Here is a 142,199-nt window from a genome sequence, read left to right on the forward strand (position 1 = left end):
CACACTCTCCGTTGCTCTGAAGTGTTGACCTTAAGTACTTAAAGTCCTGCACCTTCTTCACCTCTGCTCCCTGTAACCTCACCGTTCCACCTGGGTCCCTCTCATTAACACACATGTATTCTGTCTTGCTGCGTCTAAGCTTCATTCCTCTGTTTTCCAGAGCAGACCTCCATCTCTCTAGATTTTCCTCCACCTGCTCCCTGCTTTCACTACAAATCACAATGTCATCTGTAAACATCATAGTCCATGGAGATTCCTGTCTAACCTCATCTGTCAGCCTGTCCATCACCAGCGCAAACAAGAAGGGGCTCAGAGCTGATCCTTGATGCAGACCCACCTCCACCTTAAACTCCTCTGTCACACCTACAGCACACCTCACCACTGTCTTACAGCTCTCATACATGTCCTGCACCACTCTAACATACTTCTCTGCCACTCCAGACGTCCTCATACAATACCACAGCTCCTCTCTCGGCACCCTGTAATCTGGTTTCTCTAAATCTACAAAGACACAATGCAACTCCCTTTGACCCTCTCTGTACTTCTCCATCAGCATCCTCAAAGCAAATACTGAATCTGTTGGACTGTTTCTAAGCATGAAACCACATTGCTGCTCACAAATGTTCACCTCTGCCCTTAGCCGACCTTGCACTACTCTTTCCCACAACTTCATTGTGTGGCTCATCAGCTTTATTCCTCTGTAGTTGCCACAGCTCTGCACATCTCCCCCGTTCTTAAAAATGGGCACCAGTACACTTCTCCGCCATTCCTCAGGCATCCTCTCACTCTTGATCTTGGTAAACAAACTAGTCAGAAACTCTACTACCACCTCTCCTAGACACTTCCATACCTCCACAGGTATGTCATCAGGACCAACTGCCTTTCCACTCTTCATCCTCTTCAACACCCTCTTCACTTCACTTTTAGTAATCTTTGCTACTTCCTGTTCCACACCAGTCACCTCTTCTACTCTTCGTTCCCTTTCATTTTCCTCATTCATCAACGCTTCACAGTTCTCCTTCCATCTTCCCATCACACTCCTGGCACCTGTCAATACATTTCCATCTTTATCTTTAATCACCTTAACCTGCTGCACATCCTTCCCACCTGTACTCCTGTCTACTCTCTTCAGTCCTCTCAGTGTCCCACTTCTTCTTAGCTAACATCTTTCTCTGTATACACTACTGAACTTCCTCGTTCCACCACCAAGTCTCCTTGTCCACTTTCCTCTTTCCAGATGACACACCGAGTACCCTCCTACCTGTCTCCCTGATCACATTAGCTCTAGTGGTCCAGTCATCTGGAAGCACCTCCTGACCACCCAGAGCCTGTCTCAGCTCCTCCCTGAAAACTACACGACATTCTTCTTTTTTCAAATTCCAACCCTTCGTCCTCTGCTCTGCCATTGTCCTCTTTGTCCAGAGTCATTTTACACATCACCATCCTGTGTTGTCTGGCTACACTCTGCCCTACCAATACTTTACAGTCACTGGTCTTTTTCAGATTACAACTTCTACACAAGATGTCCACCTGACTGCTTCTACCTCCGCTCTTGTACGTTACCCTATGTTCCTGTGTCTTCTGGAAGAATGTGTTCACTACAGCCATTTCCATCCTCTTTGCTATGTCTACCACCATCTGTCCTTCTGCGTTCCTGTCCTGAAGACCAAATCTGCCCTTCACATTCTCATCACCTCTGTTCCCTTCACCAACATGTCCATTGAAATCTGCACCAATCACCACTCTCTCACCTCTGGGGATGCTCTGCATCACTTCATCTAACTCACTCTAGAATTTCTCCTTCTCTTCTAACTCACATCCTACCTGTGGGGCACAACCACTAACAACATTGAACATCACACCTTTAAGTTCCAGCTGCAGACTCATCAACCTGTCTGATACTCTTTTCACCTATAGAACATTCCTCACAAACTACTCTTTCAGGATAACTCCTACTCCATTTCTCTTCCTATCTCACCCATGGTGAAACAACTTGAATCCTGCTCCTAAGCTTCTAGCCTTGCTACCTTTCCACCTGGTCTCCTGGACACACATTATGTCCACCTTCCTTCTCTGAATCATGTCAACCAACTCTGTAGCCTTCCCTGTCATAGTCCCAACATTCAAAGTCCCTACTGTCAGTCTACATTCTTAGCTTTCCTCTTCTCTCTCTGCCTACGAACACACCGTCCTCCTCTCCTTCTTCGACCAACAGTAGTCCATTATCCACCGGTATCCTGTAGGTCAACAGCACTGATGGTGGTCGTTGTTAACCTGGGCCCGACCGATCCGGTATGGGAGTCATATTCGGTGTGAAAGTCATGATTCGCATTTTTAATTGGCATGTGTTTTACGTCGAATGCCTTTCCTGCCACAACACTCTGCAGTGATACAGACTGGGGACTTGCACAAGAAGACAGTTTGCACAGGCTTGTGTCCCCTTGCGGTTGCATTAACAGCAAAAAAAGTTAAATACATATAACAAATTCTGGAGACTCGTGTTTGTGATACTTGGACAAATAATACTCATCATTTTCATCTAAATATATACCAGTTTGCTTTTCTCTATCACACCTTCAGGACCACAATGGGGATTAGACCCACAAATTCATGCAACTAAATTAAATAAAAATTATTACTAGTACTACAATTCGGTAGGATTATTTTTCATTTGAAGGAAATAAGCTATGTAATAATATTATACACCAGTCAACCACAACATTGACACAGCCTGAAGGTGACCTTCTATGCAGCCCCCCACACACGGCAATGTTTCGGTGGTGCTCACATTTTTCTTGGTGGTGCATCTTTGTCCCTGCATGATCTTGAGTGCATCGCTGTTCAAAAAGGCATTAATCTTTAGACTCTTTTGAAGTGTTGATTTAACAGGGAACTTAGATCATATTTAGAGATTTAATTGTTGATGTCTGGTACATTGACCTTTTTCTTGATAAATAATACTTTTTGATTTCATAAATCTCACTGATCCTGCCCCACCTCCAACATTTTAATGCATCTTTATTAATATTTTTTGTTGTGTTTTTTTCTTTTACACAAACAATTTATTGCATATCAGATAAAACATATCACTTATTTTTGGCATTTGAAGTAATTATAATAAGCAAATGTGACTTTTGCTTGGCTTGCATTTGCTTCATGATACTTAGTATGTGAGCGTCCCTGTACATTCGTGGTTTGTGATATAAAGCATGAGTTATTAAACTGTGACGTCAACTGCTAAAAAAGCATTACATTAACAAAACTATGGAGTTTATAGCTAGACATAAAATATAGATTATAACTTGTAATGAATACTTGTAACATAATAATGTACAAACAGTATCAAAATTAACTGTAGAGTTCTCTGATAATGTAACTAAAGAGCAAATGGAGGATGGATAACTGAATGGACCTACAGGGCTCAGGCCTAAGGTCCAAGAGACCAGATAGCCTTGGTTTAAGGGAGAGTTAATTATAGTTGTTATAAAAAGCTAATTTAAAAGACACAAATTGAGAGATACAGAAGGAGAAACCAGATGTCAAAATGGAGAAACCCAAAACGATACAAAATCAAATTACCAAAAGAATAACATAATGGACCAAAACCAAAAATTATCAAAAACAAAAGGAAAATGACCAAAAGGAGAAAGTGTAATACAAAAAACTCTTCAAGGTATTGTACAAAATTATTACAAACCGACTCAAAACAACCAAAAAATAAATAAATAAATACAACTCAATCTTTGGGGTGCTAGAAGGCCGAGGTACAGTTCCCCTGTATGCGGCCAGCGGCCCTTCTTCTCACAAATTCTCTCACAAATTTAGATTAGATTAGATTAGATTAGATTCAACTTTCAATTTTCTTGTCTTTACATATGTTTACTATCTAACCAGAACTGCAATAAGCAGTGGAAAATATAAAGTGTCTACAGTATGTACAAGAAAGGCACTATTGTGGACATAATGTACATGTGAAAGTACTATGGACTAATACATAGATGTAAGTACATAATATACAAATGGAAGTACTATGGACATAATATACAGATGCAGAGTTTCGATCCTGGATTTAATCTTATCCCCAGATTAATTGCTTTCTAAATTATGTAATGTGGCACACATAATGAGGGACCCACTCCTCCTGACTTTACCTATGAATTCATTTACTGGGGAAAAATCTTTGCTTTTTCTTACACCTGTTCACCTCACTCTAAGATTAAGGGTGAAACGAAACAAATTGCAAACAAACGTGACTAAAAGAAACATTGCAACAGCAGAGCACGTTAGTGGTGAGTTTAGTGAATGTTCAAGGAGATTCCTCTAGAGGGAGCACTTGTCTTACCCTCTACCCTTGCTGCTGTACAGTACTCTGCAATCTGTCATAAAAATACACCGGTCAGTAACTTTGATGTAGCTTCAAGTTCAGATTTTTATATTTATCATTATTATTATTATTATCATTGTTCTGTTGTTTTAAAATAATGTTAACCATAATTATAAAGTAATAAAAAGTCCTATCCACATAACGTATCTTTGCTGTTACAAAACTGGCATTACTAGTTTTAAATATCAAATAAACAACATAAAAATAAACAACATATGTAAAAACTGTCAGTAATTTTGGTCCATGTGACTTAACAATTGACTCAAGGTGTTGAACTTTTTTAGTTTTGTTCTTTCATGTTAGTGAACTCAGTTTTACCTTTTCACAGTTTTAGAATTTATAAAATGATCAAAATATTCAACAAATATGACACGATGGACTCATGCCAGAATACTGATAAATAACATACAAGCTTGGCCAGGACCAATTTTAGTGTTTATTTAATTTTTGTGCAGCAATTTTACAGGTTTGTCACTAATTCTTTAATTAGATGAGAAACAAAACGTTTCACGGACAATCACCCAAATAGATGTTTTGCATCATAAGATGCTCAGATTTATACACCTGAAGCATATGCAGAGCTCAGTGCACTGGGAACATTGTTTCATCTAATGTTACCTCTATCTTCATATAGCTCAAAGCATGACACAAACAGAGTTTATAGACACCACAGTGGGAATGTGGTGTCTGTTGAGTCAGTGCATGTGGACCCTGCAGAATTAGGCTTGCAAGCAGTATCAGCACTTACTCACAGGGATATTTCTGGGTACGTGTTTTGAAAGGTTTGGGGGGATCAAAATGTTGGCAGAAAACCACTCAAATGTGGCTCATCTAACAAACTAAGTTGGTGAAGTTGCTATATATAACTTAATTAATAAGTTCCCAATATAAACAACCATGTGGATACTGCTCCCCCCACATTTCATAACAAATTTAAATAAAAGTGCCTAATATTGTGATCTGTTTACACATTTAACAATCTCATATTGCTGAAATCTATGTCTTAATGTTAAATATGTTCAAACTAAAACAGCTGATTCTGTGCCAGAGAGCTGCTATTTCATAGCAGTTTCTGTTCCTGCTGTTTGAACTGCTTCACAGCACACAGCATCGCCTTGGTGTTGTTTCCTGTCAGATTCTCTGCGGTAAGAGCAGTGTGACAGGAAAGTAGAGGCTGTAAAAACACAGAGTCAGAAATAACGGCGCTCCAGTTACTGAATGCATGTGGTCTAGGTGTCATGAATTGGCATTAATACAGTCAAGCGACAAGTCAAAGACTAAAACCCTATCTGTTGACAGCAGCCCACCTAACTTTGACGGAAAATCAACTCCAAACTTCAGAACATTAATGTAACTGCACCGAGAAGGGAAAAGTGGATCTTTAGGACACAATAATGCTCCATGTGAAGTAATTATTTGCTCTGTGCACTGCCAAGTGTTCAACATGGATGTGCAACTTCTGACTTCTCTTTTTTATTTTTAATTTAAAGTCTTCCACCACCAGGAAGGGACTGATTTTAGCAGGTCATACTTCTTTATGCTTTTGCTGATCAAATTGTGCACTCACTGTCCCTATGATATTTGAAGCAATCAAGTCAAAGTTGTGAAAATCTGCCTATAGATTTGCTAGAGGATTCAGCTTACTCGCAATTCATCATTTATTAGTTTATGGTGGTAATTTGCTTGTGTCATCTCATTCGCTTTACAGCCCACATGAACACAAAGGCACCAATAGTTTATTGACAGTTCACCTTATTTTATTAATAAGATGGAAAAACTGCATTGTAACATGATACAGAACAAACTAAATGAATGTACACTAAATATCTTTGCCACATGTACAGTAACCCCAGCAGGTTTCAGTCAAAGGTCAATAAAAAAGGTTCAACAAAGAAAAATATGATTTCTTCAGATATTTCGCTTAGTTTGCTGATGCTTACCTGCACAGACACGCGTGCGTGCGCTCAACACACTCTTCATGTGTGCATATGCCAGTTGTTTAGTGGAGCATAGTATGTGTATTACTTACAAACCACATCTGTTTGGCAAATGTGGAGCAACCTCCCATGAAAAAGCTCAAGAGAAATATCTGCTAAAAAAAAGATTTAAACCTATTGCAGCATAAATAACAAACCTGAAGAAATTATTTTTTTATTTTTTAAATTCTGTTTTACACAAAATAACTTTGTATTTGATGAATACACAGTCAAAAGCACAAATCCCATCAGATATGTACAAATATAATAGTCATGCCAATTAGGAACAAGAAGGAATATCAACATTCACTTTAGAGAATTTAATGCTATAACCAATATTACAAACCAACACCACTGTTCACTGTTCATTGTTTCTGTCTCTTTTCAATTATTTTAGTAATATTTGTGCTTTTATTCTGAATTCATGAAAAGAGGCAGAGTAACAGTGGAGAGGATGTTCTGTAAAGGAACAAGGAGGAGACAGATTCAAGCAAGAATTTATTGAATAAAGAGAAGGTTCCGATATAGATGAATGGCACTAGCTGTCATGTAGTATGAGAATAAAAAGATCTAGTTAAAAAAAAACATAAATAAAACTAAAAATCGTCAATCCTACATCTCTACACCCTACATTGTCATTGTCAGTTGATTAGTAGAACCGAGTTGAGAGAGCAGTGGAGGTGGGTGTGTGTATTTGTGTATTTGCCTTAAAATGCAAGAATTTGTGAAGTATTATGAAAATCTTGTAAGGTTACCTGCATGTCTTAGGTGTTACATGCAAGCCAGCATCTGCATACAAATATTAATCTGTCTCTCTTCACAGATGCAATAAGAACTTCAGACTGTTAGAACTATTTACTTCACAAGACCTAAGTCCCTGACATTGAATGTTTAGTGTATTAACTAAACCTTGTGTGCTTCCAGAGCCTTATACCAAAAGCTCAGTAAAAAGGGCTCCAGCTCAATGTGCTTATGGAAATAATAGTCTGGCAGGTGTTTGATGAGAGCCACACTGTCTCCATTAAGCTAAAGTGGAGCATTCCCAGTGCAAAGCCACACACCATATCTGTCAGGTGGTATTTCCCCAACAGCACCCGGGATATGCTCACCAGGAAGGCCCACAGGACCAAGAGTATACGAAGTGGCACGGCAAGGACCAGGTGGGATAGCAGGAACTTGGAGACCATGGTGGCTCGGCTGGCGTAAGCTGCAGGGAAGGAGTAGACATCCATGGCGACATAGTCTAGGAAGCCAGGTGTCATTTCCCAGGGTCCTCTGCGCTTCACCAGTCTCTGGACTCCAGCAACAGTCATGACATCAAGGATGAGGGCTATGAAATAAAATACATTTACACAGAGGAAATATAATGGTATGTTTAAATAATGGAGCCATGGCAATTGGATTCATGCAACTGGGTTGTGGAAATTGGAAAAAAGTTAGATAATTTATTATTAATAAATGTTAAGAAAACGGCCTCAATTAAACACTAAATCACACAGTTACATTAAATCTACTTAACACTAAGTTGGAGTTATGTAAGTTACACCAAATTTAAAGTTTTGTTCAAGTTACTAAACACAAGTTAATTTGACATATAAAAAAACTAACTAGTAAATTAACTACTAGTAAAGTAAAGTTAACAACTAATTATTAAAGTATATAGCATTTTTCTACCTTATTGGTACCTAAAGCACTTGACATGATAGCAGCTGCCATGCAGTGTGCTAAGATCCAATGACTTGCCCAGGAACACTTAGAAGCTGCGGATGGAACCACCAGCCTCTTTATCTTCTAAGACAAAGGTTCCCATTAATTCCTAAACTATTTCAATTCAGAAGACAACACACACGAACTAAAAGTGCCATCGTACAGTACAGAAATACGGTACACAGTGCAGCTCATTCCTTTTCCTAACTATCATTAAATCATATCTTCCCCTAAAATAATATGTCACAATTGTGCTGTGTTAATTGTATTTTGAAATTTTATTAAAGTAATGTACCAAGTAAATAATCTCTGGGAATAAATGTATTGGAGTAAAAAGAAAAGTCAATTTCAAAAGCTCATATTTAACTAGGAAAGTTCTGTAAGATTTACGTAACAGCATGTATTAGTAATAAATCATCTAAACTTCTTCCAATTCACTCAGCCCAGTAAATACAACATTTTGTTTCTCAGAGTGGTCAAAAATGCAATTACTAGGCAGTTTCAACAGGAAACTACAATGTAATCCCCCCGATCTTACAGGAATAATCGCCATATTTTAGACAGAACAATACAAAAGCAATAAAGTATAGATACTTAACAAATTATAGTATTGATCTGACACATCTTGGTTCAGTAACAATGGGTCGATTTGGACTTGCAGGGCACTGGATCTTCATATAATTTATTTGTCCATCCATCCATTATCTTTACCCACTTATCCTGGTCAGGGTTGCGGGATCTTCACATAATGACATCTGCAGATGCCTTCTGTATTGTAATAGCTCTCCCGAAAACACCCCTGCCATTGCCACCTTTACCTTCTGTTCTAGTCTGATATTTTTCACACACACTCAATGTACAAAGTGGCTGTCAGTTGTTTGACACATTGCTTATGCTGTCACGCTTCTCATTCCACTTGCTCTCCCACTGTCCTGACAGGACAGGACTGTTTTAACTTCTAGCTCTTTGAATGCATGTTTAAGGTGAGACGCTGTCATTTTCATGTTCACAGAGGAAAAAAAGAAACTATGGATGAAGAAACGAGAGAAGCGTTTGAGAGAGAAGAGAGTGATATGATAAAATAATGAATGCTTGTGCTTTAATGTAGCTAAATTCTTGTATCCAAGAGGGGAACACAGGTGAGCCACATGACTAAGTACTGAGTTCTGTGCTCCACCCAGTGTGATGAAAAATGAATGAATGATGGCAGCTGTGTTGTTATGGCCCAATCGTGTCTGTTACTGTCAGCATCCATGCAGGTCTCAGCGAGCTGAACAGTCACAAGCACAGCAGATGCTGCCTCGTTTATCCTTGTACAACCAGTGATGTTATTGATCATCATTTCCGTGCTTGCTCTGCATTTCTGTAAATGTGCTTTGCCCTAATAAAAACATAAATGAAGGGAGTTAATTACTATTGGGTTGCATTATTTTAAGTAGACATGGCCTCTATGAGAAACTGAGTAACTGGGTCAGTGGAGGAACTAAGTTACACAGACAAAGAAAGCGTAAAACACCAAAACTGAACTAAATTGCAGCTGATAAGGGTGAGAACAACCCCGACATTGTCAAGGTCTGCTTTTGGAGTTTCCAGCATGTTTACCAGCCTTTAGGACAGTGCCAGCTATTATGTGACGGGCCTGTTTTCAAGACACTACATGGGAAATGTTTCTTCACTGCAGCGTCCATGTGGTCATAACAATGACTAGAATCACACCATTCATGCCAGAGAGTGTCAGTGTATAGCTGAAATGAAAACGAATTAAATATTAATCCACCACCCATTGCTGGATATTTTCTTCCTGACAGACGTCAATGGACTAAGTATCCTGGACCGAGAAATAAAGAACGGTGTCCCAAATCCAGATTTTTACCGGGCCCCAGTCAGAGCCCACTGAAGAAGATCTGTAGCACTTTCTGGTGAATAATCTGTTTGGGTTTGGGTTTTCTTTCATCTCTACTATGTCATAGTTTATGGTGGAGTTGTATGCCTTGCTCTTAATAATAATAAAATCATTTATTGGTTAGCTGTAATAGAGAGATAGCTGGAGTAAGCCAACCATTACAGCATTTAAGGTTTTGTCTAAAAAGGAGATTGTGGGGAAAGACCATCTAGTGGTCTGGGTCTTCTTGTAAACTTCTTTATGCGGCAATGGGACTAGTGATGCATGGTAGGGGTGAAGTGTGATGTGGCATTTACCAAGCAGCAGGTTGATCAGGACCTCTTGCCCAGCGAGAGTATTACTCCTCGTGAGACACACGATAGTGCCAATGATCCACGTGATACCGTGGCCTGTGAGCGCTAACAGGGCAACCATGGACCGGCAGCCTCCCCAGGAGGACGACGTGTAGGCGCACACCCCCATGCGTTTGGACAGGCAGATGTCAATGGCGAGGAGCGAGTTGATCGCGATTCCCTTGAATGAAGGGTTCAGCTGCATGCAGTCTTCCTCTGGCATTTTGTTGGGCTCTCTCCTGTCCTTACTGCCACTCTCGGTAGGTTCATCGCTCTGCTGGCTTGTTTGGTGCTTGATTTGACCCGGTCGCCTTGCGCTGCCTCGGCGCTCACAGGGGGCACCGACGCCGCCGCCGCCGCCGCCGCCGCCACCGCCACCACCGCGACCGGGCTGATGGTTCAGGGACATAAACTCAGGTCTGCTCAGGACTCCGTTTCTCTCCCGCGCCCTGGATCTCACATTATAACTCGAGGGCATGTTAGTACAGGGACAAGTTCTCCGTTGTGTGTGCAACAACGGACTCTCAATTTCCGGGAGATAATTTGTGGTACGAGTTCAATACGACAGTCTGATGTCCCAGGATAATCCCCCAACAGCAGTCCTCCCCTTCCTGTGGCCTTAATAGATATTTTTAGACCCAGTGGTATGTGCGATGTCCATGGTGTTTATACCGCACAGGCAGGGAGCGGGTATTGGATGGCATTAGCCTGGACCAATCCTGCGAAACCTGATCTACAGCATGGAGATAAAATAGCAACATGAGCATCTTGCTGCGCCACAACACAGCACAACTACAGAGCTAACAGGTGCTCGAATACGTGCACTGCTTTTAACACAAGCGCAGCGTGGAAAATGTGCGGGAAATACGCAAGACTCGATGTGGTCATCTTACCAGGCGAAGGGTGGATAACTATGAGCCACTCAGCATCACTCCAAATATCCCCCGTAGCCTCCGTTACAGCTATGAGATCCTGCCAGCGAGGAAATTATTTAAAGCGAGGAAACCGTATAAAAAGCTGACAGCCCAACAAAAATCGTCAACAAAGGGCGAAGACAAGGCAGCAAAGGCAGCGTTGGGTCGTACCGTGCGCATTTGACGTAGTTTACGCACCGTCCCGATTCAACCTCTACGATGCGCAAAAGCGGAGTTCTCCAAGGTGCTTAAACAGACAATCAGGCAGGAATCATTATTTTCCACACGATGTGGCAGCTACAGTGACAACACAGTTGTCAAACCACTCTGATTATTCATCATCGCTGAATGCAGCAATCCGCCCCTTGAAAACTCTCTGCAGAGTATCAACATTTGCATTATATTGCAGCTGAGTAAGACATTTTAATTAAAACACAAATACAAGATAAGTATCACAAATTATTTTTTACTTTTTTTAGCCTATTAAGAAATAAGATCAGTACAAATGTATCAGTACAGTTGTGACATAGTAATTAATGATAATAATTTAATAGACAAGTGTTACTTTTTATTTAAGCCTAATTGTGTACGAAATTAATTTGTCTATGGATAAATTTACTCAATATATGGTCACCCAAGAGAAATAATTTTGACTACATTTCCCAGGGTGCTCGCAGCTCAGGGCGGAAGTGTCGTCTCAAGCATACTATATAGCTGCTTCCTAGGCTGCTGAAATAGACCAATGCGTAGCGGGGTGAACCTGCCGGGGTAGCGATGGGACGAGCACGGAGAAATGACAGCTTGTGCAGGAATTTAGGCTGAACTGCATCCCTTCACAGAGAGGACTGCAGCTACTAGGTCAAACTATGTGACAGATGGCGCCTCTCCCTTCAGAGGCGTTTTAGGTAATTAAAAATGTCTTTTTAAATCTAACAATGGATCCGCAGAAATGGGTGCTAAAGTTGACCCGGCGGTGTCTTTTGGATGTTGCGGTGCTCCGTTTCAAAGACGACTAGAGTGCAGTCCCCGTTGGAAATGCCACCTCTCTCTGTGGGACGGTGAAATAATTTGCAGCAACAGAGCGGAGAAGCGGGTGTGAAGGAGATAACGGAATTACCTCTCTGACCGAAGGACTGTGAGAACCCCCGTGCACTCCGAATCTCTCCAGGATCTCGCCTTGCACGAAGACACTGGAGACTTTCCAGCAAACTGTTTTATAGGTAGATTTCTATTTGCATGTTGTTTTTGAAGGCTAAAACTTATTTACAATTCACGCATTTGTACTGCACAAACCCTTAATCCGCGGATGTCTACTGACGTAAAAGAATCGTTAAATTCCACTTTTCTTTTCAGTGATGAACCGAATCTGTTTTTGTTGGCAGCTCTACTCAATATGAGCGTCATATTCGACTGCAGTTTGTCCTCTATATCTGTGCGAATTAAGCTTTTTCAAATGTGATCTGTCACCAGCTGGACATGGAGATTTATCCTTTAGTCCATAGTCCAGAGATTATATGGTAAAACAATGAACCACACTAAAGAGAACATGACGCCAAGATGTAACATTAGTAGTTTTTGTTAATTATTTAGCTCAAAATTAACCCGAACCTTTTACGCGCACCTTTCCAGTGGCTGCATGTTGCCAAAAGGTCAAGTCTTTTTAGATAGAGCACATTTAGGAGGAAAAGTCTTGTGTCTTGACAGCGGTAAAACATCAATGCTCGGATAAGGACAGTTGTGCCTGCGCTTGACGCTGTAATTACGCACCGGAAGGCTATACGCTCTCCACATATGAAGATTATGTAGATCTGTCGTCATCTTGTATCAAAGATGCATGGCTTTTTCATGAAACAGTCTGATATAGATATGTGCACTTTTAATGTTGGTCAACACTTTTGGAACCAACTGTGGTGATTTTTTTTTTTTTTTTTTTTTTTTTTTTTTTTTGCTGTTTCCATGCGTCTTTCTTCTCCTCCAGACCTCTGGACGTTGTTGTGGATTGTGTTGCGCTTTAATGCAATGGGCTGTATCCAGAGTATCAGGTGTAAGCCCAAGAGTTTCCGAGACAGTATCATCGTCCTGGAGGTGAAAACTTGCATCGATTCCAACCCCACCAGCATCGACGAGTCATCCAGCGTGGTCCTGCGCTACAGGACACCTCACTTCCGAGCTCATGCCCACGTCCTGGTGCCACCAGTGCCAGGTCAAGAGACATGGACCATCGGCTGGATTCAAGCGTGTAACCACATGGAGTTCTACAATACTTATGGAAACAAAGGGATGTGAGTAGCGTGGGTTCTTTTTGTTGTGTTTTTAGACTTGTCATTGTTAGATGAAAAAAAAGTGTTGTCAAAATGTCTCGGCATTTTGTATTCCTAAACCAAATGTAAAGTTCAGGGGGGCCAACTTAGTTTTTAATCATTTCGGACTGATCTGGCCTTTTCCCAATAATTGATCAAATTTGTACAATAGAACGAAGAGGCAGAGGCCAAGGTCTTCTTTTGTCGTTGTCTCCCTGACTAAAAGTCCCGAACTGAAATTGATTCACTGTACTGGCATACAAATGACAAAGATAAGCAGCAAGTCTCAACCTGGTAGACTTGCGGATTTTTCACCAACCTTTATTACAAAAAATGTCACAGACTGTTAATTGTCAAGGTAGGTGCTGAATAGTCTTCTGTTGATTGACTATATAATAAATCATCCTATTGTTTAAGCGCTAGCTAACAAAAATGGTCATGTAGTATTTAGGTTCACATAATTAATTTCCATAGTTAATATTATGTTTGCACTGTGGTACTTTAAGTAGATGACTGATGTAGTTTTCCAAATAGAATCGAGAATATTTTCCTTTATATTTAAAGAAGTAACATTGTCAAACCAGATTGGAGTTCAGTGAAAGAAACACAACTCAAGTACACGATCCACACAAGAGAGAAACATAAAATCAGCACCGACCTCTAAAAGAGAACTTTTCGTGTCATTTTTGAGGCTAAACTCTGAGCCGAGTGAAGTTCCTGTTTTTCTATGACAAAAACATGTTAAAATGACTCTTTAGTGGACAATCCTTTTAGTAGTGAAACTCATTGCAGTTCTCTAAGTAGACCTTTAACGGACTTCTTGTATGCACACTCACAAACATATCAACATGTAATGCACACTATTGATCTTACGATTAGATAATTTGCAGATATACTCTAAACAATGCTGTGTTATAAAAAAGTAGTTCCATGGTACAATGAACAACTGCATATACGACAGAAACCGTACAAATCTTCTGTCGGCCTTCCTCAAAAACAATATGTGGACTTGTGGCTACATGACTGCAGGCTACATGGTACTTCAAACCCCCACAGATGTGAGAGCAGAACACTGTGAATAATAATACAACAATTGCTATGCCCTTCCAGGTCCCGGATGTTGTCAGTAGTTATTTTGCAACAGGACAAAGATGTACAAATGTAGCTGTGTCTTGCTGTTTTGCTTTTCTCAGAATGTGTGTGTGTGTGGGGGGGGTCATATGGATAGAAATGTTAGACAAGTAGCGTTCATCTCATACCCTGCAGTGGGATACCACAAGCTTGTCATGTACCCAGAATATGCTTTATCTGTAGACACTGCAGCAGAGGATGTCTGAGTGCTGCACATCTAAGATTAGAGACTCAGTCTCCTCCCCAGCACCCCCCACCCGAGACTTTGTGACAAAGTGGGAGAACCCCTACAAAGTCTACATACTAACAGCAGGATGGACTTTGCAGCCAAAGACATTTAAATGACGAAATGGAGACAGTCACTAACACCTACTGTACAAGGTCGAATGCCTGGCTTTCTTTGACCAACTGTCCAAACCCCAACAGTCAACACTTTTCTTATTTTTACAAATGCAAATACAGGTAAAGCATTTTGGGCTAAATGCTACATAGCAGCATTTATCAGCTAATAAAGAACAATGGTAGTTGTCACTGTGGGCTGTGCATGGGCTTTAAAACTAACAACTTCATAGATGAAATGTTACTGTCCAACCCCATGTCAGTAGATAGATATAGATACAGACATATAACTACATGTAGTGTTTACATGATTTTGTCTGTCCCTGTAGCCCATACTCAAACATTTATTTCAGATATTATAAATGTCTATTATTAAAGTCATTAAACCTGTCTTCCCTGCAAAGACAGATAATGACAGAACCTCAGGAACTTGTCAAGGCCACCTATTCAGGATTTTTATTTTCAAAGTCACTCATGGGATGCATGGATGAGCTCTAACTGCTCCGACTCTCATACTAAGTAACTTTTTTGTTGATGGTAATACAACTTCTGCAAGCTGTAATTGGAGTGAACATGTGGAAGAGATCTCTGTTAGCTTTGGCAGATGTGGCATAGATTTAGAACACCTCCTGTTTGTTGTCCCTTAGAAAGGACTCTCTTGTAGATTTGTACAGCATGTATTTTTATAAACAGACATACATGGATGCTGACACACATACCAACGCGTGTTATGATAAAATGAGGCCCACTTACCCTAAATGTGTGAGCATGAAAGTAGGAAACGTGGTAGAAGTGAAACTGAAATAAGACAAATAAGAATCTAAAAATGCATAAAGATACCCATGACTAATAGTCTTGGTTGGGTGGTGTGCTACTCTACACACGTAGGGACTTCCGGGAGATTTACCTTAACATTAACCATAACCTCAACTTGCCTAACCCCAACCTAAAACCAAGCCATCATTCTACAATTCAATGGTTTACTGGTTGGAGATCAGGAAGTCAAGTCTCTGCAGCATAACAATGTAAATAGGTTTTGATTAACACAATGTGAGGAACACAGGAACACAGGCTTTAGCACATTGTAACTGAGAAACTAACCAAATTTCTTTACATCTACCCCAGACTCTTTGGATCAATAGAATTTTGCCATATGCAAATGAATGTGACAGCAAAGTTGTATCAGTTACTGAAAAACAGGAAATGAGCTTGTTTCCACATTGTATCCAACCGCAATATAATTTTATCAGTTGAACACAATTTGTCATTTAAGCTGCTTGCAAATGTTTAGTGATCCTAGTGCTGTTGTCAGGCCAGAAGCCAATTAGAGATTTTTAAATTTATTTTATTTTTTTTCCTTCAGATGACGTAGGGTTGTTGAAACGTTTGCTCAAGAGCTCTCAGTTTTACTGTATAAAGAACTCTGGGCTTATTTTGTAATCACTGTCTGCAAACTTAAAGGCTTTCCCTTGGTTCATATTATTCCTCAATGAATGTGCTCATATGGCTGTGGCTTCCTGGACTACACTATGTCTGAGGGAGGGCAGCATAGATTTCATTCACCCAATCAGCAGCTAGAAAGAAGCATGAATGGAAACCAACAACTGATCCCCATTGTTCATCCAACTGCTCTTTTGTTTAGGTTTAACTTTAATTTAACTTCACTGTCAAAAACTGCGCATAACATTTAGTATGTGCTTTATATCAATGTTGATGAGACAATAGCACCAATACAAAATTATATTCAGTTCTTGTTTGAAATTTTATTCAAATTTGATATATATTTGAAGAACATTATAAACATTATGCTGTTACTAATGCAAATGTGGCTTTTTTTTTATTATTATTGAGAAGTGGTTCACAACTAGATTCATCCTTGTGTGATGAAGCCACATGTTCCTCCTTCAGAACCATTCATTGCATTCAATTTTTTAGTTTTACTGCGGACACACAATGTTCATTTTATTTTTTTAAACAGATTTCCACAAAATTTACTGGTTATAAATAATCACTTTTATGCAATTTTATAAAATCCTTGCTTGCCTGTGCACCAACATGCATGTGATTAATGTATGGATTTGCACTGCAAATTATTCCTGTAGTTTAGTGGTCCTCAGGATGCTTCTTGATGGCCCCTGGGTCACAATCAGTTGAAAACCGCAGATTTTAATAACTCTTTAAATTATGTTTAGCTTTTTTACTTCAACCATTTATTCATGCATTTAAGCGTACTGCTTAGACCTGTGGGACTCCCCTATGAGTTCACTTATAAACTAGTCCTTATCGTGTAATCTCTGGCAATCTCTGGTTGGAAATCAGTCATCTGCAATAAGTTCAAACTTCAGGGCTCACAAAGCATGACAGCTGAGTAGTTATTTTCTATAGAAGAAAGTGGGTCTTTCTACAGTACTGCCACAAACACTCAAACTGTGACAGTAGTCACTCAGAGTGTGACAAAGAAAGACAGTGAAGAAAGAAACAGGAAGTGAGATATACTGCTGCAATTCTTTCCCAATGATCAAAGTTCCTTTGCAAGTATAGATGACTCCATATTGGCTGTGTGCAGTCTGCACTGCTGGATGTGCTTCTTCTGGGTGCCCACCACTGCTGCTTACTGCCACAGTTTGTTGTTGCATTTGATGTTAAACATAAAATCGTTTTCACTGGAATAGTTTGTGTAAAAGAAACTATGTACAGGACTAGGTCTCAGTTTGACTGTCAGACTAACAGTATACCAGTATAAACTCAGCACATGTGGATGTGAGGCATTTTGTCTGCGTGGTTAAAAAAGGATTTACAGTATACCAAGTGCAGAAAAGAGACATAAGTTTATTCGGAAAATCAGATGCATTCACTGTTGAATTATTTTTCTAGGTTCTAAATTCATGACATAATGAAGAATTGCCGGAGAGTAAGTTATGTGGCTGGTGAACACACTTTTATCTTCTCTGTTTGTGTCAGGGGAATGAAAGGTAATATTTTTCCTGCTGCCAGCAGAAAATCAATAGGTGGACCCATTAGAGTTACAGGTCAGTTAAGCTGGTCAATGTCGCCTGCTGTGTGTATGTCACAATGTTTTATTAGGTTTTTCCCAAGTAACTTCCGATCCAACTGTGAGGCTTCAAGTGAACCTCTTGCATCTACCGAGTTTATTACATTTTGTTAATGAAAACTTTGATCAAAAGATGCAGTTAGTAATAAGTAATAAACAGTGACTATCCAATCTAAACAGCCGCTTTACATGTTGATCTCCATTACTGATGAAATCCTTCTCTGTGACTACTTTTAACTTCCAGGTCAAGTTGGGAGCTTCCTGATCTGCGTGATGGCAAGATCCAGGCCATTAGCGACTCAGACGGTGTCAACTACCCTTGGTACGGCAACACCACAGAGACCTGCACCATTGTAGGCCCCACCAAAAAAGACAGCAAATTTACTGTTAGCATGAATGACAACTTCTACCCCAGCGTGACCTGGGGAGTGCCGGTCAGTGACAGCAATGTGCCTCAGCTTAGCAGCATCCGCCGTGACCAGAGCTTTACAACCTGGCTGGTGGCCATTAACCAGGCCACCTCAGAAACCCTCATCCTGCAGACAATCCGCTGGAGGATGCGGCTTCACATCAAAGTGGACCCAGACAAGCCTCTGGGTCACAGGGCTGTACTGGATGAGCCCGTGAACCAGGAACAGCCCCAGATCCTAGGGAAAAATGAGCCGATCCCCCCTAATGCCATGGTCAAGCCGAACGCCAATGATGCCCAGGTGCTGATGTGGCGGCCAAAGATTGGTGACCCCGTGGTTGTCATCCCTCCCAAATACTGACCGATTTCACTGACCGGACTGGCCTTGGATATATACCTTCACAGTATCATCTCATATTTGTTCCTTTTATTTTGTACCTGCTCTTCACCCGCTCATCTTTGATATTCATTTTTCTTTTTTTTTTTTGCCTCTTCTCTCTTCAGTTTTAAATTTAAACCAGCTCTGAGAAATCACCAGCCGTTGCTTTGAGGTAGGGGCTAGTTGAACTGAAATTTTAAGACTGGAACGAAACAAACTGCAACCATTCTACCTTCAAACTGGGTCGGGTCTCACTGTGCTAAACAAAGTCATTGCAAAAATGGAAAACGAGAGAATTTTTTTAAATTTTAATTTTCTATATTGGCTGTTTGGGCCAAGTGATATGGGGTTTGTGAATGTGGATGGATTTAAGTATTATATACATGACCATGTCTGCACACATGCTACATACATGGATATGCACAAATGTTGTGTACAAATACCAGCTGTGGTTTTATTTATGACCTGGTGGTCGCATTTAATTTTGTTTGTTTGTTGTTGTTGATGCCATGTGCTTAACATGGCAAATTGTATTGGGTGACATAACAGATTTTAGTACTTTGAAAAGAAAAAAAAAACAAGACATTCAATCCATGCTGCCTTAAGTTTACATTGCTTTCCACTGCAAACGTTTTAGCCTTAAACAAAATGCAATGCAGTATTTTGCTAATTTGTCCCATCTCTTCCAGACTGTTGGTGCTGGCATGTGTGGGTTTAGGACAGGGATGATACTACAGAAGACAAGGGAAACCTAGGCTTTTATGTTCAGTTGTATTGCATTGCAAATTATGTATTGTCGTTATGTGTGGGCACAGTTATACAATCAGTCAAATCAAACTAATTGTGTTTCAAGTGCATTATGCAACAGAAGAGATGCTCTGTGCAGATGGACATGCACAGTAAAAGCCAACCCATGTCAATAGCACTCAATGCAGTGAACTGTGCAATTATGAGTTGAGCAAAAAGGTGCTCAGAAGCCCTCCTCATTTTGTCGACTTCATTCTATTGAGTGGCGTTCGTAGTGTTCAGCATCACAAAACGGGTTTTCCCTTCTCCACATCCCTCCGTCTCAGAATCCCATCTGACTTCATTCCTTATTCTTTTTTCATCCAACCTGTCTTGCTTATTGTTTCTTATCACCTTATCACATTAAGTGTTTGCAGTGCTCTGTCTGAACAATCAACACTTTTATTATTAATTCTATTAATAATATAATTAATCTCCAATCATGGACAGGAGAAATAACATTTAACAGCTGCAGAGTAAAAACAGCAGAATATGTGCAGTGTGCTGCCATTTTTGGCCTATTTTCACTGCTTGTTTGACAATCTGATACACAGTGTTTATTATTGCTGCCTTGCTTTAAGTTATTAACATCCTTTTTCTTTCTATAAGATCAACTCTTAACATGGTGGGTCTCTCGTGTGAACAGTGTCCCTCATCCTTGGTCATCCCTAATCTTCATCTACAGCAGTATTTTCCCGTGACGCTCCTTCTTTCCTCTCTCCTGCCTTCCCATCTTTTCTTGCTCTTTATCTGTTGTTGGGGCTGGAAAGCAGAGCAGAAGCCATACAAGTTTGATCCCGACTGCTTGGTTGGCATATAGATGACCCACTTCTATGCTTTGCCAGTTGTAGCTCTCGCTGCTGAAATGTGGGGCTTGTCTCCCTTTATTTCACTGCCAGCAAACGTAAGACACACACATATACACACACACACACAAACAAACACACACAGCTAAATACATCATTAAATGCTCTTAAAAGCAGAGAGAGAGAGAGACTGAATTTGGCATTTGGGGGCTTTATCTCCTTAGCACAAGAAGCCAAATATATTATGTACAAAGTTATTTGTGTACACGTGTGTTTTTAAAGAAATCCATCAACGAGCTGTCTGAGAGTTTTCTCTGTTAATGGCCTGCTTGCAAGTTCACTCTGCTCACTAACTCCCTGGGTTTTGGCTCTAACCAAAGAGATAATTTGTGTGCAAGTCTGATCTGCTCATGTATTTCTCTGCTGCTCAGCTGAATAAACGCCATCTAGTTGAATGTAGTCAGAGCTCAGAGGTCCGATTCATTCATGCAATTTCGTAAACCCCCGTTGTTAATATTATAATTACATTCTAAGCCTATAGTTGGCTAGACTGACACTCCTTCTTGGCTTGGTTCATATGTCCTGGTGATAGTCACAGGGCATCATGGTGATGGAAGAAGAGGAGAAGTTAAGAGGTTAGTCAGGGACTGCTGTCATAATTAGATCTGCTGTGACACACTTACATGCCCTAGATGGAGTGAACTGTGCCAAGCTGTGCCATGCAGTGCGAGGCCTAGCCACAGCCATGGGTGAGGTTTAAGTGAGGTCAAATAGCAAAGGCCAGGGGCAAAGTGTTTGTGCCAGAGGAGACATTACAGATGGGAAGGTGACTGCAAATCAAATGCTTTTAGATATAAAACCAGCTTAAATAAAGTTGACTTATTCCAAGCTCAACTTGGATGTCAATTATAAGTTATGGAAGAATTGTGTTTTGTTTTGAGGGCAGCGGAGAAGTATGGAGTCTCACATAGTACGAGGCGGTTTGTGCTTCAGGGACATAGTAGCTTACTCCAGCCTGACAACATGTAATGTAATTAAAGCTTGACACGCAGAGTGGCCTGCTCTCTATGTGAGCGTGTGTGATAAATCCCAGTGGAGGGATTTTGCTGGATGAGGAGTTTCACTGATATGGTCCTTCTGTTGTTGAGTTTTGATGATTCTCTCTCTCTCTCTCTGATGCAGGGATGGTCATGCCCTTGTCATAGGGACAGTAGGGACAGAGCTTGCCCTTATGAACACACATTCCCAGACACCCTGAGGGGAAAGGAGCAGGCCTGGCATGGTATCTGATTGTCACAGCAGTGTCACATTGGCAGTGTGAACTAATTTATCAGCCCTGCACGCGGACCATCTGAACATGTGCACACGCTGCAAAGCCATATGAACAAACACACCTGTTCACTAATAAACAGGATATAATACACAGGGTGTATTGCCTGTGCTGTTAAACTAGAGTGAGCACATTTTATAATACAATTAAAGTACTGAGGTCATGACTGTGGACTGTGAACAACATTTAAGGTTGTAGGAAAAGGGCACCAAACCTTTTTACTGTGTGTAATTTTGTGTTAATAATGTTTATTTTATGTTATCACAGAAAGACTTGGTATGAATATACATCATGTGCTTCCTTTGATAAGCCACAGAAAAACAAAATCAAACACCATTTGTGTTGTATGGAGGACAAAAAGTGCCAAAATTGGACAAAGCCAAAACTATGTCATAGTAACTTGTCAAAAATGTCTTGGCACCTAACAGTAGTTCTGATCATTAAATGCATTTAGCATATTTTTATTTCCATAGAAACACCACAGATGAAAAATGAAGCCACGTGGGCTTTCATCTGCTGTAGCGTTTTCTGCTCGTAGGGCTGTGCCAAGTGAACAAAAGCCTCTCCTTAACCCACTCCTCTTCAGTTTATCCGAGGGCTGCTAACTTTGTTGTTTCAGATATTTGTTATTATTTTACCCCTAATTAAACTAATATAATATCTTCAGTTCACACTCAGGACCACCTGCCTTCATTTCCTAGCCTGGTACTATCCCATGACAGGGTTCAGTTCATCTTGCTGTTCTTCTCATTTCAGAAATGAAATAACATATTTAAAAATAACCCCAGGTGTAGTAAACAATATGATAAGAGCAACTATGTTTTTTTCTCATTTTGTTTGAGTTGTTTCTGAAAGTACAGCACTGAAATAGTTAAAGCAGTATTTGTTCTTTTCTTCAGCTTTGACTTTTACACAAATACTTGAAAATGGGTCAGTTCTGGCAAATATTTTAAAACTGTGAAAATGCACATTAATGGGGTTACAATGCCTGAAAATATATATAGAAAGGTCTTTTTTCATGAATGAATAAAATGTACAAATAACATCTGTTGTCATCTTCTATTCTTGTAAGTGGACCACAGTTATTTGAATTTCTGTATAAATATGTGCACATTTGTTTAGAGGTGCTATAGAATATAATTTCCCCTCAAACAGAGCAGCAGCACCGTTTGGCAGTGTCATTTAATGCTCTGAGATATAAAGTCCAACATGTTGATAAATACTAATATCATGAATATCATTTAACAGCACTTATAGCCAACATATTATTTAGATGTTTCATTAATAGCTCTACTGGTCTGAAAAGATTATTGAAACTTTGCTCTCTAGATACATTTACATTACATCTTTCCGGTTTGCACCATACTTTCATCCAAATGTGCCATTTCAGTATAGTTCAATATGTCAAAATGTAGGCCTGTGTGTTCATTCAGCTGATCCTCAGAGCCAGGACAAAGAAGCACAATCTTAAGTGTTGAACTAAAAAAAACTCAGGGAAGTCTGCACACATTTGCAGATGCCAGAGGCTAAGCATACTCTGATGAACACATGATGCACTTAATGGCTTGCTCAGTCGAGACACTTCTGTAGCATTTGAATGGGATGTTACTGCTCTGTATGTCTTTAGTCGATGCCTGAAATTTCTGCTGATGAAAGCAGCAAAAGTACACAGTAAGGAAAGGACCAAGACGAGCAAAGGAACAAGACAACTTCTTTTAGAATCCCTCAGTTAGGTAACACTAAAAAGGATCGCCTACATAAATTAGTGAAAACAAATAAAAATGGAGACAAACAAAAACCATTTGAAGGAATCATATATGTGTGTGTGTAGCAAAGACAGCAAACAAATTAGGTCAGCTTCTCCAGTCTGAAGAACTAAAGAAGCAGTTTGGATGAGTAGTGAAACATTTCTAATTAAGAAGAAAGAAGTCCAGTTGACATGATTCAATGTTGGGATCCCCAAAGCTGAATGATTGAGAATCTTCACTGGTAAAAAGAAAATTCAATATTATTTATATTCAATGTTATTTATTATTATTTATTATCAAATTATTTTCAATAAATTATATTCAATATTATTTATATTCCAAGGTGGACATTGCTACGATAGTCATGATAGACTACATTATTTATGACTAAGCAGAACGGAGCAATGACAAACTCTCAATGGGTAGGAAAACTCTTTGTGTAACACCAACACATATTCACTGGGTCAAATGAATCCAAATATATGAACCTGCGCAGATATGCAATGCAGCAATGGCAGGAGTGTTTTCCAGAGTTTATACACTGCACCTCTATTGTAAGTCAAGCAATACTCAAAGGGTTAAAAAGTACTTTAGGTTGATTGAATTTCTTTCAGATATGAAAGACATCGACGTACCAATTTTACTTGTGGGTTTGTTAGGAGCTGTGAAAGTCAGTGAAGAACAGATTTAAACTGATATCAATGCATTGTTTAATGGCTGATTTGCTCAAGACTGTCACTCTCATAACAATGCTGAGTCCAGAACTTCTCATCTCCAGACCTTCAGCTTTTACTCTGCTATTCTTGTAACATTCCTGAACTCCACATTCACAGCTATATTTACATGGCTCAGAGTGTGTGAGTATGTTGCAGTGTGTCACTGCATACATCCACCTGTCCCTATGTGTAACACCAAATAATCACGACATGTCTGCCTCTTTTGCACCAGATGTTTCTGGTGGATTTACTGGCTTTGCAGATTTGGCTGAGTATCACACTGTACGTCTTTACCAAGCTCGACCTTGGCTAAAGAAGGAGATAGTTTACACTTAATGTCACTATGTGACCTTCTTGATTTTTATTTAACATTATAGTTAAATATAATGGGGGCTTTAAATATAACACATTTTAAATTTAGGACTCCAGCTAGTTTTGAAAAAAAGACACGTGGTTGTCAGAGTCTGGTCCATATACTGTATTTATTCCAGACAACATGGCGAATTGAAAGTGAAAAATTTTACAACAAACACAATAACCAGGTTTTACCAGGTTGAATTAAAGACCCTTTAAATACCAGATACAATGTATTACCTGTTTTTTATGTTTTATATATTAATGTTTCTAAATCAACATGTGTCCAGCTTGAGATGATCATCAACAGACAGTGCTTTGAACAGATTTGACTTAAAAAGCCTTGATAATCCTCCTGCAAGCTCCACCCCTTACAATATAATTACATTGAGGAGTTTTTAATATGTTTTACAACCATTTTAAACTCAGTGTTTTCAGGCCTTTTATGTATTGCAGAAGCTCTGCAGACAATATTAAAGAGGGAGATGTGAATAGACTGTTTAAATGGCTGAGCCTCCAGAAAACTGCAGGACTGAACTCCGTCTCCCCCTCCACCCTGCAGCACTGTGCCAATCAGTTGTCTCCGGTGTTCACAGACATTTTTAACACCTCCCTGGAGATCTGCCATGTGCCAGTCTGCATTAAGACCTCGGCCATTGCACCAGCCCCTAAAAAAGGGGAGGATCATGGGACTTAATGTTTACAGACCCACTGCCCTGAATTTTGTGGTCATGAAGTCTTTTAAACGCCTCCTCTTGTCCCACCTCAAGGATATTACAGAGCCTCAGTTTGCTACATAGCCAACAGATCTGTAGACGAAGGTGTAAACATAACCCTCCACTTCATCCTCTAGCATCTGGACTTCCCAGGATCCTATGGCAGTTTACTGTTTGTGGACTTCAGCTCTGCCTTCAATAGAGTCGTTCCAGCTCTGCTCTGAGACAAACTCTCCCAGCTGAACATTTTGACATTTTGTGAGGCTGGGAAAGCATGTTTCTGACTCAATGACAGTCTGGATCTGGATCCCCCCACCTCTGGGTCCTGGACCACCTGGTGTCATGTTTCAGCATGAACAACCTGGAGCTCAATGATCTCAAGACAGTGGAGATGATGGTGGATTTCAGCCCAGCCCCACTTCCACCAGTCATCCTCTGCGGCACTCTGGTGACCTCTGTCGAGACCTTTTTCCTTCGTGGGCACCACCCAGGAGCTCAAGTGGGAGCCGAACATTAGCTCCCTCACCAAGAAAGCTCAGCAGAGGCTGTACTTCTTGCAGCAGCTGAATAAGTTTCACTTCCCTGTGCAGATGTTGGTGAATTTCTACACTGTCATCATCGAATCCATTCTCACATCCTCCACCTTAGTCTGGTTTGCTGAAGCCAAGGCCAGGGACAGGACCAAGCTGCAACTCATCATCTACCCTGCTGAGAAGGTTATTGGCTGCAGCCTCCCATCTCTTCAGGAGGCAGGCAGGTTTGCAGCTGACCCCGCTCATCCCGGACATGAACTGTTTCCGCCCCTTCCCTCTGGCTACAGGCTCTGGTCCATCAGGACCTCACGCCACAAGAACAACTCACGACTAGTCACTCTCACTTATTCCAGTTGTATTACCTCCCATTCCCCACCACTTTCTGTACAAAGCAAATTTTATTTTTAATGTATTTTATTCTATGTTTGTGTACATACTTCATATTTGTTGTGTGTCACTGCTTTGCATCTTAACTTTATATTTTAGATTATGTGTTGGCACCTGACATCAAGACAAATTCCTACCACTGTTAAGTGTTCTTAACTATGCCTGGCAATAAACAGTTTCCCGATTCTGATTACATAACATATTTTTATGCAATAATCAAGCAAAGTAGAAGAATCCATGTTAAGCCATCTAACTGTGAAACCTCTACAGTTATGCAAGAGACGGATGTTTAAACAACATCTGGACTGATGTCTGACAAGCCCCGGACAACATTCAGCAAAAACAGTTTGCTTAAAAAAAGCATGAGTGTGGACAACTGTCATGTCTTGTCATTTCACACAACAGCGTGATCTGTAGCACTTCCATAAATCAAGAAGGTCCTACAAAAAGGCACTGAGTTCAAGTCAACTTCCTCAATAAAACGTTTTCTGACAGCAATTGCACCACTTACAGTATGTACTGGTTATGGGCTAGAAGTAATGCTTTGGATATTGCTTCCTAAACATATTAATGATTTATGGATAAAGGAGTTTTGTACAGAAAGTTGAGAAACAAAATGGCAACAAAAAGGGAATTTGACCTGACATGGTAAAAGCTCCTTTTGTTCTGTGCTCATTTGCAAAGTCTCACAACAGATTTTCAGGTTTTACCAATGTTAAAAAAACATTTTGAAAAAAAAAAGAATGCTTTTAGGGGGAGATATAGATTTAGCTACTTTATGTACTCCAATTGAATGCATAATAAATACTGCTGCTGTTAGCAGTATTTATTATGCATTCAAACCCAACATGCTTGCTTAGTGAAAAGGGAAAACCCTTGATTCAACAAATAAGAACATTAATTACAGTCTTGACTGAGATTCAAACACAAAACTAAAATTCTCTCAAAAGCATATTTTTGCAACGATGAGCTGGCTGAGTGTTTTTCAGAAAAAATAAAAATCATAATTTACAGTAAATAAAAATCCTTCCAACCAAACTATTTTACACAAGGTCTGATTAAGAAATGACATAGCTACGACTTGAGATACGTTCTCTGTGAACACGAAGAAGTCTGGGTGAATCCAAAACCTGAGCTCAAACTGAAATCCTCTTTAAGAGAAACAGAGAATGTTCACTGGAGTGGGAAACTCAGGGGTTACGCTGAGAGACCGGCTATGTCTCAGTTCTTACACTTTCAAAGAAAAACAGCTTAAAGTAAATCTCTAAAGTGCTCACCACCACAAATACCTAAGAACTACGATAAGAGTGAGGAACAGGGGGCTGGATATGGCAAAGCTGCGTAGGTCGGTTGATATATGCAAAATTAGGTACCTATTCAGATATTTTGAATCTACTCTAAATGCTGTACATCTGATCTCGCAGATTCACAGTGATTATGGATGGATATGCATGTATGCTTACTGCCATAGCAAACCGTGAACTTCCATATGGTGCCTGTTTTCTATCTACTTACTTGTGGATTTTCCCATTACATCCTTATTAACTGGAGTGGGACTTAGGATTAACAGTATAACAAATGTTTCATACAGTATAAGAAAAAGCACTTGTTGCCTTGATTGGTACCTTTTATTTCAGGCTTTTATTTAAAATCATTAAGGGATTCTGTGCAGCAACTCTACTACTATGGTGATGCTCAGTGCCTTCCCCCTATCATCCATGATCAAATAATTACTAGTCTTCAAGACTTACAAGTCTATTTTGAGTAATCTATTTACATGCAAAGTAGGCAGCAAGTAGTTGCTGCATGCACCAATTTATGTGGTGCCACATCTAAACAGAAAAGAGAGAGCAGACTTTTCTGCAGGGCTGTGGCTCCTTTTCAGTACATTTCGTGCAGACTTGGAAGACGGAATGGAGGTTGATGGAAATTAAATATTTCAGTGTAGAGTCCCTTTGAAGTATCTGGATAGGAGGTGATACGGAACTGCATAATCCCTATGAACGAGTTAAAGACAGGAGAAGTGAGGCAGGCAAGTAATTAAAGGTGAGGTTGGGACAGACTTACTGGAATAGTGGCTCAGATGTTATTTGACATCTATTATTTTCATGTCAGTGCTGCTATAATGCTCAAAGCTGTGCTTGGCATTTCAGCATGAATACTGGCAAAAGAAGCAGGACCCACAGGAGCGTGTAAGAGCAGATTGACATGGTAATACATGTATTTGGAGGTGACAAATGGGATACAATAAATGTGTCAGTGCTACTATGAGCACAATTGAGGGCAATACAGCTCTGCATTGTTCCAGCTAAAAGCCAGGTCACCATTGACCAATTGAAATTACTATTTAAACTTAACATGGTCATGTACAAAGTAAAAGCTGTGCTTTGTTTTCTTTAGCATTGGGCTATTTTTGAAAATGGCCTGATCAATCATGGGCATAAACCAAAACTTGCTATGATTTGCTTATAAGCACTGAAAACTGTACAACTGAGGATAATGGGAATGTTAGAAGTTTTGCAGATATTTTAATATGTTTTACATGTAACCTACTTAAGTATTTTCTGCACACTTGCACTAACAACTTGTCTCTTTGACCTCAGTATATGTTTCTTAATGTAAAAAAAACAGTGAGGCTGCTATATATGTATGTATGTATGTATGCATCATTGTCCAAACTGAGGGGGGCCTTCGAAAAAGTGAAGTGCAGAGCAAGTTCTCCATTGTTGGTTAGTGGATTATTGGATTTGATTACTTGTGCAAACAGCATTGCCCATTAGAGAAAACTGTAGCATGATTGTTGAGCTGGCCCTCAAATGCTTATGGTGCTCACCTCACACAGCAGTGTGACCTGAACAATGGAGTGATGCACTGTGCACAGTATCATTCACCATAGGAGCATAACAATGGTAAGATATGCCTTATATATAGATATAGGATCTAGTACTGTAGGGAGGTAATGAACACATCAGTGAAACAAAACAAGATGTGGACAAGTGTGGCTAGTCACCACTCTCTAGTTGGTGGAGATGGGGGCATGAACAAAGAATGAGAGAATGAGACAGCGTGGGGTCGGTGGAGGAGTGGTGGGTGATTAGGACTAAGCTATTTTTATCTGGATTCCATGAAGACAGCTGTCCTCCTGTTAGATTTTTCCCCCCCTGCCCTTTACATGATCAAAAAAGTACTGTCAATATCAAGCATTTGCGGAAGGGAAATAAAACACACATGCCAGTTGTGGAGTGGGTGCTGGAAATCTCATAAGCTCATCCGCCTTAGCTGAAAGCATTAGACTTTGGGCTCCGTAACTGCCTGTGTGCCTCTGTAATCTGCTAATGTGTCCAAGTGTATCAAATTGATACATTGCTGATCATCTGATGATGAATCCTTTGACTTGTCAGACAAAATAAAACAGAAACCATACTGTATATGACAGAATTACAACTGTTTCAACACCCAAACCAGTGGCTCCAGCCACAGGTTTATTTCTATTAAAAACTACTAGGGAATGCAGACTTGACATTTCAGTGTCTACTATAGGTCTCGTGTTATGACCCTGACATTCCTGTGCCACTTCAGAGCAACCAGGAACTCGGAAAACCATTTGGTGGAAGACACAAGATAAGGGTCAACAGAGTGACAGTGACATGGTCCACAGCCGTGAGCTGGGAATGTGATTCAGCGAAGAGTGATCACATGCCACAACATCAAGGCCCTGATAAAGGCGGTAGGTCCACATCAGCTTTCTCCAAAACCAATTTAGCTCGGTATGCGAGCCGATGAATTCTTCGCCAAGACTGGAGGAAGGAGCTGCATATCAGGAAGGATTTTGCATTAATAGGTGAAGCATCTAAAAATGGCCCAGGGCTACCACCACAAATTAACACTGCTTTACATGGGTAATAGACAAAGACAATACAATCTGAGTGACTTTTTAATGTGTGGCAACATTTTAGAGGAATGGGCTGAACTGTTTGTTGTGACACTATATACTGGGATATTTTTGTACAGCAATACATAACATACAACATAGAGAATGAGCTTTTTTACAAATAGCTTTATTACCAAAAGAATTGTTGAGAGAATGAGCATCTAGAATAGACAATCATTTTTTTGAGAAATGTCATTGATTTCCATTTTGTTGTGTAAAAATTTACATCAAAGGGGGAAATTAAGGCAAAACTCATTTCAAGGGAAATTCTTAAAGAATAATTATTTTTGGCTTCTTTAAACATATTTTAAAATGTGGGTTTGTTTAATTCTGATGGAATCTATAAGGGTGTTTTGACATATCTGTTCAAGACTGTGTTGAACATGACAAAGAAAAGAAAAATGCGTCAAATGCTGAAAGTAAAGCTTGAAGTTTTGCATATTCTGATGTTTCAAAGTGCGCAAAGTAAAATGTTAAAATCCCGGAGAGACGACAACAACCAGGGATGTGAAAGTTATGAAAATATGATAATGAAGTGTGGCAGAGTCTGTAAACTACATCAGTGCGTAACATTTTCTGATGTCATTTACTTGCTTTATTTTTTTTTCAATTCTAGAAACTTTGTTTTTCCAAATAACTCCCACAGATCTATCTTTTTTGCTTGTATAAATGATAAACTTCATTCTTGTGTCCTAAGAAAATATTAAGATTACGTAACACGGTACTGGTACCGCAGGGAGAGAATGAACTCCACACTGCCTGAAAAGTTATACATTTTCCTAAAATATAAAAAAGTTTTTCTGCAGAGAAAATGCAAGTCTTCCCATTTCCCTTTCACCACTGTGTGGCACAGAGAACTTGATTGCAGAAAGTACTGTAAGTGGTCCCTAGCTCACAGAGGTTTAATCATACTAGCTCCTCCAACTGGTAAATGTTTGTGAAGCGGATCTGGAAGAAGAAACAATACACACAGAACAAACAGAGAGATCACTGACAAAGAGTTTCAAAGGTTGAAAACAGCAGTATTATTAGAATGAATGTGTAAATCAAATATCTAGAACTTCAAATACCTTATTAGCAAGATTCCGAAAGATGTCATCATTTTTAACTAAATTAGAACAAAATGTTTCTAAAATTATACAGAAGCCCCACGGAACTGTCAATTTTGTATCAAGGTTTGTATCAAATATTAAATATATCATCCATTAAACACAATTATCAAAATGGCAATATGACTAAATATTTTCACATTTGATCGTAAAGATTTTGTGCAAGATTAGCTAGTGATCTGTGTTAAGCTGTGTGTGGTGTGTTGTGTTGCTGTTCTGGCAGTGATGAAAATCATGTGTACACCATAAACTGTCCATAAACTAGTCACACTGCAAACAACAATACAAAAATGTGTCAAGGCAGAACAATGTATCGTGAAAATAAAAACAGTAAATGCACAGGTAAAAGCAAACAAAATACATATGAAAAAAGAGAGGAATAGTATTATTAAAAGCATAGGAGTGTGGCTAATAGGCTAAGCCTTTTCTCCACACACTCCTGCACCCTTCAGAGTGCATTCCACTGGAACGCACCCTGGGGAATACTGGCTGCCATGTGACACACAGCAAACGGAAGCAGCATAAGAGGGTGACATAAAGTGGGACTGATGGATATATATATATATATGAGAGAGAGAGAGAGAGAGAGAGAGAGAGAGAGAGAGAGAGAGAGAGAGAGAGAGAGAGAGAGAGAGAGAGAGAGAGAGAGAGAGAGAGAGAGAGAGAGAGAGAGAGAGAGAGAGAGAGAGAGAGAGAGAGAGAGAGAGAGAGAGAGAGAGATGGGCATGACAAATCTTATCACAAGGGTGCAATTAGTGCTACTAAAGCATTAGAGTTATACACCACTCATTTCTGGGACAGCAACATCCCAGAGGGGTTTATGATGATAAGCCATACTTGCTGTATATTTAGTATGTGTGGCGCTGTATTGATTGGAATTTTTATCAACAGAAATTTTACTTTAAAGACAGGAGAAGTGAGGAGAAGTTTATTTTTTAAGAAGAATGTGGAGAAATGGGGTGGTATTCGATATAAAGGTTTCTACGGGGAGTAGAGTTGTGCCTCAGCACTGATACCAAGGAGGAAGAGAAAAATGTAGGAATGTCTACTCAGCACTTAATTTACACTGAAAACACTAAATAATATCAATAAAAAAGAAATGCCCATACTTACTGGTTTGCAGAGCCAAATGAGGGTCCAGAAAATCCTACAAAATGGAAGTGGAATTAGTTCAGTGAATGTAGCAATAAAAACAACTGTTAAAAGTTGTTAACCGCCAGAAGACACAAAACCCAGTCTACAGTATATGAGTCATCATTTTGCAGAAATGCAAAGGTGACTAATCAAAACTGAGGTGGCAAAACTATGATATGATGTATAGGAGTCATCTAAAAGAGGTCTGTATGCTGTGTGTGTGTGTGTGTGTGTGTGTGTGTGTGTGTAACGTGACAGCAAGGCAGACTATTATATAATACACCATTTTGCAGAAATGCAAAGGTGACTAATTAAAGCTGAGGAGGCAAAACTATGAAAAAGAAACAACTATTAGACAGAAACAAGCAGGAGGAAGGTGGCAAGTGAAGAAATGTGGGTTATGCATGCAAACTAAACAAAACTTATGAATATCATCTCTGCAGAGTGTTAGCTGAGAGATGCCTCTGAATCAGAACCAAGTCCTATTAAATAATCATCAGTTTGCACTGTTTATACTTTAATAGATGAACTGGGAGACTACCACATTACTTGGTGAAGTATTATTACAGTAATATAGCAGGTAATGTCAGGAAAAGCATGCAAGTTAATTTAACATTATGTCCAAGAATTATGTTCTTCTAAGTGCTTTTAAACAAGAGGCCATTTGAAGATGACAAAAGGAAAAAAGGAAACTGAAGTAGCAGTCTCACCTCCTGTCTGTGGCTGTTGCCCAAAGCCTGAGAAGGTGCTGGGCTGGCTTACAAACCCGGAGCCCTGCTGAGCCAGGCTCCCGAATGATGGAGCACTTTGATTGGCTAGAGCTCCAAAAGAAGGGGCATTGGTAGGTGAGGCAAACCTACAAATGGGAGCAGACACAGAAGATGGTATATGGTAAAGTCAAAAGGAGGAACTGAAATAGAGAGACTGACGGGGGGTGATGAAATGAAATTCAAAGGGCTATTTAAGAGCCAGGCTTCATACAGTTTAGTTAAACAATGTAAAAAGAATTATTTATAATTGTTTCTTTTCTAGCTCCTTTCAAAGAAACATGCAAATAAGGTCAAAGGTATCAGTTAGTGTGTGTGTGTGTGTGTGTGTGTGTGTGTGTGTGTGTGTGTGTGTGTGTGTGTGTGTGTGTGTGTGTGTGTGTGTGTGTGTGTGTGTGTGTGAGAGAGAGAGGATTGAGAGACAGGGGTTTAATGCTGTAATCCTTTCTACAGGGCCTACACCCATCGAGTCCAAAGGGACAGAAAAGAGAGAATAATCAACACACAAACAGACAGACACACACACACAGAAAGAAACAGAGAGCGCAGGTCGGTCTAATCTGTAGGCGGTATGACCCTGGAGTGAGATTATCTGAGGGGAATAATCTAGTCATGCACAGAGCTCCATAGTTTGAGCTCATAGCCTGGCTTACTGCTATCACAAATATGGGCTGATAAAGTGGGAAAAAAACAACAGGAGTAGAAAAGGGTGGGAAGAATACAGGAGATGAATTAATCCCTTGTTCCATAACTAAAATGAAACTTTAGCTGGTTTAATGCTGACTTGCTGTGGGCTATAAATGTGTTCCCATTTTGTGCTTCTCCATATTTCATAGTTAAATTAAATTCCATTTTACTCAGATTTCAGCTGCATAAATAATTATATCAAAACTGAAATTTCAAATAATCTACCAGACCACAATCTCATGCGTAAAATGACAATTACTCTGCAGCGTTTCCATTAGTAGGGAGAATGGTTATGTTAAAACCAAGTACAAACTCAGACAGATTGAAGAGCAACAAGCAGTCACATTTCAACACTAACATACAAAGTAATATAAGTCAGCATCTACAAAACTGGGGATTGAGTGAAGAACCAGCGCATGCGAGCAAACTTCTTCCAAAGAGTCAGAGAGATGCACATTTATCAGAATTTTCAGTTCTTTATTATATTGTTATTATTTATCACAATCTTTAGAAGTTTAAAGAAAACTTACCTTGGGTATTTTATGGCATTCAACACTAAAAATCAGAGTCACTATACCGGACAAAATTTCAGAGAGGGGCTTACATTTGGCTACCCAGCATGAATGTTTTATTACAGGTTTGTCTCCACAGTATGTTAATAGAGTGTTTAGAGTGTGATGAATGCCTCTCTCCCTTCAGTTACTTTATGTATTATGCTTGTGTGATGGTGCAGTGAGTGAGAGAAATAACACAAATGTCGATTTCTAAATAAGCTGCTCTGTACTGCACGAAAAGCCTGGCAACACTAACAATTCGAATGCCTACGAACTCCAAATGAAAATGAACACTTAGTTCAAGGTCTGACAGTTTCTGTTAATTACTGGTTGTGCCACGTAAATGATCTGCTGCTTTAAAGTTTGTGTTGTGATGTTTCTTACCCAAATCCTCCCATATTGGAGGCGGCCGTTCCCTCTCCAAACACTTTACCAGCTGTGGAACCCATTGTGTTGCTGAATGAAGGGCTGGAGCCAAATGAGGCTGCACCACCGAATGCTGGTGAACCACCAAAAGAAGGGGGGCTTCCAAACACTGGAGCAGTGCCAAAACCGGCTACCGAGAAGAAGACAAATAAGTTCCTAAACTTGTAACACTGAATATGAAGCTATTTTTCTTCAGAGTGAAACATTCTACATGTGGTTTCCTGAAAAGTTAAAACAATCAATATGAACCTGCTCAATACTGTAACTCACACTCTCAGCATGGAAAACACAGTGACTATATTCTGTCTTGTGTGCAGTGAATTTGTTTTATTAACATATTTAACAACAGGATGAATACTTCACACAGACTCAAAGCTTAAGAGGTGGAAGTGCCAGGGCAAAGAGGGTGTAGTGAAATTTCAGCCTGGCTACCAGCATGCTCCAGTAAATAATTGATTGAGCTAATGTAACAAGATTACATTCCCTGAACGAGAGCCAACGATACGGCATTAGCGTGCTGAATGGTACCAATATCACAGTGGAGTGGAGGGATGCTTTGGGGTGCTGCTCTTATTACTACAAAAAAGAAAAACCAAATGAAGAAACCGAATTTGTATATTGAAAACCAAATAAACTCTATGGGCAGGGTTTATGTTAATTTGACACACTTGCTCTAAACATTTCACGTGCACCTCCATTCCATTCACTCTGAACTGGTAATGTGCAAAATATTATTGGAGCTTACAGTAGCGTATGGAGGAAAGAAAGCAGTTTCACAATGCAGAATATTGAAAGTGGCCTTTTTGTGTAACTAATACACATCCGATACATAAATACACCACATCTGGGCCTATGCACTGTGACTCAGCAGTACTGAAAGGTAACGTTGCATCAGCAGTATTCTGCCAGGTACTGACAGAGCATCTGACTAGCTCACTTTCTGCTCAGCCGGCATGAGGAGATACTAAAGGCACTTGCTGTACTACAGCTCAGATGATAAAAAGAGAAAGCAATGTCACAAGATGGTTGCAGAGTTAAAAGTTACTACGTACAGGTGCACAGTTTTTTCCCCCCTCCATCTACCTCATTATAACATCCCCCCACCCCCCCAAAAAGTGAAAATTTAGTGAGTGAGTGTCTCTGAAAAATGAGTCCGTAAGATTTGAAAAACAGAAGTGTTATTATTTTAAAAATATGGGAGGCCTTGTACCTGGTTTTGTTGGAGTAGAGAATGAGCCAAAGCCCTGGGCTGCAACACTTCCTGCCCCAGTGCTAAAGGTCCCCGCAGATTTCTGCTCACCAAAGGAGGATTGTCCAAAACTAAAGGTCTTTGCACCACTGTTCCCAAATAGACTGTTGGTACCTAGAGTAACAAAATGGCAGATAAATGTAGCTCCAAAAGCCAATAAATACATTACAATTTTGGATTGGTTTATGGCAAAACTCACTCAATATAAGCAACACAAATATTTAATAGATTAAGATTCAGATTATGTTAGACTACAATACCTGTCTGAGCAGACTGTCCAAACCCTCCGGTGGATGCAGTGCTGCCGAATGGGTTCTTGTTGGCTGCTTCCTCACTGGGTTTGCCTCCCAGGCCACTAAAGAATCCTCCAGCTGCAGATGAACCTGCTGTATTGGTTGAACTTGAACCAAACAGGCTCCCACCAGATGTCTGCTGAGGCTGGCAGAGATATATTAGTTAAACAACATGAAGAAAATAAAAAATACTATTCTCTAAAGGTTGCAGTATCAAAGTAAACCAGTGGATAATACCTGTCCAAAAACACTCCCACTGCTGGGTTGCTGGCCAAACACAGGGGTGGCAGACAAGCAGCCAAAAGCTGTAATTAAATAAAGAGAAACAGTCAAGACTGAAGCATTGTCTTTTAACTCAGCACTAGTAGAGGCCATGTAGGCTGTGGTACTACACAAAAACAAATAAGACTCACCACTTAACAACTTCCCTTTTTGTCATCCAGTGTCAAAACAAAAATGAACTGACTCTGGAAATTTCCCCAATCCCAGTGCCTAGCTATATCTAACTGCTGAGCTGCTACACTCACATCAGCTGTTCGGAGACAGACTTTCCCATACTATGTCGGGAATTTGGAGACTCTTTTGGACAACTCCCATCATGCCACTTTTCTTCCACCGACTGCTACTCCCCCATAAAGTTCACAGACACATCTCCAACTCAGTCACACCAGCTGTACAGCACAAATCAGGTGTTCAGTATCACACTTCAATCAGCTGAATGAGTTTACACAGCCCACATACCGGTAAAGCAGTATAATTAGGGGTTGTCAGACACGAATTAACAGTTTTTTGGCCTTGTAGCTCTGATTTATAAATGTAGAGTGTCAACAACATAGCTGCCTGACCTTTTTTTAATGCAATGAATGGTCTGAAATTGAAATCCTTGTAGGCCACATTTTGTAGTCAGAAGTATTTACTTATTAGATTTACATATCTAAAACTATATATTATACCACAGAACTGCATTTTTGCTAATTCAAGATGCAGTGTCAATATACAGCTGGCACACCACATGTTAAAACAAACGACCTGGCAACAAGGATTGAAAAAACTATTTAGAGTTTAGATTTATGAAATAAAGGAGAAGCATTACCATGGCCTTAAAAAAAAGACAAAGTGAAAGTAAATAGTGACTGCTGAAGAGAAAAGGGCAGATAAAAGTAAAGTAAAATAAGTTCTGTCAACACCTTTCAAAATCAGTCTTATCATGAAGTCACTGCATTTAAAAAAGCACTCATTTGATCATAGTAATTATTTCACATTTGTAATTTAGACTGCTTATGTGACACTATTCCACTCTTTAATGTCTTCACACAAAACTCACTTCTGTCGCTATGTCCACAGAAATTCTAGGTTTTATTATATAGCAGTGATAAACCTTTCCTGTAGTTTAACCATGAGCAGTAAGAGGACGAGTAAAGTCACACTTACCTGATGGCTGTCCAAAGCTAAATCCAGCAGATGATGATGTGGTGGTGTTACTCCCAAAGACAGTGCCTTGCCCAAATGCAGAGCTCTGGCCAAATGCTGGAGCTGTGCTTTGTCCAAACAGTCCTGAGCCAGTGCTGCTGGCTGTATTGGCACTGCTTGTGCCAAAGGTGAAAGAGCTTACATTGCTAGCAGTGGAGGCACCAAAAAGACTTCCCCCAGTTGTTGCACTGTTTGAACTTGTTCCAAATGCTGACTGGCCAAAGGAAAAACCACTGGATGATCCACTGGCAGGTTGGCCAAAGCCACTCACCTGCCCAAACACAGATTTGCCAAAACCAGTTCCAGCTGGTGCACCAAACCCAGCTGAGCTAAAGCCTGAGGCTGCTGGGGCTGAGGTGACAGAGGGAGGTGAAGCGGGTTGTCCAAACACAGCACTGATAGGAGTAGCTGTTGTACTATTGGCAACAGTAAGGGTGGGATTGGTGGCTACAGGGGCAACAGTGTTAATAGCAGGTGTAACTCCAAGGGAGATGCTGCCTGTTGTTGGAGGAGCAGTTTGGGTAAAAATGGAACCTGGTTTGTCAGAAATGGGCACATGAAATGCTGCTGGAGCTACCTGGGGGGCAGGTGTTACAGTGGAAGTAGCAACAGCTGTAGAGGGCACAACAGCAGATGTAGCAGTGCTGACTGCAGTCACCTCTATTGTGGGAACAGCACTAGCTGGTGCTGGAGGGGTTGCATCAGTTGGTGCGGAGCTGGAGGTGGAAAGTTCTGGCGGAGGAGCAGGAGTGGCCGAAGGAGTTAGTGCAATGGGTGTTGAAGTGGTTGCAGTGCTTGTTGCATCTCCTGCAGACTCAAGAACTACAGGGGGAATGGTACTCTCTACAGCCGGTTTAGAAGCTAGTTCTTTTTCAGGGGGTGGTGCTGGTTCTGAAGGGTGTGTGGAAACTTTTGGTTCCTCTGAAGAATCTGAAGATGTTGCAAGTAGACTACTGAAAGATGTTGGTAGGGCTGAAGGTGATGAGCTAGACGGGGGAACGGAGAAGGCCGGCTTGGTATTTGATTCAGGAGGCTTGAACAAACTACCTGATGATGCCCCTTTGGCTAAGTCTGCTCCATTGGAATCTTCTGCAGACTTTTGGAGACCCACACCAAAGCTAAACTTTGCTGTTCCCTTCCCCATACTAAACCCAGTGTCCCCAAAGGTAAATGAGCCAGCAGCAGATTTGTTGGGGGCATCTTTGGCCTCTTCTCCATGGCCCACACGCAGTCCAGAAAAGCTCCCAAGAGTCTCTCCTCCAACTGTCTTAGGGGGTAGTGGCTCTATCCTGAGGGCAGTTGTGGAAAGGGAGGGTTTGCCTGCATCTCCTGTTGAGGTTGGAGGAAGGGTGGGGGATGCAGTGCCTAGAGCAGGGGATGTAGACTTAGGGATTAGGGAGAATGTGTCCTCTCCAGTCTGGCCAAATACCATCTTGCCATTTCCAAATGAGAATTTATTCACATCCTTCACTGCTGGGAAAAAAAAAAAAAAAAAAAAAAAAAAAGGTAAAAGGCGCATGCATCATAATAAGACTATCTGATACTGAGTTGCTGTGTTGTTTTTACCTTGGGATATCCCAGCTCCCTGTGGAACTGAAGCAAAACTGAAACTTGTGGACCTGCAAAAGAATACATTTAAGTCAACAGTGAGTGCACTATTAACTTCTGAAAAGTGATGAAAAGGAATGAGCTGGTGGCTGACACACGTTAACAATGCTCGCTTTCACATTCGTTAGTTGCAAATTGATACCTTCAATTGACCATTCACGGAAACAAATTGTGCATGTTCAATAAGCTCTGCTGGGAGCTCACATTGATGCAAAGATCTAAAGAGTTCTAAGAGCTTTGTCAGAGCTGATGAAGGTACACTAGCCACTGTGGCGGTATGAGGCCAACAAATATGGACTGATTAATACAAAGGGGCAAGAAGGACACGGACATTTATACCCTGCTCACAAGGTGTCACTATCTTTTTGCATATATGTGAATGAGTAATTGTACCAGCTTTGATATCAAAGTGTGTAGCTGCTATGCAAAACATGTACAGCCTGGCAGCTCTGCTGTTGTTAGTTTGGATTTTAAGTTATGTTCAGCAGAATCCTCTTGCCCCTCCTAAATCATGACAAGAGAGACCTGAGCTTGGTATGTATTAGGTATGTAGTCATGACTGTAACTACGGTTGACAACAATGCATTTCTAACAATACCTGACATCTCCTATTCTGTTGATGTGCCTGTGTCAAGTAAAACCATTGCTTTTCCCCCACACACAATCACATTTATTCAATTCTTTGGATGTAGAAAGCCAGAACAGTAGTAGTAGTAGTAGTAGTAGTAGTAGTAGTAGTTTACCCAGAAGATTTAGATTATACTGTCTTCTGATTTTAAAAAATCCTCAATAGACCACACAATATTAAACATGTTAAACAGTAAATATATTTGAGAATGTTCCTTTAACTTTTCGTAGGACAACTCACCCTGAAGTGAAGGAGAAGCCTTTGCTTGTGCTTTGCTCCACTGAGCTAGCAGGAGCATTTGCTTTGGCTGATTGATCTGAAGGACAAGTTTATGAAGTTAGTCAAAACCATGAGAGCAGCAGCATCACCTTATTTTTGACTTAGGGCCAAAAGCAAAACAGCATCAGTATTCTGCAGACCTATGGTGAAGAACCATAAGGAATATTCTGTACTGCAATTTGTTTTTGTGTAGTAAAAACTGGGCAACAGGCAAGAGGAAAAATATGTATAATCATGCTTACCAAACAAAAAGCCTCCCTGTGTGGCGGTTGTATTTTCAGTGGTCATTTTCTGGATACCTTGGGTAGGATTCTGCCAAAAAAGCCCCAGGTTATTATTCTGTAATTCAACAAAGTCTTAATACAGAAGAACATTATTTATTATGTATGGAAGTGAGAAATTCAATGCATGTTCCTTAAAGTATACTGCTACAAGGTGCAGCTTAGCTGCTATAAAATGTAATTATACAAGTGTGGAGACAACCCATGTGTGCACACAGGATCCTGGACATAAGTATGGATCATGTCCATAATACTGAACGTTTAGCCTGTAAATGAAAGTAGAATTGTGCAAGTTCCTCTGTCACCCAACCGCAATGTAACATCAACATGGGTGATCATCAGCGCATTTCTGATCTGTGCAGTTCAAATGCAAAACTCTCAGTAATCCAACAAGTTGGATGCTCTCTAAAGATTTGATCAGAGGTAAAAAAAAAAAAAAAATTACAGAATTTTATTTGTGTGTTGTTCATTCTTTGTGTGCACTTGTGTACATTTTGTTAAGGAACAGGAATACAGCAAAATCCAGTTGTATGAATGAGTACTGGTTACGAAAAGATGCAAGATAATGTAGGTTAGCGATAGCTAATACTTACTCGTTTAGCCTGGTTGGACGTAACTGTTGCAAAGACCTGACCTGCTTGATCTGGTACTGATGAGCTGGCAGAGACAAGAGAAAAAGAAAAGGTTTTTTTGGTTCCAGCCACATGGAACAAATATAAAAACCTAAAATATATTATTGAAATTAGGTTTTTGTGTTTAATAAAACCAGGTCGCCACAACCACAAATATCACTTGTTTTAGTATTGGCCCATGAATTACATGTGTCAACAAAGACAAAAACAACAAACCTGAGAATTACACTGAATAGTCTCCCTACTTGTGTACTTGTTCTCTTGATCATCCATGTGCTTTCAGTTTCTCTCTCTCTTTCTTTTTGGTTTTCCACAGTTAATTACATTTAAACATTGGTATCATTCAAAGGTTTCATTTCTTTTAGTACTCCAGTTCCCAACACTCAAGCTGGTTGACGCTGTCCAGTAATTATGGAGTAAACTGTAAGTGACATACAATGATATACATGCTGTATATTAGCCTTAGGGAGTTTAAATAAGGAAACAGAAGAAACTGATGATTAACTTTAAACACTGTCTAAAAAAATGAAGACCTCCCACATAGTGTCTTGACTTGGTTGCAACTGTCTCACGATTTAGTGTGCACGATTATCAGTATTTTTATTTTTATTTTATATTTGACGCACCAGAGTCTTTTCCTGTTGTTTGAGAACTCTGAACATAGAAAATCTAAGATTATATAAACAATGAGTATGATTACGAGAATACTAAGTATAATAAATGAGTATAGTGATAATACAGGGATTGTTGTATTACTTAAATTTACCAAAACTTACCAATTTACCAGTATTTACAAAAATAGGATCCTCAAAAACTACAGACCAATTCTGTGTACTGGCTAATATTAGGTAGAGTCAGTGGTCTGATAAATTTATGTTGAGGAGACACTCACAAATACTGGACCCCTTAAGGCTCATAGTGACAGACTGTCTACCCGCTGTCTGAAATAGATCCAAGTGAATATAGGGATGATGTAACACCAAAAAAATTATATAACATGCTTAATGCTAAACAGAGACAGCAACAGACAGTGTAAATGGATAATGCAGATAAGACAAAACAGATCCTAATTGACTTTATCTGGAACAAATCTGTGTGGCACCTGTACCAAAAGGAGGAACACTGAAAACCTGTGCTATATTATTTCTCCAGTGCCACCCACAAGAACAACTCTGATGCGTACATCTTAACGTAAATGTACAAATCTTAAAGTAAATGTACACTTCCGAGAAACATTATTTCTCCTACTTTTTAATACCAAGTACTGGAATGCTTTGCGACAATATATAGGAGCAAAAATGCTAAAAGGTCATCAGTGAATGTCTGAAAACACTGTTTACAGTTTTTCAGATTCAAAATAAGAGCCATAGATCAATTAGTACCATTGGTCTGCAGGTTTGGCAAACTGAGTCTTATCCTACCAGTGTCAAATAAAGTGGAAAATAAACTGGTTTCTGTACCACTAATAAATTACAGTCAATTCAGTAAAATCATAGTTAAAAACAAAAATAATTCACAAACAAACAAAATCATAAAGTGTTGAATGCATAGTGTCTGCATTCTGCCAGATCACACGTTTTTTGAACCCTATTCATCACTATAAAGACGAGACAAATACGCATCTTACCTGGTGATGTTGGGAATGGGCACAATTGTTCCTTTGTCCTTGAGCTCCTGAACATTGACCACCTGGGGAACAGTCTTTAAAGTGGACTCTGTCAAGGAAGTACTGACGACAGCTGGAACACACACAAGACTGCATGAGTGACCAAATTATTAACACAGATGTACATGCACTGTTTATATTGAAAATGCGCAGAACAGGCAGATGTGACTGAATGCACTGACTGTTTGCATGGGAATGTAAGCTTGGGTTGACGTTTAAGTCTGTGTCTCCCCCTGGTGATTTAACAAGGGTATAGCAATAATATAAAACTGCCTATTATACACACGATGTTGCCCATAAACAAGTTAAAAATGATACTCTCCGTTAAGATTAAAAAAATAATCAAATGATTGTGAATATACCGGTCTTTTGATTGGCCATCTGTCTGCGGAGAGCAGCTGTGGCTGCAGCCTGTTGGGCAGGGATGGTGACAGGTATGGTCCTCTCAGTTGGTGGGGCTCCATGTTTTACTGTTTTTGTAGCAAGAGCAGTGCTATCAGCCCCACTGAGGTTGATCTTATTGGTTGGAACTGAAATGAATGAGCAACATTTATGAAAGGGTCTACCTATAGTGTTTTGTAGCTATGTGACATTGAAGGTGCAAGTCACGGCTTGAATTTACATGCCAATTTATTCAAATCTATGATAAACTCAACAGCTGGCATAAATTACTTACCGGGGCTGACAATAGGGCTGAGTACAAATCCCATACCCTGTACCGAGTGAATTTTGGTTAACGGTGTGGACTGGATGGCTCCAAAGCCCGGCTGGATAGAGGGGGTCCTCACAACTGTGGGGTGGCGGGGGGTGGACAATCCTGGGGGCATGACAGTCACAGGAAGGGGTTCTGGCTGTAGTTCCTCATCCTCCAACTCTAAGTGAGCTGGATGAGGGTCCAGAGACTGAGACAGGGAGGATGTAGAGCTCACATCATCCAAGTCCTCGTAGTATTTAGGTGAGAGGAAGGCTGAACGAGACAGGTTTGCTGCAAGAGAATAGTCGAAGAAGATTTAAATAACCTGATGTATATATATTGTGGCTGCAGTATGGTAATATTTGTAGTATCATAAATGTTAACTTGTTGTAATTTGTGGAATTCAACAGAGGTCTCTGCATGCTGACTTTCTAGATGGTTTCCTGGCAGGTCACTGTTTATATTTTGTAATGTTTTCCAACCTTTGTTGATTTCAGAACTATTGACAAAGCTAAACAACTACACATTTAAACTACACATTAGTAAACCAATTTTCTTCTAGAGAGAAAAACAAATTGATCAAGATTTCCACTTCTAGAAAATAGTGTAACCATTAAAGTTAAACCTTTGTTTAAGTAAAAGATGGGTACCTGGTGCAGTTGAGCGGACAGGAGGCATCTGCCCCTTTGAGAGGAAGTTACGCAGCTGTGACTGTTTCACTGGTGATAGCTTCACTGCTGTAGAAATATCAAAGTAAGTATTTGTTGAGATTAAGTAATATCAAATTAGTTATTGTTTTTATATGAAATATAAGGAAAGATTAATACCTGGAGATTTAGTTTTTGATTTAGGAGGAGTTGTTTCTAGTCTGGCTTTAAGTAGCGCATCCCCTAAACTTTCAATCTCTCTGTCAGAACTGTCAAAACACAGAAAACATCATAATTTTTATAGCAATTTAACATCCACTGATATTTCAAAATTTATGACATTGATAATGCCCATCCAGTTATGAAAATAATAACAGAAAATTTAACATTATATTGAATTACTTAGAATTTGCTCTAGATAACAACTGTAGCTAATTTAAGTCAAGGTAAACTTGATGCTTTAAGTCATTATCAAACCTATACCACAGTTTTTTGCTTCTCACAACAGCTGGCCCCTACCTACGAGTGGTTACTGAGCCACTATCGTGGTTTATCATTGGAGTAGTTGTTTTGTAGAGTTGCAGCGAAGTGAGTTCCTTAACCAGTTGGTCGAGCCTGTTCTTTTGCTGGTTGATGATGGACAGGTTATTGGATAGTGTGGTGAAAAGGCCCTCACGCCCTGGTACTACCATGTGTCTGTGAAGATGATAATTATTTCAAATTGTATCTTAAAATATCTTTAAATCTTCATCATGCATAAAATACTCCATCAGTGGTTTTATGTGCTTACCTCTGCTTTTTCTTCTTCTCCAGGTGTTTCTCCCATTCTACATCTAACACATCATTGACATCTTCCACAGCAAACATGACATACTGGTAGAGCCTGCGAATCTCCTGAAAAAAAAAAAAGGGGGAAAAAGGAATATGTAGGCAATTTATTCAAAAAACACTTTACAAAAATAATGAATGCAAACATTAGTCAGCTTTCTTTGTCCCACCTTTAGCTGTTCCTCACTGCGAGGGTCCAGAGGCTTTTTGTACAGCAGCTGTCTGTAATTTCTGTCTCGGCTCAGCTCACTCTGGGTCTTGGCTTCTTCGGCCCCAGCAAACCCTTCCAGTAAAGTTGTCTTCATAGTGCCAATGTCCCCATGGAGAGACTGCCAAAAAAAAAAAAAAAAAACTGGTTTGGACAGGATAGTCTAATATGAAGCCTAATAGGGTGATCACAGAAATGTAATCTAACCCATAAAGCTACATTCGTATTACAGTATATTTTAGGGCAAAGCAAAACACACAACTGAAACAGCTACAAAGATATATCAGCGTAATCACATTACATTTATCCAAATGACCATGTTGATTACTGCTTATGAGTGCCAATTCTTTTTTACTTCTAGGGCTGTACTAAATACTAATTTTGGTTCATTTTTTAACAGACAGAAGGGAGATGAGCAATGCATAGGCTACATACAATATTGCAACATCCTCCTGTTAAAGGTCTAGCTCTAGTAATAAACAAGTTCCAAAGTGCTGCATTGTCTTTCCTAACCACAAAAGGAAAAGATGGTTCAGTTTTTTTTTTTTATTAATCACAATGTAAAATTATATGAGGCCATTACAACCAGAATAGGAAGCAGGGGACAAAGGGTTTGGGACATTTCAAGGAATATACTGAACATCTTTGGTTTATCAACCATGGCGTTACCTCTGTAGTTTCCTTGATCTCTAGGGTGAAAACATGGAGATCGTCCGACTCCTTCCTCAACTCCTTCATCTCCTCATTAGTGCCAATCTTAAAGTCAGCACATGCACTTCGTGCCTTGAGATCATTTATTTCCTTTTGGAAGTGTGCAATCTGGAGACGATTCACATACATGCGCAGTTACAAATGCAAAAAAAATAAGCACAAACTTAACAAAAGTATCTAGACATTTACCCCTACATGTTTTAGGCCATTAAGCTTTGACTTTTTTTCACAACTACTCCACTTAGAAGCCAAATATGGTAGTGACTCAATCATATCTTACCTCCTCCAATATGCCAACCATAATGGGATCTGAGTCTTTCTTCTGCTGTAGCTTCTCCAGGGTCTTAGCACTAAGAGCTGCCTGCAGTGAGAAAAGTACATGAAATCACATAACCAATAAAAGATTAGAACTTGGTTAAAAAACAGTTTTCTCCAGTTGTTTTAAGTTAACCACCAGATAGCTAATAGCAACTGCTACCAGCACAGTCCCTTAGGTTTCAGTTTAACAGACACACATCACCATTTAGCTTGTTACCATGAAAATACTGCATAATTTTTCTACACTGCCATTATGACCTTGTTAATTGATTATCATTAGACACCTCTGTTTCTTACAATTGCTTAATTGCTAACCGAACTAGCAGTTACACTAGCTGTCTACAATCATGTCATGCCATTTAAACTGTTATTACCACAGACAAGTGGAAAACAGTGCTAAAATAAAACTCTCTTGTAATAAACATTCAGAGATCTTTGGATGTTTTGAATGCTTTTGATCGTGGGAAACTCATATTGATTCATATCTGTATACTTACAACCAAAAATAGCGTTTAGTTCTTCCTACTGAGAATAAATATAAATGTTCAAATTGTGATACTCTGTTTCTCTCTGTATATTAAATAACAGGAAGAAACTAAAGTATTTAATTTCATGGAAACGTGAATCCAGTTTTTCAGAAACTAACGAAACAAAATGTAATCTAACAAGAAAGTGAGTCTGCAGTCTTTGTAACAAAATAAAACCAATAATGTTTACTAAAAAAAGTAAGAAAGAAAAAAACAAAGTTATTGTTATGTATATTGTTCTATTAAGTATGACAGGATATCCCAAAACTCTACGTAGCTATTACCTACAACTGTTTGAAACTGATTTGTTCTATTCTAGTCTATATGCTAATGATTGTTACTGTTGAAATCAACAATGGATAATTTTTCACACTGTATCGGTCATTGGTCAAGTTTTATCTTAAAAAATAAAAATAAAATCAAAAATACAAAATTCCACCAACAAAACTTAACAACAAACTAAACAGAGAAAGACAAAATAAAATAAACTCAAATAAACCTAACTTGAAATAACTGGTGGATCTAACAAAACTAACAAAAATTGACAGAAGCCAAACAGTGTCATAGCAAAAACAAAAACTGATAAAATATTTTCATATAAGGTTTAAAAAGTACATATAAAACACAAATATATGACTAATTTTAATATTCTTAAAAATGGAGACTCAGTCCCTTCAGTGTATATTTGAAATGACTGTATATTGTAGTTAAAAAAAACAACAAAACAATGAAAACATTAAGATAAAGGTAGTTGATCTTTAACCCCCCCAAAAAATCCTTCCAAATAAACAGACAGGACCTGTGGTGTTTGGACACGGCTTTGGGCAGCAGGTGCAGGCTTCTGGATCATTGCTGGTGGTGTGCTAGTCTGTACAGGATGCACTGGGGCTAAGATAAATCCAATAATAATAATGGAATTACAACTCCAGTCATAAATTGTTCATTTCAGAAATGTAAAGAATTTATTTGATAAAAAAAAAGAGGATTGTGCAAAGTTTCTTACTTAATACAGCTGGTGGCTTTGTAGCTGAATTTAGAGGAGCTGTCAGAATTGGAGCGAGGTGGCTGCTGGTATTATTGGAATTAGACACTACTGTCTTGGGCGTTGAGGAACTGAAGGAAAACGACTGTGGGGCAGGTGCTGGGGTCTCCAATGCTGAAAACCTTAAGGAGGAGCAGAAAAATGTGTGAATGTGCTAAAATAAACCTCAAAAAGAACACTCTAATTTAATCAAATTAAATACCTTTCATTTAGATTCAGTTTCACGGTTGGTGGGGCAGGAGTAGCTACGCTCTGTGGTGTTGGAACTGGGGCTGCAGCTCCCATTGCTGATGGTTTAGGAAGGCTGCTAAAAGAAAATTTTAAAGGTGCCGAGGGAATGTCAGAGGCAGGTTTGGAGGCAAAGGTGAAGCTTGAGGATCCTGAACCAAAAGGTGCAGATCCCCCAAGGGTAGAAGTAGAAGGGACTGAAGAGGAGACTGTGGATGGAACAGAGAAGGTGAAACCTGATGATGACACAGGAGCTGCAGGAGCGATGCTGAATGGGTCAGCGGAGAAAGAGGCAACAGGCGCTGAAGTAGTGGAAGCAGCTGCTAAAGAAAAACCAAGGTTTGGGAAAGTTGCTGGGCCAGATGGAATGGAGACAGCAGTTTTGGTTGGTTTGGTTGCCAAAAATCCTGTGAACAGAAAAAAAAAACAGTTCTCATTTGATTTCATCCCATGGCGGTAAAGTTTTATCTACAAGAACAAGTTGCCGATTGTGGAAACAACTGAATTAGCCTTAGGCTAAATAGCCTTAGCCTAAGAGGAGCACATTTTCATGGTTAGGATCTCATTGCTTAGATTCTGTCAGACTTAAAAAGCCTTTCCACAAAATCTAGTCATCAGACTTAGTTTAGCTTTAGAATTAGTTCAGATGAGTAAGTACACTAAATTTCTGTGAAGCTAGAAAAGCAAACACTTTACAGCTTGCAGGATGAAAATATCTGACTTTATCACAACTGCATTTTTTAACACTAGTGTATTTGGAAATTTACAAACACTAAAAATGGATGCAGAGAGTAAAAGTTTGTTGAAGAAATAAAGATAAGCTTAAAGCTACAGATTTCTATTAAAATACCTTTATGGAAAAGATACATATGAGAGCTTTAGTGAGATCTATATTTGGAATTGTGTTCACTTGACTGACCATGCTGTGGAGTTAAACGGCCGGACCCAGCTCCACAGACAAACAAAATGGTTTTAAAAAATCCACACTAAAATTATGTACATATAGGTCAACATCCAATGACGGCACCACACACTAGAAAGCAGAAATCTAGTAAAAATTGAAGAACTATAACATTAATACATGTGATGCTCAACACCATTTAGCCAGTGTCACAACAGTCACTGGCTTTCATACCTGGCTGAGGCAGTCTCTCGCCCTCCAAGGGGAGAAGAACGGGGGGTGAGACCAGTTGCTTAACCTCAGGATTTAGGTTGAGCAGAGCAAATGGGCAGAGTAATCCCTCTGTAGACAGCATTAGCATAGTGGGTGCTGGTGGTAAGGTCTTTTCATCGGCTATGAGATGGAGAGACAGACAAAAACAAAATATTCACCCAGATGTTGTCTACATGTCCCACACATACACTCTTCCTTCCTAGTGTAAAATCCCCATTCACTCTCTCTTAGAACTATATCAAAAAAAATTTAGCATTTTGCATATATAGTTGACTGCTTGTTCATGATGACTAGCTGCTGTTTGTTACCTCTGAGCACAAACACTGCATGTTAATGCTGCATGTATCTCACTGACCATGGCTCATTCTACCGTCAAGTGGTTAAAATAAACAAACCTGTGTTCAGTTGAAAAAGGCACACTGTAATTATATACAATACAACAGTCCTCAGACAGATGCCTCATTTAGTGAAACACAATACACTGCGTTCGTCCTCTTGCCAAACACCCAAACTTTTCCCAGCTCCTCACACCCACTTTCCAAAAATCACACAGTGTACTGTGGGCTGCAGACAAACATGACAAATCCAGTATAAATCAGCATTTAAATGATAAAACTTAGCATCTACACCCTAATTTAAATATCCATTTTTCAGTTAATACAAGTCAATAATTAATCAGTAAAGTGCCCTTTGTCCTCTTTGTTCTGTGCTGTATCTCATATTGAAAACTATTCAAGTATAACTTCTCTGATCATCAAGGGGATGGCAGCAGTAGCTACTCTAAATACATCTCTGTGTTTGAATAATTACCACTGAATCAACTCTGACTATTATCCTGTACTTTGAATCTACTGTGTATTTCTTCCATGGATCTATGACAGCATTTTTTTTATGCCCGCATAAGTTCAAATCAAAAACTATATCTATAACAGACACACACATATACACACACACACACGTTCAATATACAAGTAAACAGTGATGCAGTATTGTAAAAAAAGTTAGCCCACGTTCACAAATTAAGCACAAAATAAGAGTAAAAAACAAAAAATACAGCATCTAATGTTTAGTTATTCTCTGTTATGAAGCTATATTTTGAAAAGGTAGTGAGAAGCAGAGACAAAGTGAAAGAGAGAGTGAACAGAAGGCTGATGCACACGCTAAACCTCATCAGCATTCTGCAAAAGGATTGTCTGGGCTTTGTTGTTTGTTGTGGTCCTCTAGCTTGTCTGAACCATTTTAATGAGTGCATTCTTTCTCAGTATATAACGCTCGTTACTCTGTCTTCGCTTTCCCTATTTAATGTCTCACTTTAGATAAAGGTTTTCATCAGACTACAATCATGTAAAAATTCTGCTCAAATTGCAGTTTTTGTTTTCTTCATAGGGAGGGAGTTCTTAGAGTGAGGATGGAGAGATGTGACTAGACAGCTACAGCAGCTCTACGTGAATGTCTGGCAGACTGGGCCAGTTAAGATAAAACAGTGTACTGAGATCGTAGCTTATCACTATTCTTTACACATGCTGCAATAGAGCACTGCAGTGGATGTTATCACTATGCACAAAGAAACCTGACAGATTTTAGCTTAACCGCTTAAAGGAACATAAAACTCTTTGGATCCTAAGGACAAAAAATAAATAAAAAAGACACTAACTATAATAAATACAAAATAAAGCCTTTTTTCTATTACAGAAGATCAAACAGATTTACACCATAGACACCATTAGTTTGTAGAAAGGTCACAGAAGAACCAGTACAACACACTTTACTCTATGAATGTTTATAAAAACAGACTTAATGTGGCACTATCTCTGGTGGCAGATGATGAACTATATAGCAAATAAGATAAATAAAAGTCATAAAAAGCAGATAAATAAAATCTAAGTGGAATGTCATGACAATATGTGTGAAATTCAGTATAAAAATCATCAGATGTTAGAATTCAATATACCGCATTTCATTGTTTCACAAATCTATTCTGCTAAGACAATCCTGCTTGGTGATTTGAAACACTTTTCTGCAGAAACAGAAATAAAGTAATAAAAATGTATAGTTGCTTTGTAGAGTATTCAGACCCATTTTTAGCATTTAGTGTTACAAACTTAATATTCATGAGTCTAAACTCAATTACCCATAATGGCATAGTGGAAACATTTTACAATACACTTTAGTTTTAGCTAGTTTCTTTGATTCAGATCCTTTCAAGCTAATGCTGACTACATAGGAGGTTCTAAAACTTAGAGATCCATTGTCTAGAAAGATGTATCATGAGGATTAAGTCTGAGTTTATGTTAAGACTTGCGCTGAAGCCACTTTAGCAGTGTATTAGGTTTATGCTTAGCATTAAAATTGTGGTTATACCCTTGCCCTATCTATGTCACTTGCACCTGGGAATATACAGATAGTTGATTTGACTTTATGACTTGGTTTTTGTCCGACACACAGGACAATATACACAGTTGTGTGCCCTTCTAAACTATGTTCAATCAACACAATGTTTCACAGGTGGACCTAACAGGAAACTTTGGTGCAAAATGTAGTCCCATTACAATCAGTCTGGTCAGACTGATAAGTCTGGTCAGATAGGCTCAAGAGGAGAAATGCATGGAAAGCCAACTTCACTTACTGATGTGGATTTCCTGTTGGCTGGTGTAGTCTATGGCCAAGCCAAGGGGGAGAGTGTCTTCATTTGCCTCAGTTACTGGAAGCTCAGCCCTACTTGCATCTTCCAGAATCCATAGTTCCCAGATCTTTAAGGACAGTAATTTTTGATCATCACAGTCTACAGATGTCTATTTCTGACAATATACAAAATGCATTAAACAACTGTAACAACAACTGTGTAACTGTAAAAAAATTAATAATGAAAACTTGTTCTGTGTAAAGCATTAAAGACTTGTATTCAGTCTAAGTAACAAAAGTCTAATTTACAAAAAAGCAGCTCTCAGGTGGGTAAACACTAAAAACACAAGATGAAACTATTAGTTTTGCAGCTGATATCTAATATAGTTATTAAAAGCTACTGAGCCCATCCATAAACTGACCCTAATTGTCATCAAACTAAATGATTAAAAAAAGAAAAGTGTTTTGAGTCAGATATGTACATCATGAGTCCATGTAGTTAGAGACACCTTTCATTTCCTTGATACATAAGATCTCTGTAACATCTTCAGCTTTCCACTTAATTATGTACCTTGTCATCTTGTCTGGCTATGACGCTGACCTCAATGGAAGCTGCTGAGGCTGCAAACACAAGTTCCCTGAATAAAAGAAAAGAGCAAGGTAACAATTTATCATGAAATGTACCAATTTAAGAGAATAAAACATGTTTTTATTTTAAAAAGTGAGAATGTTCTGCTGTTCTTCCTCTGCTTGTAAATTGTGATCTTTCTTACCAGTCCTCTACATGGCTGAGGAAGTAATGGTGCTGTCGCTCTGTGCAGCTGCCATACACCGTGTCACTGAAGTTCAGATACTTTGTCTCCACCTTCTCATCTTTTTTCTGTAATAAAATAAATTTGAAATACAATTTTGTCACACTTATTGTCATTTTGTGTTAACAAGATAAAAATTCTTGACTGACCAGACAAAAAGCTAATAAATATACTGAAACATTTATGTAATTGGCATTAGTAACGCTATGAAACCAGTAGCAAAAGCTTTACATGATCAATGACACGAAGCATGAAATACCGTAACAAAAGGATTTGTTAACTGCAGTAAGAGCCTCTATGTATGTAACAACAGATCCACTAGACTACAAAACACTAACAATAATAGCAGAGGAATTATCTGGCTTTTATATGGTCAAAATTAAAAGTAGAGTGTAACCTGGCAAAAATACAAATGCGATCTGGCGATATACAGTAGGTGACTGTAGGAAATACTCACAGGAAGGGAGATAAACACCAGCTCAGGAGGGGTCTGAAGAGACCCATCTGCAGCAGCATATACCACTGCAAACACATAGGTTTTCAGCCAGAGTACATCTAGAACTGCAAGAGACAAAATGAAAGAAAGTCATTAACCCCTGACTAAATTTAAGGGAGAAGAGGTTTGCTTGTTTTGTTTTAGTGATTTTATCAGTTTATTCTTTAAATACAGTAAAACGCAAGTACATATATTAGTGGCATCTGACAATATATGTGGAGGTCAATTTACATGAATACATCACAGACTGCCATGTTACCTTTAACAGGGTCATCAGGGGTAGAAGTGTAAAAGTGTGGACATTGAATAACTTTCTTCTCCTCTAGTGTCTTTTGAACAGAGAAAGAAATTAGTTATTAAGCTTGGATACTGTTGCGCTCTGTATTTTATTTGTAATTATGGCGAATGACATTTATTTACCGGTGTATACTGAGATACTGTGGAATTCATTTTTCCTGCAGCAACTTGTTTTCCTTTTCGACTCCAGCAAACTATGTGAAAGAAAGAACATTAACTACAGTCAAGCCACAGTACAGACCATAAAGTACGGATAAACTCCACTACTAGTCTCACTTACCACATGTGATGCCACTTGAAGCAGGTAATTCAGCCTGCACTTTGACACTGTCAGTAACATCCAAAATCATCATACTGCCATCAGACAGACAGGCAGCCAAAGTGGATGCTTGAGCAGGATTCCACTTCAGGTCCTGGACTAAAGTGCCAGAGGGTACAGCTGGCTGCAGTGATGCAAAAGGTAACTTCTTTGGTCTTGCCTGAAAAAATAAAAAAATAAAAAAATAAAAACGTTAAAATAATAATAAAGTATAGAAATACTTATCAGCAGATCAAAGTGACTAATTCTGCCAGATTCTAGGAAATTTGACAATTAATTAATTAGACAATTATTTACTGAAATACTTTCATTTAGACATATTGCAACACCCTCCTGCAGAATAAAGCAAAATTGGTGAATTTCTCTTAGATTTATTTTTGTTATACCGCCCAACAGAATCTGATTATTGTATGGTGTTTATTTAATACAATGTTACATAAGTAAAAAAGGACTAAAGAATTTACCTTGTTCATGAAAGTGCGGACATCATAGAATGTAAGGGACAAACCCGTCTCCTGAGACATACCACATACTGACAAAGTAAGTTCATCAGAACTGAGAGCCAAGTGATGAAGAACCATTTGAACAGTCACCTCTGCCATTACTGCTATTCCATCAACTGCAACAAACATAACATTTTTTGTGAACTGTAACTGAGAGACATTAAAGAAAATAAAGTAAACTATGCTATACTATTTGTTGTTAATGATGAAATTTTTACAAAGAACTGAACAGTATTCAAGTCTTCATAGTCATACTCATACCTATTTCATTGGAGTTGCCATCAACTTTATCTGCAGCCAGAATATCTTGAGTTTGATAAACTTTGAATGTTTTGTCAAGACCAACAAAAGTTAAACCATATTTGTTTGAAATGGTAAGCAGACTAGATCTTTCTTTTGGCAAGTCCTCAGCAGGATGAAACACTCTGGCTTTCTTCATCTGACGAAACTGGAAATCCTAAATCACACAAATAGCAGTGAGATAGCTAGTTTTGAGAGGAAAAGCTATTTTGCACCAGGTCAGGACAATTTATTGAACCCCAAACATATTTTCAAAGTAGAAAAACAATAAGCATGCAACATGATTGAAAACATAGTTTCTCAGCTCAAAAAACAGAAAAGCTAGTTTTTTTTGATGGCGTGAAACATAATGGGGATAAACATAGAATTGTTGATGATATAAATGTTGATGCTATATCCTAAAATAAATAGGATAATTTATTACCGGCTGTTTGCGATGCCTCAAAACTAAAGTTAAAATATTGAGGTATAGCGAATATGCTTTGCAAACACGTCACATAAACTAAAGATGCTGATGATATTGATATAACATTACAACATTTACTGACCGTAATGATGCTTGCATATATAATTTAACAGTAGCAGTAAATTCACATCACTTGACGTTAGTGGTTGACTCTCAAGGACCACATTTAAACTAGCCATATGCTAATAGCTTCCGTGCTAGCATAGCTAACAGTGAAAAAAGTCAAATATGCATTAACGTTATAGTTCTTTGTGAATGTTCTCTTGATTTTTGTTTATGTTAAAGTTACATATACACATCTGTGTGAATACGTTAAGGTTTGGGATTATTAACTAAACAGAAAACTGTTAAAAAAAACCCAGCTGATTAGCTATCTAATCTAGCCAAAAACACTAGAGTTGATATGACAGTGCTAGCAAACATTAGCTTAGCCAGGCTAACTTTTCAACATAAGTTGATAACAGAGCCTACCTTCATTTCCCTCTCAGGAGGGGAGTCTGCGTCGTCGCTCATTTTGGAGGACAGAAGTTGTTGCCTTTCCAGTCGATCTCTTATATGAGTTTATTCCTCCCTAGTGTATTTATGTGACAAATTTCTGATAAGCCACATTAGTCTGCGAGGAGAACACGGCGCGCGATGTTGCCGTCGCAATTAACGTCTTAGCTACGTAGGCTGACAAATAGATACCAGAGCAGCCTGAGAAGATTCAACTTCCTTCACGTCATCTCGACCAGAAAAAGAATTTCCAAAGAGAAAGTACACTGTGAATGCTTCGGCGCTGAAAGGATTTTACAAGCAAAGAGGATAAAAACTGAAATGTTTTTATCTCAAATTCTTCAAAGGCAAAACTTCAAGGGCAATTATGTGATGTCATTAATGGCGTCATCGATTTAAGAAGTATCAACAGCTTAAAAAGTATAAACGATAATTAAAAAGCCACATACAAGCAATAATGTCTTTTAAAGGATGAGCGTTTTGAACTGTGGACGTCCCTATAAAGGCTAATAAAGGAAATTATTGCTTGTATACAGATTTTTAATGTATTTTCTTTTTAAGATTGTGATTTTAAATCGCTGACTTGCCATTACATAATTGCCTATGACTTTTTAAGCTTTGAAGTTTGTCTAACCAGTATATAAAGAAGTGAGATTTCATTTACCACTTCAAAGTTTTCTCTCTATCATTCTTTTAACAAAAAACATTTTTAAAATACAGCCTAAAGAATTTAATAAAAAAAAATTTGTAATTCAATTGTCAAATTCAAATCATTTTACACGCATCATTCCAAAGGTTTTTTTGTTTTTTGTTTTTTGCTGTAGATCTTTTAAATAGTTTATAATTTTATTATAGTTTTGAGACCCATTCTGAAGTTTAACATACGGCCTTTCAGAAGGTCCCATTTTCTCAAATGCAATATATTGCATGTTACTGCTGTGTTTAGGGAAATGTAATTATTTTTAAATAAATTTAATACTTTTAATTTAATTTCTTTACACAATATTATTATTAGTTAAGAGAACTATTTTATTTTAATTATGTTTTCACCTTTTTATACCTCAGACAGTTATGTAGTTCCACAATGCAACACAACTTGTTGTCCTAAACAATGTTCCGTTTGGGTTGGTATCTTATCAAATTGGATACTTTTATTTAGGGGTAAAGAACTGTCTAAATCCCTAAAGCATTTTACTTTGGGAACATAGCTTTCTTAAAGAAGTAACTTAAACAAAGAGAAAAGGCCATATATGGTGAAGTAAGTTCTTTTATTAGAAAGCAATTTTTTTCTGTATTGCATTTAAAGAAATCAGGTATTCTTAGACTACATAAATGAAACTTGTGATGGCAAACACCATGATGGGAATGAAAGGTAGGTTCTTCTGCAACATCAAAAGTGGCAACTTGCATTTCTGTAGTATATATTATTGATGCTTGTGTCAGAAGGCGCATAAACATTTTAACATTTTTCCATTTGAAACACAAAGCAGTATCAACACTGAAATTGTCCCATCCCAGTTTGCCTGGTCCAAACCCTGTTGATAGTGAAGAAATTTACCATGATCAAAATGTAGGGTTGCACGATAAGATACTCTTTTGTCATATAGGCCGTTGTCCATCAAGAGTTTACCAATATGCCCAGACCTCTTAGGAGCAATTCTTGCCCTTTCCTACCAGAGCTACTTTTTCCAGATATGGTCCATGTCAACATGGGACAGGTCTGTTCATGAAGCACCAAGGAATCAGTCAAATATCAGTCCTTGTTGCAGAGACACACACTTAACCAAGAAGGCATGGCATAACATCACAATGTTCCTCTACTCTGGGAAGTAAGCTAGCACAGACCAAAAAAGATGGAGAAAGACAGAGCAAATAGCAAGAGCACAGCAGGTCATGTCAGATCTCCCATAGTGCACTTTGGGTCTCCTCCTTGTTCTGATTGTCAGCGCTCGGAACACATGGCTTTGAAAGTTGCGTTTTCCTCTCATTCATCTGACCCTCGATCACTCTCGACGTTTTCCTTTATGGTTTCATTTTTGTACGTAGTTCTAAAGTGCTGGCATTATGTTCAAGGACACATACATACACATAGAAACTTTCAGTGCATTTTAGTAAGAGTCTGCTGAAAGTTCAAATGCACACTCAACTGGGTAGTTAGTCTAGTTATTCACTCATCATCACTACTTTGCTGTATTTTTTTTTTATACAAGAGATTCAACTTTACACAAACATTCAATAAAAGGCTGGGTTGTGTGATAAAAAAATACAACCCTACCCATTACAAGACTCCACAGTCTTTGTTTGCTAACAGTGACAACACTTGTTCAGCATAAAATACATGGTGCATAAAGATCAGAGGTTTCATCAGGTTAGAGTGAGTGTCAGAATGGCATGCATTTTATTTTACAAGTGTCTCCTTGCATATAAATGTATTGTTTTCAGAATAATCTATTCAGTGGAACAAAAGCTATGGGGAACGAACAGAGCACTATATAAGGTTATAGGAAGTAGCAACAATTTATTTGAGAAGAAGCCTTGGTAAAAATAATTTTGTCATTATTAGTAAATGTATAGGTGAATGGCAAAAATTGCAAAGGAAAATGTTCTGTGAATTTATAAAAAGAGATATTTTAACATGTAAAACAAATAGGACATTTACCCAACTTTCTTTTTAGATACCTCAAATAGAGCTCATCTCCCCAAAGTTTAGCCACAACATTGTCTGAGAATTTCTCAGGTGCAACTTCGTTCATGTTCAATTTAACCCTGCATAAGAAAAAAAATGCAGAAAACAAGCAAGACAAAATTTTCCTTAAAAGGTTTGTAAGTTTTGATGGCCAGGAGAGTCAGAAATACTATGTTATTATACAGGATACAGCAGAAGCTTGAAATGGGATAAAATGTAAAAGCATCAAGGGAAAGAAGTTGTTTATTTGTGGGAAAGACTATTCTGAAGTGAAGTTTCCTTAAATGTGAACAAGGGAATGAACAGGTTTGACTAAAACATATTTGACATGTTGGAGTTTATTTCACTGTTGTTGATCAGCTCAGAGGATCCTGGTTGTTGAAAAATAACGCAAGTTATTTAATTATATATTGAGCAAAGGTTATTGGAGGCCCATTTTAACATGTATGACTTACAATTATAGTAAACAAAATAAAATCTGTCAATGTTTGTTCTACCACTATATGTGGGTCCTGCACAACACCACATCCACTCCCACACAGTCACAGTCTAAGGCACTGCTCCACAACCCTTAATTATTACAGTGGAGTATATCAATGGTCCACTCTTTGCTTTGTCTGAATTAAGGGAATTTTAAATTCCTCTAAGAAAAAGTAGCAGGTGGATTCAGCTTCTTCAATCATAGATTTTAGTAAAACCACAACCGAAGATTCATTGTACATGAAAATAAAAAAAAAGGGAAATGGGCTAAATAGATGTTTAATACTTACTGTACAATTTAAAAGGTGGAGTACAGGGGTTCAGTTTTTTAGAGCTGCGGTATGATTGAGCTACAATTTATTTTGTAATATAAAGTAATGGGAAGACTGATACCTTGGTGGAAAAAATCAGAAGTCAAGGTGATCCTCTCAAAAGTCCTTTCACTAAGGTAGTGGCTCCAATAAACAACTGAATATCTTGATTATTGTTTTATTTTTTACAAGACCAACTTTAGGAACTGAAACTTAATAAATTAAAAAATTTGTTAAAGAAATTATTTTCTTAATTTATCTACATAGAAACTTGGAAATATCATTTCAAAATTAGAGACATGTGTGACTGTTGGGATAAATATACTGTATAAACAATAGGTTAATAAAACATCATTCTACATACTATGGAAATGCTTCTTGGTTTTCACCATGTTGGAAGACCTGTTCACAACAGTTTGTAAATTACAAAAGCTTTAGGTTAAACAATCGTCCAGCCTCACAGTCAGATTTCTGTTAAGTTATGGCCCATTTTTAAGAGTATACACTTTTTAGAAGGAAAAGGGTAGGTCATATAAAAACATAGATTCAGTATTTTACCATATTCAATCAAGGCTTGGAGCCCTTACCAAAGCAGTGCTACAGTTTACATTCAACCATCATCTCAACCATTTTATCACAGCCGTCTTCCAAAAGAATAAAATATACTGTAAACGTCATTATTATTACCTAGTGCAATTACAACCCTGTGCTTCTTCTGCAGGGCCATGTTAAAGCTTCCCCCAAAGTACCCGAAACAAGATATGTGGAACACAGACGCAGAATAACCAGGCCCACCCTTTGACATGCTATAGCACCGAAGCAGAAACTAACTGATCCAATTTACATACATTTATCAGGGGCACGGACTGTATTGTATGTTTAATTGTTAAAAGAAATTTTGATTGATTGTTTTTCACTTTCATTCTATGAATAAAACAACTGGTAGGTTTCTTAAAACAACATTGTCGTTCATTTGTTTAAAAACGTTGAACATGAGATTAAATGTTCTTTCACTGCTAATCAGGAAAACTTGTAAAAAAAAAAGAGGAAAATATAAAACAGTACATCTGTAAAAGAAGAAAAAAAAAGCCAAGGCTGTTTGGACTGTGTCCCTATAAATGGCTGAAAGCTTGAGAACAGATGAAAAAGAAAAAGTACAGATTTAAGTCGCTGTTTGACACACAGTTGCCTTCTACAGAAAGACCATTCGTTCTTTGCCAAACCCACAATTCCCTAAATCAAATAAATAATTGGGGTGATGTGGAGGACATTTTCGAACTTTACAGTCACATTTTGCCAAACACCTTGGTTTCCCCACCCACTAAAATCTTTTAAGTGCAAATGCAATAAGCCAGCAGAAATCGCTCTTATAAATTTTATTAAATAATTTACCCCCAACACCCCCCTCAGGGAGAAAACATTTTTAAAAAAGGATGGAAGCAGGACTACGAAGCCTTCGTGCCAATCACACCACCGCATCAGGGTGAAACAATGCTTCTCTCTGGCATTTTTGTCTTCTACCACTGAGTGTAGTGCACTTCTTCTTACTACTCCTTATAGTCAGTCTCCTCTATTCATGGTGACAGTACACTCTGTAGTTAAAAAAACAAAAATTTGATACTGTCAACAACATAGTCAATCCTGGGTCACACCCAGGTCAGTTCTAACATGTGTCAGACTGAGGTTAGATCCCAGCGGTGGAAAAAAGTTCTTTTGCGCATTAATGAAATATCTTGAGGCGGCAGTATTTGTTTTCTTATTTAAATGCAGGTTTGTGGCTTTGTTGTTTTCAGCAATTCTCTGTATCCATTGTTCGTACTCATGCATGCAGGCTTGGATTTAGGTGCATGTTCTTGTTCACGTCTCTCTCTCTGTATCTTCAACACAAAATCATGTTGTTTTTAAGAGTTCAAAAGCACTATTAGATTTTTGGAAACTGTATTTTTAATGCATTGATGCAGATATTAAAGGCTAGTTTCATAAGATGGGAAATGTGCACACTGGTGTGTGCGTTTGTATCCATATGTTTGTGTATGTTGGGAGGGGCAGTCTGGAGCAGACACAGGCATCACATTGACAATCTAATCCAGTGTGTCATGGGAAAATATGCATGACAAAACAACTCCATGTGATAGATTCTTTTGTAGAAATTTGTTCTATTTAATGGTGCTATCACAGCACTTGACCTTTAACTACAATACTATCTTTGTTTTATATCCATACATATTTATCATATGATGTGAAGTGGCCAAACACTGCAAAATAAGCTGCTTATGAAGAGAAAGCAGTGTTTCTCTGAACTGTTTTCCAAGGTTACACGGGTCATTTGCAGATGCAGCTTTCCAAGAAAATAGAATCGTTTTGTAAACCTTTATACCACACTCCATAAACTGCCAGCAAAGTAGCTATTGCTTTTGTATTGCACTGAAATGATGAATCATTACAGTCATTTGTTCTGCTATCAAGCCTTTGTAATATTGCTGCAGATGCCAAAACATTTAGTAAATACTGAATATGAGAAGAATAGGGTGGAGCAGAAATAGTTGAATTTATCAGCGTGCTAATGCCATGCCTGTGTCTACTTCTATGATCAGTTCTACTTCCACTATGAGTAAGTATCCGTGTACAAAAGCACGCGTGTGCGCATGCATGTGTGACAATTTTCTGTATAGTAAGATCCACGAGCGCAGGTTTTTGTACTGAATAATTCTTGTTGAGGAAGCACAGAGGAGTAGAAAGAGTGGTGGACAAGATGTTAGAGTAAGAGAGCAAGCAAAACAAAAAATAATGTGGTGTTAAACAGTTTTCACAAAGTGAGAGGCATCCCACACAGACATTCACTGTCCATTCACTCTCAGACCCTGTCCAAAACTTTCCATTTCCTGCTCATGTGGCGTGTCACCACAATTGCCTGGTTCAGATCCTGGGATCAAAGCTGGAGCCCCCAGTGATCCATTTTCTAATCCAGCTTCATCCTCATCTTCCTCCTGTTCCTCCTGGGCGACACCTTCACCTTCACCTTCACCTTCAGCCTCTGCACCAGCTGCCCCAGACACGGGGCTGCCCTCTGCCAGTGGTGGATGAGTCCTGAGAGGGTCCTTGCGATCTGGATACAACCTTTGCTCTAGGCTTTTGAAGTCAGGCTCAAAGGGGAGAGGTACCCCTGGTTGTGAGGCTCCCAATGCCAGGCCAAGACCCACAGCAGCACCCATGCCCATTCCTGCACGGTAAACCTCCATGCCATCAGGAAGCATGGACTTGATCTTGGGCAACCATCGCTTGCGGACACGCCTCGCATTTGTGCACATGTCAGCAGCAATCACATTCATTTCACTCTCCTTGAAGTTAGGATTGAAATTTTGACAGTAGACTGTAAAAGAGAAAACAGCAAACTTCTTGTAGGCAAATTTACTTTTTTGCAAATTCTTTCAGACATATGAAATGATGTAGAAAATAAACCTACGTTTGACAGCGTTGAGGACCCTGCTGTCCAGGGGTTTTCTACTAGGGTCACTAGTAGAGGAACGGATACCTGTCCCGCAGCTATTGGCTAAAGTGTTTCTGCAGAGATACAAAGTCAACACCAGGGGGCAGAGTCATCAACAGGCACATACAGTAGAAAGACACGGGAACACACACAACTAACCGCACTGCACAACATGGCCACAGATGGAGTGTGAAAGTTGGTTTGTGACAACAGTGGTAGTGTTTGAGTCATACACAGAACACAAATCTTACAGTAGGCTCTTACAGACTAATACAAACTGAAGTTGTTCATGTATTTAAACTTACCTGTCAAAGAATGTGGCTAGCAGGCGGCGGAGCAAGACTTTGTGTTTGATACCGGCACATAGATGACAATTCATCAGCTGGCCTCGAGTCATGAACACCTGTGTACCTGTGTAGCAAGAACGAAGAGGATTTCTTAAGAAGAACTGCTCACATTACAGTCCATTTCTTGGGCTTTGGCTTTTAAACAATCACCACTTCATGTTTTAGTATTTTGCTATATTGGAAATTCATGTTTAGGGAGATTCTTTGTTTGAGACAGACAAAGCTTAAGCTGACATAAGAGGAAGGAGAAATCAAAGCTGGAGGCTATAAACACAACCAATTTTCAGTTACAGTATCTTGCTTAAAGCCTATAAAACTGAATTACACATTTCCATTCTGTTTTTAAAACAACTGCATTACATTCTCATTTAATCAGACCTATGTAGTAACCTTTTGAGCTCTTGCACAAATTTTAATCAGTTACTGGCCACAGCTTCATTTAAGACACAGTAGGATGTATTCAATTCTTCAGTTTGAAAGGTACAAATTTAAATTGATAAAAAAATTTTTTTATCATGTTCCATCAATGGAATTATATTAGCTACATTTAGAGCAGTACCTGCTCTCTTTGAACATCTCTGGTCTGGCTGCCAAGAGCATTATGTGGCACTCAGACCAGAGAGTTCAGTTTTATCTCATCATACCAAATATTTTTGTGCCTCATGCTCTCAGAGCCCTGTAAGAGCCATTTGGCAAACTCTTGGCAGGCTGTCATATGCTCTTTACTCTAGTCTCTCTACCATAAAGGCCTGATTGATGACTACTGCAGAGATGGTCGTTCTTCTCTCTCAATCTCAGCAGAACAACTCTGCAGGTTTTATCCCTTTCAGACTGACACAGTGACGAGGGCCAAACCACTTTGGCAGTCAATCTCAGTGACTCAATGCATCTCATTCACCCTGGCTACATGAAATGATCTAAGTTGTCTAAATGTAGACAAAGTACACAGGCATGTGGTGTAATGTGACCGAGAAAATTTGAGCAAGGAGATGCATGAACTTGTATTTGCGTGCCTACCAGCTACCAATTCCAGCTTTTCCCCAGGGTCCCCCTCAGTGTAGAGCTTAGGGTGGCAGCGGTAGCCTATCTGGCTGATGAGGCTTGCAGGCAGCGCTACCAGGTCCCTGCGGATGAGCACACAGTTGCGGTTCTCCGGGGCCAAGGGCACTGCTGCCATCTCTGTCTTATCATGGACTGATAAAACAAAGCAAGAACAGAAAAGGTTCAGAAAAGCATTCGAAAACTAGGGTTTTGTATTTAGCAGTAAAACAAAAAGGATAAACGTGTTTTCCAGCATCAATATATAAGTCAATAAACTACAAAAACTTTGTGTCACCTCTTTAAAGAAAAGCTAGAAATTGCAATTAGTAAGGCAGCTTTGTTGTGTTTCATAAATGTTTTACAGTATTGCAGATGTATCCCAGATAAGTCATATTGCTGCATCAGCAACTTGAGTTTTCGAAGGGGACAGAACCAAGGCTTGGTGTTAGGTTCTTGCTCACAAAATTATTTTGCCTAAACTATGAGGCATATGCACATTCACACACCTCTGGTGCACACAGGTCAGGAGAAATGAAACCACACGGACATTCTGTACACAGAAAAGTGTGGATTAATGCATTTGCATGTACGCACACACTGTCAACGCCAGTGCCAACACTCACACACACACACGCACACACACAGGGGGAAGATGTGAAGGGTTCTCAAATATCCCACAATGTCACCCTGGGGTGCTCTGACTGATTGCAAATAGAGTGGATTTCATAAATGTCTGAAACTCTAGAATTTGACAAACCTGTGCAATGCATTTGCAAGATGCTAAGAATAATGAGTATGTGTGTGTGAGTTTCTGACTACCTCAGTGTCTCCTTTGTGTATTTTTATGTGAATGTAAACATCAGTGAATATATCTATGCCTGCATGTGTAGGCAAATCTAAACCAGTATGAAAGTGCGGTAAAAAAAACCAAAAACATAACAAAAAGCAGTACTGGCCAGCTATAGCTGTGATAAGGAGTGTGTTGTTGGTCACGATGCACAATCCAATCATAACTCCATAAAGCTGAGAGAACCCACACATACTGGAGGCACAACATCCTGTTTTTTTTAAGATGCACAGGATACATGATTTATGAAAGATTAAATAATGTAACTGGGATGAAATGAATGTGCATCATTTATTTTGTCCAATACATAACAAGTCTAAACAAGGAGCAGCTAGGTTCCAAAACCCAAGCATTTATGCTTATATATTTCTGCAAGTCATCCCGACTTTTACTTTTAGATTAACCTGATATGGCATGAATTTCCTCTATCTGAGCCAAGGACAAAGTAATGCACTTAGTAAGATCTTACATGACCAGAAAGATAATATTGATGCACGATCATCATGATGAATTTTCTTGTTAGCATTTACACAGTTGACCAGTTTTTTTCCCCCTTATGACCACTTCAAATTAGTTGAATAAAGAATTAATTGATAAAACTTGATGTATTTGAATGGGATATTCTTGAGTTTTTGGAAGATAAAAAATTAATATTAGTGATTAATGCTGAGTACATACTTTGTATTAAAAGGTTTTTAATGATAATATTCAGACATATGCCACTAGTGTTGCAAAACTTCACAGAAGCATCAACATGGAATATAAAAAATATAGAATACTCACTCCCATAAGGGTTAGCTAAACGCCCATAAAGATGACTGTAGGCATCATCAGTGATCCCATCATAAGATTCTTCCTCAAACTCCTCATCCTCATTCTGGTAGGATGTTGGACTGTCAGTAGTGGGCAGGCTGGATGCTCCAGGACTGGACCTTTCAACTCCTGCTCCACCTCCGCTTGCTCCTGGAAGGTGGTAAGGAGGCAAACCAGGGATGGGTGTCCCTCCAGCTGTTGTGTAGAACAGAGAACTGCCCCTCACTAGCCGGCTTCCCAACTCCGTAGAAGAAATCTTGCTTTGTGTTGAGGGCACGGTGGTAGGTGTTGGGTCACCACCTTCTAGTTTAATCTTGCGCTGTGGCAGGAGTAGAGACGAAGACCAACCCTGGGTGCCCAAAAGGGCAGCCACCACAAGGCCATTACCGTTATTACAAGGACTCTGGGGCTCGGATCCTGTTTCCTCTAAGGACCCTGCTGTTTGTGAGTCACAGTGAGGTGAGTTTGCTTTGAACATTAGGTCCATGCCTCTTTCAACTATATGCTGAATTTGGAGGTAGCCAGCTGTGTACATGACCACCAGCTGTTCACTAGCTGCCATTGTTAGCTTCCCTGTATAGCAGAAAGTGAGGATCTGCTCAAAGCAAGCAGGTGTGACTGAGGAGGGCAACTCAAACTGGGTCTTAGTGGAGCTGCTGAAGAGGTCACGAAAGTAGAGGCTGCTGGCAGCCAGAACGGCCCGGTGAGCTTTGAATGCCTGACCTGGATGATAAACAGATGACAGAAGAAGAAGTTGAGAACATTCATTTAAAAAACTCTATTGTTTTGGAACCATATCAAAATCTCCAGCTTAACTAACCTTTGACCAAGATAGATACATCGCAGTAGTGTCCCAGCAGGCGCTGTTCATTAAGGGAGCCCAGAACTGTGGCTCCAAAGTTTGGGATCTCCACATGGAGCAGCTGGGACATGTTGGCCACAGAGGAGGAGGAAGATGAGGTTTCAGATATTCACTGCAGACTTCGCCAGTGACAGAGGCATCTGTAAAGAGCAAAAAAAACAAAAAAACAAATTGGTATGGAGAATGCGTTGGAAAAGAGAAATACAGTGATAAAGAAAGAATGAATAGAAAATGCGTGAAAGATGAAAAGACATGCCAGAGGGAGGTAGAGAGGCGAGAAGGAAAATTTGAGAGAATCTTAAAGGAAGCAAAGAGCAAGAATGAAAATAGAGTTGAGATGAAGTGAGAAAATGAACACAGTTGAGGGAGAAGTGAGAGGTGTGTGAAAGACAGATAGATATGCAGAGATAGTGGGTGAGAGAGTAAAGGCAGGAGAAAAAAGGAGGAGTCAAGTCAGTCCATAAAAAAGAAAGAAAAACACAATACAATACTTTGTATTGTGTGCTCTGATGCTGTACATAAGAATGTTGTGAAATACCTTAGGGCTACGCTGTTTTACATGATTTAAGTTCCGGGAACATTATGCTCTCTCCATGCACTTATGCACTTAATGCATCAACAATTGTCCTCCACACTCTGGTGACCTGTAATCCATCCTTGCCAACAACTTTTCTCAGTCAGAATCCAAGCAGTTCTTCATAACATAAATTCCACAATCGATTCTGCTGAGCCTATACGTTTGTCAGGATCTGATCCCTTTATAAACTTCTGGCTAGAATACAAAACGGTGAAACCCACAATTTGATATTAACTTTGATAAGTAACAGTCTCCAGGCATACTTGCACCTTCTTTCCTTTCCTGAACCTTGTGTCATTGTTTTTTTTCTTCCCACCAACCCACATACATACACACACACACACAAACACACACACACATACATATACGCAGTAGTTTCATTATTGAGCAATACTGCAGAACAGTTTCCAGGAATACAAACTGAAAAAAATGTCACCGCCTCTCTCACACACACTCTCTCTCACTCCCACTTCATGCACTCCATACAGAAAGACATGCACTCTGACTTACTTACATAAAAGTGTGCGCAAATAAACATACACACATGCACACACAAAAACAGACACACATGCGCGCGAACACACATACAGTACAGGCTGCATAGGGAAATTACTGTGTACTCTGGCACACAACCACTCACCTAGAGAGACCAGCACACGACTTTGCCCTGCTAACAGTCTCTCACACATGCATGAATACTAAAGAAAAGTGCTCACTGTTACACCAGACAGTTCTGACCTGTGTAAGCCAGTCTTCTGGTTAAGACACACCATGGAGCCTTGACACACACAAACACATCAGCAGCAGCCAGGACCAGGACAGAAGAGGAGTAGTTAGAGATGGAGGGAGAGCACTCTGATGTACTCCGTCTGGTTGGCTCTCTCTTTAACTGAAAGTGTCATTCCCACTGTCTCAAAGATGATCCTCTCTGCTGTCTGACTGACTTTCCTCTGTCTTCCCAGCCTATCTTCTATCTTCTCTATATCCTCCAAAGCCCCATTCTCTCTGCTCACTGTCTGTCCTAGCGCTGTCTCAAAGCTTCCCTCTGCCTCCCTGTCATTATCTCTCTCTGTTTCTCTCCTCTCTCTCTGCTCTCCAAGGGTTGAATTCAACAAGTGCCGCTGTAGAGAGAGAGTGACAGAGAGAGGGAGAAAGAGAATGGGGAGCGTGAAAGCGAGAAAGCAAGAGCAGAGCAGAGTGAATCAATGATGAAAGGAGTGGGAGGCTCAGTGTGTGCGTGTGTGCATGTGTCTGTGCGCGTGTGTCTGATCAATGCAGTATCTATACGTCGCAGGGAGTGGGAGGGAGAGAAAAACACAGGCTACAGTTACAGACAGAGACAGAGACTGGGCAGAGCTAGAGAGAAGCAAAGGAGGGAGGGAGGGAGGAGAGAGTTGAGACACAGAGAAAGTCATTTGAGGACAGTACGAGTAGAGAAAGACAATTAGGTTGAAGCAACTTCTGCCACTTGCCTGTGGACACAGACGCCTACAGTATATGGTCTAACAGAAAGAGGAGAAGAATGACTGAGGCAAAAGAGGAATGAAAAAAGCACACAAAGGTCAAACCCACCATTAATTAATTAGACAGAGAATAGTGAAACTTCTAAAATCCCTGTTTGACGCAAGTCTGGAGAGTATGTGTCACATCTGGGTAAAGCAAAGCTTTACTAATTTGGAAGCTTTAATATACACAATTTAGTAATCTGCTAGTCTGGCAATTGCAGAATTAAAAAGGTTCATAATTTCAAGGTATTTCCCATTTTCTTGCGGTCTTTGGAAGACAATAGTTATAAAAAAAAAAGAGGTTTTACTTTTGAGCAAGTGTTGTGTATTTTCTCTAAATCATGAGAGGGCCTCTCTGCCAAACACCTACACACAAGTAGGGAGAAGTACTGTCTACACGCAAGACTATTTTGTATTTCTACATGAATTGATAAATTACATGATTAATTTACGCCTCCACATCGGTGGCTCAGCTTTCTCAGGTGACATTTGTGTGTTTTCGTTTGTTACTTTTTTGACCAGCAAAGGGAAAGGCCTCCCTAAATGTTGCATGATGTGGATGAGGGAAGACAGGAGCCAGATGTCACGGCTTGTGACAGGGAAGGAAACACAAAAGACAACACAAAAAGGAGAGAATGACTTTCAGAAAGAAGTGTGTGGGAGGACGTAAGTGTGAATCGCTGTGACAGATGAGTAAGTGCATTTGTACAATATGTACGTACACGCACATATAAATATTGCTAAATCCTAAAAACACAAAGGAGGAAGCTTTCGGACCACCAAGCTCCATTTTGGGTGATGCAACATAAAACAATCAGTAAATCTTTTCCAAATCTCGTATATTAAATCCTTTTATCAAACGCTAAACAATCAGTTGAAAAAAAAAAAAAGGCTGAGGCATAACAATTTTGTAACTGTGCATGTCCTCAAAAAGCATCCAGACACAATGTGCTTCTTTCTTCTTGCCAAAGAAATGTCAAGTGGAGAAAGTTGTGCTAAACTGAGCAAACTTTTACTCTTCAGTCACAGCGGAAATATGAAAGGGAGGATATCACAAAGCGTTGAATACAGTGAGTCAGACTTTGGTTTAGAGAGCTTTGCCCCAGCAGTGTGATATCTGTGCAGCTCATATAGGAACACATGAGCGAGCACACACAAAAAGCATATTCAAATGTAGGAGACCCAAATCCGAAAACACACTAATGCAAACACGTGCTTTTCCACACATGCCAACACACAGTCAGTTAATCTCCCTGTGCACACTCAGCAATACACCTTCTATTTGTCTGTATGTCCCTCTATAAACCGGCCACACTGCTTGTCCATCAGTCCGTCCATGTTACTATTGTGTCCTCACATTGCCTCTTGCTGTTTCCCCCTCTCCCATTTCTCTATCCTTCCCGCCCTGCATACCACATACCCACTGTCTCTCTGCCAATTAATGCACACAGGGCTGCATTGCAGTGAGGTTGGCGCGTGCCACGGCAGCAAGCACAGTACAGAGTCTACAGACATGCATGTACGTGCCAGCTGGGCAGAGTGAGAGTGAGAGGAGGGGTGGAGTGAGGGAAAAGATGAAGAGGGAGGGGGAGAGAGAAAGAGCAAAGGAGAGTGAACGGAGAATATGTTGAGTCAGGCAGACAGGACGGCGGTGTGCCACACTGCACACAGACAACACAGCAGCACGTTCATGTAGATGTGCTCATGAAAAAACATAAAACAAAGACATACATACAAGTACATTTTAAGGATAATAGCACAGCCGCAAGAGCAAATGACACACAATCACGCACATGCAAACTAAACCCCCTCCTGCCTGCATTATATATACAATATTTGCACACGCCTCATAAAAAATTGTTAAAAAAATACAGGCACGGACCCTCTTAACTTGTTTCTGTAATGGGTGATTATGTGTGTGTGCCTCTCTGCTGCCTGAGTTCCCATTTCCTTGAGTGCATGTTTGCATTTCCATGTCAAAGTTTCTTGCATACCAAGGCGTGTTTGTATAATCATTGTTACATACCCGGCTGTAACTTTTGCCACTGTATGTCAGAGATGAGAGTGTGTGTGTGTCTGTGCTAGCGTAGTTTCTGAGTTAAGATATGAGATTTAAATGTTGCTCTGATTGCTGTTGTCTGCTTTGTTGGAATGTGTTACATCCATTTTAATGAAGGATTCATACCTACGCACAGTGTTATTAACTGTAGCAGCAGGTCCAGACATATTTGAATAATATGAAGAAATGAGATGATTCGCCAGATGGCACACACACACAAACGTGTGCACACACATACACACAAACATACAGTACATGCAGACTTTTAGTAGCAATTATACTGTAGATACCTACCAAGTGGCAATAGGTCAACATTCAGCCATAAAACCATAAAAGTCACACGTAGTTAGGTTATGTATTTAGAATTTAGTACTTCAAGACTGAAATAATTCAACTAAGTTAAATCTTGAAGTAAAGCTGGTGTCTTTCCACGCAGATAACATGAACAGAACTGAGCTATTCATGTTTTACGAAGACAAATTGACATAAAAGAAATAATCATTTAATATTTAATTTAAAGTACAGCACTCCAACAAAAAAATACTGAAAATTTTTTTAAGTGAGACAATAGGAAAAAATAATTCTCCTTGTGCTTATGTTGCTTCTATACAATCTCAATATGAACAGTTCCCTCGTTATAAATATTCAGATCCTGCAGTTGTTCTCATGTCTAAAGTGTACCAGACAACAGATTCTATCCACGTTGAGACGGCAACGCTCCCTGGCAACAGTTCTACCAATCGGGACTGAGCGGGTGTCTGCCTGAGTCTGTCTGAGTATCATTATGGGATGTCGTGTGAGAGAGAAAGAGAGAGAGCGAGAGTAAGAGAGGCTGCTTATCGCTGCTTATAATGCAACATCATTCTCTGTGTATAGACCCCGCTGGGTAAAGTTGTCTGCACATAGTCAGGATCAAAATCATCTTTTCTTAAAAAAAAAAAAAAAAATCTCCCAATGATTCACACAGTTATGTAACAAACAGACAACTATGAAATGATTTGTTGTGGGCTGAGTATTGTCTGGTATCTTTCCACTTGTATTCACTCAATATGCACCAATCATGTACTGTAACTCCATGGCCACTATGAGAGAAAAGCTCTGAATTTCAGTCTTAACTAATCGTAGAAGGCTGTCTACAAAACAATGACAAAATGTCATGTATAGGGGCTGAATGATGTGATCTAAAACCTTTATTATCATAAATTGACACAAATATTTTGTTATCATTAAATGTAACAAGAGGCATTCTTTTAAATAGGTCAGTGGCCTGAATGTATTGTCTTTTTCCTTCTTCTGATTTTTTTGTCCTGGTTAATACAGTATTAGCACTTAGACGTTCTTTACTTTTAGACAGGAATGTTGGTTGATACTATGTAATATTACTATGACAACAAATCCGAAGTTGCCTTGTAGATATCTGTCAGGATCCCCAACTTCACTTCCGCCCTCAGGACTTATATATGCAGTCACTTCCTGTTTCCTGGTTCCGCCACATTGTTCCAGCTTCACTAATCACCAGTAATCAGTTTCACCTGCTCCCATCACTTTGTATATGAACCTCCTCAGTTCCTTCGCCAAGCTGCTAGCTTTTCTGCTAATCACCGCAACTTTCCAGTCTACGTGAATATATAGGATATTGTTGGAAATTGTCACCAAAGGGTTTGGAGTTCTTCTTCTCACCAGGGATTGGTGACCCACCACAGCTGCTTCCCACGGACACACTGCCAGGACCTCCACTTCACTCTTCCCCATAGGACCTTTACCTCCCTTCCAGACTCAGCTCCTCCCCACCCACTGTAGAAAGTCTTGCCTTTGTTTTGAACTCCGTTTCCCACTTGTCAATGTAGAGCACTGATCTGTTTGTCCTCTCCCACAGACTGGAGATCAGTGCCACCAAGTGAGTCGGAGGGCTGACCACTTCCACATCCTGCCTCGCCAACAATAAACCTTCTTAATAAAACTAATTTACACTGAGGAATTGTTTCAAGCACCTTTATTGGGTCCAACACAAAAACTAGCCCCTTACAATATCACTGGTTGCCTGGGGTGACAGTTATCACTAACTCTGCAGTTCCCACCAGGTAAACAAAGTTTATTGTATCTTTTAGGTCATTGGTTTTCTCTTTGTCCCCTCTTGCCCCTTGCATAGCACTTTTAAACAAATAGTTTAACATCTGATAAACCTACCACTGGGACTTCAGTTTGACTGTGACAATTTGCCCTAAAAGCAACAGTGTGAGAGATGAATCTAAAACTTCGGTAAGACATCAGCACTAATGTATGAAAACTGGATAATTCTACTGCAGTCTATGACGCACGTCAAATGTCATCGTGTGTCATCCATGATCTCTATTGTACAGTGCAAAGCTAAGCTAATGAAGATGTGAATAAAACCTTTGCAGTAGTGGTATTTCATCATATATACAAAACAATACAGGAAGAAAAGCTTGAGTTAAGTATTTTTGCTTGGTTTTACCACCATTAAGGTGCTAGTATTGTACTTGTGTCACTAAGATCTTCCACACCTTCTAACTGCGTGACATAACCACAGGTTTAGAGGAATGAGACTTGAGATTTTTTATTTTTTTATCTGGGACAACCCAAAATTGCACAATATACCTGGCTTAAGTCACGCACACATTGATCAGAGGCTTCACTTGTGACATGTCCCCAAAAAACTCGAGTCGACTTGGACAAGAGATTTGAGACTCTTAAGCAATGTTCATTTTACTTTTTGTTTTAGTGCATTAACAAATCAAATCTACGAAAGACTAGATACAGGAAAGGTGTATTTCAGCACGTTATTGTAGTGACCTGAGTAAAAAAGGCATTTGGACGTCCTGGTTTCAGCTTGTAACTAGTGTTTTATTCTGATGAGTTGGAGACAAAACATGAATAAATTAAAGTAAATTACAAAATAGAAAAAGATTTAAAAGCAGAAGTGATATTAGACTTATATTCACCAAAGACCAAGAGCCCAACTACAAGTAAATGCTAACGTTATTCTGAATGTGCTAGAATTTAAATTAGACAAGAGTTTGGTAATAGGTGTGTTGTATTAGCTTAAAATGTTACAATATATAGTTGGGTGCAAAGGTTTGCATTGCCTTGGTCTGAATTAGCAAGAAGTAAAATTTAATTATTTTCTTTAGCATATTATTTAATATGATGAATAATGATTGCCTGCTTTTTCTTTTTTTACTAGGTAATGAATACTGGTGATTTCCCTTCAAATAAAACGGGTTAAGTTGTTATATTGGATTAATTAAAAACAATGTCCAACTGCTCGCTTTAGCTGCACATAGAGCAGGGACAAAGGGAAGGAACACATGCCAGGTCTGTGGATGAAAACAGGCCAGAAGAAGTTGAACAACTACTCCCTCTTACTGCACTAAAAATCTCAACATTTCACAGTGGTCCAGGGCTATATCCAACATAAAGTTGTGACAGAAAACTCCTGTAACAGCAGACTACCTGTCAGTTTAGCTTGCAGTTGTGGTGATGTGCGTAAGAGAAAACCAGACAGAGGGAAGGACAGAGGAAGTGCATGTACAGTGTGTGTGCCTGAGTGTGAGTGAGTGATCCTCCTGAGGCAAAGGCATTGCTAATGGACTCCAAGTGGCTGTGGGAGGTAAACAAACAAACAAACAGTAGCAGTGGCTACAACATCACACCAAACTGACAAGGACAGTTGCAAACAGCCATACACGCAAACATATCAACTCACATCCTCTTTAACATATATAATGACCTTTGGTCAAGGGAAATTTAAAGATATAGAAGCAGACAAGGGGCAAAGATTAAAAGGTTCACTAGGAGCAAAGCAGAGAGTAAAGAGGGAGGGAGTATGTGTGAAGGATGCAAATAGAAAAACAACCAGAAAGAAGTTGACAAAGCACAGTCACGGGGAGAACAGAGTTAGAGAGGGAAATGAGGCAGAGTGACAGAGAAAGGAAACACTCAAAAGAAGTTCTGGGTGAGAAGAGAAACTGTAAAAGCTGAGACAATGAAATAGGAGGCCCAAAAATAAGAAATGCTGAAAGAAAAATCTAGCTAGAAGGCTAAACAGACTTGATTGGCTACACTTACATTCAAAATTAGACCAGTGTGCTTTGACTTTGCACATGACGTGATTTCGTTTCGAACTACAGCCTTTGGTGTCAGCGTTTCAGAGCAGGGCCACAGACGAAGCCAAGTGATATCAACAAACTGACACTTTGTTCTAATCAAAAAAGATTCCACCTCCACATTAGTGACTCCAGAATGTCAGCATCAACAAACAGGCATCCCAGACTGTCATTTCTGGGAGGAAAAGGGAAGAAAATATGTATGACACGACAAGTGTTAAAAGGACAAATTCAGCAATAATAAGCACATATTGCAGAACCAACGGAGCCTGCAGATCATTCCAGTTTATAGCAACACATAAGTGTGACGTTAAAGCGGTAAGAAACACAGGCCAAAGACTCATGCAAGACTGAGATATTCTGAACAATCACTGACACAAGACCAAAAATTCCCAACTTATAAGGAAGCTACGTAAGCAACAGAGGAAGAAAAGGAGGGAAGAGAGAGTCTAATAACACAAGAAATGATTCAGGAGGCATCAGTAGAATGAATGCACTTAAAATTTGCGTGAAAACACAACTATTTGTGAGTGTACACGTGGTATGCTGCACTGTGGCTGGCATGAACTATTTCTGGTTTTGGGACGGTTTTGTAAAAAATATAGACTTTACATTGCAATAGGCACGCAGCTTCCATGTGACTGGTGCATGTCCAGAATGTAATAGATAACTGTACATTTTCCGATGGCCTAAGGGCCCTAATTTCATGCTAGCAAGCAGTGATCTTGTGCCAGGAAAGTATCAGTTTCATTGGCTCGGGCAGAAATGTTCTCACCTTTGCCTGTTTCGTTATATAATAAATCACTGCGAGGGGAGCCGACGGACATTAGTGTCATTATTGTCTTTATTGTATGCATGACATATTTAATTGCTGTTTTACTGTACTGACCACCAAAAAGAAAAGGGTTATGCAGTTTTCCTGTGTACCCAGCCCAATAATGATATAATTCACTTTTCAAGACTTTGTGTTCAACAAAGAAGCAGGTAAAGTTCTTCACTTCACGTCTTCACAGTATAAAATTACAGTAGGTGTAACGTCGTTTGCCCTTGGTATCACAGTAGGGGTGTTGTACTCCTGTCTTGTGACTCTGCTTTGACAAGGAGACTTGTTTACTCTAGGGAGAAGCTTTTGTGGCATCGCAAATGTGCTCCCTCATTTCCAAACTGTGATTGTGCCATGGCAGGGAGTGGACTGGTTTGAAAAGGAGCTAATTGGCTGTAGAGGAGGCCTGCCTAAGAAGCACCTTGATAATTTATTCTTGTAAGTGGCATTCCAAAACAGGTGTGCCACTGCTGCGCTAGCACTCCTGGCCACAAGACATCTGATACTCAAGTATGCTAAAACACAGTGGATTTGTGCAGTTGCTTGCACTTTGTTTCCCAAGCACATGGCCCTTAAACTTCACTGATATCCTCTTTAACATGACCTTGATCTGGGGACAACAGGGGCCATAAGATGGCCTGCTGAGTGTCACTAGCTGTCACACACACAGACTACAATTAGGTTAGATTTCACAGGAGGTCCGTATGTTTGCCAGAGTATTTGTATCATCCGTGACACGCCCCTATGCATTTGTTCAAACCATAATTTGATTTTTCATGATGCATGAAACAGTAGAACATGGAGGAAATAGGATGAATCAGCATGACATGAAAGCATATTAGTGGTGATCCCGTGCACACATGTGCTATGCAGAAAAAAAAGCCCACTGTGTGAATGAGGTGGTGAGAGCATTTGCGGAATTGAATTGTCGGTTCGCTTTTTCTACATTTTGAATGTATTTATTGTTGATCTGTTGTACACAAACTTACTATTTAAACAATATTCAAAAAGGTTGTGTACTAGTTTTGATATATCAACAATTTAAAATGTTCTGCTTTCCCAGGCATAATAAAAGGTGCCCTGCAGAGTTTTCTTGTAAACAAAGCAGTTTATGTTCAGTGTTATTCACTACACTAACACTTTAGGACTAATAAGCTCACTGAGTTAATTTCCTTCAAACAAGCCCCCTAACACAAGATTTAACATTTTGTTTACGTCCACGTTGGCTAGCTTGCAGTCTTATTCACTGCCTTTGCTGGCAGCGTGAAGTGTGAAACCAGCGGCGGGAGTGTTGACTGCATCGCCCACGTCCATGTATGTTCATCCAGGTGCACAGGAACAAAATATTGCTGCACAGCAGCTAATAGTCAAAAGCTCCACAGGGTACTTTTAAAGGTGATACTATATGAGAAACATTTACATTTTTTTGTGGTGTACCTTAACATCCTCCTGTAAAATACACTGGCACCTTAAGTGGGCTCAATGATTGTGACAAACAGGTGACATAGTATTTAGAGCCCAAAAAAACTACTTGGGTTGGTTCACAAAACTAAGACGTTTCCCACAGGAGACTGATGTTCAGCCATACAACGTCAACCATGTATTTATTGTTGTATCCATGACAGTGAATAACATTAAGGAAGCGCTTGTTTAACTCAAACACTAACTATCTACTTCGGAGCCTAAACCTAACAAGTTGTGCCATAAACCAGCCTAAATTGTGACGGTTCCAAAACGAGGCTTTGGGACGAGACGAGGTTTTCTCACAAATGAGAAATGAGAACATCCTGACACTCTAAAACACATATTTTCAGGAATAATAGTCAACCCCTCATCAGTTACACGAGCACTGTCACACGTTTGTTTACACTGAGGAATTGTGTCAAGCACCTTTTATTGGGTCCAACACAAAAAACTAGCCCTTACAAGATGTCAGTAAAATGTGCTCTTAAGTTAGGCTTCATTAAATTAATGTTGGGCTGAAACTAATGGCTGGGAATCCTAGACATCTAAATGAGGCTTCATCTCACCATCACTATTCACAAGTGGCTGCAGGCAAACACGGTGGACTGATGAGGTTAGGGAAAGCTGTTTCGAGACACCTGCTGTCAATGGGTACTAATTCAAGAGATGCTTCTGAGATGGTAAGGACAACGTGTAAAGGTGTTTGGGCTGGAAGAGTTTTTCAATTCTATACAGGGCTTGCCATTAGCTCTGTTTATGTCAACTCCTGATTCTGAAGGCCAATTCATAAACGCACTTGACCTCAGATAGAAGACACATAGTGTGAACACCAACGCACACCCATTTGTACTAGGGTTGGGTACAAGGATACATTCCATGTGTGCACAGTACAAAACATGACGCTGGCTTCTGACAGCAAGCAACAGAACGAAGTAGAGATTTTGTTTGTTGTATTTAGCCTAAAAAAAAAAAGAATAATTATGGAAGAAAAGTGGGTATAAACATTTAAAAAGAACAATGACAAGAAAGTTAGAGTGTCTATGATGCTATGCGCTGTAAGAAGTGTGAACAGTCCACATAGAGACCAGTTTTTGGAGCTGCATATAGATGTATGGATCCACCGAAAGCCTTGTTCAGGTGATGGAATTTTTCACAGATTTGTTAAAAGCATGGATCAAATGGTGCAGCTTTTTGTGGCTATTTTTGATCTTTATACAAGATCATGGTTTATAAAGATTCTTAGCTTGGTAAAATAAAAATTTACATGTTAAAGCTAACTGGGTTTGCTGTTATCATTTCTTATAAGGAGCTTCATTGGCTCTACTGACTGGTGGGGAGTTCCCCAGGTATCTAAACCACAAACGGTTTTGTTTATGCAGTGGGAGTTTCTAGAAACAAATGTATTTGTTTGAAACGCGGTTTCAAACAGTCAGTGTATCTTCAATAACTTCAATTTAATTTGTGGATTATGGGGGTGTTACTTTCAGTGATTAACTTGATATTAACTGCACTTAAAACAAGCATCCCCCACTAAGATAAACATTACTGACATTGGTTGAAGACACAGTGAAACCCAATACACTCTGACCATTTAACATGCAATTACTGGTTGCAGAAAACCCCCATCACACTATGACACCAGTCCCAAAGTCAAAATATAAGAGTCTGCGACATTTTCATCAACACCTAAATAAATTCACAACCCCTTTCAGTTATGGTTGCATAGCTACCCACAGAATTTGTGAACGCAAATTAAACAGCATTGGCCACTATCTGTTAATGATATGTGAAGAGATAAACTTTGAAGATGTTTGAAATAAGAACTTCTGACTTGGACAAATATCTTTTTTAATTCTTGAAACTTTAGTTATCGGCACTAGTAATAAAATACTAGTAACATGTTATAAAATCTTATTAAGATTATTAAGGATTAAAAAAGGAAACTAATGAAATGCTGCAAGCATAAAACATAAATATAAAAACTGTAAGTAAGATAGATAAAAAAATTACTATTATAGTATAGTTCAATAGTTTATTGGTACTTTTATTTTAGATGATGTATGTGTACGTCAACATGAGCGAAGAATTTAAGGCAGTACCTCTTCTTGAAGCGGAGTACTTATTTAAGCAAATACTACTAAACACTACTAAACTCTTGAGGATCAATTTTGTGTACATCTGCCACCTGTAAAATTTAGAGGCCTTTCTGATAAATGTGAAATTCATATGTTTCCCTGGACCTTTTCATTGTTTTTAGCTTACTGAAAAGTTTTATACGTAGTCACCTGTTGAAAGCATGCAACATGTTAATAGATTTGCATCCTACAACAATAAAAAATGATGAGCAACAGCTCCAGCAAGTGTCAATCCAGCTGGTGTGTGCCAGGTATGAGAAATTCTAAAAACACATAATAATAAGGTGTGTTGTGATCGAATCATCACACCCTGAAGTAGAAAAGCAGCATTTAATTCCTCCTGAGAAAACCCCATCAGGGGGCACTTCTGTGCATGAATGACAAATTGAATGTTTAAGTTTCCAGTGCTGATAACCCCAATGGTGAAAAGAGTGAGTGACAGGAAGAAATTGACACAGACGTAGAGAGAGGGGGGAGATATGGAGAGAATAAACATGCCATTTTGATCACCACTCGTTGTCATTTCTGAGCTGAATCCTCTACAGTGACACCTGCGTGACATCAGAGTAGCCCAACATGGCTGCCAGAGGAGCCCAGTGCACAGCAGAAATGAGGACACATCTTTCAGCATCAGTGCCCCACTGTCTACAGACAGGCATTCACAAACACACGCACACACAAAGACATACAGAGAGAGCAGTGCCCACGTCGACTCAGTGTCCCAAGTACATTTTTCAATCACAGCCAGCGGAACACTTTAACTTCTTCTCTTGCATGAAAAAATAAAAAGGGGAACGAAATCCTGTTTAATGTCATCATTTGAGTAGGTGCATCGAAAGAAGGTCTCGTGATATGCAGCAAACATTCCTCATGATTAAAAATCACAAAGGTTGTCCAGTGTTAAGTTGTAACATAAAAAAACATTTTGTTCCAGTGCAAAGCAATACATTCAAATTTATTTTGAGTGCATACCCCCCCACCCCCACCCCACCCCCCCTCAATCAGCACCACACTAAGCTGGCATACATGTACTCAAATAACATGTCACCTTGGATAACCTCAACACACTGGTAAAACATTGAAAAGGGCTCGAGCTGACCCATGTGATCGGAGCTTGTTTATCTCTGTCTCAAGTTGGTACTGAGTAAACAATATGGAAATAGACAGCACTCTCATATAGCGGGTGAAAAGAAATCCATGGGCATTTCAGAGATGTTCATACGTGTAGATGTGGGACAGTCAGTTAAGGATGAGTAAATTGTGATTGCTAAAAGATGTGGGAGTTCCACAAAATGAACTCACACACACGTATACAAAAGGAGTGCTTACGATACAAGTTTCTATTGTGTTTCCAGGAATTGATCATTTGTAATCTTGGCTTAAACGTGTTGTTGCAGTTGTCCTGTGCAAGCATATAATAGTTACAATACTGTTCTCTGAATAATCATAGATCATGATTGGGATTTTTTAGCTCAGTCAGCAAGTGTCAATAATGATAGAGGAATATGCCTATGTTGTTTTCGGATTAATTTTTTATGTTAAATTTAAAAAAAACCATTAGGAAACTCACTCACTGTAAAAAACACATACAATAATCGACACCATTCTTCTATGTACTGTAAATATGCAGCTACCAGCAGCAGCTTGCGCCACTTAGCATAAAGACTGGAAACAAGGACGAACAGCTAGCTCAGCACTATTACAAGGTTAAAAAAAAAATCTACCTACGGGCAGCTCCCATTAACATGTATTATCTTAATATCTTACATGTTTAATTTGTAATACTGAGAGGTGTAATTTTATGGGGTAATTTCTTAGGTTCTTGTCACCCACAGAACCAGTTTTCGCTATGGTTAAAGAAAAGCAGATAGAATACCTTAATTAATGAGCTTTAGAGGGTCTGGTAGGCGGAACAAAGCCCAGAAAGCTGCCTCCCCCGTTTCCTCTCTTAATGCTAAGCTGAAGCTAACTGGCAACTGTCTGCAGCTTCATTCTGAACGGACACATTTGAGAGCGCTATTAATCTTCCCACCTTCTCAGCAGGATGTCCCAAAATGTCAAACTACTCCTTTAATAAAACAAAAGGTGCACAAATCATATTACATCAAGGCATTGTACAATTAACTGTTGCCTTCAGAGCAGCCCCAAAAATAAATTGGATTTCTAGCAGTAAAACATATTACTATCAAAGAAACGAAAAATCAAAAAAATGCCAAGAGAACATTTCAAGTCAAAGAGGATTTCACCTACAATTATAATGAAAGCATCAAGTTGGTAATGCTGTGATTTAGCAGGAATTTCTAACGCATGTTAGCTGTGAAAATGGGAGGAGGGGTGGCTGTGTAGTGAAAACTACCCGGCTGAGATTCCTGTCTTTTTCCACTGGCCCCTACCAGCGTTCTGCCAGGCTGTTAGAACACGAAGAACACATACAGGGCAGGTCATCGCCACGGAGAAGGGGTCAGCCTATTTGCGTTTCTCACTTATTACCTTATACAGTAATTAGCGAGCTTTGTTTACTGGCAGGCGTCTTGAGAGAGAGGCTTGAAGTTTGCAGCGATTTAATTATGTACAGCACACAGCAAAAGAGCATGGAAAATTGAGGTGGGCTGTAAGGATAAATGCCATCCTCAGTTCCCTCCCTCTCTGTGTCTGTGAGTGTGTATATATCGGCATGATTCTGTGGGGTTTGTGTGTGTGTGTGTGTGCATGCCTGTGTGCGTCATCTGTCGAATTATAGGTTTGACTTTCACAGTAACTCTAATGTCCCATCACTGAAACACTGAGGATCTGAGAAATTTGTTCGGAACCTATTCAGGCTACTGTCATCAGTTGAAATGAAGTCTTTACAAATACAGGGGGACTTAAAAGATGATTTTAACCCACACAGTTTCTCTAGAGATATTTAGGTGAATGCCAGTGACCTTTCTGATTGTAAGCACTGACACATTGTGAATTTAACACACAAAGGGATTTTAACAGTGGTTATTTGACATTAAATACCATGTCATTTTAAGAATGCAACACAAGTATGAACAACTTGAAAATCTTCTTAGCTTTTCAGAATTGCTCTTGATACATTTCACATTAACAAGTGAAACAAGCTCCCTATAACGGTACATACCATTCATGGTTATGTGCCATCAAATGAAGCAAAACAGTTCTGACTATGAAGTATCATTAAGCGCATAATTTAATTTTCCATCTCGTGACTATATCAGAAACACACCATTGTCATACTTCTCCGCACTCTATAATTCTCTGGTACAGCTACGTGCTCCTATTCATGCTGAAAATACTTGGAACAATCAAATGTGCACATGCTCCCTTTTTCTTTTTTCTACTTAGACACAAACGCAAAGACATGAACAGTCTCTCTCTCTCTCTCTCTCTCTATCTCTCTCTCTCTCTCACATACACACATGACACTCACATAACACAGGCACGACATTCATGCCATGTGATCTTGCTAGGCATTATGCCAAACATGTCACTTACCAGAAATCTCTGAGACAGAGTGAGAGAGCGAGACACAGAGAGAGATTCTGCACATTTGTCAGTTTGTGAGAGCTCTTTCTCAAGTGTAAGTACAGTACATACACAGGGAACATGAAATTTAGCTGCTACAGTTATCTGCAATGTACTGTGGTGTGGGGGCAGTCGATTCTGAGAAGAAAAAAAACGTGATCTCTGAGATCTAATGTGGAATTGTTCTAAGGAACATGCCATGTTTACTGTTCATTGTCTTAGTTCTTGGAAAGCGTCCTGAAAAGCACGTAGCAGGCCAAGGTAACCCAAATGGGTTACATTTCAAGATTCCTAATGGCTTTTGCTGAGCCTCTCGTTCTCTCACTGTTTCTCCACTTTTCTGTATTTTAGCCTACAAATTGACCAACTGTATATGAGTGCTCGTGAATGTCAGTAAATGTGAAAAACTTCTTCACACGCACTTAGGAAAACTTAGGAAACAAGTTTAAAAGGTGCAAAACTAAGCATAAAGACACGCATACACTACATCCCTGTGTATTTTCATATCTTCTAATCTGTTTTCCTTGAGAGAGGCTGAAAGTGGGAGGGACCGGCCAAAGCTCGTAGTGAATTCCAAGAAAAAAAAATCCACCACATTACATATTAAATGAGAAGCAATTTCAAGGAACTGCCCAACCCTGTTTTGTGGCTTTGGCAGATCACCTTTAAACCATAAACATGCATGTGGCCTGCAAGTAGCTGCCAGCCAACTATATCACATCAGATAAAGCAACAGGAGAAATGCAAACAGCTCAACTTTACATACAAGGTTTTTCACACATACAGTATCATCAAATTTAGTTAGCAGACAGGGTACTTGGTCTTTTGGACATGAGTTAGTTTATCTAAAAAAATTTGTCTTTCAGCAGTGCTGCCAATTTCACCCATTTGGCACTCAATCTAATTTGATGTGAGCCCCAACTTAATTTTGGCGTCTGTAACGAAATGTGGACAAGGCAAGGTCACTGTGGCCTCCAACTTTGTTTACTATTCATCTGCATTTCACGAGTTGAGAATTTATACTGCCATAAACACACACACAGACACAAACCCAGAGCTGAGGTAACTGAGTAATGTTTGTACCTTTCAAAGTAATTGGGTGGTGAATGTCAAAGTCATCTCAGATTTATGAAAAGAAACTGACATTGAGTAACGTTCATAACGACAAACCTATAACCACACAAATCTGTTTGCCCACAGAGTAAAACCAAACTATCTCACTGTTAAATAGTTCAAGTGACCTGTACAAGAGAAAAACTACATCACAGCACATTTGCATCCTGAACAAACAGAACCAATCCCAGAAATACCGGGGAAAAAAACTAATTTTGATTTGCAAACAGGTTGTAATAGTTGCCACAACAAAATCTAACTGAAACTACAGTGAGCTGAAGTACAGACCAACTGACTTGTCCAGGAAATCAAGATAAAATCTAAGTAGCTTCAAAAAGAATATTGTTAGTGTTTTTTTTTAATGGACACCTGCATTTCTTCACAGCAACACTTGGCTGTTTAATTCTCAATTCCACAAAGAGCAACCAACAAGCCTGAACACAGCAACACACCAGCACAAACATTTTTTTTATCCATCAGGGTTTACTCAGAACAGGCGCTGTGCTATGAAGAAAACACAAGACTAACGTATGAGAATATGATGTATGACTCGTGCCCTGTATCGCATACCATCAACAATGACTCATCACAGTCTCAGGAAAGGAAAATCATACACACATAAACACACTCCCCACACAAGTATACACGCATATACAAAGAAAAGTGCGCCAAGCAAGGGGGGATGTGCTTGCACATACACACACACACACACACACACACACACACACACACACACACACACACACACACACACACAGCAAATGAAGCAGCACTAGGGACACATCCTGACTCCATGTTTTTCAAATCAATAAATGTCTTTCAATAAAAAAGGGAACAAGCGTTTGGTGAAGATGTTTTAAAAAAGAAAAAAAATCAGAAGTATGCAGCTCAACTTTTTTTCTGAGTGTGTTATTGTAAATTTAGTTTACAGAGAAATAACAATGGGAATCACCTTTAAATAGTTTTCTCCGGCTGCTCACCATGTTTATTAAGTGATAGCCAATGCTACCTCGTCTCTCTTACAAGACTCCAGAGGTATTTTAGAGGTTGTAACCTGACTATGTTTTATTTTTTACAGTGTAGCTTAGTGTTGAAATGACACCTCTTCTTCATTTCGATGAGGAAGGAATCTCACGATCTTTGTGTTTTCTCCCTTTTTTTCCACGCTTACCATTCCACATCAGTTATATTTGAAACTGTTGTCGTTCTCTCTCCTTGACACTCCCTACTTGCACACAGCCCCGGGCCCCCTTGTGGAATGCTGTATAGTGTGAGGCCTATGGAGGAAGGGCATCCTGGGACACAGCAAGAACACACACACACACACATGCTAACACACTTACCGACACAAGCAAACATGTACACACAGACAAATACAGCTGTTGAGAGTCATCACAATCCTTTTGGCAGATGTCCAAAGCAAAGACGAGTGCTGTTTGAGGGCCTCCGTTTAGAGAGAAATAGAAAAAAAAGAAAAGTTCCACGTTTACCATGTATGTGGTGTAAAACACTGCAGATAGAAACTGGAGCACAAACCTGCATGTCCCTGTGTTGGGGGAAGGAATGTCATAAACCACCTTGATAAAAATCTGTCTCTGTGCTGCCTTAGAGTGGGCGGGTCCACCTATGGATACACAGTGGTGCAGCTACTGAATCTAAAAGGCAAGTACAATACATCTCATTATCTGCTGTGATATTTTTACATAAGAGAGGCACCAACAGATGGGCACTAAAATGCTCCAACGCTGTGAAGTGGGATTCCAAACCATTAAAAAAAAGTTGAGGGACACGTTTTTTAACAATCTGGGAACTTCACACTACACAATTTAATGACACACATTGCTCTTTAGGTCGTAATCCAGCCTGTGCAACACCTGTCGGGGCACCAGAATGGTTGACATACTGTAAGTTACACATCAAAGTCAGTATAGATACCACAAGACAAAGATGAGATGCAGCCCATAACGGGCTTGCGTGAAAGCTGGGACTTTTTTCATAGTCATCTTGAGAACACGCACACTGCTCAACAGTGGACTAGACAAGAATGAAAGCAGGGTGACGGAGAATAAGAGCATCTGCAAGAGGGAAGGAAAGTGACAGGAAATGAAGAAAATTGCCACAAGCTACATGCCGGCTAGCCACACTGTTCACCCATGTACACCAAGTAGACGCCATGTACACACAATAAACGGAGGGGGGGGGTATGTACTGTATGTTTAGTCAGATGGCTCCTGCAGGGTTCAGGTAAGGTAAACAGAGCCACAACCGACAGGTCTGATAAAGCAGCAGGCAACGGTTAACTTATATGAAGGAAATGATATCCAACTTTTAAAATGTACTGGTATTTTTGCAATCAGTGTAAATCTGCTAGACATATTAAAATAAGGAATCCGAGTGTCTCATTCCACTTTGGTTCACAATCCTGCCCGCACATTTTTGCAGTTCAGCGTTGGGTTGCTTCAACTAAGACAGCAGTTTAATGACAAACTCCAAATTTAAGGACATCTTGAGCCACCAGTGTTCATTATTTAAATGTCCCTGACTGAGGATTTGAGAAGCTGTACTGGAACTGTACTGGATCGTCTACTCTCAATACTACTAAAACCACTAAAACACTCGTCAAGATCACACACAACAAGATCATAACAGCACCTGATTTGTGCAAAAATATTTATTGCAGCAATCATGCAACACATAGCAATACAATGGATGCATTATGGGTGGAGATTTGTTTTTTATTTTGACTTCATCGTGACGCAAGAGAGATAATATCATACCACTTTCTCCACAGTTAAATCAAATGACAATACTATTTCCTGTGGTTTCCCGTTGAAAGTGCTGCCCAGTGTGATTAGTAGAATACAATTTCTCCGGGGGTAAAAAAATATCACCAGTCAGATTAAATTCTTCTAGTGGCGCGTGGTACACTTCTGCGGAAATTATCTCTCCATCCTCCGCGTAAAATCCTCACAGTTCGTGACATTACTTCATGAAAGTTTACGAGTCGAACTTAGTTTAGCTCCTAGTTTATCGGAGGCAACTCTCATGCAGTAATGTCATCAGATAGTCGGGGTGTGCAGCTGCCTATTGTACCTATAAAATGGGGGAGGCGGGGGAATAATGCATGGTAAAAAACCTATGCGTCATACAAATCGAGCAGTGTAAACACCGAGCAGAGGCAAGAGGGGGATATATTTACCCGAAATGTCGCGGTTCCATAAACTGCCGCTGTCAGCTGGCGCAGATGTGTCAGGCTTCCTCTTCGGGATAACCTATAAAGTTTGTGGGGTGTTTGAAAAGCAGGCCCCGGTTTCCCCTCGTCCGCTGGCTCACTCTCACTCTCGTCCTATCTCTGCCGCTCGTCCCCCATCTCTCTATCCCACTCGCTTTCTCTCTCTGCCCGCTTCTGTCCCTTTGCAGGAAGTGCGCGCCGCTCACATGAACAGTATACGGACTGCGAGCAGCCTGACATCATGCACCACTCGGTTAAGAGTTCTTTTTAAAGACACAGACATTTTTGGTGGGACCTGCCAGGTTAGTGTAGGTACGTCCTACTGTAGTCCACGCGGCACACGGACTGTCAGCACTGTTGGGTCATGCCGTGCGCCTTTACGGACACATGAACTCGGTGCACTCTGCGGGCTTAAAGGTGCAGACTGCTGAAGGTATAACCACCGAGCAGGATCCCGCGACACCGTTTGTTAGGAATGTCTTTAAAAAGGCATCACATGTGTCGCTTGAAACGCAGAGCATAGTTCAAGCTATGGCCTAAGTAGGACAAGGGATGCTTTGTTGTGCTCCTAAAGAAAATGTACATGTGGTTGCCTCACGTGTCCCTGTGCGATGACAGCTCAGGCTACATGATGCGCATGTGTGCTGTTCTGCTAAATTCTAAGCGCCAACTGCTGGCGGTGTGACCTTAAGTCAACTTTTCTTTACTGCAGGCATGCAATATCACAGCAACACAGCTCACGAAATCACTGCAGGGTTGGTGCCAGAATATCTTCGGTTAGATGCCGTAGAAGCGTGATCCTAAACATAAAACTGCACGTCTTTACTTTGAATCAAAATATGATAAATGTTACTCAGTAGCATCACTTGATTTCAGCTTCACTGCAAACATTGTAGAGAGTTACCAAACAAAGGTGGTGTGCTCAGCTTGGCTTTTTATGTTCAGTTCTATCGGGTTTGTGTGCTGATTTGTTTATACCTGCGCACACAAAGCTCAGTAAAACAAACACGTTAAATCAGTGGTTCCTCTCATTTCATATGAGAGACGAGTCATTCAAGGAAGTGATTTATTTTTTTTACTTTGCATGTTTTCCTAAATTACCCATTTACTATTAGACAGAGACATGGCATAATTCTATGAGTGTCCCTCAGCTGCTTTACCCATGTTGTAAGCAACCAAGGGGATCTACATCAATTCATCGTTATGCAATTTTCTGTTACCAAATCTGTCTGATAATGTACCCGAATAAAGATGTATCAGAGTAAACTAAATAGTGTCAAATACAGTAATTGACACCTCCACCTGTACAAACATAATTATGTGGACTACATATTGCTTTAAGAACAATATTTATGTGTAGTATGGTGATATTTAAGTCATGTGATATTTCAGTCTGAGCCAACAGTGGGGTTAATTTTTAACAGTAAACTTATTGTACTTCCTGCTACATAAAAAAAAAAAATGGTCATGCGTTTGTCATTGTAATTTTGGCCTATGCCAGTATTTATTTTGTTTTTATTGTTGTTTAGAAGGACTTTAATTTACAAATCTTACAAATAACAGTTTTCATTATGGCTTATTGGTCAGCTTATAGCAAAATATATAACTTAAATGACAACCGATGGTGTTGGCTTTAGTGAACTGCAAACTAGAAGCAACTCAGTTTTGTACTGATGGAATGCGTGAAGTTACTAGAGATGCACTTAATTTGGAGCAATTAACGAATTGCCTAAAATCACCAGTTTTTGATATATTTTGGGTGCCCTCACATATGCATAGTTTTTAATTGTATACACATATTACTAAATTATCATAATGCATTCTATATGTTCATAGAGTAGCGTTCAAAGTTTAAGTTCTGAACCAGATGCTGAAGTGTTGTCAGAACATGAGAAAAAACAAATGTTAATGGCAAATAATTTAGACTAAGCAAACCTCAGCTTTTTTCTGGGAATAAAAAGAAGAAATGAAAATGAGCAGGCAATGACTTAATCATCAAGCCTACTTTAGACAAATCATTTTCTCTAATACTCCTCTGGTGTAACTAGGCTGTCAGATCAGCCTGGTTACACCAGAGCATGAGGCATATGATGTGCTGATCCTTTCAACAAAAGCTTATTGTTGCCCCGATTATCCATTTACAGCCTGTGGCCATACCAGTCTCAAGCATGTCTGAAGTCAGGCCACCACCGACTGAGTCAAGTACATATCTGCCCATGGTGTCCTGGTATTTTCCCATTAGTCAATGATAAACCAGGGAGTCTAAGCTGATGCTCGTACATGACAGAAGATGAGTTTAAATCTTTAGTTACATCCCGGTTAAGTGTTACACAGCGTATTTCACTGTTTCAACCTGTTCTGCCCTCATTAGTCCCTGTAGGCAGACTTCATGCCAAATGAAAATGAGGCTATATAAGGTGATTGGGACACAGCCATTTCCATTGTTATGCTTGGCAGAAACAGCGGGGTCTAGTTATGGTTGGTGTTTGTGTGCTGGGGGAAGCTAAACAGAGAAGTCTGTCCGAGCAGCTCTGAAACCATGTGAAGAAGCGACTGATGGAACACTTGACCCAAAGTCGTGTTCAATTTGAACTGTCACACACTCTTATGACACAGCTTGAGACATGCTATGAGTGTTAGAACCGTACACACACACTCACACGCAGTAAACACATTCACTCAGTCATACATTCTGAAGCACAAAACATTTCATCAACAAAAAATTTATTAAATAATTTAAAAAAAAAGAAGTGGATGCTTGTTACTTACACAATGCCCTTTCCCCTTATTCTTTCCCACCCTTTCCACAAAACAACATTACACCACACTGTTGTTGACTGCTCCACTTATTTTGGTCACAAAGTCCACCATGAGTTAGTTTATCAGCTTCATCTCTGGTACCAAATATGTATATTTAGATGGATAGATGAGATTATTGCGTTTGAACACAACACAATTTAACTTTTCGGAACCTGGGAGATGTGATTTGTTTTTTGTCGCCAAAACAGTGTCACTTTGGCAAAAATGACTTGCTTGCACCACACAGCCATGATGCACATGAGTCATATGTTAAGTCACTTCTCCATGCAACGCTGACTCTTACAATTATATTTTCCATTATTGTAAACAAATGACTTACTGATCAAGATGCCCATTAAAATGTGTGAAAACCGTTTACAACTGGCATGAAAATGCAGTAGAAATGTAAAAGATACTGAACCTCTGAATTTCATGATCAGACTGACTTCATGCATCATTGTTCCAGGTGAAACCAGGTGCTTCTCTTGAGTTATACAGGACCTACATTTTTAAAAGCGCTGTACACTGCGATCTTTAAGCAGCACACAGTGGCTTAAAAATCTGTTACACAGATTATTACTGGGCTCTATCATTTCTACGACTAAGTCAATAAGTTTTAATGTGTCGATGTCAAAATGGTCTGCGCTGAAACAGAGCAGTCCACCAGGACATGCTGAAAGTATGTGGTGTCCCACAACACCACCACGCAATGCTGAAGTTATAGTGTAAAACATCCACATCATACACTACATTTACCACACTGCTCAAGTTGCAGCTACATGTCCACGAACACCATAAAGCACCAGCCAAGCCCCCCCACCAAGAACATGGTGATCTGCATGCTGTAGATGATCAGGTCATTGAGCACCCCAAAGTCCAGGCGGCGGTGCCCTAACAAAAGCAGAATGACGGACAGCTTGTACTGCAGCCGCAGGAGCACGCGCACGCTGATGTATTGCAGGAAGAAGAGAGCAGAGAGCGCCACCCAGAGCAGAGAGGTCAGCAGACTGCACCCAAAGTACAGGAGGAAACGGAGGAAGCTGTACATGCAGCGTGACCGCAGGTAGAGGTCAAAGTTATTGTACTTTGTGCGCACTAGCTTTGAAGTGTGCGTCGACCCACAGGCCGAGTGCATGCAGGTGGTGTGGGGGCCATGGAAGCTGCGCACCCGCCGTGGAATAGGGATCACAGGCATGGGTGGGCTACTGGAGCCCGGCGTGGAGCACAGAAGATGCAGTTACTGGTGGAGTCTTCTGTGAGTGAGGCTCCTGGGAAGGCAGTTTGCTTCATTTGGTTGTGGGGCTATGACTGGCTCTTACAGGAGCCCAGGAACGAGACAGGTGGAGTCTGTCTGCTGTCAGTTCCAGTCAGCAAAGATGAGATGGGAGTCCTGTGAAGACATTACAGTGTTGCTGTGTGCTATTTGATACATTTTGCAGAGAAAAAATAAGAAGGCAAATGCACACAATTTGCAAGCCTAAGACAAGAAATGCAGGCCTTATGTTCAAACTGATTTAAATAGAAGGGTTTAAGCCAGCAAGTCTGAGCATACAGTGACTGATTAGGTTTTAATGACTAAATCATAGCTGGAGCACAGTATTTCCTTTCCAGAAAGGATCGTGAACATATTCTGGTCTAGAAACAAGTGATCGTGCAGAAGCAATGGTGATCTTACATGCATGCAACACTACGACGTCTTGGCGCTCAAAGACAACAACAGTGTTTGATTCTCAGACGACCGGAGCATCGTAGCACATTAGAAACACTGTCAGCGCATCATTCGGCGGCAACACGCCGATTTTGTTTCCTTTTGTTTGCCCACGACGCACTGTTTAATGCCAGTAACGAAAAAGAGGGGAGCGACCGTGAGCCGGCGATTGTACGTCCTGTCGCAAAATATACGAGTCATCCTGCTGTGACGACAGCAGCCCAGTTAAAGGGGAAGTGCCCCCCTTCCAGGCTTCTCACTTTACAATTCTGCTTAAAATCATATAAAAAAAATGTTTTTCCATGTTGCATAATGTCCGCTGAGTTGCGTAAAGGCCTTGATACTAACTCCGGCAGTGTGCACATTTTCAGAAAACGTCCGGAGATTGTTGTACCTTAAGCTGAAGCCTGGGTGTGTAACCACGCCGTAATACACTGGAAAACCGCAAAATGAGCCATTGCCATCGCAGCAATTTGGAAGATGAAATCATCGACACAATATTTTTAAACTTCTTTCCTAATGAAAAACTTAGATGATAATGTCATCTCAAAGGTCTATGTTTTAGGCTGGTATTCTTTTTTAAATGAACTAAACCCCATAACAAAAACTGGTTTTAAGGCACCTGTGTATATGGTTTCAAATCAGCGTTTCACTGTTAAGATATTAAACATGCATTAAGTTTGTTTAAATAAGAAATCTTGGCAAGATTTTCATGCACAAAAACTGAGCTGTGTTGTTGTGGTTTGATCACATTTAAATACAGCATTAGGCCTTTTGTCTCAAGGGTGACTCCCTCTTACCTGTTTCTCCAGTGCACTTACACTGAATAAGTCAGTGTAAATGCACTGCGATATTCCCCTTTTATTGCTGTAATCATGTGTTGTATCTGCTAAAGTAATTCTGAGTCCAGATATTTCTCATATTTGTGACCTGCATGTCTGTACTGTAACTACAGCAATTTCTTTTCTAAAGGGCATGTGTGCATTTGTATTCATGTGACTGTAAACCTCACAAGGTTACATAGAGAGTCCACATGTGCATCCTCAGTAGTGGAGGCGCCACATAAATGTGCTGTAGCCTCTCACTCTGTAAATCAAGTCACCTTCATTAATGCGATTTATAGTTTGGTCGAGCGATTACATCTCAGCTATCTGTCAGCAAGCCAGAGGGCAGCAGGTGACCATAAATCATAATGAATACATTTTTTTTTATTAAGGAAAATGATTATTACAGTTGTATTTTGTGCTGGATCACTTTGCTGGGAAAGTATGTGGCAAAATTAGAAAAACAAACCTTGCAATATTTAATCAAACATATATAAAACTGTCATTGAGACTAAATGTATTAATCTGTGCACTTTGCTTTCACATTATGATTAAGTTTAGTAATGAAATCTAAAGCATAATCATTTGAGTGCCAGCCAAAATCAGAAGTCAGCTCTAGTCATACAAATTAAAGTGCTGTATTTATTAGAAACGCACAGTGTTTTCTGTAACCACAAAAGAGTTTATTGAGAGTTTCATTTTGAGAAGTGGTACAGTCCACAACTTAACAAATTTTTTTACCACTCTAAAAAAAAACATGAAACTTTTACAAATAATCTTTCCGAAGCCTTTAAATTCATCACTATATTTATCATGTTGTAGAGTGTATTATTGTATTTTACATTTGGCCATGTGTTGAATTCACTAGAAAAGCTGTCAGCAACCTCCTTCTGTTTAAACTTGGTCTTTGGCTTTGGCTTGACCAACACCATTTCATCAAGTTTTATTTCTGAAAGAATTCTTTTTTTCAGTAATAGCAGCAAAGTGTTACACAGTGAATTTTGATACTACAGTTTCAGGCGCAAAATATAACTAAGTGGTTGCTGAAACCTTTAAAACTCTACTTCAACTGACTTAATGATAGAAGTTATACGTGAAAATAAACCTTCCCTGTACTGTAAATCACTCATTAATCACACCCATTTTGTGTGTAACTTGAACACCTCCTGTCAGCGGGAAGAGGTTCTCTATCTCTGCTCTGAGTTTTGGATACTTGGATCGCTTTGGTGTGGAAATTTATTGCACATGCTTCTTATCTCCATTTCCCTGTCCACCTTCCTCTCTAATTGCCTTGAATTTTGTACTCATAATGGGTTGCAGCAGTATTTTCTGCTTAGGAGATTTATGATAACATTTACCCCCAAAAAAAAGAAAAAGGAAAAAAAAAACCTTATAACTAACAATAGAAACTTTGTTTGTTTTATTGACTTTTTCATTTTCTTCTGAAACTGAGCAAGGCACCTTAAGGCAATTGCAGATCAGCTCTTGTCTTTTGATTATTCTTAATCATATTAGCTGACACATCTCTAAGGCTCACTGGTCAAATAGAACAAAATAATGTCTCCATTAGGTTATGATGCCAAGTCCCAAAGTGCTAGGCCATAAGGCCACAGATGTACAATAGAAGTTTTAGAAGTCATGTTTTTATCTTTTAAATTTCCTTGTTGGATGCTGGGCTACAGATGAGCACAAGCAAAAGAATGAAAGAAAACTAAACAAAAACAAGAAAACAACAACAACTAGATTTTCCACCACTGGAGGGAGCTGTTTGTTCAGGTTTTATTGCATCCTCTTCTTTTTCAAGTCCAATGAGAAGCAACACATTCAAGGGCATTACACTAGCCTCTCTTCCTTCCCATATAGGCTTGTTTGAACAAAATCCAGATCCTACATTACTGCATTCTTTGATAAATGGACACACATAGAGCCCCATTACTGCATCAAGTGGCATCAAATGGTGCCAAGTTCAGTCGTTGCCGTTTCCCTGCATCTGGTTAATAACTGCGTCCAAGCTGAAGAAGCTCCTACCATTACCAAGAAAAACGATCTCAATAAAGTGGATGCTAGCGATTTGGGCATCCAAGTGCCCTTGCAAAGGATGTGTGTTGGTTCTAATAATGCATTATGACAATATTATCGACTCATATTTTTCCCTTTTCAAACATGACGACCTTCAGAGTATTTCCTGTTCTTCCCCAAAGTTGAGGTTGGTCCGAGAAAGTATTAGTTTTTATATTTTGTGTATGTTTCAAAGTTTAAACAGCTTAAAATGTCATTATCATTCACTCACAACTGCACAAGACTAAATCTTCTCTGTGCTGCAGCCTCGTAAAGAGGCACTTTCAGTCCACAGCTAAAACTATCAACCCTCCATTTCCCGTCCCCCAAAACCTTTGCCAATACATTGCCATTACGGCCCAAAGTGTGTCTAGAGCAAGCAAGATTAAAGGGGCAACATTTCAAAATCCTCTTTGACTTCTCCAACTACAGTTGGGCTAAATCAATTAATTCATTAACTAAGTAGAGGTCACAGCCAATAGTTGAGCTAAGACAAATTAAATCAATTAGTCGGGCTAATAAGATGAGAGAGACTTTAATTACTGAAAGTTTAATCAAAGCCGTGTTTGCACTGAGCTGCTTTATAAAGCACCTCAATGGATCTCGTATAGAAAGATCCATTGGGCCTGTCAGGCAAAACCCAGCCCGCATGTATAAAAATTACTGCGTGTATTTAGTTTCAATTTAGCATCATTTTTTTAAATAGCAGCTTCAGTCCACATCTATTTGTTTCTGATAAATGCACTGCATGTGGTTGCCAGTTTGTCCCTCAGTGTGTGCATATCTACTGTATTGTTGAGAAATCAAATTATTAATGAAAAGCTTAAAGAGTTTACCCTAAAAGGTCCTAACACTGATTGACTTCCAAGACAGTTTTGCAGCAGATGCCAAGCCACTGAGAGCAAATTAAGTACTCAGTTAAACTAATTAAAATATAACATGATAAAAGCAGTTGGGTCAGACAGTTGCTTCCAAGTTTCTTTGCTATATAAAGTTGAAATATGAAGGAAACAGCCCCAAGTCCATCCAAACTCCTTCAATCCTCTACAGTGTTTTATCTTGCGGTTTCATCATCCCTTGTGCATGGATATCTGTTAAGTGCATTCCTCTGTGTTTTTTGATAATCCTGCAAGCCATCTGTTGTCATTAAAACCAGCTCCTGTTGCACCGTAGTATTCATTTGGCCAGATGTCACTTTGAACTACTGCATCTCAAAGTTTTGCAGGTTGTTGTGCGCAACCTCTACAACTTTTAAACAAATTGACCAAACATTTAAAGCTGGAAAAAAATAAAAACAAAAAGAACAACAAGTGTCAATAGTGGGTTCTGTATTAGAGGAATTCAAACTCAGGTTAATGCTGAAATTATAGCATTTGATCATGTTTCTGTTATTTTAGCTCCAACAATGCTTGTACAATATGCAGATTACTGAGCAAAATATCAACACTTGACAAAAGTGATCACTGCAGATCCTTTTTGCTCTGCCTTGTCTTGCCTTTCCACCATTTGCCCTGACCACATGTGGCTGGATTGAGCCCAGCTATGTAATGTTAATCCTTGGCATAAGGGGGCCAGGCTGGATTATCAAGTAGTGTAGAAACATCTGTATGGATGTATGAGAGGGTTGTGATGCTCAGACCTAGAAATGGAGCATGGGTTGTTTGGGTTGGTCTGTGCTCTCGGGAGCACATTGAGAAGAGGTGTAGTTGCTATCAAAAGTCCAATGTGACTGGATATGAGATGAATGGTGAAATAGTGGTTGGAAACTTTTCTTGGTTACTTTAATTAGATAATAATAGTTGCACAAAAATAATGCTTGTGTGTTGACTTTGTGAGTATCTGGGCATGCGAGTGCCAATGCCCACACGTGCCTCTTAACTTCACTGCCTATCTGCTGGTGCACACAGCTATTTAAAAATCTGTACATGTTCTTTTTCTTCCTGCTCATCATGAGCTTCCAATGAGAGCAAAGCACTGGTTTTGCATATTTCGTGTACATACTTCTATGTGATAGTGATGCATAGATCCATTAATATGCAGGGATGATTTAGAGGGCAGGGGAGACTGGGGGATTAGGCCTGCATCGGTCCTCACTGGGGGGAGTTTGAGGAAGGAGGAGGTTTACATCAACAAGCCCTGATTTATGCTGGTGAACAGATGGTGGAGAAATTGCTCTGTTTGGAAAAGATGTGCAATTTATTTCAGTAGAAACTGTGGACAGAGAGAAAGAGAGATGCAGAATTGGCAGGATGAATTCAATACAGTGTGCACTGAAACATGTGAAACTGGAAGCTTTTCTTTTTTTGTCTTTTACTTTTCTTGGCTGAAGCAAATCTTTATAAATGAGCTGTGGTAGTGTTAAATAAGAGGCTTGTCCATTGTTGGATTTTTTTTCATCCTGTTTTTACATCTGTCTGGTAGGTATGCCAGTCTCTCTGCTCATGCATTCTTTTTTGCTTTTCTAAATTTCAAATGCAGTTTTACTTTTTAATGCAAACTTGTGTCTTTCACCACCAAAGCACTGTAGTCTTTAAACTATGAAGGTGGACATGTTGAGATGACTTTCCACAGTTAGAGATGACCACTTTTCCAATACTGAAAGGCAAGAATCGAATAAAACAAGTAAACTAGTTTGACAAAATGTTACAGTTTGCTGTTTTAACTGCCAACTGCCATGTTTGTAAAGATGCTGTATTTTTCCTTGTTTTCCATTCTGGTAAAATTATATTTGTCATGCTGTGCCCATGTAAAAGACTGAGGCACTGGGTAAATCTTCACTATGAGAAGAGCTCTGGATCTCACATCACTTGAGTTTGCAGGCCTTTCCACCACATGATGTCTGCAACAACCCTCTTGTCAATTAAGGATCCATAGACTAACATTACATCAAATAAGTAGAAACAAGATACAGTTACCACAAACTGGATAAGATCAATACACCCTCTGCTTTCACTTCCCACCAACACACACACATACACACAGACACACACACGCACACCAAAAATTGTACTATATAATTGACTTATGGAGATTTATCCTGTGGAAACATATTGATCCAAGTGAAGCAGTTTGGATTGAATATGTTGATTCTGCATTTTATGATTAATCTGAACAAGTGGTCCCAAATGTACTTTTACACATTTTACACACGAGTAGAAATAGTCAAGTAAGTTATGATTCCAAAACTGGTGGAAAATACTCATAAAGTGTTCTGATCTAAGGACTGGTGAATCTAACAAGTATGCCAGGGGAGAAAGGTCAGTGCTAACAAGAGCCCCTCAGTGAAAGGTGTGACAACACAGGCAGTTAAAATTGAGATGAGATGAGTTAGAAACCCTGGGTGTGAGATAGGACTTAGTGCGTGTATGTGTGTGCATGTGTGTGTGTGTGTGTGTGTACACACAAATAGCCAGTGCAAAGGAAAGAATTCCGGTGAGGCAAAGCTCGAGCCACTAGCCACCATTAGCCTGATTGGCCTGAGAGGTTAGCAGGGGTCAATTGATGGGTCAATCACATTGTCGATTTGATGACCCAGCCACATTGGTCTAACGCTGGACATATTTGCTCTCCCTCCCTTCCTCTGAGTTATTGTGCACGCCGAGGCTATGGTACATTAGCACACAAAAAATCTATTTGATCACTTATGCTGATTTACGTTTGGACTGCACTGCCCCATCAACCCTCTTGACCAGTTCAACAGAAGGTTTTCAATGCAAAAAGATTTATGCTGCAAATTACTTCACAGCAGTAAAATATGAGTGCAGAGGAGCTGACATTTGAATAGTGTAAATGCATATACAAATAATAAATAAAGCTCAACAGTATAGAGTGGCAAAGAAAAGTAAGCAAACTCCTTTGCGATTATCTGCATTTATGTATAAATGTTTCATTAACACAACACAGATACAAGCTAACTGGAGTCAGGAGTTATCAAATCTGCTGAAATGAGAAGGTGTGGGTTAGATACTGCTTACTCAACAAATGAATAACTAAATAAATAAAGAAGGAAATAAAAACAAAATAAAAGGAAAAGTCATTCGGTTTTTCCCTTCTCAAAGCCACTACAGATCATACAGCAGGACAATCACCTATATATTGTAGCAGATCAACTAAAGAATGATTTGAAACAAAGAAAAAACACCTTGACCATCTTGAAGCACAGACCTACTGCGTACTGACCTTAAGAGAGCCCTTCACATCAGATAGTGAAAGAATATGGTTTAGCTGAAGCCGACTTTTCCCCCCACCACGTTTTCCCTTTGACCGTTGAGTAAACACAAAACCAATTGTATCTGTCTGTATGTTATAGCTGAAACTAACTGTGTCTTTACATGTGACTTTGATTCTATAACCAATTATTACAGCAAACCAGGTGATTCCAAATTGTCTCTAAACATCTTTTCACTCTTGTATCAATTACGGCCATTAATTTAAAAAAAGCCAGACCTACATGTGAGTTGAACCAAAACGTGGCCTAGATAGAAAACACAAGATAAACGCATCAGTTTCCGAAGCCGTCTTCTAATCTGTAGCAAAGTGAGGAGATCATCGTATCTGTACCAGTGCCCCATTAATGATACAGCAAGTACAAAAGTAAGCCATATCGGATACCACTCTTCCTTTAACCTGCCAAATCCAGATCCGTATGAGCCACCAGAAAGAAATACCTCAAGCCGCTGCGGTTCCAAGACACATGATGTCAGGGGTCAAAAGTTTAACAGTCATAAGAACTGGTGACGCAACATCACTGTGTTATTGCTACTGATCCAGAAAATAAAGGACTAAAGGGGAAAATGTGTCAACAGATTTGGTCACTGTTTATTTTCTGTCTGTGTAGTGTGTGTGTTCTGTAAACACAGTATTTGAGACAATGTAATAAACTTTTTTATTGCAATGATATTATATTGTATTGACTGCTGTCCCTTATGTAATGTTACAGCCAATTTATCTTTTCAAGGAAGTTCTGAGAGTTCTACAACTCCTCATAAAGAAGACGATACATAGAGACATTTTTCTCTTTACATCACTTTTTAACATTCTGCAATAACCTGCAATCTGCACTTTAAGTGGTGTTAAAAAGACACACTTTCTAGATTAATCGTATCGTCCACAATCACCATAGAGATGCTAAAACCAATGAATTTTCTTTACTTATGCTTGGTCAATTCTCAGCCTGTGGCCTGGTTTAACTTGTTCATCTGTGCCACAGACCTTCACTGTTGTTCAAAATCTATTAAAGACACTTCCACCAGACACACCAGTCTGGGGGACATAGTTCTTCATTTCAAAAAGTGTAGTTGACATATCCATTGTTCAATCTTATGTGAATTGCCATAAGTCCACTAAAGATCGAACTGCCAGGGTACGAGGAAAGGCCGATTCGAAGGGCAACATTTTTTAAAGATATATTGAACACTGGATGTATTTTTATTTGTTTTCCAAAGTTTTTTTAGAAAACAAATCCAGGCTGCTGGCTGAAACGTGACCAAACACGGGTAAAGATTAGTTATCCTTTGACAGCAGTTAAAGATTTTCTAAAAGATTGTTGCACAATTGAACCTCCATGGAAGAGACCAACAACTGTGACTAGTGCAAACATGTAAAAGCCCACAGAATAATAAAGGCCAAATTTGTGTTTGACGGCGCAAAATTTCAACATTAGCATATTTGCAACATTATCATTTGTTTGTGTCGGCCTGATCAATTGTCGGCTCTCCAACTCCTGAGGGAAACATTACGTCTGTCTTTTTAGATCCTGAGCTTCAACAGTGTTCAGAAGCAGGTACCTAATTTTGTCCATTTTGCCTTTGGTACTGAACAGTTTGTTTATAGTGAGTTCATTAGAATTTTATGCAGTTGCAAAGCTAATACAATACAGACGTAACGTCAAGACATTGGCTATAAAGCTGCTTTACAACTGTGTTTTTTTCTTTTGAAATCATGTGCCGTAGTGGCTGTTCATACATCTCAGGGTTTTAATAGTAACCCCAGGAATGCTCCATGGCAGAAAGTACAGCAGTTAGTCATTTTTGTCACTTTTTACAGCATTTGCTATATTATTTCATCACATATTATGTGCCTTCCTCATTCCAGTGGTTCCTTTCTGCCACTATCACTGCACTTGGTAGTGAGAGCTATACAGAATAACACAAATTGCTGTGGTAGTCGGTTATCAGTGTCAATAAGTGTTTATAAAATTCCCAAAAGTTAAGTACAAGGTACAAGTTTAAGACTTTATTTTAAATATTTCACAAAAAATAAGATTCACAGTAATATATCATCACCCTCCTAAAATAATGGACTATTTTTCAAGTTTTTTAAAAAAACTGAAAAAAACCGAACCAAACATAGAGCAAGAGCTGATTTAGGCAAAAAAAAAAATAGGTGTTTTTTTCCAAAAACTTACTTAGGCTATTATTACAAGGTGACGATACGCAAAATGTGTCAGTGATTGTCGTAAATGAAACAAATTTCAGTTTAAGGATATCAATCCTCCATGCTACCATTTATACAATAGCTGTGTTCAGCATTGCTGCAGATCAGGTGTCCAGCTTCACACATGGTGACCCCAGGTTTGGAGGTTTGCAGTTACCTCAAACTCCTCCAATATTAAACACAGACGTCTATTATCTGCCGCTGTTCTCCCTTTACACAAGTACATAGACAGATACACACATGCATGCACATACACACACAAGCACTTGGTTTTATGTGCACGCTGCAGGCTTTGTTTGCTTGTCTGCGTGTGTGTGTGTACGTAGGTGTGTGAACTGTAAGGACAATGGAATGACTCACGATGAAATATTTAAGACAGATCAGCACATAACCTGTGAGGTGTTAGAGGTCAAATGACCAGGAGAAAGAGGAAAAACAAGGTTACACCAAACTTTGCGGTTAACGTCCTAGAACTGAAATGTTCCTGGCGTCGTGTCCAGTCCGGTCTGTTTTTCTGCTGCTGTGGATCACCCTGGCTATAGCTACAGCTTTAAGCACAGCTACTGTAGCTCAAAACCAAGCTCTTTCCATCCATCTAAGGAGTGTTTTTAAGTGAAATGCTTGTGTTTAATACCATGGCTTTAAAATCACAGGTCTCCCAGGTCACTTGCCCCTTTATAAATGTATGAAAGTAGAATTATTTTTCCTAACTTTGGCAAAATCCAGAAATTCTATTTCTTTATTTTAAAGCCACACTTGCATACCAAAAAGTGATGAAGTAGTGATAAGTTATAAGACTTTCCTCCACAATTACTACATGTACATTTTTATGCTACAAGAGCAGACGTGTTGCAGAATCTGTGGTGGTTTATCCTGCCCAGGTGGGGTTTTGTCCCAGTCAGCTTGCTACAAAGAGCATTTAGCCTCTCCTGAATAATCCAGTGAGAACATCCGGCAGATGGAGACCTGGGGTTCGAAACATGAGAGCGACATCTGACACATACACACAGAGGGGGATCTGGGGACTAGATGACTTCAGGTGGTTGTTGGTGGTGGTGGTGTGGTTTCTGGCCATGTCACCTAACCCACAGCCCTCTCTGCTCCCCTGCGGATGCCTAAATGTGGCAGAGTGGGTAGTGAAAATGAACTCACTCTCTCACCTGGCCTTGAAGGATTCAGTTTCCATGAGAGAATCTTTGGTGCATACTGTGACCTTTGAAATACTTCAAAAAACTTTTTTTAATAGTTTGTTGAAAAAACTAATAAACCCATGCAGAAGAATTGAGAACACAAATTTGGTGTCTTTTTTCATACATTTCCCACCATGTCCCTGGTGTCAAGCAATCACAATTACTGTATATTTGTTGGCAACCTCTGTGACTCCCCTTGAACACAGTGCTCAGTACCGCCCCGTCCCTAACCTTTCTGGGCAGAGGGAGCATCCATCATCCTAAAGTGCGATCTATTCCGGTCCACCCTCAGTCAGGGGGCTAAAGCCTGAGCCAGTGTGTGCGTCTGCACAACTTATGGGCTGTCAGCATAAAGTGCTGAGCCTTGCCGGAAACTGACAACCACTGAATGACTGACAGTGACACTGCACCATTATGTTCTATATGTGTGTGTGCACGTTTGTGGCCTTGTTGTGTATCATCATACACATTAAACCTCCCTCCAGTTCTATTTTCCTCTTTGCCCTAACAGATCTTTCTATTTTTTCATGCCACTCACTCTTCACGCAGCCAAGAGATGCACGGAATCGCCACTTATCATTATGATGGCTTCATCAGTGTCATCCGAGAATGTGACTGTTGCAAATTAGACAAGCCTCCTTTGCTCATTGCTACAGTAATAGCGTTCATCCTTCCCCAAGGAAAAGTTAATGTATCTCTATACATTTTCATATCTTACACCCCAAAATTAATTTCGAACTTGGTGACTACCAAACCTACAGACAATTTGAAATTCTGCTGTAATCTTGCTACTTTACCAGTTCACCTCTGTCTTTTCACTTCTCAAAATACCTGTTATTCTCAAATGTTTTCCTACATGACTCCACCTCCTTCATTTCTCCCTTTTTATTCAGTTTTTCTTGCTTTCAAAGATTCTCAGTTATTTTTCTACTCCCCCTTTGTACCATGTGATCCCTTGCTCTTTCTATCCCCCCTGCCAACCCTCCTCTTTCCCATCAGCACCCAGGGGCTGATGAATGCATGGCCTCCTATTGATCGCGATGGGTGATGGATGATGGCTGGGAGATGAGTGATGGGGTGCAGGCAAAGGTGCCAATAAGGGGGCAGCCGGAGGGCGGGGTCTTCCCTACCAGCGGTAATGGGAGAAGACTAGGGGAGACGGCCAGTGTGGCAACTGCTCAGCCCCGCCTTCTCAACCCCAACCATGCAATGTGCTGTGTTTCAGCTCTGCTTTGCATTTTCTTTCTATGCGCAGCACCTATGGGTCACACTTTTATGTCCCGTTGCATTGCACCGAGTGCGAGTCTGTGGATGGACTTTTGTAACTGCATGAGGTTGCAGGAAGTGCTCATACGTTGCTGTATGTGTGTGGACAACTCAGGTTGCCTAAGTGTGCATGTGTGTGGATGGAGGAAAGGAGGGGGGTGGAGTGCCCAAGTGGTGGTTAGTACGAAAAGATGATGGATGATGGGGCAGGAGGGGAAGACTGCTTTGCAGCTCCAAATTGATATCCCAGCAAATGTTTTTGTCTGCTGTGAAAAATGGTACCGCAACTCTCATCTCCACTGCCCCTCCTCCCTCCCCCTCTTTTGGTGTCTCTTCTCTCTCTGCAGTGAATCACACCCTGCAATTCATTTCCAACAAGCAAAGCTTTACTTCCCTCTCCCCTGTATTCCGACAGCCGCTGATCACAACTCCAGCCTCCTGGCTTTCCTCTCACATTGTGTACCTGGCTTTCATTTCCTTGTTGCCATAGAAACCTGCCCTGGATTATTGTTCATCACCCCTCATCCTTTATCCCTTTCTTTGCTTTGCCCTTTCTGGCACAGCATTTAGAGAAAACTACCGATCAGAGTGGGCTATCAATTGTTAGCTATTACTCTAGCTGTTGGGGGGTTGGTGAGGAGGTGGTGTTGGGGTTAGTAAAGTGGAAAAGAAAAGTTGGAGTAGGATGATGTGAAAGTTTGGTAATAGTACCACAGAGTTTAGAAATGCTGTGCACTCAATGGCTGTGTACCACACTTAAAATGTAGTAGCATACACAACAGTAAATTAATTAATCAAATCTACATTAGCTCACCAAAGTAATGTGGCACTGACAAAAACAAACAAACAAACAAAAAACTTAAGTATTTAATAAGATAAAAATATTTTCATATTATACAAAAATTAATTCAAACATTTTCTAAAACACAGCAACATGGTTTGCATGCAAAGTAATTAAAAATTAGATCAAATATGAAGAGCCTCTAGGTAGCACTGTAGTGGAGTGGTTATCACTGCTGCCTCCCAGCCAGATGTGGCTTGCATGAGTTTCCTCTGGGTACTCTCGGTTCTGTCCACAGTCCAAAGACATGCATGTTAATTGACGACTCTCTTGCCCATTGGTGTGAATGTGAGTGTAAATGGTTGTCTGTCTGTTTTTCCTTCTTTGTTGGCTCTGAGATAGACCTGGAGACTAGTCCAACGTGAACCGTGTTTCTCACCCTTTTACAGCTGGGAAAGGCTCCAGCCCCCCGTGACCCTGAACAGGAGCAGTAGGTAAAAAAAAAGGAAGGATGGATGCAGAGCCTGACTTTTAATTTTGAATCTAAATAATAGGTTCAGTGAACATGGTACTTTAGATCATCAAAGTCTAATCTGGTTTTGTATTTCATAAGACAAATTCACATAACTCTGAAGATATTCCTCCTTATATATGTTTAATTATTATTATTTTTGTCCTTTCGGCTTATCCTGTGAGTTCAGGGTCACCACAGCGGATCATTTCTTGTTGATTTAGCACATTTTTTACGCCAGACGCCCTTCCTGTATATGTAATACAATAGTTAATGTATTAAATAGAAAGTCCAAATTTCTATCAGAAATTATAACATTGTAGTAATTTTAGTATTTGCTAAATTTTGGAGAAAACAGTCAAACTAGGTACAAAGACACAAATTACTCAAACCATCTTGTTAAGAAAACGAACAAGGACAAGAACAAATGTGTTGTAGGGCCAAATTCCCTGGTTCAGCTTTGGCCTATTAAAATTGTACTTATTGTGCTTTGTCCTGCTGTGCAAAGGAGGGCTATTACATTACACCATTACAGGTGCTTATTGTTCATTATTATCTACAGATAAAATGGATAAGATATTCTTACAAACTGAACTTGTTTAGAACCTGTTCATTCATCTCAACCGTTGTTTCTTGCCCTAACACCACTGTTGTTGGATGTCATGTTACATGAAACTCAGTGACAAAATCTTTCAAAATAAGCCCAGGGTTGTAATAATCCAGGTTTTTTTTTTGTTTGTTTTTTTTTTACATGCGTGCAATATCCCTTTATCTCCTATTTTACGCACAGTGTGAATTCAACACAGCTTCGCACAGGTAGCATGTTTGAAGGTGCTCTATGCTTTATTGTGGTGTGGACAATAAAGTTCTGAGGGTGAGAAATGAGACAGTAATGTTGGGAAAAAAAGATGAGGGAGTTGAGAAATAACAGGGGAATAACAGCAGAGATAAGGTTGAGCTCACTTCTTTTGCGATGCTTAAGGAGAGAACCATCTGCAGGAGAGATTGTGCCTCAGATTAGGAGTGAGGCGAGGCTCCAGTGCAGAGGATTACAGCTGCGAAACAGAAGCAACACTAATAGAGGACAATCCAGCTGCCTGGAACGAGCTTTGCCACCCACCCAGGAAGACACATCAGCAAAAGAAGAAGAAGAAAAAAAGACACCAACAGAGACAAACATGGTCCACATATACTATTATAATTATGGTATAAATATTACAAGTTGATTTTTTAAGTCATGGCATGTGCAGCAATGATGCCATAGACCAAGACCAAAATGTAGCTTTCATTTCCTTGTTGCCATAGACAAATGTTATTGTTTATAAGAAGTCATGATCATTATTTCTCCTCTATACTGTACCTGGAACACCTTCTCAATTTGTCTGTTAACATTGATGTAATGATCTACTACTCTCCTTTCGGCTTATCCCGTGAGTTCGGGGTCACCACAGCAGATCATTGTCCGCATGTTGATTTGGCACAGTTTTTACTGTGCCGGATGCCCTTCCTGACGCAACCCTCCCCAATTTCTACCAGGCTTGGACTGGCACTGCATCGCTGGGGAGGGGGAATGGGCTGTTAGGGGTTCAGGGTCTTGCCCAGGGACACTTTGACATATAGCCAGAACCACTCACCCTGTGGTCCGTAAGCAACTGCCTTTACCAACTGAGCTATAGCCGCCCCTGATGTAATGATATAAACTAATTATATTATATTTAGGTGTGGGGGAAAGGTAATCCAGAACCTTTAAATCTTTTTTGTTATGGAAGTTAAATTAAACATAATCCCATACTGTACAGTAGTACTCCAAATCTGAGGTTAGAGTCTGGCTCTGTTTGGCTCCAGGATGTGTCGTAACTCTAATCCTAGTTCACTAACTGGGCTGCACAGTAAACGGGCCAAGAAGCCTTCTCCCATAAGACCAATCTCTCTGACATCTGTGCCTCTGCCTTTCTCTGGGTTTCAGACAGATGTTGGATGATTGTTAAGCTCCCAGAGTTCTTAGGGAAAGAGGAGTGAGGCCTGCCTGTGGTTTGAGAGTGGTTATAAAATCACACTGTGTCTAGGCATGTAAATATGACCGAAGGTGTGTAGATGCTGGCAAGGCCTTATCACATACATGCTGAAAGCCTATAATTACGGATTATGTGGGATACATGCCTTTGGAAATTTATAAATTTTTTCTCAACATCCCCACCTGGTGGGACGGGCCACGGCCTTCTGCATCCCAACCCGATGCTCTACCACTGAGCCTCAATAATTTTGTTATTTACCTACATGAAGCACTGGACAGATTGTAGCAGAGCACAGCAGAGCAGGGATAAGGGGGCTGGGCAGAACAAAGTGGATCGATATGGAGGTTCCTGCTACTTTAGGAAGTTTATTGGAATTTTTAGGCAAATTCTTAGAACTTTCCATTCATTTAGTATCTGAGGCCTAATGTCAGTCACATCCCGGCGCTGGACAAACTCAGCAGTAGTTCAGGTGCAGCCCCAAAATCTGTCTGCACAGACTGTGTACACTGTTTTTTGTGTAACTGTGAGACATACAGTTTTATTTTCATGCACACGAAGGTTGTTAGGTACAGCAAGCGAAAGTCACTCAAAAGTTTGGGTGAGAAAAACCAAAACCAACTTGACATCTTTTGACATCAACTTTTGCATCAGCAAACCCAACTTGACATCAGCTGTCTTGTTTCTAACCACAGAATGACCTACTGTGTAAGACACTCAGTCAATGAAAAAGTGCTAAAACTCCTATCAGGATCGTTTTCCTGCCTCTTCGAACTCTTTAACACTGTACTCACAGATTTACAGTTGGGGGTCAGATCCCTTGTTATCCTCAGTCTGCAGAGATTTATGGGCTTTGGGTGAGTCTCTCTCTGGTCAGCCAGTACTGAAATAATTAACACATCAGTGAGAATAGACACACACACACACACACACACACACACACACACACACACACAAAAACACAGACAATTATCACAATAAATTGTGTTTATGGCTATAATAAAAACAAAATGGCAAAACACACACAAATATACACACAGGCATCACATGCACAATGAAATATATGTAAATATGATTGCTTGCACATAAATTGCACATAAACACAGATGAAGGTCTACACTGTCTATAAGGTCTGCTTTTGCAACTGCAATCCAGTGACATGGAGGTTAGAGCTGAAATAATAACAACACTTAGCAGCAACAAATGCATGTCTCCTGCTGTGCTAGAGGCAACTGTAGCTCACATTCAGCTGTGTCGTGCCGCTGTTTCGTTTAGGTTGTGAGATAAGTAGTGAAGTGTTGCGGAGTACAAATGTTCTCGTTAGTCCTAAGACTGATACAACACATACTACTCTTACAGCTAGACAGCGATCTGACTCCCAAAGTTAACAAGCTAAAAAAAAACAAAGCTGAAGAAATGGGGCTAGTAGCTGGAACAAAATGACTACATTACAAATAGCCACAGTCCAGTGGCCATGAGCTGAGTTTTCTGAGCGCTACATACTAAAAGATGCTAAAACATGAACACAACCTGTTCACCCCATAATGTCCAGTTGTCTCTCTATAATGGCCTTGATATAGTTTGATTGGTGGATTAAACACTTATCCCTCCCCTCAGTCTGCCTTATTGATTTTCCCCGTCCTTCTCTCCCTCCACCTCTCTCAACCCCCCCTCTAAAAGGTGAGGTGGACGCATGGCCTGATAAATGGCAGGCGATTGATTTGTATTTAATTAACAATTTGCTGGAGACTCTTTCTCCCTCCCCGCTCTACTCCACATCCCACCCCTCTCTTCTTCTCTCTATAAGGTCTCAGACGACTTGTGAGACACGGAATGAGGAGAAGAGAGGTGATGCATGGGCAATTTATAGTTTGATCAATAAGTCCTGGCCTAACATCTACACTGCCTGGATATGAGGGCTGGGAGGACTGTCAGCTCTACAAACGGGAAAGAAGGTGAATGCAGGATAAGGAAAGAGTGACAGAAAAAGAAAGACAGATAGAAGCAGACAGAAAAACACAGATGAGGACAGAGAGAGCAGGAAATTATTATTTTAAAGACTGATAGAATAATGAAAATGCCCCAGATTGACACGCACATGTAGCTGAAATGGTGTCTACTTTTCAGGGGAACAACATGCATTCCAAAGTATTAATATAAAGTATTAATAAGTTACGACTAATTTAGCACTAATTTCAGAGCTATACTGTGTTCACACAGGTCTGTATTTCTCTGCTTACACTTGACAGAAAACATTTACAGAGTATCCACAACAAACACTGGAGCACTATACACTGATGGTTGTGGCTTTAAATGAAGAGAATTGCCATTAATTTAAACCATTTATTTAGACACATGGCTGCAATTCTAATCCATAAAAACTTTAAATAGTATTTTGAAACAAATGATAAAAATGAATGAACAGATGAAATATTGGCAAGGAAAATATTCGGCAACTATATTTTTCATTCCATAAGTCTTTTTTCAGTAAAAAGTCTGAAACGTATCTGGCTGCACGTACAATAATCACAATGAGCTACTTTTGACCGTTGCGTGGGCTAAATAAATCATTCTTAGATATCTTCTTGGGCTAATTAAAGCCGATTTCTTTCACTAGGCTGTTTTCTGACATTTTAAAGACCACATGCTTTATAAAATACTCTCAGATCCACAATGAAAATAAACCTAGTTGAGCACCTATTTTAATTGTATAATGACTATTGTACATCAGTAAAGGAAACAGCAAACTGGTGAAGGTAAGGGGGGTTCAGATCAAGGTAAGGGGAAGACAGACTTCACCAGATTTAACGTATGTGATTAAAACATCACATACGTTATTCTGCAACACATCCATCAGGGGGCAATGCTGAGTTTATGTCCATAATCTATGTGCTGAACCCCCCACGCCACCTCCATCACACACAGCAGAGAAAAGAAAGAAAGAATGAACAAAAAAACATAAAATCACTTCCTCCAGCTTGAGTAACCCAACTTTTATGAAGCACCCATTGTGATGACATGCCTCAAGAGAAAACAGAAAATCATAAAAGTAATGATGCTCAGCTGCTTTCCAACAGGAAGAAAGAGCCATATAAGACACAATTTGGATGACTTGAGAGCAAATTCAACAAAACTGAAGACGTTGGTGAGTATAAAGACAATTAGTCAGTGGTGCTGCCCCTCACTCGAAATCAGTGAATCTGGACAGTGGACACCACCCCCACATCAATTTGACTCCCAGATAAACGAAGTGGGGCGCTGAGTGGGCACCATGTGGGATGAGACCACAGCATTTACAGCCCTCTCCATAAAAGTGTTTTATCACACACCTTGTAATGCAACACATTAAGGGCTGCTGTTGTTATTTCCAGCAAGGTCATTTTTACCCCTATCCCCTACATCTTACTGTCCACATCACTGTCTCTCTCCCCCTATCAGCTTCCACGCTTCTGCTGCTCTTAGCACGGCGTGACACCGATAGCGTTATTATAGGCTACTCATAAAGGTGTGAACATGGGGAAAAAACACACATGTACCAGAAGGCTGCATTATGACAAGGTTATGTGTAGCATCCTAGCATCTGCCACACATTTACAAGCAATTGTGTGCGCGTTTGTGTCCCGTCTGTGAGCATTTTTTTTTTTTTTGCTTCTGCTGTTATGTGCACTGGTTTGTTAAGGAGTCAAGTGTGTTTGTGTACTGTAACTGTAACTGTCTTCTGTGTCATTGCTGAGCTGCTTTTGAGTTTATCTTGGGATTATTATTCTGTCAGGCCTACTTTTCCCTTAGCCACAGTGAGTATTTTTAGCACTTCTTTTATTCTGATATTTCATTCAGTCATCATCTTAATGAAGACATGTATGTATTTTTTATTATTTCTCTCTTCATATTTAAGTCCACAGGCTTTTCTGGTAATCCTATCAGTTCGGCCTTACCCCCCTAACCCTACAACTCTCCTCTATCTCCAGCAGTAATAAAAGAAAAGCATAATCCAGTGTTTAGAAATATGAGATTTGCTTGTTGAAATCCGGTGAGCCATGTTGGATTAAGAATGGCCTAGGCTGGCCCAGAGGCGCTGGCTCTGTGCCTCCCAGTGAGCGTGGCTCTAGATTGACGGACAAACAGGAAGAAAGTGTGAAAAGCACAAGTCTGGATAGTTCCAGTAAGTGAGCATAAACAAAGTACAGCCTTTGGATTTCAGAAAAAGGGTTTTCTTTAAATGTGTGTCAAAAATACAATAATTAACTTGTGCAAACATGTTTTTTTTTCTTTTGTTTTCTGTGCAAGTGTGTATGTGTGAGGGCCATCGAGAAACAACGTGGGTGTGCTCGCGTTATTTATGGCTGCCAGGATTTGAGATGAAAGAACAGGAAATTGGGCCTCTTTTTTATTTTTTTCTCCTTCCTATTTTACTGCACCTCCCTCATTTCTTTAATACTCTCTGAAATGTAAATCCGTATGCACACATGCATCCAGGACAATGCACCCGATGTGAATTTTATGTAAAACCTATCTATAATTCTAGTCGACGATGTAACATATCACTCTATGTAATTTCATTACGTAAAAGGGTTTGGTGTTTGTTGTGGAGCCTATATATGTGTGTGTGTGTCTTAGTGGTGTGTGAGTGTGTGTTTGTGTGTGTGCACGCGTGGGCACGTATGTGGCTGGGGGTTTAAGAAGATAGAAGAAGTGATTATTAGTAAAGCCTTATGTTTGTGTCATGCCTGTGTGTAGGCTACTATGCAGGGTTGAGGGTAAATGTGTGTCAGCGTCAGGATCTCAGAAATGCAAAGCAGGCAGAGGCATTAAATAAAGAGGAGAGCCTTTCATTGACATTAGAATAATCCAAGCAGTTTTTTTTGCTTAGAAGATTTTACCATGCACTTATAGGGAGGCAATCTACATATGGGACTAAATTGAAAAGGTTCGATACCAATGATGTCTACTATTCTGAGTAATCCGAAACAGAGGCTGATGTCAACTCCAATAAACAATATAAGAAACATAAATGAAAAAAATATGCTTTATTTTGCGGAGTATGTTTTATGATGGGATTTAACTAAAGTATTTCAATTTGTGAAAAATCCAGTCACACATAATGTGAAACTACCACTGTGTTTTTGTTTGTTTTGTTTCAGTTTCATTACAATTTCATGGGCTGTATATACATATATATACATACACACACACACACACACACACACACACACACACACACACACACACACACACACACACACACACACATATATATATATATATATATATATATATATATATATATATAAATATATATATATGCATATATATATATATATATATTGCTATAATAGATAGATAGATAAATAGATTCAGAATAGATAGATAATAGATTCAGAACTAACTCCCCATTCAATTAAACGCTGACATAATATTTACTGTGATCTGTTAGGTAACATAATGTGCATAGATGCAAATAACTCAAATAACTAGATAACTAACTAATATTTGTTTTTGTACAAGAATCTCTCACAATCATTAAGGGTTTAACACTTTGTCCTTATGTGAGCATCTTATTATTTCTGAACACAGCTTATTCTGATAGGTGTGTCACCGATAAGGTCAAGTGGTTCAATGTGTTCAATCTTTACCGCCGTTGCTTTTCTCGCATTAAACTTCTCAACTAGACCTTTGTGTGAGGTAGGGGCAACACACAAAGCAGTTTAGGAATCAAAGCAAAGACTAAATTGCTCTGTGTATTGAAAGATACAGGCTCAGCCTGCGTTTGTATGTTTAACAATAAGCTGGGTTCTTTTCTGGAGTTTATATAATTTCTTGGAGCTGTAAACAAACAATATACAATCATGTTCCTCTGTATAAACAAGCATACATCATACACACTCGGCCCATGCATGTAGTACTCATACATACATGCTCATGCACAGATGCACACCTTTCTTTATATTTAGGAACTGTCAGACCATAATGTGGAAATCATGCTCTGCTGAAATCGATCGAGGAACGAGGGGGTGGTGTATTGTTTAGTGGCCATGAGTGTATTTGTACATATATATTTGTGTGGTGTGTATGTGTATGTGTGTGTGTGCGTGTTTTTATGTGTGTGTCTCTCTCTCTGTAAGCTGTGCCAGACACTCCAGTCTATTGGATTGAGATTCATTCGCTATTTAAGGGTCAGGGTTCGGGCCACGTGTGTGCGCTGCATGCCTCACTGATCAATACTGCTGCCACACACCCTGCCTGACCCCAGCATTTTGTCACCATAAATCCCTGAGCTCCCTTTTCTCTTTTTCACCAGCCCCCCCTCCTCCCCGTCTTGCTTCTTGAGTCATTTAAAGAAGTGATGGAGTCAAGGGGGAGCACTGTGCAAGATCTAAATACATTTAATGCAGCCAGGGATGGTTGTTTGATGGTGGATGCTTAAAGATTCAAGTGATGCTCTCGTCTCAGGAGGGATGTGCTGATAAAGGAATTTTGAGCTGCTCTTAAGATGGTGACTCCGATTGTGTGAGAAGAGTTCAGCACCTAACCGAATCCTAACTACATAGGAATTCAACTAATACGTTTCAGTTTTAGTTGTGATACAAACATGGTTAGTTTTCCTTCGCATATGTGTGAAATAAACAGAAAACGAAGGTGTGGTATTAGTGTAACCATTTCAAAGCCACACATGTACAAAATAAAAACATACTGCACACTTGCCCTTCCTTAGTGTCCTTCACACATCCTCCAGCCCGGTCCTCATTCCATGCAAAATGCAAACACGGTGCCCCTTCACCTCCCATCTCGTCTGCTCTACATATCTCCCACCCTGCTCCCTCTGCCTGTCATTCCTTCCTTCCCTCCATCCTTCCTTCCAACTTTGGTGTTAACTGTGGCAGCCGTCACATAGTGCAGACATGTCTGCCTGTCTACTTTGATATAGTAGCTAAAGGTTTGCCTTATCACCAAGGTCAGGGACAAACAATCTATTCAATCCACTCATTATTATTACTGGCATAAATAAATTTGGATAGGAGACTGCACCTTGAACTAGAATTTTGAACCTCTACCCTCCATTGAAATTTATTGTTTTACTGTTTTTCCCCTCATGCTTGGTGACCAAAGGTGTCTTGCTCTCAATTGCTGCTGCTTTCCCTCTTGTGTTGTATGTGGTCCAGGATGAAAAATATTCATTAAGTGAATAAGATGGATGCTGGTTTCAATGTTTATAACAAGTGAAAAAACATCTACACATACGCCACCCTCACTCATCTCTTCAAACGTCAGTCACAAATATTATACACTTATTATCAGTAAGGTATGAGGCACTGACGCATTTTTCAGTTAAGACATTTTTGGTCATTTGTGGTCCGTTAGGATGTACAGTGTGGGTTTTGTGATGTTGAGAGAAACCAAACATAACCAGGCAGCTGGCTGGTGTAAGTATGCTAAATCCACAAAACACTTAGGGTTAAAATTCAAACATGTCAAATGAGAAATTGATGTGTTGTTTTTAATTGAATACAGCCAGTCCAGTGGCAACATGTCTGGCAGTGTCTTCTAAAAAAGAGAACAGAGCTCTGTAAGAATGTGTTAACAAGCAGCACACTGTAAAACAAAAGCCATTTCATATATTGTAATCAAGCTTTAATCTTTAAACACAACATGGAAGGAACTGTACTGCATTCATGCTCCTGTGTTAACAATAGTTCAGCATCTCGCTCATGTCTTTGTCCCTGATCCTTCCCCACCCTCCCCAACCCCAGAAACCAAATTATAAAATCATCGAGAGCATGATGAGATTGCTGCTCGGTTATTAATCTTCAATAAATACATCTTGACCCAGGGATTAAGTGTATGCCCTCTCCACCCCCTTGTCCTCTCCACTCACTGCCCCCCTCCTGCCCCAAACACATACGCCACCCTCACTCATCTCTCTGGAGATCCTCTGACATGAATTATAAAAAAAGGGAAAGAAAACAACACCTAGGGTTGAAAGTGAGAGAGAGAGTGAGAGAGTGAAAGAGAGAGAGAGAAAGAGAGAGAGAGGAGCTGGAGCAATTGTTCCAACCAGGATTGAGTGCTGGCAACTGATGGTGGCGACCTTGGGGAGGCCCTGGGACTGCAGTGGGATTACTTCTTTTTCTCTCTGGGAAAGACAAATAGCTTGGCTGGAAACATGGGCACTCGTGTCTGGGATTGATAGAACAAATGTTTCAAATGTTTACAACATAAGTACAGCACAGACATTTTAAGAAAGAAAACATTGAAATACACTACAGGTTGTGAAAACATTGTTACCTTTGCAAAATCTAAACTATGCTCAGCAATAAGAAGAAATTAAATGAAGCCAAATTAATAATATAATATTATTGCAACCTGAAGCCCTTTTAATACTTTGACCCTGTTTTGTCAGGTCTAACATTAGAAGATCTGGATTCTGCTGCAGGCTTCTGGCCTCTCTGATAACTTTATGCCCCCCGAATGTAACTTTCAACACGAGTAAGAAGGGACATAAGGTGAGCTGAAAACGTGATTAGTGTAAAACACACATTTTCATTTGGCTGTGATGTGTAACCTGATACTGAAATAACTTTGAGGTTTGGAAGAAACTTTATCGATATGGATTTGTTATAGGTAACACTGCAATACTGTGTCTGTTTGCGGAAAGTAAGATGAGATGACGATTACTGCTCTCGTGCTGGTTAGCAGTGCACAAAGACTGGAAACAAGAGGAAACCGCCTGACCCTGTCCGAAGGGACTAACTCTTAGTATGATATATGAAAAACAGGAATATGTGAAACTATTCAGTAAGAAATACAGGGGTGTGAGAAAGTATTGCTGTGTCACAAATGAGCACTGGGTTGTGTGACACATCCCTGACCTTCAGGGCCAGTTTGGCCAGTTGAATCCTGCTGGTTCCAAACTTCTTTCACACTGACTAAGGCCACTTGGTTTTGTTTTTGTACCATTGACAAAAATGCATCTAAAGACCCAAAGAGTTATTCTGGAGTCTATCAACGTAATTTCTTAACTAGATTTTCAGGACAAAAATTATAAATAAGTACATGGTAAATGGTAAATGGCATACTATTACTATTCACCGTCTGTTAAAGGGCATTTTGGATCAGCCTGTCTCCAATGGGTTTTTCCAAAGGCCATGAATAACAGTTAATAGAACGTATCTACTGAGAGAGTGCCAGCTCTTTGCTAGACAAGTTGTTCGTCATTACAGTGAAATGAAAACAACATGCCAAAGTTTCACTCACGAGGAAATTAGAATCTACTAGATTAAACAAAACAGCATTGTCAATATTACTCTACAAGAAAAGCCCAGCTACTAGTTTGTGCAGCCATGTTGGGTGCAAATGAAAGGTGTATGCACTTAGAATATACTTCTATAACTAATAATGGCTCTAGTTAAAATGGCACTATTGAAAGTTGTTATTACAAACAAAGCGATGTTTAAATTAAAACACAAACACGTGCAGAGGTTGCTTGTCTCTGTTCACAGCTGACCATCAATGTGAGCAGTGTGACTGCTTGACTGTAGACACCCTCTCCTTCCTTTGCCACTTCAGCAGTGATTTCTTGCCTGCTTCAGCCAGGCATCTAAGCACACTTGATACCAGGAAGAGCTTCTTTGATGGTTACAGAAGATGTGTCACGGCTATCATGCACTGTACTGCTGGTCGGCTTTCGTCTTTGGGAGCTTGGCATGGAGCCTCTTCTTTGGATGCAGGAATTTTCTCCTGCGTGTTTCCCATCGTTGTCTCGCTCTCCAAGCCCTTGTCTCACTTAGCGGTGACAGCTGAGCAATGGCCTTTTCCGGGTGTAGCGATAATTGAAAAGCGTGATGGCTTGCTGCTGGCGACCATCTGTGAGTCTGAGTGGTCTGGTGAGTGTTGCGTTCGTGGGCGGGGAGGTCGAGGGTTATGTGAGAGCCAGACAGCCTCCCGTGGGGAGCTGTTAACACCTCATAGATGCCAAAAAGACCCAAGATGGCCCTTTGCAGAGCCAATGCTCCTAATGAGAAAAGGGTGATTATCTCACTGCCAGGCAAATACAAGCACATCCGTGCTGTTGCAAAACACAGCAGAAACATGGAAAAAATGTCCAGTGGCACCTGTGCAAATATTTTTTTGTTTGTGTAAACAAAGATTTATTACCTTTAAAAAACAATTTATGTTGAAACAGCTCTTCAGTTATTCAGCTGATCTCCAGAAAATTAATTAAATCCACATTGGATAATTATTCATCTTAGTCATTAATCAGAAGAGCTGGTTGCTTTGTTTTTAGTCACAAAAAATGATTGTTGATCAAAATAAGTAAACACTTTCCTCATCAGTGGTAAAATACATATGCTTATGTTTTTAAATGCCACTGCTTTACACATGAAACTCAAATGAAATTGTGAAGCAGTTGCCAATCAGTATGTGTTTCACTTTCACTATTTAATGTCTGTGTGAAAGACGTGAAGATCACATAAAAACATCTAAACACCAGCAGTGGGCAGAAGAGCTGAGTGATGCATTAAACTCTACATTTCTAATATGAATGTTCCTGAGTGCATTTCAGTCAACCATTGCAGACAGATTACCAGATATTGCATTCCCGTCTAAGAATGAAATGAAGATATAATTATGCAGCTGGTGGATAATGGAGAGGTAAAGCTGTGATGGATTTGATTAAAGTTGTCAGTGAAAACACACGCTAATGACCGTGTTGATTAGTTAGATTGCTTTAATGGTGCTGCTGCCATTAATCTACAGCACAAACAAAAGTATCCTGTTGGTTAGTGCTGTGTTTGCAGTTTGTTTACTCGTGTGCATGTGTGTGTTGGTAGTATCATGGAGATATTAGGATATTGTATAAATATGAATATTTATACAAAACCCACAATATCCTCAATATAAAAAATGTTTAATTCAAGAGAATGAAACTATTTTCTAATTTATTATGTTTATTATTCTTGTTGTTATTTCTTGACATGACAAATCTTCCTCTCTACTTAGCTTCCCTTTAATTTCCAGCTCCTGTTCCTTTCGCATCTCTGCCTCTACACCACCACAAAGCTCTAACCACTGGAGGATCTTACTCATTAACACGCTGCTTTAATTGATTGATATTTGTACCATGGATAAGCCACTGTGCTCCTCCTCCTCGTTCCCCCTGATCCCTTCATCCCTCCTCCTCCCAAAATTAAAAAGAGCACAGCGCAGCTTCTATGCATCCATGCATAAGTTTGCACACACACACACACACACACACACACACGCACACACACGCACACACGTGTGCCAAGCAGCCTCCCATCCGTTGCTGCTCCATTAGGTCTGAATTGTAGCTGTGATATGTGGGACCCAAGGGAGGTGTTATTGTCAGACCTGATTTAGTCAGCACCATCTGACATTGGGCTGGGGGCTTGTGTGTGTGTGTGTGTGTGAGTGTGTGTTTCTGAGAGAGACAACAGGCGTACCAAGCTTAGAGTCCTTCACAGAAAGGACAGTTAAATTCAACAGTTTAACTGTTGCAGAGAAGTAATAGCCCCCCTGAACGGTGGTTTAGATGTAAATTTACAGTATATTTACAAATTTACAACATGCTTTTTTTTTTATTGCACTGGCAAATTTATGAGGAAAATTATAATTATTTTTATTGTCATTTAGAAATTAAAAACAGATCATTGACACACAGTGAATTATTAAAGCTGTACTCTTTAAAAACAAGGTTGTTTAAAGAATGTAATCCCAGAATCCTACCTCATTCTGAAATATACAGCACATTTAAGGCTTTTTCCCATGAGTGCAAAATGAATATTGAGTTATCTGCATAGAGAAAGTGTATCTAGATTTTATTTGTTACAAAATCAAAGAGTCAGATAAATTGAAATAATTGATATTTATACTAATACTTTAAATATGCAAATCAAAAAACTACCTGCCTGTTGTCAGATTACAACACACAAGATGAAGTTACAATCAGTATATATGAGGGGCAGCCCCCATAAGTGCATGGAGTATTTTCGAGTATTCAAGTATTGTGTTTTTGTGTTTATGTTACGGAGTGGAAATTAAATAATATGCTTCTTTGTCATCGCAAAATATTAAGCTGATGGCTATAATGCAGCCAATTTATGATACTAGTTAAGTGCTTTTAACTTAACACAGGGCAAACGCAGATGGTGAGTCACTGCTTGCATATGTAATTAGTTCAGCATGAAAATAAGGGCAGTTGATATAAAAATAGAATTTGCAAACAGCATTTACAAACGTTATTTTACTTGATGCTTGTATTTGTCATAAATTAACTGCATGTGGAATCTTTACAGAGAACTTCATGAAAGACACTTATGGGAGAGATGAAAGTGAATGCAGGTTTTTATAAATTTTCCTTTAAATTACATTGCTCGAATATTTCCTGTAGCTTGAGACATTTTGATTATTTTGATTTAAAAAATATCCTGCCTCTATTTATCCTATACATTTTAATATTCTTTTAGCCTGAATACAATAAGACGACTGTTTTTAAATTTTGTATTGGAGATGTTAAAACTTTGCTCAGTATTCGAAATACATAACATGATGTAGGCCACTTAAAATCATCACCAACTTAGCCTTCAAATAGCTTTTTATTTAGAACAAAGCTAAGGGACAAATATCTGAACACATAAAAGCCATCTTTGCACACTGTACAATGAAATAAATGAAACCCGCATCCCTCAAAATCATCAGCAGCAGCAGCTTTACATAAGGATGGAGCTGGCCTTATTTTTCACACATTATTTTCCCACCATTTTCTTCCGTTTTGTCAAGCAAACTCACTGACAGCCCCTTTTCTCACTTCTACAACTCATTTGACAAATTGCATATCCAACTTAATCCAATTCTTTACTGAGAAAATGGTGGATTTCCAACTCAATCTGATAGAGTGGAGTAAGATAATCCCAGTTATTTGCTTGGAAAAGTTCATTGGATGGCCACCAAAATCTCACGCTTACATTGTGAAAGAGTAATTGCAAAGCTGAGAGGTTAAAGAAAGTACAATTTCTCACTGAGAACAAAATGTCTGCAAAGGCCACATGGTCAAAAACACTTTTTAGAGTTTTACAAGTGTAAGTGCCTGTTGCTCAAGTGTGATAAGCAGTGTGCCTATGCCTTTTTCATCGGGCTAAACAGAACGAACCACAATTAACAGCTCAGACTTTTTAGCAAAGTACTTTCTGGCTGTTCTGGGTCGGTAGTAAATCAGCAAGTCTAACCCCAAATACAAACAGCCGAGTAAACTGAGCACAGTCGGTAGCATAGAAGATTAACACAGCCTTTGACACTTCACTCTCACCCCCTCACTGTCTTCACCAAACACTCTCCGGGTCAGGTTACACACCTGTCGCTTTTGCGAGGCAACAGTGATACCTGCCACTCAGCTGGAAGGATCCAGCTGTATATCCTGTCTGGCGTTCCTTTTCATGTTCAGGGAACCTGAGGAGCAGAGTGGGAAACCATTAATTGTGGAGGAAGTTGGAGGGTGCACTCGAAAACAACAGGCTTGAAGACATGTCAGACTTTACAGAAATTCACACATACAGGCAAATGTGTATAGATACAGTAACACAATAAGTGTGCAGCTGTATTTTCAATGCTTTGTCTAAATCGCCAAGTGTTTTCTCCACAAATGTTTTGATTTGGCATGAAATTATTCATTTGACAATATAAGTATTCTGATCAGTTACTGTAAATAAGTAAAATTATAAATACGGCAACGACAATATACAGTCAGCAAAATATACCTTAAGTGAGTACAGTGTAGTACCTAAATACTCATTACGGGAAACTATCCATGCAAACTATTTGATAATAACGGCGTAAATGTGTTAGCAGCTGCAGCTGGACTACACAGGGCTCATTACGTCATGCTTGATTTAATCTGTACCAGTGTGTCATAACTTGTGTTCATCCGTTTGTGCACAATATGCACAACAGTAAAATGTTGATTTAAAATGTGACTTATAACTAACTACACACATCCACAAAGAAAAGACAAAAGCAGATGATATGAAACTGATATAAGCCACAGCTAAACTTAAAATCTCTCTATAACTTAATAGCCACCTACAACCATGTAAGTGTGCTTCCTCGCACACATGCAACGAGCCCTTTGAGAAACAAATACATAAACATGCACATGCGCACACCTACACACACGCACACACTGTTTAATCTATTTAATTGAACCTGACTTTGAATAACTAAACAAATGAGGACATTCAAAAGGGGCACTTGATCCCTTCTCGGCTAATGGATTGGAGATTCCTTTCCCATAGTGGCATTTGGGCAAACAAGACCCAGTAATCTCTGAATGGATGAGTTGACTGTCTGCATCAAATTTCTCCACTAAAGAGCTGTTGAACCCACTGATACAGTGTTGGTAGTTAGCCAGAGACTCAATTTGCAGCACTGTGGGCTTGCACTGGTTTAACTATCAGCACTGAGATGTTGATGTGCAAGTTACATGTATGGAATAGATACTGCATGCAAGTTAGATACAATACATGTGAAAGATGCCTCTACCTGGATTGTAAAGCCCGTGTTTCTCGGCTTTCAAAAGGAATTTCAATTTGTACCAGTAAAATTAAACAAAATGGCTGTCAAAAAGGATATGACGATATCTGGATTTAGATGACAAATTTATTAAAGTCCTGCCATTTAATCAGGAATCATCATCATCAGCATCATTACCAGAAGGAATAAATAAGACATAAAACATTTTCCACATAAACAAAGACGTACATCAGACCCCAGGTGCTACAGCAGTTCTTCCGCAGGGTTGTTTTCAGTAGAACAAAATGAACGAGACACATCTGACAACACACAAATGCATAGAAGTAATTGGACCCCTAGGTACCATTTGAGATAACATCTACATTTTTGCCTATATCCCTGTTTAAGAATGTACAAAGTCCTCATACATGGGTTCTTATTCATGTCCAAGAAGAGAGTTGTATAAAAATAAAGTCTCCACAATGATAAACCGTTATATTTATATATAGACATTTGGCAACAACTAGACATTTAAAGACTCTGAACATTAATGGAATTCTGCACCTGAACACACTGTAGAAAACAGACACAGGCAGAGATGAAAGGAGCTGGAGCATCTGGACACTTCTGTCTGCCTGTGGTCTCTACTCTGCTCTGAAATAGCTACTAGTGTTATCTAAACAGTGACCGTTGCTGTACATACAGTTTTTTGGAGTGAACGGTTTTTAGGCCAAGTGCTTTCTATTAAGAATATTCCCTCGTTCCTTTAAGCTAAATCACCGGAGCTGTTAATCGGACGTTGGTGAGATCCAGCTAAGTGGTCTGTAGTCCGTTACACAATTCCAGTTCCTAAAACCCATCGAAAGACACAGACAACTCCCCTCCCCACCAAATAAAAAAAGTCAAAGTCCTTGAAATTGTCCAATCAAAACTGTCCGTGGTCCACTTCATCCAGCCAGGAGGCGGGACTGGCTGGAAAGTCTGGGTATCCTCCACTGCTCCCTGTAGAGAGGTCTGAGCTGGGGCCATTCGCTGCCCCCATGGTGACCCTCATGGCAGGGTTGATCCCAGGCCCACTGCCCTGGCCCATGATAGAAAGGCCCGATTCAGGGTAGACTAGGGTGGAGATGAGAGGCTGGTGTCTAGGTAGTGCCTGAAGCGGCCCTGGTGACTGAGGAAGGCCGTAAGGGCTGTTTGATCGGATGTCATGGAACTGGTCTTGAGAAGGGTGGACACCGTGCTCCAAGGGGAAAGAGCTGTGGCTGTTGCCCCCTTGACGGCCCCCAATGACTGGAGAGGTCTCACTCAGGCTGCTGTAGATGCTGTTAGTGTGACCAAGCTCTGACATGGGTGGTTCATCTGTTCAACAATGAGCAGAAGACAAAGGTGGCTTACAGGTGTCTCTTTACATTTAATGAATCACAATGAACAAGATCCAATTCTTATATAATCCTCTTATTCCAGCCACCAAATCACTAATGACATTTGCATCTACTGTCTCTAATTTTGCTGCCTTAAATCTACACAAATTGTCACACAAGTTTAGTGAACCTTAACAAGTAACTAATTATGATAATGATTTATGATACTGATTATGCTAATCTTTTAGGTAAACTATCACAGGTTGCCCCTATGGCACAGACACATCTTAATGGAAGACACTGGCCTCCTCTGTTCATGTGGTCTGGCTGGCTCTACCTGTGAAGGACACCTCGGCATCGCTGTCCATTCCCTCCTCCTGGATGCTGTCCTTGTCAGATTTGGAGCTTCCCCGTGACCGCTTCATATTGCGGAAGTACTGCCCCCACCTCTGGCGCCCAGCATCTTTCTTGAGTCTTTTCTCCTTAGCTCGTCTGTTCTGAAACCAAACCTTGGACAAGAAAGAAATGGTTGTGGGGACTTACATTCGACTGATTTAAAACCAAGTCTAAAAGTTCACAGAAGAAAGTTATTTTTGGTAAATTTAAAAAAAACTATAGATTCAACTGAATTTTTTAAATTATGAATAAAGTCCTTTAAGCTAAATTCAGTTTACACATAATCATCTCAGACAATGCGTAACTCTTCGAAGTGCTTACAGTGTTTTTAAGTCATCACATCTCGCATCCACGTACACAAGGCAAAGCCATCGTTCCCTGATGCACATGCTTTTATTTTAAAGCCACATACATTTTCAAGGACTCTCTGGACACCACTTTGCCCCTTTGTGAGCCCAAGTCAGAGACTAAAACAGTGACACTGAGCTGTAATCCAGGGACCACTCTCCTTCACTAGATTTATCACGCATTTAATTAACTTCAGGACAGCTACAAGTTGTCCTCACACTGCGGAGACGGGTCAGCGTGCCACTCACTTAAATTATTCACATTTTTCTGTATCTATGCTTAAACCGATTTATAATTTTTTATTTTTATTTTTTTGCTTGTGCTTTAAATAGAATACATGCAGTTTGTGGGTTAGCATCTCACTTCTTTATGACGACTAATACAAAATGAATCAGTGCGGTATTTATTGTAAATTCTATCTCACGCACAAAAATTAATTAATTTTACGCACAAGCCACAAAAAGCAGTTTTACATTCTGCTTAATGATATTCCGCCCTGAGGCAACCCTCTTCACCTCTTCCCTTTCACTGAATAATGAGGAGCATTTTAGTGGCACCCAGCTCTACTTTTGTCCTTGCAAATAAAACAATATATATGACCACCACCTAGCAACCAGACAATATGCAAGGGCCCCTCTTAGAATTGTTAACGAGCTTGCACTTAAACCATGCTGACTTTCATGTGGACTTCATTTTACTCCATCTAGCCGTAAATTGTCCCCCCCGCACCCACGTGCACACACTTCTTCGCACAAGTACAGCAGGCTCGTGCCAGTTCGGCCACAATTGTCTCCTGATAAAGAAGCCAGGACCTAACTGGGCCTTAACTGTAAAGAATTTTATTTACCTGCACAACCCGCATATCCAGGCCTGTTTCGGATGACAACTGCTCTCGAACGTGGCGTGCAGGTTTCGGAGAGTTATTGTAAGCGTTCTTCAGTGTTTCCAGCTGTTTAGCAGTGATGGTTGTTCGTGGCCTTTTTGCAGTTGAGTCTGCTTCTGAAAAATGTTTGGACATAACACAATTTAAGCAAATGCTAAATAGAAATGTTTAATCGGGAAATACTTTTACCTTTGTTCATTTAGCAGAGGCAAGCATAAAATCGGAGTCAAGGAGAATCAAACCATCAAAGCAAAGTGATATCAGAAGAAGCATTTCTGTTTCTAAGACATAAATTCGTAAAATGAAAGAATTGAGTGCAACAATAGTCTGCTAGTGATTTTCAGTGTGGCTGCTGCTATAAATCTGCTACAGATGTTGAGGTCTTTAACACATAGCAAAAATAATAATTAAAAAAGGATAAGAGATAATCAAGATAAATATTCTAATTTGCAGACAGCTTTTGTATATTTATGTATTCAAAGTCGGTAACATACCGTTTGAAAAACACAACTTCACAGTAACTAATAGCACCCCACAGCATGTATAATATACAACTCCCTAATTCAACATAAATGGATCATTTCTCTTCTGCCTATAAACCAAAATCTGGCATCCTGTGCATAATTGCATCATGTCCGCACATCTGTTGGCCAGCACAGCAAAATACAAAACCATCATCCAAATGGACGCTGCCCAAGTAATTGCACCCTCTCATTAGCAAAATAAACTTGTGTGTTTTTGTGAAAACTTGTTTTAACTCGCTGCATAAATCAGCACTTGGTGTAGGGCAGTAAATTCATACAAACAGATGGGGAGATAAAACCTGACCGTGGCCAGTGTGTCCTATCAGCAGCACAGCCAGCTGGGGTTTCAGTGAAGTCGATGGGATGCTCGTGGGTAAAAATAAATAAAGTGTTTAACAAAAATGTTTGTGAGCATTAAAAGCTGTCTGATCCAAAAATCTACGAGGCCATCAGCTTTCGTGACAACATATTCAACAACAATTACTACTAATCAATAATGTCAAGCAATACACACACAGCAGCAGAGAAACTGTGAAGTAAACAGTATTGAATGTGTATTGTGGTATTATAGGTTGGTCCATACATTAAATGTTTTTTTTTTTTTATAATTTATACTCACGCTTTAAATGGATCATAATAAAATATTGCCCCTATAAGGTACTGTGTACAATTTTTATTTTATGCACACTTTGATAAGCAAATAGGCCCATGGTTTGAACTATTAATAAAGTATATACACAGAAGATTGTGTTATTTAGAATGTTTCACATCTCTCTCCTGGAGTCTGTCTGACTCTCTAATATGCATGAATAAAAGCAACCTGCTGCACTTTTCAATTTAGTATTCAATACATTTAAATATTGAAGCCATTATGGGATTATTTTATCAGTTGTTGCAGCTGTAACAAAAACAATGCGGAGCCAGATATATCTACATGAGATGCTGAGCTGTCTCTCTCTCTTCTCAGGAAAGCACGTCAGGTCTCCGGTGCAATAATAAGAGTTTCTGAAAGCTGATACCTTCAGTGTAAGTGCACCGTGAGCCTCTGGGACTCCACTGTTGCGCACAAAGATGCAATTAGCGCGGCTGGTCAGAGTTTATGGGTGGCCTCGCTGTCATGTCCAAATCACATATCGAAGCAAGTGATCGGGAACAGGTCGACAGGCCTTTTTCCGTGATAAGCAGCGCGCATGTCTGCGTGTTAGACTCATAATAGAACAGACAGCTCACCTCTCTGTTTGGCAGTCTCATAGTCTGCCTTACAGACCAGCCTGCTGTCCTCCATCAGATAGTACTCGTCACCTGTGGCCAGCTGCCTCTTGCAGACGATGCAGGCAAAGCAGTGCAGGTGGTAAACGAAGTCCTGCGCTCTCCTCACCACCTGTGTCGGTGGTATCCCCTGCTGACAGGCTGCGCATTTTGTCCCGAATCTCCTTTTGAAAAATTAGAAGGTTGCCATGACTTAATAATAACAACTTATATGAAATTAGTGTGATTTCGAGCTTTTGATTCATAAAAGTAAAGAGCTTAAAAGGGCCCAGGATACTCACTTGAAGAAATCCTCTTTGCAGTAGACGCTGTCGCCCCTGCTGAAGCACTTGTCCGCCAGTTGTGCCTGGCAGTCGCTGCATTTCAGGCACTTGCTGTGCCAGTGGCGATCCAGCACTTTGAGGATAAAGCGGTCTACAATGTGTTGATTGCAGCCTGCACACACTGGGATTTCTGCAGGGGACACAGCGGGATCAGAAGATAAGTAAAATGTCAAGCAACAGATACGCAGAATGACAACAAACCGGTATATGGTGTTTCATATTATGTTGATGGTTCCACCTGTTTCATTAAATATCTTCGATCAGAAAAGCTGTTTTCTTTTACTCTTAATCCAAGTGTAAAAAAGAAGAAACATATCTGAATATAATTTGATCAAGCGTGTTATCTCTACCTTTTACACACCAAATAATCTCACTTTACAGATGAAATCATTTCTTGGTTTAGGTTTGTCACGCTTTTTTCTTTCCCTTCTTTCTTCTCTTACAATAATAATAATAACAACAGTAATCATAAATATTAGTATTAATAGTAGTAGTAATAGTAGTAATAGTAGTAGTATTTATTTTTTAAAGTGTTGAATATTTGGTCGTATCAGATTAAAACAAAAGACATTTTGGAAAACGATGGTAGAAAATTATTAATATATATCCTGTAATCTCTACGTGGTGCATTACCCGAATGGAGTAAACGAATGCAAAGCAAAGTCTATAATATTTAATAGAAAAGGGGCCTGAGTAAATTTAACACATGCATTATTAAACTTGTGTGGTAACAAGCCGTGGCCTGATGGCTACAAACCAGATTTACCCACAAATTTCGTCGAGGCCATGATAACAGAGTATCTGTTTTCAGGCTAAACAAATATATCACTTAATCAACTCAATCTGAAAGTGGTTGTTTTTATTTTACATTTTACATTTCTTGGATCCTTTTCCTTTCGATGGTTTCGTGCGCTTTCGTTGACTTGAAACGACATTAATAGATGTTTAACCACCACATTTCCCTGTTACAAAGCTCTTAGAAATAAACACAGATGCCTGTGTACAGTCAAGCAAACGACCAACATTATAACACTGTTTGAGTGATGTAAAGGCCATTCAACCTTTTATTCAGCCTGAAAAACAAACCATGACAACACATAGACACCAATGGAGACCGTAATTTTCAGCACTCTTAAATAATCAAAATTATGTTTTCGATTTCTAAATGAAGCAGGCTTATAACATCAGCCTGATATTAGGAGCTCATTAATTGAATAGTGATGGGCTAATTCTTTCTGGATGGACTTCACCGCCTGTGATTCTCTTTAACATGACATTTAAACAATGTCATTTTCGGATACAACAGGCTTAAGGTACACAACACTGTAAAGCTTAATTTGAAATATTTGAAAATGTTCGCTTACAGCAAACGACTGAGCCATTTTAATATATCAATTAAAAAAAGAGAGGGGCAGCTAAGACGTCAGGCAAGATGTTATCAGGCCTCTTTATTACTAATTAAAAGAAGCTCAACCACTTCATATTCCATCCGCGCAAGGAATCGCATTCCCATTGTTCAATTGTGGACAATCCATAAAACATTAACGAAGCATTTCTTCTGGCATCACCAACAAGCCCTGCACAAATGCGTTGGGAGCCACGTCAAGAACAGGTGCATCCAGGTCATCATTAATTCAAGGCGCTGTGTAAAACTAGAAAGCTGCTGCCGATGGCCTCAAAGTACAAAACAATAAGGTGTCCAAGCACTACACTCAAAATGCAGAAAATGTTATATGTCTGCAAATCCCAATGGAAATATCAGTTTGAATTCCCTATTCATAATTTATTATTCGTAAAGAAAAAGGTGAAAGCATGACTCTAGTGTTCAAACTTAATCATGTAACTAAAGTTAACCTCAAGTACCGTGTTCAACAAGCTCAACCCGACTCAAAAATGCATAAGAAACGAGTTTATATTTCAACTTGCTTTCTCAGTAGGACACTGTAAAATGAAATCTAATCTAGACCTATCGAAATGTGAACCATCATACTGTTAACGCAAAGATTAAGGCCTAATGCGTAAAAGTTGCATTGCCAGGATCTGCATTGCCAGCGACGCTGGCACACGTCACCTGTTTCCGCTTTAAAACTGAACCTTGTGAAAATTAAATAGACTGCACGTGTGTCGCATCCATAATTTATGTATCAGTGATAATCGTATTTAGCTCACATATCTGTATACACGGAGTGAGGATTATATTAAAACGTGGATACATGTGGAGACTGTTCAAGACGCTGCAGTGCTGTGGTCACATACAATCAACACTAAAATATGAAATATGAACAGCACAAAACGAATAAATTGACTGGGGTTTGACTTGCCGTTACCTTTCCGTAACTCCTCACTGTGCGACAGCAACGCGAGAAGCATCTCCGCGTTATTGGCTGCATCTTTCAGAGAGTTGCGCTCACCGTGCCCATCCATTGCTCATGATGTAGGCCTACGTTATGGAAAGACCCTCTTTTTTGTTATATATCCACATTCGTTCATCAGAGAGATGTGTTTGTGTGTGTGCGTGTAAACGCGCGGTGGAGTTACGCTTCACTGTGCTGAAGGCTGTGCAGGATTACGCTGCGCGCCGTTTCCTGGGCGACAGGCAGACAGATTAACATCACCTACTGGTTTTCTTACCCGGAAGAAGAAGAAACAGAAGGTGGGGGGGGGGGGGGGGGGGTGGGGGTAATACAGCTTGGGTGTTTGACGTGCGTTACCGTGTTGTAGTCTGTTGCTTTGCATTACAAGAACCCAACAAGAAACGACTGAAAATATAACGGTACTTTTGTTTTGGAGACTGAAGTCGAAATATAGCAAATCCACGTTTTCCACCACTGAAATGACCAAGAGCATATTTCTTTCCTGATTCTCTGGTTGATTTCTTCACAAATTACATTAAAGAAAAATATATAATTAAAACGAAAATATGTAGTATACGACGAGAGAATGTCGTTTTTGAAACAGTAAATATTATACCACTGGTTACAGCACCAGTTTCTTTATTGGATGAAGTGTGTGTGCAAGTGTGTGTGCAAGAGAAAAACTATATCTACAAACACAACATATGTTGTTATTGTATTATGTAAAAGTGAATACAAATGGACCATGTCCATACAAAAAAGACCCTACTGCTGACAGGTTTTTAATAATTTATTAATATTTATTCTTGTGCAGAAATTCAATCATTATGAATAAAAATATATAAATCTGTGTTTTGTTTTTTAAGTCTTTCAAGTGGCCTGTTGTAAAATTAAATAAAAATTAAACAAGATAACAGTGTATATCAAGCACTATTATTGTTGTTCGTTGCTGCAGATAAAGACTTCTGGATTGAATAAATCTTCTACACACACAGAGAGAAACACGCACAGTCCTCATCTCAGGGGTGTTGAGTACTCCAAGACAAGTGTTTATTTAGGGGAGAGATTGGCTGTTCAATAACATGTTGATCGGGCTAACACCCCAGTGACTTTTATTGACACTGATCTTTGGCACAAAAGAGCGCCTGGGGAAATCACCGGTAGTGCCACAGCGGCCCGCGCCGCTGATGAATCTAAAATCAATGTCCGATTTGCCTGGATTTCAGAAGTATATATAAGACGCTTTGGAGAAAGATGTGGGGTTCATGGGTGGCCCTCTTACTTTTCAGCTTTGTACTAATTTTTATGTCATATTGATCGCTCACTTTTGAGGGGGGTGATCGGGAAGGTAATGGGACAACAAAGCGATAAAATGGCCATCAGAGAGCGGTCAGCCTGCTAGAGAAAGTCGCAAATATGTTTGAGCATGTGATTCAATTACAAAATATGATTCTGGAAGCTTATTTCTCCTCAAGCTGTCGCACATAATTTGAAATTAAAGAAATCAAGAAAAAGGGCCAAACTGACAAATTAGATGTTGTCATAAATATTTGCGTTCATCAGTAATAAGCTTTGAACGGGTGCAGCATTTCAGACTCCACCAGCACTGGTCATCTCAGGTGACCCACCTGTCAGGGCAGGAATGTGACACCTGTTGATCAGTTTGTGTCGCTGGAGAGGCACCTGCTGTCGCTCTGTCCTGCGGCCGCAGAGAGGCTGCTGTCGGCTCGCTGGCTACGGCGCCCTGTCGCCTCTCTCCAACCGCTACCGTGACAGCCGATGGCGGCGGTGTGCGGTGACAGCACGCGCATAACATCTGTTCATGTGACCGTCCAACAATGGAGGCTCATTATGGATTCATAACGTCTCCCACACGCAACGCAAAAATAAGCACTTGGAAACAAACAGTCTGTGACTGAGACAGGAATTTGCGTAACTTTTACATCTATCTCACTTCATTGTGGGTAAACACTGAATGTATTTCATATGTGATTGCTTCAAACAAACCCAAAATAAAAGTGAACCAAAAGGAGAACCACCTCCCACCGTCCTGCTGTGCCAATTTGTCCTCGACTTCACGCTGAATTGAACTCACCAGGTCACTAATTAAGAGTTATTACTGCCTCTAGTCAATGCACAGTGAAACTAGTAAAACCGTGTTCTTACCTTGGCCTGAACTGTAACGTGGGAAATTTCCGGTGTTCTGACAACTTGACCCCGCGTGTTCAAGCAACATTTCGAAGGAGCCGTGACTGTCCAACAGCGCCGCAAGACGCACGATTGGGATTAAACAAAACCTAACGCACTGCCGCCCTGTCCTGCAGATGTATCCTCTCAAGAGCGACCCGGGCTCAGTCCGATAGCGGCTTGATTTCTGGAAAAAAAGTTACAAAGCACCTCCGTCGACGCTTCTCCTGTCGTCAGCCGCCGAGAACGGAAACTTTGAATATTCATCAAGCTGCTCTTTGATTCCGTGTTAATAAGCTCGAGATGAGGAGGAGGCGGGTGGCGGTGGAAAAGTGTCTGACCATCAGCGGCGCCAGCTGACCTGACTGTGCCCGACTGCAGGCTGAGACTTTACTGAAGCAACCGGCGGTCAGTAGTGACACTGTCCAGGGTGCTGAAAGGGGGAGTTTCTGTAAAGAGGCGGAAGGAGTGTGTGCGCCTCTTATAGCCCCCGTGGCTATATTTAAGTTCGCTCACACACACACACACACACACACACACACACACACACACACACACACACACACCCTCCCTTTTTTCTCCTTATCCATGTTATGGTGCATGTGTCTGTCTTTTAAGACGCACAATGAGGTAATTGGACGTTCTTCTCTTGTCTGTTTAAAAACAGAACGCATCGCCTTAACAATCTGGATAGAGTGCGTCTATCTCTTTATTTGATCTCGTATGTTAATACGGTTGGTCTAAATTGTAATAAAATTAATAATAACATGCCCATGTGATACGAAGACAAATTTACAATTGTTGTATTAATTCAAAATGTTGTACATTAAAATGCACAGGTTCAGAAAAACAGGGTAATAAAGTTTTAGAACCCGCAGATTATTTCAGTAATAAAAGTATGATCACTGATACATTTCACAAAGCCTGAACTAGGCTTTGTGTAGAGACTAACCATTTCTACATGGTTGATAATGTATAAATAAATAAATAATAATAATAATAGTAGTAATAATAATAATATTAAAATGCACACGGCTAATTGTAGATCATTAGTTCACTGTAATTTTGCTAAAAATGTTTTTAATTGTTTACGCTCCCCTGTACATTTTTAACTCCAGCATGCGCCTGCGCAGATCTGGACGGCGAGTTAGATCGGTGTCATGTCACGTGCTTCTGACTCCATACCAGTAACACTATTAACGCACAAAACTTTTTTGACGTGCAGGGGACGTACAGCTTTGATTTAATTTTACGCGCTCAGCGTGCCAGCTCACAAGCGATGTAAGCCAATTAGACTGTGCTCTGGTCACCTCAAGGCAATTAGCGTCTCAAAGTTAGTTCCTCGGTATATCCCCTGCCGACGGTCCCGCCACCCAGTCCACTACATGTTGTTGAACATTCTACAAAATCAACTGGGTAATGAAAGGAAAAAAATGTTTTTGGTTTTGCTTTGCTTTGTTTTGTGGAGCAGTAATCTCTGGTGGACAAATAAGTGTGAATCTTTATGCAGATTAACTATTTACTGTACACAGTAACTAGTACGCTAAAGCCAGTGCAGCATCAAAGCAGCTTACTTGGACAAGCACAACAACAGAACTACTTTCCTTTTCCTTTCATCCACTATGGGAAGAGAGCCTTTCTCAGTTTAGCTTCGCCAGCACTATGCAGCTTTTGTTTTCGTTGGGCTTCTTGTATGAATATTTTGATGAATAAAACAAGCCAAGGCTTTTATCCTGTTGTGTTTTCCTTCTGTGAAACCTAGAGCATCATCACAGGAAATTGGTAAAGTGTCACAACACCTGGGTCCTACTTGAGAAAGCGGCAGCAATCAACCATTAATAGTCCTCCATAAAGACTCAGCCTTTTGCACCTATTAGAACTTGATTTTTGACCTTGAATATGAGCAGGTTGAACAGGCTCACAAGTGCCTCACGGATAAGGGTCACCTCAAAAGAACAAACAATAAACCTGGATTTTCCTTCAAGTGGGGGCCCTTAGCTGAAAAGAGAATGGAATCTGTTTTTGAAGACAAATTTTTACTCAGATCTGTTCTGTTTCATGCATCAAACACTATTCTAGCTTACACTGCTGATTTGTGCACTGAAATGTTTCCATTTGGGGCAAAGACATATACTGCTTTATCATATTGTCTTATATCTCAGCTACATTTTAAGATAAAGATCTCTAATCATTTTTAAAAATTAACATATGCAACCAAATAGTATGTTTACGTCTAAAAACTGTTGTAAAATATGTTCCGCCCAATTAGCCAAAATAGTTAAAGGACGGTTTTGTATTTCTTGTAAACTTGTAAATCAAACAGATTGTCTGCATTAAAGCAAAGTTAGCCAAAATTTGATGGCTTTTAAATATATATATATATATATATATATATATATATATATATATATATATATATATATATATATATATATATATATATATATATATATATATATATATATATATATATATATATATATATATATATATATATTTAAAAGCCATATATATATACATATACATATATATATATATATATATATATATATATATATATACATACATATATATATATATATATATATATATATATATATATATATATATATATATATTCTGTATATATTATATATTTCTTCTGTATATATATTATTTATATTATTATTTTCTGTATATATTAAAATTATTTTTTCTAAATCATACATGAGTCATGCTTACTTTTATAGAAAACAAATCTTTGATCATTGAAAATCTATCTGCTAGTTAGTAACATAAATTTGGGGCAGAAGCCTGGGACATTTAAAGAATATGCTCTTTATACTGCCCGTCTCTCAAGTCCAAATTAAAATTACATTTACTTATGAATCTACAAGCATTTAGACTATACCATACTCATATGTATATACATTAGAGAACATGGTTTTGCTTTCTTTGTATAGGCCAATTCTTGTACATGCCCACTAGTGGCTCTCTGTGGCTCTGTGTGTTGAGTTCTGTGCACAGACATATATATGCATACACGTCACGCTTGTTTATGACTTCTTATACACATCTGAGTTGGATGACCAAGTATTATTACGAGGTGGGTGGGGGGGGTCCGTGTCCACCCATGGCACCCCTCTAACACCAGGCTGCCATTGTGCTCCTGTCACGATCAATCATGTCCTCCTAAGACTGGTCTTGCCCATGAGGGAGGGGACCAATCACATGCCTCATTAGCCAGGCTTGGTTACTCCTAAGCAGAGTAGTCCCAGGACACTTCAGCCTGTTGCTGTCTACAGAGGAAGATGAAGATAGCAATGGTGTGTGTGAAATGGAGAGAAAGAGGGAAAATACTTACCATAGGATGTCAAAGACAGCATGAAAATAGCATCTGAATCTGTAAAAAAAGCTTTGACCGTAACTGGGCAAAGAAATAGAGGGGATGGGAAATAATATTTAGATGCTACTCAGACTGGCCTGATTCTCCTTCTAGTGAGAGAAGTCAATAAAGATTTTTTTATATCACAACTGGAAATAAAGCCTCAATAGGACAATTTGGCTGACAGAAAGAATATTACTAGATAGAGCAGTCGCTAACCACATAGATAAAGGTCCAGCCTCTGCGTCCCCTGAGCAACCGGCCGCTGGTTTTCAACCATAGCAAGCAGTTCTCATTGTTTTGAAATGGCTCCATCTGGCAAGGTTTCACTGACCAGCGCGGCCGTGGCTCACTCCCCCAGCAGCTGGCTAAACTGTCCAACCGCTTGGCCCTCGCAGTAACCGACACTCTCCGATGGCTTTGCCCCTCAAACACACACACACACACACACACACAATAACATAAAGCTAACTGTCCCCCGGCCTGCCAGTCTTGGGGTCAGCTGGCTGGAGTTGAAAAAGGGGAGGGATGTATGCTGAGCGGGCGGTGGTAATAGAATGGGTGACACCATTCAGCCCTTTGTTTCAAACCCAACAGAACTAGAGAAATGGGTCAAAAGTGTTTTAGGTGTACTTCAAGAGATTAAAAATACTCCATAGATGTATAAATAAAATGACTGATGATAAATTCTGCTAGATGTGAGCTCAACGTTTAGATGAGTTTCTACTCATCACGCTTATTATCAATTATGGGCTTAACTCAACAGCTGGCCCTTATGAGCTGAATGCAGCTTTTATTATTTCTGGACAAGGGTCTACTCTAGGCTAAAAAGGCTGCCACCTCTGCCCATCATCAGCCCCTTGGAATATTGATATGCTAATGATGAACAACACAGGGAACAAAGCCTGACTGCTACCACTGGAGACCAGTACAATGGCTCTTCAGTCAGGCCTCGACACTTTTACCACCCAACATGTGTCCCTAGTTTCACGCTCAGACAATAAAGGCCAGCAACTGTCCATCCATTTCTACGGGGGATGCTTTTAGTCAGTTCCGACACACCGTCTGGGGACCCAATTGGTTACATTGTGTTTTACTCATCTTTGTCCTGTGTGGGAAATATCAGTTTTTAGCACGACGATAAGCCCCCCGAGAAGCAGACATAATGCCTGAGAGGTCACAGTTCAAACCTTTCAGGCAGGACTGAGGTTTGACCTAGCTTGTCTTTACAGATGTTGGTCTGCTGTGTGGCCTATCTGTCTTGTAGGTGGTTTATTTTGGTAGAAAAAGTAACTGGAAAATAAAAATAAGGAATTATAAAGAGCTTACGGGTGATCTCAGATTTACATCTATGGAATGGCTTCAAGTAAGTTATGGAGACCTAATCAGCTTTGGAAGCCTTGATATGGTATTTTTATTTGTTTTGCATAATAACATGTTTTGATGAAAAAGAAGCATCCATGCAGCCACAGATGATGTCCAAGCCCTAGAATCACAATGAAAAATACAACAGTCGTATTATTCATTATTTATAGAAAGTAGTTTGATTCTAGAACAAGCATGTTGTTTACATGTTGGATTCTGCTTTCTCTGGCTAGCTAACACAAATTGAGAATTAAAGCTGTCCAAAAAACTACCAAGTGGCCTAGGTATTACCTGATGCTACTTTGCCTGCGTAACCCCACTAGAGGACAGTGAGTTTATTTTCCCTTCTGCATTTCTTTTTCAAGTCAAAATGCAATACAGGAAGATATGTGGTTGACACAATAATACATCAGCAAGTAAAACTGTAGGATAACACTAACAGAATTTTTTACACAACAGAAATATGGTTCAGTGACACATCAAGGCTCAATTTTAGGTTTTGTTTTGATTCTAGGAAGTTGTGTGGGGCAGTGATCGCTTCCTATAATTAAACTAACTGAAATCTCTGTCAGACTGCTCTCACTCTTCATTGAACCATCCCACGCACTCACACACTAAACCCCTAATCTAACAATATGTTAGCACCATGAAACAGCCCTTTTTCTTTGTTGTCTTTTTGTTTTGTTTTAATTTCTGAATAATTCCAAATTTCTATTTTGTATCCAACCTTTCAAAATCCCTACTCTCCCTCATTGGTTTATTAAATTTTTTTCGCTATAGGTGGAAAGAAAAGACAGGCACTGATTAGCAAATGTACAAGGCAGCAGTGACCTCAAATGATGGATGTAATCATTCTGCTGCAAAATGAATGTATTTATTATTAGTAATTTATTTGCTGATTAATCATACTCCATGTCAGAGCATACCAGACAACCAGCCTGCCATTAGTATCGTGGGGTCAGCTGTTTAAAAGCTAGCATTTATCATGGTGTCGCTATTAGATGTCATTATTGCTGAGCTGGCTGGGATTCGGTAAATTAGAGAACAATTCATTGGGAACATTGTACAAATAACACATTCTAGAGGACAAACACCCGTTTTTCTATCTGCTTCGTTCTTTAGCAGAGTGTTGGAAATTGCAAGATTTCTGTGACTTTTTGGAAGATGAGCAGTTGCAATATGATGTAGTTTTTCCTTTATCAGCAAATCACTTTTGTTAGTTCTCCTCTTTATGAAAATTAGCGAGTGTGCGCTGGGCTTCAGTCCTGAGTCACGTACACTAACAAGCTTATGGCTAAAGACGAATATTTGTGTACCCATACATGGTGGAGTGTACGTGTGTGTTTATTGTTGCCTCTCTTTTCCACTGATGGGAGGACCGGGGGGTGTATGGGGGGTGGGGGGCGTCTAAACATTATGGATAAGAGGTGACCCGGCACACGCCTGCCTTACGGTCGGTAATCCTACAGTCTCAGACTCATGACCCACTTTCTTGGAGGAGCGTGTTGGAACAGCAGCCTACCCCAGGAGGAGCCTCCAGACGCAGGGTGGAGGGGTGGATGGGGTTCCTCCACGCCACTCTGACAAGACAAAGGAGAAGATAGACTCTTGTGAAGACTCGAAAAAGTCAAGAAAAGGATCAGCACTAACTCCTTAACCTGATGCTCTTATCAATTTATCTAATAAACAAATCAGTGGACATGTCACTTTGCACTCACTGCAAAATACTGGTTAACCCGAGGCTTTATTTATTTCTATTAACAAATGTGATTGTTAGTTTAAATGTGTGTGTTCTTATTGATATTGTGATATTTTAGCAAACCCTTCACTCATGAAAAGGTCATCTTATGTAGATGATTTTTGATTTCATTTTAAGATTTAAAAATAAGTCAGTAGAACAGTGGGTCAGTTGTCTACTTCCTGAGCTTGGCCTACATGTCAGATGTATTTCTGGGATGATTCTTAGCCCTGGATACTCTTGATGCAATGCAGATACTTTTGTTTTCTGGATGAGTAAACCGGGACTTCAGCAATATTGAGCAAAGACATTTCCTAAGTAAACCTCTGAATTAAGCAGAGATCATCCATTAAAACAAAGGAATGGAAAAGAACAGCTTCTCCAGTGTTGTGCCTTATGCCTTGAAAACATACTGACTGACATCATGACACGAGCCACAGGCAAATAGGTCAACAAATGTTGCATCAATGTATTAGATCATATCATCACCATACGTCAATTTTATTTTCCTTTGCCACCAACCACCCCTCCTCTTCCTTTTTTTGTTGTTGAAAACATCTCCCCAAGCGTACCACAATGCAAGCAGCTCTTACTTCTCTCTTTATCTTAATCCCTGGCAGACTTTAAGTGTCTGGCATCAGGGCAAAATCCTGAACTGGAGGGGAGCGTGTTTGGAGACCTAATCCCCTTACCCATAGACTCGAGTTGCCCTCAATTCACCTCTCCCAAAGTAGGCCAAGAACAAGGAGCCACAACAGAGAAGCAAGCAGCTTCATGAGGCTCAGCGTTATCATGCTGGAAACAAACACTGACATGCACATATGCAGAGATGGACATATGAATGGATGATGTACAGCATAAGCTGGCATATGGTATAGACATATGCAACAAGATGACATACTGTATAGACACACACTGGCTAACTTGAAAATCTCTCTCTCTTTCTCACACACACACACACACACACTTCCATAGTTCCACTGTTGCACCTCCTACACAATAAATGTGATGCACTCACACACTAACAACAGGGAGTGAAACAGTTCTACTCAAGTATGTGTGTGTGTGTGTGTGTGTGTGTGTGTGTGTGTGTGTGTGTGTGTGTGTGTGTGTGTGTGTGTGTTCTCTTTCTGCCAATTAGTTCCAAACTTTCTTTGAGTATACAGAGGCTTAAAGTGAGACATTTGTTTTCAGAACAGCAGGAGGGTCTCAGGATAAGCAGTGAACGTAAATCAATAATTTTCTACCCGTGCACCATTTTCAGCAGCTTTCCATCGGATGATCCTCATAACTCTGTGAAATAATATATAAAACAAAACTAAGATGGAGATGAGGAGTGTTTCAGCATATATGATACCAGGAACTGTCTCTATGGAAACTCATCTTGACATGTTAATGATAGCATTGATGGTATATTTCTTCATGTTAACATATGCATAGTGATCTCATCGTTTGTGCTTGAATTAGTACACACGGCAACTTCAATGCCCTTTATGTTGTCAGGTGTGATTTCAGTGTAATGAATGGGTAAAGTCCAATGTCGACAAATTAAGTGGTATTAGGATAAAATAGAAGATTTAGTACAACGCAGATTTCAGAGAAGTTGGGAAGATGTGTAAAATGTAAATAAAACAGAATGCAATGACTTGTAAATCTCAACCCATATTTTTTTTCACAATAGAACCCAAACGACATATCAGTTGTTAAAAGTGAGATGTTTTATCAATTCATGGAAAATATTAGCTCATTTTGAATTTGATGGCAGCAACACATCTCAAAAAAGTTAGAAAAGGGTGATGTTTACCATTGTGTAGTATCCCCTCTTCTTTTAACAACTGTCTGTAAACATCTGGGAGGTGAGGAGACCAGTTGCTGGAGTTTTAGGAGAGGACCGTTGTCCCATTCTTGTCTGATGCAGGGTTCTAGCTGCTCAACATTGCTGAGCCTTTTATGCTTTTATACTCAGCCATGCTACCTGTTGCCAATTATTCTAATTAGTTGTCAATTAAGTTAGTTGTTGTTTGTTTTTCTATTTGCAGCAATTACTTTTCTAGCCTTTTGTTGCCCCGTTCTAACTTTTTTGAGATGTGTTGCTGCCATCAAATACAAAATGAGCTAATATTTTCCATGTAATGGTAATCTGATATTTTGTTTATGTTCTATTGCGAATACAATATGGGTTGATGAGATTTGCCAATCATTGCATTTTGTTTTTATTTGCATTTTCACATCTTACCAACTTCTTTGGAATTGGTGTTGTAGAACATTGGATTATTTGATCACCGTTTCAGCACATGACTGCTTGAGAAAAAGACAGGACATTATAAAACAACTTTAAAACTGTAAAAAAAAAAAAATTAAAACTGAACTCTCTGAAATGCTGTTTCTATACCCGTCATGTTACTCACCTTACGTCAATTAACCTAATTAGTTGTCAAAAGCTCCTCCATTTGTTTATGATTTGTAGCAATTACTTTTCAGCCTTTTGTTGCTACTGTTCCAGGTTTTACACATCGTCCCAACTTCTTTGGAATTGAGATTGTATTGCATGAGCACTGATTCATCACTGACATGGATCCTTTGGTAAATTTGACAGATTAATTTTTTTAATTTTTAAATTGACTATAATGTGACTATGTGAACTGTTTCTGATGTACAAAATAGGTGGTCTAATGCTAATGGAACAGTTCATTTTGACAGGGCTGGCTTATTCAATGACAAAAGGATTTACCTTTGAAATATGAGCTAACGTTTTGGATGAGGTATGTCCTTGTTGATAAAATACAGTGTTGTGCTGTATGTATCAACTGTTTTGACAAATACATGTGAAGCTTTGACTTTGACTTTAAGAAATGAACCAAAGTACTTTCAAGTATGGAGTAGAACACAACACTGCCACCCCTTGGTATTTGGAAGAAAACCAACCCACACACGATGAGGTTAACACATGTGGCAAATGAATTTATATTTGAAATTTAGAAAGACATTGTATACATAATCTGTAATTTATGAACACAGGACATGCAAGTTTAAGGCTCATTATAAGCACACAACCAACTGGAACATTTTTGCAAAGTACCATGGGAAACTAAGACAAACCCAAAACATCTCATATACTGTTCGCTTGCAAAAAACTCTCCTAGATTGCTGGAAGATAACAGACAGTAAAAGAGGTTTTAAAAATACTTACTATAGTTGGTTTCTCTGATTTGGAGGTTCATCTATTGCTTTTCCCCTTCCCTCCCGCCTTCATCTTTTCCCAGGGCTCTGTTCTGGAGAAGATTAAGTCTGATTTTTCCATTATGCAAATTGTTTTCTCCTTCTCATCCCGCTGTCATCACTTAATTTTGTTGAGAGATTGCTTTATCATTAGCACTAAACAGCACAGAAAATAGCCAGGTTTTGATGTTCTGTATTATAAAGGCCCACACAGGTCTGTTCTCCTGCTTTCAGAAATTACAAAGCTCAGATGTTTGACAAGTAACTGTAGTGCCAAGAGAAACAACACTGCAGCAGAAAATACATTATTGTAATTGATTCATCAGGTAGGGACCAGGTTATCTCGTACCTTCCGCGCTGAGTTTAAAAGTTAATGGTGTTGGATGTATGTTTGAAACCACTAAAATTATTTTACAATTACTCTTATTTACTCTGATTGTTACATATTGTTGTATATGGAACAGTATGTTTTGTTTCATGTGGCTCTTGGTTTTTATGGTTCCCGTAGAATTATATCCTTATTGCACTCTTAATATAATGTTCAAGATTGAGAATTAAATGAGGAGATTCTGGCATTTATTTCATTTATAGTTCATGATCCCTATTTGAAACTGTACGATTGCAACCTCCTTGTAACAGTCAATTGGGACAAACCAACCTAGTGTTTGGATTTTGGTGATCAAAAATAACAAAATGTGAAACCAATGGATGCAGATGATACACCCAAGTTGTGCAAATCAGCCAGGTTTTGCAGGCAGGTTCAATTTTTATTATTTACTTTTTTATTGTATGTTTCATTCTTTGAAATCTGTTGCATTTGTCCTGCATGTTGTAGTCTCAGTGGAAACATCCTGTGTCTCATTTCTATAAAACAATCCTTGTAAGTTTGCAAGATACATATGTTTCCCCTCTTTAGTACATCTGTTTATACATTGTACACTACATTATTTATTAAAGCTGTTTTTCCATTGACAAGGAAATTGAAGCTTGCACTTAAAGAAGCTCTTTGGTACAAACTAATCCCTTAATACTGATATACAGATCTATAGGCTACTGACACATACACAGAGAACAAAGCATTTAAACTTAAAACAATGCAATAAAGAAGAAAGCAAAATAATTAAATCACAGTGTATTTAGAAACAGATTTCTGTGCTGTGGATCTTTTTTTTTAGTGTATAGCATTAAGAAAGAATGTCTGTCTGTGCACCTACATAAAGAAAATTTTTTTCTGTACTTGTGTGTCATTTTCAATTTTGTTTTTGTTTTCAATTTATTTCTTTTTTAAATTCTCCAGACAGTGAGCAGGTGACAGCAGGTGTGAAGGGAAAATGTGACAGACCAATGCCTGACCCAAGCTTAAATGGGCAGGAGGCAGAGGCTTCTACATTTTATTTAAATTTCTGAATTTCTTTTTTATTGCTCGAAACGAAATGATTCATTTTTATCAGGCTATATCACTGTCAATAATGAACAGTCTCTCACATGTGTTGGTTTTAAACTTTTGCATAGACATTTAAATGCACTGATATACAAATGAATTATTAAAAATTCATGCGCACATGATACATCCTGACTGATAAATACTTTTCCGGAGTACAGATGCAGGCAGATGTATTTGTTTTTCTAAAATGGTGCGGATCATAAGAGAAACAAATTTCAATTGCTCTGTTTAAATCGGAAATCAGCTTACCTCAATCTCTTTTGCTCTTGTTGCTCCT

General features: G+C 39.5%; 6 protein-coding genes across 20 annotated transcripts; 1 reads left to right on the top strand and 5 right to left on the bottom strand.

Moving 5' to 3' along the window:
- Positions 1-6,119: 6,119 nt before the first annotated feature.
- Positions 6,120-11,360, bottom strand: plpp7 (phospholipid phosphatase 7 (inactive)). Of its 2 annotated transcripts, none has more exons than XM_067483175.1 (3): positions 11,196-11,360; positions 10,267-11,030; positions 6,120-7,690 (listed from the first exon to the last, which is right to left on the bottom strand). In XM_067483175.1, exons 2-3 carry the CDS (start codon positions 10,778-10,780, stop codon positions 7,302-7,304), a joined length of 903 nt encoding a protein of 300 aa, XP_067339276.1. In that variant the 5' UTR covers positions 10,781-11,030; positions 11,196-11,360; the 3' UTR covers positions 6,120-7,301. The 2 variants fall into 2 exon arrangements, with proteins under 2 accessions (XP_067339276.1, XP_067339275.1); XM_067483174.1 differs by having other exon boundaries at positions 10,267-11,035; positions 11,196-11,353.
- A 604-nt stretch (positions 11,361-11,964) lies between these two features.
- Positions 11,965-22,793, top strand: fam78ab (family with sequence similarity 78 member Ab). 4 transcript variants are annotated; one of them, XM_067483177.1, is made up of 3 exons: positions 11,965-12,436; positions 13,195-13,498; positions 18,283-22,793. In XM_067483177.1, exons 2-3 carry the CDS (start codon positions 13,236-13,238, stop codon positions 18,806-18,808), a joined length of 789 nt encoding a protein of 262 aa, XP_067339278.1. In that variant the 5' UTR covers positions 11,965-12,436; positions 13,195-13,235; the 3' UTR covers positions 18,809-22,793. The 4 variants fall into 4 exon arrangements, 2 of the variants coding, with proteins under 2 accessions (XP_067339278.1, XP_067339277.1); XR_010911384.1 differs by lacking the exon at positions 11,965-12,436 and having other exon boundaries at positions 13,158-13,498; positions 18,283-18,998; positions 20,222-22,793; XR_010911385.1 differs by lacking the exon at positions 11,965-12,436 and having other exon boundaries at positions 13,158-13,498; positions 18,283-18,998; positions 21,601-22,793.
- Positions 22,794-24,667: 1,874 nt separating this feature from the next.
- Positions 24,668-55,743, bottom strand: nup214 (nucleoporin 214). 6 transcript variants are annotated; one of them, XM_067483172.1, is made up of 37 exons: positions 55,580-55,742; positions 54,604-54,799; positions 54,304-54,458; positions 53,801-53,999; positions 53,644-53,714; positions 53,483-53,552; positions 53,185-53,288; positions 52,689-52,795; positions 52,487-52,553; positions 51,920-52,043; positions 49,255-49,413; positions 48,094-48,526; positions 47,853-48,013; positions 47,649-47,737; positions 46,285-46,365; positions 45,963-46,112; positions 45,256-45,414; positions 45,048-45,151; positions 44,777-44,953; positions 44,438-44,526; positions 44,261-44,347; positions 43,593-43,901; positions 43,279-43,446; positions 42,878-42,989; positions 41,212-41,275; positions 40,580-40,649; positions 40,299-40,374; positions 39,389-39,441; positions 37,784-39,295; positions 36,590-36,657; positions 36,320-36,497; positions 36,021-36,173; positions 34,769-34,940; positions 33,087-33,232; positions 32,356-32,389; positions 31,204-31,241; positions 24,668-31,081 (listed from the first exon to the last, which is right to left on the bottom strand). In XM_067483172.1, the coding sequence occupies exons 1-36, from the start codon at positions 55,619-55,621 to the stop codon at positions 31,238-31,240; spliced, it is 5,943 nt and encodes a 1,980-aa protein (XP_067339273.1). In that variant the 5' UTR covers positions 55,622-55,742; the 3' UTR covers positions 24,668-31,081; positions 31,204-31,237. The 6 variants fall into 6 exon arrangements, 5 of the variants coding, with proteins under 5 accessions (XP_067339273.1, XP_067339272.1, XP_067339274.1 ...); XM_067483171.1 differs by lacking the exon at positions 31,204-31,241; XM_067483173.1 differs by lacking the exon at positions 31,204-31,241 and having other exon boundaries at positions 24,669-31,081; positions 37,784-39,292.
- Positions 55,744-56,852: 1,109 nt separating this feature from the next.
- LOC137103477 (nucleus accumbens-associated protein 2) lies at positions 56,853-87,473 on the bottom strand. 5 transcript variants are annotated; one of them, XM_067483867.1, is made up of 7 exons: positions 87,008-87,473; positions 66,436-66,617; positions 65,586-66,338; positions 63,932-64,108; positions 62,873-62,978; positions 62,544-62,641; positions 56,853-62,450 (listed from the first exon to the last, which is right to left on the bottom strand). In XM_067483867.1, exons 2-7 carry the CDS (start codon positions 66,545-66,547, stop codon positions 61,918-61,920), a joined length of 1,779 nt encoding a protein of 592 aa, XP_067339968.1. In that variant the 5' UTR covers positions 66,548-66,617; positions 87,008-87,473; the 3' UTR covers positions 56,853-61,917. The 5 variants fall into 5 exon arrangements, with proteins under 5 accessions (XP_067339968.1, XP_067339971.1, XP_067339972.1 ...); XM_067483870.1 differs by lacking the exon at positions 87,008-87,473 and adding an exon at positions 85,345-85,461; XM_067483871.1 differs by lacking the exon at positions 87,008-87,473 and adding an exon at positions 67,771-68,271.
- Positions 87,474-89,770: 2,297 nt separating this feature from the next.
- On the bottom strand, positions 89,771-91,760 carry LOC137104149 (transmembrane protein 250). Its single transcript, XM_067485031.1, has 2 exons — positions 91,515-91,760; positions 89,771-91,229 (listed from the first exon to the last, which is right to left on the bottom strand). The coding sequence occupies exon 2, from the start codon at positions 91,032-91,034 to the stop codon at positions 90,615-90,617; it is 420 nt and encodes a 139-aa protein (XP_067341132.1). The 5' UTR covers positions 91,035-91,229; positions 91,515-91,760; the 3' UTR covers positions 89,771-90,614.
- Positions 91,761-121,200: 29,440 nt separating this feature from the next.
- lhx3 (LIM homeobox 3) lies at positions 121,201-131,238 on the bottom strand. Of its 2 annotated transcripts, none has more exons than XM_067485247.1 (6): positions 128,579-128,827; positions 126,210-126,381; positions 125,890-126,092; positions 124,100-124,251; positions 122,846-123,017; positions 121,201-122,506 (listed from the first exon to the last, which is right to left on the bottom strand). In XM_067485247.1, the coding sequence occupies exons 1-6, from the start codon at positions 128,673-128,675 to the stop codon at positions 122,073-122,075; spliced, it is 1,230 nt and encodes a 409-aa protein (XP_067341348.1). In that variant the 5' UTR covers positions 128,676-128,827; the 3' UTR covers positions 121,201-122,072. The 2 variants fall into 2 exon arrangements, with proteins under 2 accessions (XP_067341348.1, XP_067341349.1); XM_067485248.1 differs by lacking the exon at positions 128,579-128,827 and adding an exon at positions 130,772-131,238 and having other exon boundaries at positions 121,202-122,506.
- Between the last annotated feature and the right edge of the window lie 10,961 nt (positions 131,239-142,199).

The sequence above is a fragment of the Channa argus genome, chromosome 18 (assembly GCF_033026475.1).
Source record: "Channa argus isolate prfri chromosome 18, Channa argus male v1.0, whole genome shotgun sequence".
Classification (NCBI taxonomy): domain Eukaryota; kingdom Metazoa; phylum Chordata; class Actinopteri; order Anabantiformes; family Channidae; genus Channa; species Channa argus.

Coding starts and splice junctions, on each gene's coding strand:
- plpp7 (XM_067483175.1), bottom strand. CDS start 10,780: ATGCCCTCGAGTTATAATGTGAGATCCAGGGCGCGGGAGAGAAACGGA. Junction 7,691..10,266: donor CCTGATCAACCTGCTGCTTG/GTAAATGCCACA, acceptor TTTATTTCATAG/CCCTCATCCTTGATGTCATG.
- fam78ab (XM_067483176.1), top strand. CDS start 13,173: ATGCGTCTTTCTTCTCCTCCAGACCTCTGGACGTTGTTGTGGATTGTG. Junction 13,499..18,282: donor ACTTATGGAAACAAAGGGAT/GTGAGTAGCGTG, acceptor TTTAACTTCCAG/GTCAAGTTGGGAGCTTCCTG.
- nup214 (XM_067483169.1), bottom strand. CDS start 55,621: ATGAGCGACGACGCAGACTCCCCTCCTGAGAGGGAAATGAAG. Junction 36,498..36,589: donor GTGGGAGTGTTTTTGGACAG/GTATTATCCACT, acceptor TATCTCTGCCAG/CCTCAGCAGACATCTGGTGG. Junction 34,941..36,020: donor CTCTACTCCAACAAAACCAG/GTACAAGGCCTC, acceptor TCTTCTCGGTAG/CCGGTTTTGGCACTGCTCCA.
- LOC137103477 (XM_067483867.1), bottom strand. CDS start 66,547: ATGTCCCAGCTGCTCCATGTGGAGATCCCAAACTTTGGAGCCACAGTT. Junction 66,339..66,435: donor TGTATCTATCTTGGTCAAAG/GTTAGTTAAGCT, acceptor TTTATCATCCAG/GTCAGGCATTCAAAGCTCAC. Junction 62,642..62,872: donor CTAGCCACATTCTTTGACAG/GTAAGTTTAAAT, acceptor GTATCTCTGCAG/AAACACTTTAGCCAATAGCT.
- LOC137104149 (XM_067485031.1), bottom strand. CDS start 91,034: ATGCCTGTGATCCCTATTCCACGGCGGGTGCGCAGCTTCCATGGCCCC.
- lhx3 (XM_067485247.1), bottom strand. CDS start 128,675: ATGGATGGGCACGGTGAGCGCAACTCTCTGAAAGATGCAGCCAATAAC. Junction 126,382..128,578: donor CAGTGAGGAGTTACGGAAAG/GTAACGGCAAGT, acceptor TGTCCCCTGCAG/AAATCCCAGTGTGTGCAGGC. Junction 122,507..122,845: donor TGCCGAGGTGTCCTTCACAG/GTAGAGCCAGCC, acceptor ATTGTTGAACAG/ATGAACCACCCATGTCAGAG.